General features: G+C 40.0%; 2 long non-coding RNA genes across 2 annotated transcripts; one reads left to right on the forward strand and one right to left on the reverse strand.

Moving 5' to 3' along the window:
* Positions 1-16,291: 16,291 nt before the first annotated feature.
* On the reverse strand, positions 16,292-105,339 carry LOC126335074 (uncharacterized). The gene is made up of 3 exons (XR_007564813.1): positions 105,223-105,339; positions 16,923-17,190; positions 16,292-16,808 (listed from the first exon to the last, which is right to left on the reverse strand). It is a non-coding gene; the product is annotated as an uncharacterized LOC126335074 (long non-coding RNA).
* LOC126335073 (uncharacterized) lies at positions 90,251-99,969 on the forward strand. The gene is made up of 5 exons (XR_007564812.1): positions 90,251-90,978; positions 97,770-98,059; positions 98,567-98,764; positions 98,919-99,270; positions 99,416-99,969. It is a non-coding gene; the product is annotated as an uncharacterized LOC126335073 (long non-coding RNA).
* Positions 105,340-144,179: the final 38,840 nt, after the last annotated feature.

Below are 144,179 nucleotides of genomic sequence, written 5' to 3' on the forward strand. Positions count from 1 at the left end.
GCACTGTCTTGTAGCTTTTCCCAAGACCTGTGGTACCAACTCCAAGAATTACGGTGTGCGGTGGAGTCACGAGCATTGCTACTGTTGCTATCCTTCTTTGCAAGCTGTGCTGTCAGCCTGGACAATTCATTGAGCAGTTTGTTCACAGATGGCTCTGGAGCTGCGGCATTGGCTGTGCACTGTGAAATACAGAGACTTGTGTGGTGTTTACAGATGCCGACGCTAGCGTGCATGGTTTGGGACGCCGTCCATAACCTTACTCGTTGCAGCACAATAATTATTAATTGAACAAGCAATTGCCACAGCATCAGCTTTGCATGTGAGTTCATCTAGAGAGAAGTCGGAGAAAGCAGGAAGGACAGCCCTTGCATTCTGAAGCAACTTGCAGAGCAGGAATAGCTCTCATGATTGTTCAGACAACAGTTGGTTTCCTGCCAACAAGTGCAATGAATGGAACATTTGGGAGGGGAAATCACTGACACAAATGTCATTATCTACAACACACAACAACAGCACCCCTGCCGGTAAAGGGATATGCTGCAGCCAGTTTCTATGAACAACGAATACAATTGCTGGGTCAAAATGTCATCCAGTTGTTCAATAATACCCAAATCCTGTTGAGAAATAATCAAAGTAAATCAGTCAGTGTTTGATGCAATGTCATTTAACCTGAAAATGGCTATTACTTGGGTAAGCCAAAGTTGTGCTCATGTGGGCCAGAAGAGCAGAATTGTAATGTTTGAAAATCTGTTATCATTGGTGCTGTTGTAGACGTATGCAGGAGCAGCAGATGCCTGTACAACACCAGAAGCTGACAGCAAAAATAGATCTTCCGTCTTCATGTCAGCAGGATTCAATTACGAATGGAGTGTAGCATGATGGAGAAAATGAGGCTGATCCGTTCAGTATGGGATCACCACTCTGTAGAACAGTATTCCATGATCCTCTGAAAACACCCACCCCCGTTTGTTATTCACAATTATTTATACAGGGTGAAGCAAAGTTTGTACACTCTTCTTTCGCAGCACAACTCTTCACATGCCAGTGATAAGGTCACACAAAATTTCATCCAGTGAGTACATCCGGCAGAAAAATGATGTTAAAGAGTGGCAATCTGACAACACTGTAAGGACATGTACAGTAACTACCTCTGTTAGTACGCATCAGTAGTGATGTACAGGTGGTGCAATGGTTAGCATGAAGGAGATGGATGGTTCGATCCTGAGTTGGGGCTCTTTTTCCCTCCCTCCCAACCCCCCTAATATACAGGGTTTCTTAGGTCACATGTATCCTAAATTTACAACATTTTGTAACATTGAACATAACAAATGCATATTTAGCTAAATAAGACATAGACAGTTGAAACAAATGACTTGTCTTAGGACAGAATAACTGCAAAAACAGTATCAATTTAGAGATGCTAAAGATGGTAGTACAGTACAATAACACATCTACTTGTCATTCATACTACGTGTAATATAAGTGCTCAGATGTTTCACATCAGCAACCAGTGACAGTAATAATGTCCATATTAATGACCACAAGACCTTAATAGCAGATACATTGTCCTCAGAACAACAGATGCTCAAAACAACCTCACTGCATGTCCAAACATTGCACAATCCATTGGATCATACAACTCTTGACCCTTCACAGCAAAGGTGCATCCACAGTAACAGCAGCAGCAAAAATATGTGCTACCAATTCTTCCACATTCGTCAGAGTTCTGTAAACAACTTTCGCATTTGTTAGATGAAGTGGTGCAGATAAAGATGTGGAAGGGCTTCTTTCAATGCTGACGTGTCTTTCATTTCTATGATTGTAGTATGTAAGTGCAAATTTTTTCTACAGGATCCGCTGCAATTGCTGCTGACGATTAAGATGCCAGATACTGTAGCACCTGGACTACATTTACCAAATAAAAAACATGTGTCTCAACCCAGGATCAAACCATAGACCACATGCATGCTAACCCAAAACTCTATTCCCTGAAACAACTGTTCTACACTAATAATATATGCTGACACAGGTAGTTACCATACATGTGGTTACAGTGTTGCCAGATAGCCACTCATCAACATCCTCTTTCTGCCAGATGTACTTGCCAGATGAAATTTTGTGAGATAGATTTTTTAATCACTGGCATGTGAGGAGTCGTGCTGTGTAGCCCGAGTGCGGGAATTTCGCTTCACCCTGTATACCCACATATGCAGAGAACAACTTCACAGACTTTATGGTGAACAAACATCAGACAATCAGAACCAAAGAGATTACAGTTGTCCATACTGTTGCATCCTGCATGCTACATAAGTTCACAGTCTATCTTCAATTGATGTGTGCATCCACCACACCAGTTAAAATTATTCCCATATTTCTTTTTTAGTTTTCCTAAAGACAGTTTCTTTTTCCTTCGACTAACCTATTATCTTTTAATAAAGTAATACCTTTTACTACTACTGCTACAGTAAAAACAATTGTAAGGAACCAGAAAGGGAGTGAGCTCAATGCGAAAATGGTCAGGAAGGCCCCTATGTCTACAACAGCTAAATCATAGTGTCTAGTGCTTGTTTTGCGACTGTTGAACTGCAAGTTCAGATGGTAAATGATCAATTACTCCATAAATTTAACTGTACCATAGATTAAATTTGTCATGAATATATAGCAGTTAATATTTCCAATTCGTTATGTAATTGTATGTCACTATGTACATGTGGTACATGAAAAACAGAATAAGAATGGTTTTAGTTGTATTCTCATATAAGAGTATTAGGAGTTGGGATAATGTATAGTACTGTAAAACGTATTGAAAGGTGAAAACTATGAATATTTTAAAATGACTACCTAGTATAATGTTATTGCTTTTATACATTTTAAAAAATGAATAAAGAATTATTCTATGGTTGTGTTTACAAACGTTTTTTGTTTAGAGAAGTCAGTCATGGGTAAATACAATGCTTGCCTTGAATACCAAGGCTGTATTGGAGGTAATACTTGACAGGGAAAGGATGTCAACTGTCAGAATGTAGGTGTTGTTTGTTTGTAGGTTTGATGTGGACAGAAGTGTGTAGGACCTTTGGTGAGGATGAGATCAACATCAAGGAAAGTGGCATGGGATTTAGAATAGGACCATGTGAAATTTAATTGGGAGAAGGTATTTAGATATTCTAAGAATTTTAACAAGTCAGCCTCACCATGAGTCTATACAGCAAAGATGTCATCAATGTATCTGAACGAAACTAGTGGCTAAAGGCTTATGGATCCCAGGAAGGCCCTTCTAAGGGACCCATGAAAAAGTCGGCATAGGTAGAAGCCAATCTGGTTTCCATGGTTGCAACCCTGATCTATTCGTAAGTCTACCCCTCAAGGGTGAAGTAATTGTTGGTAAGTATAAAGGTGAGCAAGGAGGATGTTGTTGTTGTGGTCTTCAGTCCTGAGACTGGTTTAATGCAGCTCTCCATGCTACTCTATCCTGTGCAAACTTCTTCATCTCGTAGTACCTACTGCAACCTACATCCTTCTGAATCTGTTTAGTGTAGTCATATCTTGGTCTCCCTCTACGATTTTTACCCTCCACGCTGCCCTCCAATACTAAATTGGTGATCCCTTGATGCCTCAGAATATGTCCTACCAACCGATCCCTTCTTCTGGTCAAGTTGTGCCACAGACTTCTCTTCTCCCCAATCCTATTCAATACTTCCTCATTAGTTATGTGATCTACCCATCTAAACAGCATTCTTCTGAAGCGCCATCTTTCGAAAGCTTCTATTCTCTTCTTGTCCAAACTATTTATCGCCCATGATTCACTTGCATACAAGTCTACACTCCATACAAATACTTTCAGAAAAGACTTCCTGACACTTGAATCGATACTCGATGTTAACAAATTTCTCTTCTTCAGAAACGCTTTCCTTGCCATTGCCAGTCTACGTTTTATATCCTCTCTCCTTTGACCGTCATCAATTATTTTGCTCCCCAAATAGCAAACCTCCTTTACTACTTTAAGTGTCTCACTTCCTAATCTAATTCCCTCAGCATCACCCGACTTAATTCGACTATATTCCGTTATCCTCGTTTTACCTTTGTTGTCTCTGACAGAATTACAATGTCATCGGCGAACCTCAAGGTTTTTATTTCTTCTCAATGGATTTTAATACCTACTCCGAATTTTTCTTTTGTTTCCTTCACTGCTTGCTCAATATACAGATTGAATAACATCGGGGAGAGACTACAGCCCTGTCTCATTCCCTTCCCAACCACTGCTTCCCTTTCATGTCCCTCGACTCTTATAACTGCCATCTGGTTTCTGTACAAATTGTAAATAGCCTTTCGCTCCCTGTATTTTACCCCTGCCACCTTCAGAATTTGAAAGAGAGTATTCCAGTCAACATTGTCAAAAGCTTTCTCTAAGTCTACAAATGCTAGAAACGTTGGTTTGCCCTTCCTTAATTTAGCTTCTAAGATAAGTCGTAGGGTCAGTATTGCCCCACATGTTCCAACATTTCTACGGAATCCAAACTGATCTTCCCCGAGGTCGGCTTCTACTAGTTTTTCCATTCGTCTGTAAAGAATTCGTGTTAGTATTTTGCAGCTGTGACTTATTAAACTGATAGTTTGGTAATTTTCACATCTGTCAACACCTGCTTTCTTTGGGATTGGAATTATTATATTCTTCTTGAAGTCTGAGGGAATTTCGCCTGTCTCATACATCTTGGATCACCAGATGGTAGAGTTTTTTCAGGACTGGCTCTCCCGAGGCCGTCAGTAGTTCCAATGGAATGTTGTTTACTCTGGGGGCCTTGTTTCGACTCAGGTCTTTCAGTGCTTTGTCATACTCTTCACGCAGTATCGTATCTCCCATTTCATCTTCATCTACATCCTCTTCCATTTCCATAATATTGTCCTCAAGTAAATCGCCGTTGTATAGACCCTCTATATACTCCTTCCATCTTTCTGTTTTCCCTTCTTTGCTTAGAACTGGGTTTCCATCTGAGCTCTTAATATTCATACAAGTGGTCCTCTTTTCTCCAAAGGCCTCTTTAATTTTCCTGTAGGCAGTATCTATCTTACCCCTAGTGAGATAAGCCTCTACATCCTTACATTTGTCCTCTAGCCATCCCTGCTTAGCCATTTTGCACTTCCTGTCGATCTCATTTTTGAGACGTTTGTATTCCTTTTTGCCTGCTTCATTTACTGCATTTTTATATTTTCTCCTTTCATCAATTAAATCCAATATTTCTTCTGTTACCCAAGGATTTCTACTAGCCCTCGTTCTTTGACCTACTTGATCCTCTGCTGCCTTCACTACTTCATCCCCGAAAGCTACCCATTCTTCAGGTTTGGAATCAGGTTGACGCTGACTGAGGAAATGTTCAGCAGCAGATAGATCATTTACCAAGCAAAGTAGTTCACATTATCTCGTGTGAGCTTCTGTTCTGTCGGGCCACTTTCAGGACTTGACTTTGCGTATCCCCTTCCCAATCATAGAAGACCACTCTTGTGGCGAGAAGTTCTCACCCGCTAATTGCCTCTTGATAACCATAACTTTTAAAAAAAATTGTTCTAATGGCTCTGAGCACTACGGGACTTAACATCTGGGGGTCATCAGTCCCCTAGAACTTAGAACTACTAAACCTAACGAACCTAAGGACGTCAGACACATCCATGCCCGAGGCAGGATTCGAACCTGCCACCATAGCAGTCGTGCAGTTCCAGACTGAAGCGCCTAGAACTGGCCGGCCATAATTTTTCATTTTTATTATTTTTCCACTGCATTTCTGCTGTTTTTATATCTTTTTCCATCATCTGACTCTCATTTCTGCCACACTCACCAATTCTAACATTGTAAGCTGTCCTCCCTTTGCCATGAGGAATCCGTTCTTTTCGAAAACATATTTTTGCACCATCAAAATTAAGTTCCCACATTCTATTTCTTGGAACCTGCTTGTCCCTTGAAGTTACTCCTTTCCGAATTTAATCCTACTCTGCACCAGCCTCTTTTACAGTCTCAAATACAGCATTCTCTTGCACTTACCCGGCTAACCAGCGACGTACATGCCTTATCTGCCAGTTTCCACTCCACTAGAATTCTCTTCTTTGTAGTACTTGATTGACAGGAGTATCTAGTGACGGTCTACACCAGCTGTGTGTCACCTCTATATACAGCATCTACCATCAAGATCCCATCCCTCGGATTCAAACTGAACTGCAGCCCCTCCTAAAAACCTCAGGCCCCACACAAGGACTTATACCTAAATCCGTAGAACTTCTTATCCCACCCGAACCGCTCACCTTTTATCTTCTTCCTAACATCCACAAACCTAATGATCCTGGTTGTCCTATAGTTGCTGGCTTCAGAGCACTCACTGAACGTATATCTGTTTTAGTTGGTCAACACCTGCAACTCGTAGTACAAAGACTTCCCTCCTATATTAAAGATACTAACCATTGCCTATATCATATTAAATCACTCCCACCACACAACTGATGCCATCTCCCTCTACACCAACATCCCCCACATATATGGTCTTTCTGCTGCTGAACACTTCTTCAGTCACCACCATCCTGATTCCAAACCTATAACATCCTTATTGCTCACCTAAATCAACTTTATACTTAACAACAATTACTTCATACTTGAGGGGCAGACATACATACTGATCAGGGTACAACCATGGGAACTAGATTGGCCTCTTTCTATGCCAACCTTTTCATTGGTCGCTTGGAGACCCCTACCTGGTATCCCTAAGCGTTTAGCCACTGGTTTAGGTACATTGATGACCTCTTTGCTGTATACACCACCACTCACACTTCAGCCCCAGACACCAATTTCTCAGAACTCTGCAAGTGGCAACTAGCACAACATGTCCTTGCTTCTTGCCACACGAGTGGCCTTCATTTACATTAATTCTTTCTGTCTCAGTCTTTCTTCACAGTAATAACTTCTGTCTTCACTCCATTTTGGTTTTCTACATCATTGATTTTCTATTTTTTGCCATCCCCGCTCCTACCTCTGTTACAGTGCACATAACTTTTCACTTTTATGAACTCGGGCACGATGTTTTAGTAGTAATCTCTGCCTTGCATATTACCCTGTCTTCTACCTGTAGCTCTCAGGTTTTCAAATCTCGTCCGGTGCAGTCCACAACAATCAGCCTTAGGTTCTTCTCCTGTCCGGTAAATGTCCCTTGACCTGGGGTTCTGGGTTACTGTACTGAACTGTATCCCTTTTCCTAAACCTCTTCAGTCCTTTTCCTTCACCACTCTTCCTTCCCCCTTCAACTCTTCTACCAGAAGGAGCCAGTAGCTCCGAAAGCTTGTAAAATTTAAAACCTTTTGTGTGTGTGTGTGTGTGTGTGTGTGTGTGTGTGTGTGTGTGTGTGTGTGTGTGTTTTTCCCTTGGTGCCTCTTGGTGAGTAGATTTTTTTATCTCTCCATTTACATTATGTTATTGAATATACACAAATAGTCGAGCGTTGTCTAAATTTAGTAGATGTAAGAGTGAAAGGTAAGAAAATATTTTTCAAAAAGTAGAAGCAGAATACATAGGTGTGACACCTATTATACACGCAGATACGATCCGCGAAAAACCTGGGAATTTTTCGTTGTTTTAGTTTTCTGTTAATTTTTTTGTAATGTTGACTGGTAAGAATCGATACTCTAACTAAGGATATTACTAAAGCCTGCTACTGCAGCAATAAAAGATGAACGAGAGAAAAACTAAAATAAAACTTAAATTGTGAAGGAAATGCGCTATATACAACAACAAAACATAGTACTCATACAAGCGTCTGCCAGCAGCAAAATGTGTTAAAGACTTAAGGAAGACTATGCAATGCTTCGTAACAAACAATTGTCTCCGATGAACGTGACGTCAAAACCGTTTACATTAGTGTCGTTATAGCACGGAGAGGCTCATGCGCATGCGCTTCTGGCTACAGAAATGTGGCTGTTGGTTGTGTAAGCAGCCGCAGTAAGCACCTAGATGCTATCAGGAAAAATTTTACTGGCGTGCCCAAGCTGCCAGCTTCACGTATTCGCAGAATCTAGGAAGGGGGGCAGGGGCAAACCGTGGTATCTAAACCGGTGGCAAATTCCGAGGGGGGGGGGGCATATTCATATTCTTGAGGGGAAAAAAAAACTTGTTTCACTAAGCGCTTAGCATCCAGCGCACGTTGGTCTATCGATTATTCATATGAATTTTAACTCATCCATGTTGGTTTTTTAACGTTTTTGAACACCTTCTGATGTCTGTCAGGGGAATTCTCGTCGTACCTAGAAATAAACTTTCCTGCAGACAAAAGGGGGCGGGTCTATGCGGCCGTGGCTGAGCGGAATAAAGTCGAGCGGATGAATGCCAATCGCTGTCTGATTACATGGTTGATTGGGTTTGCGAATGATCAGCGTTGTATGTTTACCAGCGAAATCCATGGATTCAGACTACCAGAGTGGAAATGAACGACTAACAGGAATAACATGTAAGAAAGATTACGAATCATTTCGGTGTATCCAAGAAAATGAAATTTTGACAGAAAATTTTTGGCCACATCGCTACACTAGTAAGTGCCGGTTGTACAGTCCCAGGCTAGCAGCCGCGTAAGTTCTGTTCTGGAAGCAGCGATGAAAACGTGTTCTGTGAACATTTAACAACGCCTAACCGGAGAGTAATCGCGGGATAACGAAATCGACGATTCTGACAGGGTTAGTAAAGTTAACCAACAAATAAGTTTTGACAGTGGCAGGAATAGTTACAGAATTAATGGTTAGATTGTTAGAACGAGGAAGGAGAAGAAACGGGGACATCACACAAATTATGGAAAAACTATCATGATTCCAAATTTATATAACAATTTCGTATTGCTACTTTTCTATATCATGCTTGAGAAACTGGAGCGTATGAATGAAATGTGAAACGTAAAGCTCTTTGCTTGTAGTAGGCCAAGACATTTGATATTGGTTCTTCGTGAATTATATTCTGTCGTGTTATAAAACTGACTATTTGTGTAAAAACAGGCTCGTTATTTGGTGTGTGTTAACCCTTTCAGACCCTGTGGTTACAATAGTGTACATAAATTTTCACGACGTCTTAACTGCAATAGAAATATTTTTCCTCAATTTGGAGCTGCTGTACACATTTGTGAATGTTCATTCTTTTCACCATGCACAAGTGCTGCAATCTGTTTTGCAGCGCTATAAACATATCAACACATTAATTTTAGCAGTGCAAAGCAGTTAGTGACCTTGAAAATACCTGGTAGTCTTTGGTATGCTGTAACCCACAGTATAGTTGACTACCAGTATTGTTGTTTTGCATTAACATTGTAGAATGTTCCATTTATTTATTACAACAATCAATATTTCAAAACCATTTCTTTTAGTCAACAAAAAGAAGCGACGTTTTTCTGTGTGCACAATTGTAGCCATCAGGTCTCAAGAACAGTGTTTTACATAACTTTGAGTATCTTGTGTATTACTAGATATTGTTATGAGCAACAATTAGGAAAATAGAAATAGCATTGAAGCTCCAGTTGATGACAATGTCGTTAGGTATACTGTAAACTATTATTTTAGGGAAATACCACAACTGATATTATTATTTGTGAATATTTCAGTTCTGTTGATCATGTCAAAGAAACAGTATTTCAACATGGAGCGAGATGCAGATGCCATTTTAGAGATGCTGCTGAATGGAGAGGTGTCAGATATCACTTTATCATCAGGTGAAGAATCATTTCCTGATGTAGAATCCTACTGTACTTCAAGAGAGAAGGAGTCAGAGTGGGGGCTGACAAAATAAACAGGGAAGAAACCACTGATGAGTCAACTGCAAATAATGAGAGTGATGTGTGCGGTGACAATGATAACAACGATAGTGACATTCGAGACAGTGATCCACTTACCACCAATGAGCTCAGTGATGTAAAATACATTTTATCAGAAGAAAAGACAAGTGGCATCACTGTCCTCTCTCTATACTGGATTCATATTACGAATGAGAACAACGGAAGAATAGGAAATACTTTCTCCTTCAACTTATATCAGCAAGTACATTACCAATGATCTATTCAGTGCTATGGCTGATATGAAAAACCTTATGCCTTGCAGGGTGGAACAATTAGCAATTTCAAACAAACTACACCAGCGGAACTCCAAATCTTGTTTGGGCTTCATGTAATTATGGGAACTCTAAAATTTCCAATAGTCTGAATGTATTGGGAAACAACTTTGAAAATGCAATTATTCTTGGATAGTATGCCCAGAAATAGATTCTTCCAACTCAGAACAAATTTACATCTTGTTAACAACATGGCTAAACTAGGAGACAATAAAGACAAGTTTTATAAAGTTAGGCTCATATATACTGCCATCCGTAACAGGATACCTCGAATAGAAAATGAGGCCGACCCACACCTCCAGATACAACTGTTCAAAGATGACGAGGAGAAACTAGGCCTCCTGAAGAGATTCTCTGGCAACTGCTGAAACGAACCTATTTCTAACAGATCGCGGGAAAATATTGCGAATGTTGATTTGAAAAGCGTTACTTTCAAAGTAAATTTCCTTTTACGCAAGTTGAACTATGTGCGAGAATGTAGGATGAATTTTTTTAAATCGCACAGCGTTTGACTCTAATTTAAAAATCAAATCTTTGATGACGAGTCATTTAGAAGAATTTCGAGCCCAGCAGATCAGACATTTATCTCGTTATTAAAAATTTTACTGGCACATTTGTGTGATATATCTTAAGGGGGGTAGGACGACAAAAATTTTAAAAAATCGATTTTTCAGAAGTATGCTTATTTTGTAGCGCACGTCTTCCTGGATAATTTGATGTATAAAACATATATATTTGAGGAGTTATAAGGTACGTAATTTGGTCTTAAGTGTATGAAGGTGCAGCGCCACGCCCCTCTGCACAGCATTCTTCTGTCATACCTAAGTGTATTTCGCTCTGTAAAATTCGAATGTAATATTTGTGCCGAAGATAGTCATACGTGAAACAAAGGACTATCGATACTTTCTCTGCTGCTATCGACATGCATTGTTTTGATCGTTGGTTTTGTTTGTTCTAAGTTTTGAAAGGCGTGCAGTTGTAACCAACGACCTATATAAACAACATAGACTGCCTATGGCACCGCCAGCTTTGAAGCAACTTGAAAAATGAGCCGCCATGTCTTGTAACGTCAAGGTGCAGCCTACACGTTGTCTGCTAATATTTCATTTTCATTTTATTATCTTCCTGTAAATCATTTACATGATGTAGGAATTGTCACAACAAAGTTATCATACAAGTACTCCAGACATAATAATGGAGTATCACTTTCAAGGTACTTTTTTAAAAGTACAAATTTAGACATATCAATTAAAATTTTTGGCACACAATGAAAGTACTCATCTATGTCATAGAAAGTTTTGCTTAAAAGGTAATTTTTAAGCTCAGTGTTAAATTTTACTTCATCTATCGTGTACACTGGCAGAACATTGTAAAGTTTTATTCCAAAATAACTTACATGCTTTTGGGGTTTTGTTGTCCTTACCCTTTCTACATACAAATTCTTAAGAGTTTTAGTATTGTAATTATGGCAGTCCTCACTTGTACGTAGATTTTTCAAATGTGCTCTTGTACACAGAATGCTTTTAAAAATATACAGTGATGGTATTGTGAGTATTTGCAGTTCTTTGAAAAGGGGCCTACAATGAGTTCTTGGAGAGTTATGTGTTATGATTCGTATAGCTCTTTTCTGAAGTTTGGAGATATCTGTTTTGATTTAGTTTTACCCCAGAACACTATGCTGTAAGACATGATGGACTGAAAATAAGCAAAATACACTAGTCTAGTACAGTCTGTGCTGCATACTCTAGATAATATCCTCAATGCAAAACATGCCAAATTGAGCCTGTGGGATAAGTACTTGAGATGGTCTTTCCAGCTTAAGTTTTGATTAAAGTTCATGCCCAAAAACTTTGTGGATTGTACACTCTCTGTCTTCTTATACATTAGTTTTAACTGGAGGTCCATATCTTGAGTTGCTTTGCCATACTGTATATAATTTGTTTTATTTAGATTAAGCATTTACTCATTAGCATTAAACCAATGTTGAATATATTGCAGGACTATACCAGTTGTGCTGGTTAATGATTTGTTATCAGCACTTATAATTATGCTAGTGTCATCTGCGAACAACATTATTTTGGTAGAAATATTAGGATTTTTTATGTCATTTATATAAAGCAAGAATAATAAAGGACTAAGAACACTGCCCTGTGGCACCCCTATTTCCAATTTCTTTGCATCTGAGGCCCACTTGATTTTCTGATTTTTTTTTTTTCTGCGTTGATTTCTACCACCTGAGTTCTATCGTGAAGGTAAGATTAAGACCACTGCTTCACAACTCGCCTTACACCTGTTGCCTCCATCTTGTTTACCAGAATTTTGTGATTTACTGTATCAAAAGCTTTAGATAAATCTAAGTTAATTCCCACTACACATTTTTTAGTGTCGAGGATCCTGACAATCTATTTGGTATAGGCATGGATAGCTGATTCTGTGCTGTGGCCCGAGCGAAAGCCATGTTGATTGCAGTTTAGAAGTTTGTGAGCATCTAAGTAATTTATGAGTCTGGTTTTCATTAATTTCTCTAGAATTTTTGAAAATGATTGGAGAAGGGATATTGGTCTATAATTTTCTACCTTGTATTGATCTCCTTTTTTAAACAGAGGTCTAACCTTACAGATTTTCAACCTCTCAGGAAACACTCCTTCGCTGAAAGACAAATTGGCAAAATGTACCAGGGGCTATATAATTTGTTGGGCAACTTTTTTATTATTGACACAGGCACTTCATCCACACCTGCAGACATTTTTGATTTTAGACTATTTATCACCTTTAATATTTCATTATCATTTGTGGGAGTTAACAACATACCACTGGCTACTTTTGGGGCTGTTAATTTCTCATGTTTAGTAATGTCTTTACTTAATGACACTGGTGCACTTAAAAAGTAATTATTAATGTAATTTGCCATAGTTTCATCTTTTAATTCAATATTTTCACTATTTTTTGAGTACTATTTCCTGATCCTTGAGGCCCTTACCTTTTTTATTTTTCACAATTTCCCATATAATTTTTGATTTATTGCCTGATTTTGTTATTAATTTATCATTAATTAGTAATTTTGCTTTTGACATTACTTTTATATATATATATATATATATATATATATATATATATATATATTGTAATTTGTTATATGTCCTTTAAACTTGGAGTCAGTCCAACTTTTTGGTCTATAGTTAAGCATTTTCATGGTCCTGGAGGAATTTCTAATACCTGTTGTGATTCAGGAGTTAGAATGTGTATACCCATATGTGTTTGTTTTGACAAGTTTCTTAGGAAAACATAAACAGGGAAGAAAAAACATTATATGCAGTGTTTGTGCTAGTTTGTAACATTACTTTTGCCCATGATTGGTTAGTCAGTGTATTTATGAAGTGACTGCAACTATTTGTGGAGAAGGTTCTTTTGTACATTTGGTATGAAATATTTTGAAATTTAAGGATGAGTGCATTGTGATCAGATATTCCTCGGTCTACATTTATTACATCTATATCTATGGCATATATATTTGTGAAGATATTATCTATGAGACTTTTTGAAGAGTTTGTTATTCTTGTAGGGTTAGTTATATGTGGATACAAATTGAAGCTCTGTAAAACATTCAGGAACTGATCTTTGGATGCACATTTAGTCAATAAGTTGACATTAAAATCTCCATCAATAATTATTGTTGATTTTTTATGATGTAATATTTTGAGCAATGCCTCTAACTTATTTCTAAAAATTTCAGGATCACCACATGGTGATCTGTACACTTGCATTATTATTAATTTACTCTTTTGTATATTCAACTGTATTGCTGCAGCCTCAAAATGTTTTTCTTCACTCAAGGATTCAGTTACAGTCATATTTTTAACCTTTACTCCAGGTTTTACATAAATGCAAACAATACCATGTCTTGTTTCCTTCCTACAATAATGACTTACTAATTTGTATAGGGAAATGCAAATATTTTCTAGTTCATAACTCATGCACCAATGTTCTTGAATGCAAATACAATCTATACTAGCTTCACTGGCTGCAATCTCAAGTTCTAATATTTTATTTTTAATGCATTGTATGTTAAGGCTCATTATTTAAAAAATTATTGAAATTAGATTGAGAGGAATTTGTACTTATGTTTCCCAATGTTACCGGCTGTTCCTTGCTGAGACTGGGTACCAAAAATTCTGCCGGCCACAGTGGTCTCGCAGTTCTAGGCGCGCAGTCCGGAACCGTGCGACTGCTAAGGTCGCAGGTTCGAATCCTGCCTCAGGCATGGATGTGTGTGATGTCCTTAGGTTAGTTAGGTTTAAGTAGTTCTAAGTTCTAGGGGATTAATGACCACAGCAGTTGAGTCCCATAGTGCTCAGAGCCATTTGAACCAAAAATTCTTAGGAATTACACATTTCCTGCTCCTTGTATTTCTTACCCCTGAACGTGCCACCATACTTGTTGTATCTATAGTTGTAGGTGCTGTTTCAGTGGATGCTGGAGGTGTTTCTGAAGCTGATGATTCTGTGGATGTTGGAGATACTGCCAGTTTTGATGCTGAGTCCGTTTTTGTAACTGATGTTCCAATTGATGCTGGAACTTTTGCTGAAACTGTGGACGTTGAAGCTGCGTATGAAGCTGATAAATGATGCTTCGATGGTGTTGATTTTTCTTCTGTTGATGATATCTGAGTGGCATTTTGTACCACTGGTCTTGCCTCTGTTCTTCTGATTGATGGACTAGTCACAGATTCTGGACTTGATTTTGAACCTGCTGGGGAAGTTGGTACATCTGCTGCTGATGATAATGGTTCAGCTGTTTTTGATGATTTCGACACTACTGACAATTTGGCTGATGTGGCTGCTGTGCTGGACGACACTTCAGATTTTTGCACTTCTTCTAACGTCAAAGAATCTTCTGTTGCTACCAGTGATTGTAGGGCATCAGCTCTTCCTATTTCCACTAATGTTGATACTTTAATAAGGCCGTTTTCTGACAGTGTAATAGTGTTTCTTTCTACTTTAGAGTCTTTACTAGCTTTCGTTATTTCAGCACTCATGGCTTCTTTCCCTTTCAAGTTTATGTGAAGTCCATGCTCTGTAAAATGCTCTCTGCAATCACTATTTATCCTAACATATGTACCACTAGGATAACCTCGACATATCTTAGCGAAAAGTCTGTTGGCGGTAATAATCTCAGTATTCACGCAAGAGTTTTCCATGAGATCATACCTATGAGGGATACTGACAACAAAAAATTTCACTTCAGGCAATTTACAAATTACTTGCTTTAAAACTGTTGTAGCACGTCTAGTTTCATTGTGGTATACATCGTTGACGCCTCTAATTATCACACATGTGCTGCCATTCGTCATAGATTGATTACAGCTTCACATAGTGGCGCTACTGGTTTGATTACGCCAGTTACCTTGAATCCTGTTTTCTTAGAACTCATAATTTCGGCTACACCTCTTCTATGGCTGTCTGCTAGAATAAGGATTTCTTGTCTATTTTCCAACGTGTGTTTTTTGTTTTGTTTACAAATAGTAGGTCGATTTGTTTTGCTTTGTGAGCGCAATTTAGCGTTGATCACTGAACTGTCCGTATGGATGATGGTACAATTTGATTGTTCTTTCTCCTCTGTGCTATTTTCAAGCACACTAAACCTATTACTTAGTTTTAAAGTAAGTTCAGCTGTTTTTGTTTGTGGTCGTGTGCTGCTTATTTGACTGGTATTTGAGAACTCTTGTAGGCTAGATTTTGAGGAATTTCTCACACTTATTACCAAGTTTTCAAGCGTCTTTGCGTATTTTATAATATAATCGAGTTGTTTCCTAAGTTCGTTCTCTACATTCTCTTGCAAACCTGCCCTGTGCATTTCACTGGCATTGTCATGCCCGTTGCATTCCATACCGCAGTCGCACTTATTCAGGACTTCCGATCGTGAGAAACAATGGGTATGGCACCACTTAGGATTGAAAGCGCAAATTCTTAATCCATCTAACACAATTTTATGGCATATGGTGCACTTCACTGACGAAATACGATCACAAATTACCGAGCGATTTGAAACTACGTGTATAGTCGCCGCCATCTTTACCTTGTTTACTACGCATGGCATTAAAAAAAAGCCAATCTGCAATGACAATCTGAATTCTGTACTGTAAAACATATCGTGATGAAGGCTAAAAGAAATGAAACATACTTCTGACATCGATTAATTGAAAAGTTTATTACGAAATGTTGCAGTTCATTTCGCTGCAATGCCATATAGATTAGGTCAAAAACAATTTTAAATCAGTAGGTCCAAAAACGACCAATTGACAGCGTAGGACGGGGTAATTTAACAGACTTCTGCAAATAATTATAAACTTTGAAGGAGTACAAATTGAGTGTAAGGGCAAACTGTCTTATTTCTTTAGGATATTCAGGAATTGAACATTCGTTTTGCATTCCAAAAAGTGCTTCAGAATATCACTATTTTTTGTCACATCCTATCACTTCAGAAACACAGTCTCGAAGTCTCTTATTTAGGCGTACAACCACTGTTTCATATGTCACATTTTGTTTCTTCTTTCTTGAAACACCTTGCCTTGCATGTTCCGCTTGCTTCCTCAGCTTCTCAGTCCTTTTCTGTAGTGTCTCATAATTCTGTTTCAATTTTTTGGGGCTAGGCAAACAATAAGAATGGTCTGTATGATCATTCTGATTCACTCTTTCACCTACAAAAATGAAGTATTATCATTAAGCTTTATTTTTCTTTAAACATATATTGATTAATAGTAAAATTCACACATAACCCATATAGCAAATAAATAACAGGAAAACTATTTTACCTGGTTCATTTGATAAGGAAACTGACTTCTCACTGACAGGCCGTTTCCTTGGTTGTCTCTATACTATGGTTGTTTTCTGCAGATGGTCAGCAAACGTAAATATTATCGGTACTGCGTTTGCCAGAAGTCGCCTTTTCTCGTTTGTACTATACATGTATCTATCTTCAAAATGAAACGAAAATATGTAACTATATTGAGTTGTCTGCCACTTATCTCACCTCATATTGGCTACCCACCGACTTAACAGCTCTTCTTTTCCAGAGGAAATCTAAAAATAAAGAGACATGTATACAATAGCTTATTTACATTTTGCATATATCTTAAACACGAAAATTATGCACAAGACGCTAAGTACAACACGAATTTAGATACTCACCTGAAATATGATATTCCAGTTGTTTTATCACTTCTATTAGCGCAATTGTACGCTGCACATACACTGGGCATGATTCGCGATCAGTCAATAAGACTTTTAAAACAAATCACAACCGGAAAACAGTGATTTTCTAACGCCAGTACTATACACCAAATGAAAATATACTGACATGTAGACGTTTCAAAAAATGGCGCCGGTGTTGCTTTTTGCTGCCGCTGGGAGCGCTATTACCTCACAGATAGCCACTCTATGTAGTTTATATACCTCCTTGGTTGTAACAACAACATCTGTTGGCACTGGTAAGGTACTAGATGTTGAAGTGATGAGTAAATTTTGTCATAGTTGTGTGAAAGAGATTGCAGATCATGTACGTAATATGAACTGTAAAGGCTCAAGTGGAGGTATGGAAGTTCAGGGAGTTGTACGCTTGTTTACCAGATTTGTTGCCTCCCGTGGTCTGCATCATGTGAAGTACCTTGGTGATGGTGAAAGTAAATCTTTCCTTGAGGTTCAAAAGTGTGCACCATATGGAGCTGAGACTATTGTGCAGAAGTTAGAATGTGTGGGACATGTACAGAAAATACTTGGCACTAGACTTAGAAGGCTGAGACAAAATTTGTCAGGAAAAAATTATCTGATGGGAAGGGAATAGAAGGAAGAGGGCGACTGATGGATACAGAAATTGACAAACTACAGACATATTATGGTTTGGCAATAAGAAGGAACACAGGGGACTTTAAAAATATGAAGCAAGCAGTTTGGGCCTTATAGTTCAACAAAAGTCCACGGATAATAACCCTATCCGCAACTTATGCCAAAAAGGAAGTGAATCATGGTGTGGCTACCAAAGGTCAATTGTTGGTGGTGAAGAATATCATCATAGGAATTCTCTACCAACTGCTCTAATGGAAGCCATCAAACCTATATTCAGGGACCTTGCAAATGAAAACTTAGTGAAGAAATTCCTTCATGGTGGTACCCATATGAAAGTTTTAACCAATGTATATGGGAAAGATTGCCAAAATCCGTTTTTGTGGGGACAAATGCACTTGCTATTGGTGTTTATAATGCAGTTTCACGTTTTAATGACGGTGGTCAAAGCAAGAAATATGTATTAGAGAAAATGGGAATTAAGCCCGGAGTGAACTGTATCAAAGCTTTGTATGTGATAGTCAGAGAGCGTGTAGGGAAAGCAGATAAATCATTTTTGGAGGTCATAAAACCCAGAAGAGTGCATCATAGGAATGTGAAGCGGAAGGAAACTGATGTTGAAAACGAAAAAGAACCTGCTTATGTTGCCGGACAGTTCTAAAACTATGCCAAACACAAGCAGAAACTTTAACAGCCATTTTCCACAAAACACAATTTTCTGTACTTTGGTACATGTAGCATCCAAAATAAATATCCTATTACTATCAAACTTAGTATGCTTATTAAACACAAACTCTTTGATGCAAAACTCTAGAATTTTCCAAATCTATTAAAAAGTAGGATAATTAACTATAAAATTTGAGTTTTTTCTAAACATGAAGTTTGAAATGTAATAACTCAGTCATTTTTTCATAAATTAAATAAATTCTAGAGTTTTATACTCCTTTAAGTATGATTTGTATGCTGTGGAAAATTCATTGAAGAATCTCTCATGCTTATGAAGAAAAGTGTACCGAAAGCAATTAATGCAGCCAATGGTAACGGAAAAAATGGTCGAATTTCACATATAAAGCGAATTGCTTTTGTTAAGGTTTTCAATGTCCACTGCTATCGGTGTGAACCCTGAATACTTCTTGGTCATGTTGACAATTTTTTATGAATTTATTGGTAAAAGTATAGACAGTGGAAATTAAAATGTCCTGTGGTGCCTCTCCTACTGTAAGTCAGCCCAGTTGACGTCCTACCCCCCCCCCCCCCTTTAAAGTGTAACACACGCAAAAAGTTCAACATTATATATGGAAGCATAGCTTCTATTGCAGCTTATTAACGTTAGAAACCAACATTTTACGTGAAAGCTTTGCTTTTCTAATAGTGACACTATGTATAACAATTTAAACCATTAACTTTTCTTGTTTTTGTGTCCGCGCTACTTAACAGTGATGTTCCTAATTGGCTGACTACATCACGTGTCCTATGCCCTGAATATCCGCTGTCATCGGCTGGCGAGATCACGTGACATGGGCTATGACTGGCTAACAAAAGCGCATCACAATTTCAATTTCAGTGCTTGGGAAAGTAACATGTGGTTTTTGATGGAATTAGAATTTATACTTTCTTAATACAAAAATATGCAGGGTAAATGTTGCTTAACGTCAAATATCTTTACAAAACGTGTTTATTTTTCCTGAGTTTCGTTTCCTAAAGTGCCATGAAATTCTACGCCCGTGTATAAAATGGTAACCATTCAAAAGGTTGATAAGTTTTACAGTTCTGAGGGAAAATATACTGTCACTTAACATGGAAAAAGTGTGTTTTCACCCGGCAGAAAGTGTACTTTTAGTCGGGAAATTCGAGAACTTTTTTTCCTTGTCCACGTATAAACTCTGACATGTCATAAACAATAGTAAAAAGGAGAAAGAAGTTGAAAAAAGAGGAGTTAAAATGCAGAAGTAGAGAGTAATCAGGTAAAGTCAGCGTATAATGATTATGGAGAAACTTCTTGCTTGAAATGAGTATAGGTAGTAGAAAAGGGCTAGTAGCTGTGTGTTACTGTTGAAGTTAAGATGGGGTATACCCAAAAATCACAGAATAAGTGCCAGAGAAGAAAAGTTTAGGTAGGTCCATAGGAGGAATGGCCTATGTCTTGGTCATGTGAATTCATGGGAGGAACAATCCTATCGATTTATGAAGGTAGGAGAGGTATAAGGATAGGTGAATCCCTTGGAAAGGATGGCCTATGACCAGTACCTTATTTTTTGTGTGAAAATGGGGACACCAACATCTATAATGGCGCAGAGGTTTGACACAGTGTCTGTCCTTAGAACGACTGCAAGTGGAGTTAATATGTAAGTTTGAAGTCATATAGTGAATGATGTTCATGATATGGAAGTTTTCTCCAAGTTAGTTATAAAATTGAATAGACTTACCCAGAAAGTGAGATGAAGGATGGTTACACAAGTTGAGAAGAGCATATACTGAAAATGAAATTTTCACCCTTCAGTGGAGTGTGCACTGATGAAACTTCCTCATGGATTGAAACTGTGTCAGGCCGAGACTCGGCGTTGGGACCCTTTGCCTTTTGCTGGCTGTGCTTTACTGACTGAGCTCCACAAGCATGACTCACAGCTATACTTCCGCTAATACCTCAGTTCATACCTTCCAAACTTCACAGAACTCTGCTGTGATACTTGCAAGACTACCATTCGTGGAAGAAAGAATATTGCAGAAACAGTCCCCAGGACGTGTCTAAGCCATGTCTCTGCAATATATATTCTTCCAGGAGTGCTAGTCATGCAGGTTTCACAGCAGAGCTTCTGTCAAGATTAGAAGGTAGGAGACAAGGCACTGGGAGAAGTAAAGCTGTGACGACAGGTCATGCTCATGCAGTTCAGTCAGTAGAGCACTTGCACATGAAAGGCAAAGGGCCCAAGTTCGAGTCTTGTTGTGGCACACAGTTTTAATCTGCCAGGAAGTTTTATATGTACTGAGATCTGGCTCTGGAGATCGTATAGTAGACACATATTTGACAGGAAACTCCTCAGTTAACAACAGTGTAAGAGAGTGTTGGAAAGTATACACATCAAAAAAAAGTTTTGCCTAACCTCGGTTCCAAGAGTTCCGGAACATGTACAGAAAATTGGAACAGAGATCAACATAAACATTGTTGTACCACCATACAGCAAGACTTTCAGAGGTGGTGGTCCAGATTGCTGTACACACCAGTACCTCTAATAGCCAGTACCATGTCCTTTTGCATTGATGCATGCCTGCATTCGTTGTGGCATACTGTCCACATGTTCATCAAGGCACTGTTGGTCTAGATTGTCCCACTCCCCAATGGCGATTCACCGCAGATCACTCAAGAGTGGTTGGTGGGCCACGTCCCCCATGAACAGCCCTTTTTAATACATCCCAGGCATTTCTGGAGGACATGCTGGCCACTCAAGTCGAGCGATCTCATTATCCTGAAGGAAGTCATTCACAAGATGTGCACAATGGGGCCATGAATCATTGTCCATGAAGACAAATGCTTCTCCAATATGGTTGCACTATTGGTCAGAGGATGGCATTCACATATAGTACAATCGCTGTGACGCCTTCCGTGACCACCATCGGCGTAAATCGGCCCCACATAATGCCACCCCAAAACATGGGGAACCTCCACCTTGCTGCACTCGTTGTACAGTGTGTCTAAGGCGTTAAACCTGACTGGGTTGCCTCCAAACATGTCTCCGATGATTGTCTGGTTGAAGGCACATGCATCACTCATCTGTGAAGAGAACATGATGCCAATCCAGAGAGGTCCATTGGGCATGTTATTGGGCCCATGTGCATGGCACTGCATGGTGTCGTGGTTGCAAAGATGGACCTCGCCATCGACATTTGGAGTGAAGATGCGCATCATGCAGGCTATTGCGCATAGTTTGAGTCTTAACACGACATACTGTGGTTGCATGAAAAGCTGTATTCAACATGGTGGCGTTACTGTCAGGGTTCCTCTGAGCCATAATCCATAGGTAGCGGTCACCCACTGCAGTAGTAGTCCTTGGGCAGCCTGAGTGAGGCATGTCATTGACAGTTCCTGTCTCTCTGTATCTCCTCCATGTTCAAACATCGCTTTGGTTCACTACTAGATGCCTGGACACTTCCCTTGTTGAGAGTCCTTCCTGGCACAAAGTAATAATACGGACATGATTGAACCATGGTATTCGATGTCTAGGCATGGTTGAACAACACGAGCCATGTACCTCCTTCCTGGTGGAAGACAGGAACTGATCAGCTGTTGGACCCCCTCCGTCTAATAGGCATTGCTCATGCATGCTTGCTTACATCTTTGGGCGGGTTTAGTGGCATCTCTGAACAGTCAAAGGGACTGCGTCTGTGATACAATATCCACAGTCAACATCTATCTTCGGGACTTCTGGGAACCGGGGTGATGCAAAAATGTTTTTGATGTGTGTATGTTCAAACTCACATACGTACATATACTGATTTCAAATAAAATAAGAATGTAATTATCACATAATAGAAACAGAAATATGTATTGTTCACGAGATTAAAGTCAACATAGTAGCTAGCAGCATAAATGCCGAAACCACAAGAAGATGTTTAAACAATTTGTTTTATTTAAATCTTGCCACAGTAATCCATATACATATTAAAATGATATATGTATCTTGGTAGATAGACTGGTGATTACACAAGTATACTGCATTAAATAATCAGAATGTGAAATATGTGAAATAAATACTCATAAAGTAATCCTGATAGCATAATCTGCCTGAAACTAAATAAAAGACTAATAATTTTCTTAAAACTTTAAAACTGAAAGCACAATACTAAAAATATTGTTGAGAACTGGAAGTGGGTGGGACTAGGCCAGACTTGTGCCTATTAAAGATCAAGTATTTTCTCTTTAACAAGAGGTCAATTAGCTTTAAGTAGTTAGGTGTTTCATAGTTTTATGCTATGAGAATTGATTTGTAACATCTTTCCTTTAAATCAGGAGAATCTGTACTGTTACATGCCATTTATGCAACCAACATTTCCCCCTCCCTGTTCTTGACAAGGAAAGACTGTTGTTAAAAAATAGTAAAATAGTATTAGTTAATCCTACCTAAGTCACAAAATAGGCACCGTGTGCAGTCATATTGTTTCACGTTTATGCACAATTGAATGGAGAGATGTGCTGCTTGAATAATTGGCAGGATGCCATGGTGAGTAAACATCTTCACCAGTTGTGGTCAGAGCATTTTATGTTTTGATGTCATGACTTGATGGTGTCTTGACTGTCAAGAAGCAGACATGCTTTTCAAGAATGTAAACAGCAATGAACAAAGGAAGCTCTAAAATGAAGTATGATGCTTACGAACTACTACCTGTTTAGCCTTGAGGTTGATGTTCTGTTCAAATTAAATTGTATATGCTCGAAGTTACAAAGTAATTTTGATTTTTATACCCATTGAAACAAGTATGAGACAGTCAGTGATGAAATGTTGATGCCATTTCATAATTAGACTAGATATTGTTTTTCATTCCACCAGTAACAGCTGCAAAGGAGAAGAGTTCAAGTCTTTCCAGGAGTACACATTGTTCTGTAGAGATACTTCTTTCAGGTCCTCCATGTGAAGAAGATAATTAATGGTGACTTAACACAAGATACATCAGGTGACAGATCAAATGTGAGTCTTCCAACTCAGTTCCAAACGAATAAGAATAGGGTCAAAAACACTTCAAGGGATCTTAGTAAAAAGATTATAAGTGAAGCTTTCACATTGTAGACTCAAAATCCAAGACAGAGTTTTAACAACTGTATATGGGGATGAATACCAAACAATTTTCTTGTAATACTAAATATTTTGAAAATAAGTGTGCCAGATGCTGTGCTAATTTCCAGCATGGCACAGTGTCAAACTTTAGTGTTATGGAATTGATGGGAGTGCCTGGTGGATCAAATATGCAAAGAGATTTAATTGCCATTGACTGCAGGAGGCTCTTTGAAGCAGAGAAATCAGTGTTGGAAGCCACCAAAGAAACAAGAATTCTGCAAAAGAAAAAGGAAGAAGAACACTGGGAATAAGATGAATATGAACCTGGGATGTATTACTGTTTTTAGATTCAATAGAGAAAGTTTTAACTTTAACTTGAATTTCCCAATAGTTCTCTTTAATAATTTTCTGGTACACATTGATTTAAAACTACTAAAGACAGCTGAAATTTTGTACACTGTCTTAAAACACATGTAGGTAAAAAGCAGACCATTCTTATGACTTAAATTTCAAACTAAGTATTTTTTGAATAAAAATTAAGAGTTAATTATTGAAGTATTTATAACAATGAAAATAATCAATTTTTGACAGAATAATTTAATTGTATAGATAAAAAATTACACACCCAGAGGCATCAGAAGACACACATAAAAGAAGGTGGTAATTATGCAAGCTTTTGGAGTCAGTGAGCAGAAGGGTTGAAGGGAAAGAAAGGGGGGGTGAAGGAAAATGATTGGAGAAGAGGGGTGAAGGAAAATGACTGGAGAAGTCTAGGAAAAGGGGTAAATTTCAGGAAAGGCATGCAGAACTGAGTCAGGGGAGAGTTACCACATGGGATGAGAAGGAAAGTCCTTCAGTCTCGCTCCCTGCCCGAAGAAGGAGCCACTGGCTGTGAAACCTTGCCTAATTACAACCTTCTTTTATGTGTGTCTTCTGCTGCCACTTGGTGAGTCGACTTTTTATCTATTCAATTAAATTGCTGAAGTATTTGATAAAAATAATTTATGCCAGCCACACCCTTTCAGATTTCTGCTTTAACGGTAATACTGTTAGGAACTTCAAGAGAAAGTAAAGTTTCTATTTTGTTTTTATTTCAAGATACATGCACTGGAGCTGTACATACAGAATTAACATGCTTTACTTCACTTGCAAGACAAAATACAACTGAATTAAAAGGGTTTGCCCAAAAGCTATGGTGCATACACCAAAATGTCTTCAAAAGATATATTCAAAGACAGTAAACATTACATGGACTCTAAAACTCATTGAGCTACAACAACTGACAAATTTTAAAGATTTACCCTTGCATTTGTGTAGCAGTCCCCATAAGCCATTGTGAACCCTGGACTGCAGACAGTGTGTCATTGTGTTACTCAATCTTTTTCAAGTTGGTAGCATGTGCCGTATAATTTACACAATGCCTCAAGTGAAAGTATTCAAGTAAAATTACAACAGATTGTGTCAAGTGTGGTGAAAGAGTATTTTCAATTCGTGATAAAATTCTGTTTTGTAACAGTAACTGTGAGGAAGTCATTTAATGTTTAGTGGCATATGACAACATAAAAACACAAACATGGAGGTGTGACAGTACAAAATAGTTACTGCTAGCATAGGTGCTCTTCTAAGCAGCTTTCCATTTGAGCAAGCCCGTTGCAACTTTGCCTAATACTGCCCATACCTTATGTACTTGGGCTAAGCACAGCTCTCTTTAAAAAGGATAGCTCAATTTATTCATAGGGTCAAGCTGCAAAGTCTGGTTTCATGCCCAGCAGTTAATTCGTTGCAAATAATACCCTGCAGCTTTCATTCTGCATTCAAATTATCTGTGCATTGGCTAGATTTAAAAATAATTAAAACATTCAGAAATAGAAAGTAAGACATAAATCAATAATTTAACAATAGAGTTTGCATTCTGCGGTCTGTAATTATGTTGAATATTATTTATTCAAGAAATGATACCTCAAATAAATAGTATGCGGTCCTATGGTATTCAGTCAAAATACAGACAACAAACACTTTTATCAAAAGCAATTAAGTTACATTGAGAGTATTATGAGAATGGTAGCAGAATCCCCAAACTAAATGGTCATAAAAGATATGGAAAAATTAAGTCCCTTTCGTAATACAGTACACAAAAATGTTCACCAGCGCAAAACAGTTCAGAGTTCAACACGACAATTTACTGATTAACACGCAAAGTCTGTTAAGAAGTTAAAATACGGTAGCTGTCATTCACCACCCAGAATCAAACACCTCCACAATCGAATATCACTCATTACTGCTGGAAAAAAGCATCCCTTCAAGATGTACCATCACTTAAATGTGTCTCATAGTGGCTCTTCACAACGCAGAATCTGTCCTCTATGTGCCCAAATCATGCACATTACCACAGGCAGGTCTGTCTTCTAGCAAAAACATAAAAGTGTCCAGAATTGCTCCTTTGAGCTCTTCACTCAAAAAATCCCAGTCTCACTTTACTCCTGCAGTGTTCCATTACTGTTTGGTTTTCTGTTGGCTGAAGGCCATCTTCACCAAAAGCACATCATTCTTACATACTATAGATATGATGTGATTTATCTGACCACTTTCCCATATTAAGCTAATGTATTACAACAATATTTAAATAAAATAAATGTTACAAACATTCGGTCACACCCAGATCTTGCACAATGGGATATAAGTAAAGCTTTGTTCTTTAATAATTAAACAAGCTCACAGTAAACAACAAAAGATTGGCATTAAATATTTGTTAAAGCAATCATTTATGCCTTGTTGACAGAAGTGACTTTCGGTTCTCCTTTTAAGTGTCTGCTTACTCATGCAATTGACTATTTTTAAATTAGCAAAGTCTTTTATTGCACTTGCATTCATCATTTAAATAAAGTAACTGAAAAAATAGTAAACTGTTCAGTAAACAAAAACACAAGTATGACGACAAAGTATGAGGTACTGATATTATGTTTTTGATTGAAGACATACACACTGTCTTTCTTTATCAATATGGATTGTTTTACTTGTAGGCTGCACATTTTTAATTTCACCTCTCTCTGAACATTGTTCCTTCAAAAGATCACTTTCATTATTCCCTCCTTTCTCCTTCATATTTATGGCACACATCATGATATCCGACCAACCGTTAAGTTTCATTACCATTATCAAAGAGTTTATTAAACACTTCGCAGTTTTGTCTTTCCTCGTATTCAAGACCTCTTGCTACTTTAAATTCCTCCTGTGCCTAGCAGTGAGGCAGTAATGACTTCATTATTTTTCCATACCATATCCAGTCATTTATAGAGCAGGCACTTTCTTCTTTGCTGTAACATTCAGCACTAACATCACCTCCTAAACACATACTTTCCCCATTATCCACTTCTCTATACTCCTGATCCACCTCTAAGTCACCCTGCGTCTTCTCATCCTCAAATGCGTAAAATATAATGTTTCTTTCCTCTGAACTGACGATATCAGTGGCTGCAATATTCACACAATTAACTGCCAACATAAAACCTGTTCTCTCTTAAACAAATCCTCACTAATTTCCACTTAATCATGACAAACTTTATTACACTTAAGTCTCGTAACAACTGCCAATAAATGTCTGTCAATATATTATAGAAATTAACCCATGGAACACCTGTGAGTGTAGTAGCCTGATTTGTTGCCAAAGAATTTATTCTGCCTTCATGTCTCTAAACTGCTGTTTGTAGTGCACACCTTCTTTAATTAATACAGCTTCAAAATGGTCTCTGTTCTTAAGCACCTCTTTCTCACATTTTGCTACTGTACCTGGCAAATTGTTTGCTAATTTAGTAGTCACTTCCTCAAGTGCATTTTGCCTTTGCGCACATTTCTTTACCTCACCACCCAGCTTGATCTGTATCTTTTCTAACGTGTCACTGAAATCGTTTCGTACAGTGTTGACTCTGCTGTGAACAAGCGCAACCTCCTCAGAAATTTTGCCCACATCGGCCCTTATAGCTTTTAATTTTGACTCAATCATACCTTCAGTACCTGGTTTAATTTTCTGCACCTCTGTTTTTACTGTTTCTGCTACACTTGCCTCTACTGAACTTATCTCTGTTTTTATTGGTCCTATCTCCGTCCCCAATATTACCATTTTAGAATTCAGATTTTCCAGAGCTTCACTTAACCATGCCGTTAAGTCAGTCACAAATATATCACCAATGTCTGGTTCTGGACTATTTGTCCCACTAATATTGTCCCTATCAAGCTACCTGTCACCATGTCCATGTTTTGAACTGCCTGACCCACTAAAATTATTTGAACCACACATAATCTGTGATTGCTTAATCGCTGAAAGCTCCATTACTGATGGTAAATCTGTGGATCCACACACATTAACACTATTGGCCCAGGTACCTAACTTGTCGATCATGCTGGCTGCTTCTGCCATACTGTTGCTGCCAGAGGTGTCCATGCTGATTAACTCGAAGTCACCGCTGGTGACTCACATTGCCATGGCCACCACTGCCACTATGCTGCCATCGAGTTCTCCAGTTGAATTCAGTATGCCTCTGCATAGCATTTTTATTCTTTCTTGAAGTTCCATGGCAAACTTCTAGGCACCTAACTTTTGCCACCCATTCTCATACATGAAACTGTTGCAAAATCATTTGCTCAGAGCCTCCATCCAAACTGCCAGTGTCGCAATAGTATTTGGGACCTGGATCACGGAATACTGTAACATGTTAGAATTGCTGTTGCAATTTGAAGTCGTTAATTCAGAGGGTCATTGTCAAAATGTTTCTTCACTGTGAAATATTGACTTCTGTGGTTTTGAAGATCTTGAAATATTATTGCATCACTGGGCGTGCATCATTTTTCTGAGATCACATATGTATTCAAATTCACTTTAATATGTAACTGTGATTTAGTGTCAAAGTTCAGAGAGCTATAATTTAGCCATCTTTCAGATTTTCTGGCACACTGCCATTTCTTGGAGCATTGTCTGTCCTCTTAAGCTTCAAAATTTTCCATACTGACATTTTTCTGTTCCCAGTCACATGCTCCTTGTCTCAGCACCTGGACGTGACTGGACTGATAGCCTAGCCGGACCTGCCGCAGTGTGCACAATAAATTCATCTTAACTCATACCAATACTGGGCGGCTGATTTGCTTACCGTAATGAGTGCAACCGTACAGAGTACAACGTTTTGAAAATGTAAGAACACTACAGCAAATTCTCCCAAGGAAATCCCACTGTCGTTTAGCTAACTAAACTGAAAAATTAATAGATTTGACTAAAACTGCTACTTATAAGTTTGTTTCAAACATACAGTTTTGAAAATGCCTATCTTTCTAGAAGACTGAGAAAGCTAGAAATGTTGTCATGGAGAAGTTGGAATATTGGGAAGATGTGGATTGACAAACCAGAAAATAGTCATACGGAGAATAGTTAGATTAAGAAATGTATAACATTAACTCTTTTCTATATCATTACTGTATTTTTTCAAAATGTGTGTACAATGTCCTGTCAAGATAAGTGCCTTCAAAGAAAACCTTATTAAAAGTAGAAGCAGTTGATACTGAAAATAGCTCAGATGTAAGTGCAAAATAGCATGTCTTCCTCAGACGCATAGGGGCCTATATTCTGTGTTGTATATGTGTACAGAGGACAAGTACCTCTATTTATGTAGGATTTTCTAATGCTGCCTCTACTTATTTTCTGTCAACATATGAAACTTGTCTCCTTTCATCAATCTGTCCATTCTTTCTTAGTTAATGAATTTTGAGTAACTTTTGTTCTGATTGGAAGAAATGTCCATGTATTCTCTCACATGTGAAGAAGTTTTCATAACAATGTTTTATCTACTTGGCTATATTTATTATGATGTCATTTCTGCTACTTTGCACGATATGTGAAGTTACTTCCTACATATGTAGACAACATCCTCAAGTTGTTTAGTGAGACTGAAACATTGCAAGTGGCTGAAGCATTGGGCAGATGTCATGGGACAAGTGAGTGAATCAAATGGCATCTGAGATAACTTCTCTCTCTTTCTTTCTTTCTGGGGCTTTGGTATCAAGGAAAATTTTTAATAATAATAATAGCTTTATTCAACATCGAATGGCACACTGCACATGTACAAAGAAACAGTATTGATTGAAGTTATTTGTACAATACACAAGACACATTCTTCTGAACACATCGTTAATTTACAACAAAATTACAATAAGATGTTTACTGATATCTATTCACATAATTGCACAAAGTATTTGTTGTTCTTCATATAAGTATGGTACTCTTCTAATGTGTAGAAAGGGTGTTTCAGTTTAATTGTAGGAAGAGCCATGACTGCACTAGGCAGTGTATTAGCTAATTTTATACCTGCGTACTGAGGCCCCTTTTCGTAAAGTGCAGTTCTGTGGCTGCCAATGTAAAATCTTTCTTTATTTCTAGTATTGTACTGGTGGAAATCTGAATAAGTGTTTGGGTGCAGTCTTTTCACAAGCAATGTGGCTTTTAGAATGTATGTGTTTATAACAGTTAACACCTCTGTTTTTGGAAACAAGTTGCGACAGGACTCCCTATATTTTGCTCCACAAATTATTCTCACACCTCTTTTTTGAAGAATGAGTAGCTTATCTACACTCCTGGAAATTGAAATAAGAACACCGTGAATTCATTGTCCCAGGAAGGGGAAACTTTATTGACACATTCCTGGGGTCAGATACATCACATGATCACACTGACAGAACCACAGGCACATAGGCACAGGCAACAGAGCATGCACAATGTCGGCACTAGTACAGTGTATATCCACCTTTCGCAGCAATGCAGGCTGCTATTCTCCCATGGAGACGATCGTAGAGACGCTGGATGTAGTCCTGTGGAATGGCTTGCCATGCCATTTCCACCTGGCGCCTCATTTGGATCAGCGTTCGTGCTGGACGTGCAGACCGCATGAGACGACGCTTCATCCAGTCCCAAACATGCTCAATGGGGGACAGATCCGGAGATCTTGCTGGCCAGGGTAGTTGACTTACACCTTCTAGAGCACGCTGGGTGGCACGGGATACATGCGGACGTGCATTGTCCTGTTGGAACAGCAAGTTCCCTTGCCGGTCTAGGAATGGTATAACAATGGGTTCGATGACGGTTTGGATGTACCGTGCACTATTCAGTGTCCCCTCGACGATCACCAGAGGTGTACGGCCAGTGTAGGAGATCGCTCCCCACACCATGATGCCGGGTGTTGGCCCTGTGTGGCTCGGTCGTCTGCAGTCCTGATTGTGGCGCTCACCTGCACGGCGCCAAACACGCATACGACCATTATTGGCACCAAGGCAGAAGCGACTCTCATCGCTGAAGACGACACGTCTCCATTCGTCCCTCCATTCACGCCTGTCGCGACACCACTGGAGGCGGGCTGCACGATGTTGGGGCGTGAGCGGAAGACGGCCTAACGGTGTGCGGGACCGTAGCCCAGCTTCATGGAGACGGTTGCGAATGGTCCTCGCCGATACCCCAGGAGCAACAGTGTCCCTAATTTGCTGGGAAGTGGCGGTGCGGTCCCCTACGACACTGCGTAGGATCCTATGGTCTTGGCGTGCATCCGTGCGTCGCTGCGGTCCGGTCCCAGGTCGACGGGCACGTGCACCTTGCGCCGACCACTGGCGACAACATCGATGTACTGTGGAGACCTCACGCCCCACGTGTTGAGTAATTCGGCGGTATATCCACCCGCCTCCCGCATGCCCACTATACGCCCTCGCTCAAAGTCCGTCAACTGCACATACGGTTCACGTCCACGCTGTCGCGGCATGCTACCAGTGTTAAAGACTGCGATGGAGCTCCGTATGCCACGGCAAACTGGCTGACACTGACGGCGGCGGTGCACAAATGCTGCGCAGCTAGCGCCATTCGACGGCCAACACCGCGGTTCCTGGTGTGTCCACAGTGCCGTGCGTGTGAGCATTGCTTGTACAGCCCTCTCGCAGTGTCCGGAGCAAGTATGGTGGGTCTGACACACCGGTGTCAATGTGTTCTTTTTTCCATTTCCGGGAGTATATATATATATATATCTGTGTGTGTGTGTGTGTGTGTGTGTGTGTGTGTTAAATAACCTATATTAAATGACGGTTTTATTTATATGATGTGGGTATTTGAACTGAATGCAAAACAAGCCAAAAGAAAAGACCACAGCGACATTCGAACGAGCTATTCATCAGTTACGGTTTTAGGTTGTTTTCCACATCCCCCTAGGCGAATACCGAGCTGATTCCCACGTCCCGCCTCAGTTACACGGCTCGCAGACATCTGAACACTTTCGCACTATTCTGTGGATTATACTAGTTGCAGATAGTTGGGGTGCACTAATTCCTTTCCGGGGGGTACGGGGTAGCGGCAGGTAGGGCATCCGGCTACCCCTTCAACTAACGTTGCCATATCCGATTCACCATCCCGACCCGCGTATGCGCGGGAGAAACGGCACATGCAAAAGAACTAAAAATGTAAGGCATTCTTGGTATATAGTCGAAAACCGTTATATGATCTGGGTTGGCTAAGGCTGAAACATATCATAAAAACCATTCGTACAGAAGACTGACAAAAATCATATTCCCAAAGTATGATTTCTAGCATGTGTAATCATTCCTGCCCTATTCCATTCCAGTGTATAGTAAGGAAGATACCAAGGAAGGAGGTGGGGACAAAAATAAGTAAACCCCCAAGAACACCGTACAGTGCTGCACCCAATACAACGTAGGAAATGGCTGGCATTCAAAACAGCTCCCAGTCGTCTTGCAATCGATAGATCCAGGTCCTGTACGATTCTCAAAGAAATTTTATATTCTTCCTGCAAAATAGTGGCAAGCTCCGCTAACGATGATGGAGGTGGTTACCGATCACGCACACTTCTCCCCAAACTAGACCACAAAGGCTGAATAATATTGAGCTCTGGTGACTGTAGTGGCTAGCGGATATTGCGACTATACATCCTGGTGTTCACAAACCCAGTCCTGAGCGATGCGAGCTGTGTGGAGGGGTGCCCTGTCTTCTTGACACAGAGCATCATCACCGGGGAACAAACACTGTATCATCACATGGACCTCGTCTGTAATTCTCGGTAGTGATGCGACGTCGCGAAGTAACCATGGTGCCTACGAAATATGACGATGTGGCTACACAAATCATCACCGAAGTTTCACCCTTGGGTGATAAACTCGGCCAAAATTTGGAAACCTGGTGAAATAAGACTCACCCGACCAAATGACTTAACGTCTATTGCCTATTTATGGTTTCGGTGCCACATTTTCACGTTACGGGCATCGGCATCACCGACGTGTGCTCTTCGTATTCCAGCTCACCCTGCAGTTACCTGCGTATGGGCCTTCCTTCGTGTTGTTTAGGCCTTGACAGGGCTCGCGAGTGCGAGATTCACTTCTGCAGTGACATGAGTAGCTGTCGTCCTCTTCTTTTTCGTCCGAATACTCTTCAACGAGCGTCTGTCACGATTACTCAGTATACACTTTCGTCCGCATTGTCACTTAGCGAACAATGTTTTTTCTGCGTTTTCTATATGTGGTATATTTCTATATGTGGTACCTACTGAAACACCAAACGCTTTGGCTACCTTAGTTACGGAGCCACCCAGCACACGCGTACCAGCAATCTGCCCACGTTCGAATTCATTTATATCCGACATAATGCGTTCACAACCACACAGAACACTGTTCTGACCGTGAATGACACTTGCAGCGTATTGAGGACACTGCAGAGGTGCCGTTTGCGATCAAACAGAACAGTGCATCTACAGGCTTCCTTAGCATCTACATTTATGATGAATATATGCAGAATGAAGAAAAGAATGAACATTTGTATCAAGGACGGGATTAAAACCTGGGCCTCCTGCTCACTAGGGAGACGCGCTAATCAAGGTGCCATCCAAGGTTCTTTAATCAAATGAAACCACACTGAAGAGCCAAAGAAACTGGTACACCTGCCTAATATCGTGTAGGGCCCCGCGAGTAGGCAGACGTGCCTCAACACGACTACTGTCTGAAGTAGTGCTGGACGGAATTAACACCATGTTCCTGCAGGGCTGTCCATGGGTCCGGAAGAGTAAGAGGGGGTGGAGATCTCTTCTGAACAACACGTTGCAACGCGTCCCAGATATGGTCAATACTGTTCATCTCCGGGGAGTGTCCTATCGCTCATCCACCGACTATAACACCACGTCCAAACTCGCTTACATCTTGATAACCTGCCATTGTAGCAGCAGTAACCAACCCAGCAACTGCGCCAGACACTTGTCTTATATGTACATTGCCGAACGGAGCGCCGCATTCTGTATGTTTCCATATGTCTGTATTTAAATACGCATGCCTATACCAATTTCTTTGACGGTTCAGTGTATATGGATCCAGAAACCTTTTCCAGTTCAAGAGGACTACCAAGTTGGCTGAGGGTGAATGAGAGAGGTTTCAGGAGGGAGGCATGCTAGGGTAGTCTCCATAGTTATGCTAAAGGAAGTGCAACTGCCTAGTCAACGAATGACCTGGCTTCGAATCCTGGCATTCGTACAAATTTTCATCCGCCGCTCCAGTCTGCATATACGCATAGCAGATAATGGAGACTTGAAACGGTCTATGGAACCATATAGGTACACCTACATTTATTTTCAAATATACGTTTCTTGCGGTGTCTCCATATTTCTATACACCCCCTGTATGACAGTATATGTACCCTAGTCCCTCTTACCTTATTATAAAGTTCGGTTCGCGAGATATATTGTGCGGACGGCACTATCTTTTAACAGTCTAGCAATAATGGTGATTCTCTAAATTTACTCAAGAAATTGTAGAAATGATGACATCATGTTAACACCTTATGCTGCTGTTAAGTTTATTCTTTACTGTGCGGCCGGTTTAATTGAAAGACGATTATCCACCACAGAATTGTTAACAGCAAATGTTACTACGCAAAAATACAGTGACAAAAACACAATACTTATTTGTTCTTGAATTTCAATAACTTGTATCTCGTTCATTGGTACTTCAGAAAATAAGCTATGGAACACAAAGAACAAAAAATACAAATATCGCCCCGGTTCCCAGAACTCCTGAAGATAGAGGTCGACTGTAGATATTGTATCACAGACACAGTCCATTTGACTGTTTAGAGATGTCACTAAACCCACCCTAAGATGTAAACAACCATACATGAGCAGCGCCTATCAGACGGAAGAGGTCCGAGAGCCGATCACTTCCAGTCATTCCACCAGGAAGGAAGTACACGGCTCGTGTTGTCTGTAGATCAACCATACCTAGACGGTCAATACGCGGTTCGATTGCGTCCGCATTGTTACTTTGTGCCAGGAACAGCTCTCAACAAGGGAAGTGTTCAGCTGTCTCGGAGTGAACCAAAGATAAGTTGTTCGGACATGGAGGAGATACAGAGAGGCAAGAACTGTCGATGACATGACTAGAAGGCCGCCCAAGGGCTACTATTGCAGTGGATGACCCCTACCTACGGATTAAGGCTCGGAGGAAGCCTGACAGCAGCACCAGCACGTTGAATAATGCTTTTCGTGAAGCCACAGGACGTCGTGTTACGACTCAAACTTTACGCAGCAGGCTCCATGAAGCGCAACTTCACTCACGACGTCCATGTTGAGGTCCATCTTTGCAACCACGACACCATGTAGTGCGGTACAGATGGGCCCAATAACAAACCGAATGGTCCGCTCAGGATTGGCATCAAGTTCTCTTCACCGGTGTGTGTCCCATATGCCTTCAACCAGACAACCGTCGGAGACGTGTTTGGAGACAACCCGGTCAGCTGAACGCCTTAGACACAAAGTTCAGGGAGTGCAGAGAGATGGAGGTACCCCGTTGTTTTGGGGTGGCATTTTGTTGGGACGACTCACGCCGCTAGTGGTCATGGAAGACGCCGTAGCGGCTGTACGATACGTTAATACCATCCTCCGACCGATAGTGCAACGATACCGGCAGCATATTGACGAGGCATTCGTCTTCATGGACGGCAATTCGCACCCCCATCGCGTACATCTTGTGAATGACTTCCTTCAGGATAACGACATCGCTCGAGAAGAGTAGCCAGCAAGTTCTCCAGACATGAACCCTATCAAACATACCCGGGATAGATGGAAAAGGGATGTTTATGGACGACATGATCCACCAACCACTCTGAGGGATCTGCTCCGAATCGCCGTTGAGGAGTGGGATGATCTTGACCAACAGTGCCTTGATGAACTTGTGGATAGTATGCCACGACTTATACAGACATGCATCAAAGCAAGAGGACGTGCTACTGTATATCAGAGGTACCGGTGTGTACAGCAATCTGAACCACCACCTCTGAAGGTCTCGCTATATGGTGGTACTGTTGTGGTTGGCAGGAGAGCCAACTCCGTGTTACTAGAGGAGGCCGAAAGGCACGCGTTTTAGCTCACACAGGCTGGCGTGAGGTCTGGAACAGGACAAGAAAATTAGGCTTCAGAAAAACGGACATAGCTGGTGGAATACTTAACTTTAATCCATTAATGGTGAAGGTCGCTTTTGACATTACATGATTCACAATATCAATAATAACTGATAATGGCGCCTTGCTAGGTCATAGCAAATAATGTAGCTGAAGGCTATGCTAAGTATCGTCTCGGCAAATGAGAGCATAGAAGTCAGTGAACTATCGCTAGGAAAGTCAGCTGTACAACTGGGGCGAGTGCTAGGAAGTGTCTCTAGACCTGCCATGTGGCGGCGCACGGTCTGCAATCACTGATAGTGGCACCACGCGGGTCCGACGTATACTACCAGATCGCGGGCGATTTAAAGGGTACCACCTAGCAAGTGTGGTGTCTGGCGGTGACACCACATTCCTCCCCCGCAAATCGGCGTACGATTGTGGAATACGGCTTCCACCCACTCTGGGGAGGACCCCATGTTGACGTATGTGACGAGGTGGGGAGCCTAACAACAGGCGAGGCTGTGCCACCCGCACCCTGCCATTCGGACCGCGGGGAGCTAGGAAACGCCTGAAAACCTGCTCCAGGGTGCACGCCAACATGTGGTGTATGCACCTGTAGAGAGACAGGGGAGGCCGAAGGGTCGACCTCCATCGGGCCAAGGCATCTGACGGGGGAAGACGACATATGCTCCGGAGCGGGCAAGAGTTCCATGTCGGAGGACAACTGGTCACGGGAAGCAATCGGCGTCGCGTGACCCACGGAGGTGCCCGGCGGTTGCAGCGACGCGTCGCCGGTGGGAGAACAGGCGGCGGCGCATCGCCACAGGGCAAAATGGAAGGCAGCGTCGGTAACACCTGGGGCTGAGGCGAGCCAGTAGATGAGTCCCCGGGGCACTGACCGGACGGCACCATTGCTGAAAGCAGACGGCGAGCGTCAGATCCCATGCGACGACAGAGGCGCAGCTGATTGGGATGCCGACGCACCTCACCAGAGGCCCCCAAAACCAGATACAAAGTGCTGCCAAGGCAGCAAAGAATGCGCCCTTCGAGCCAACCGCCGTCAACCTTGATAGTGGCGATAGTAGACAACATCGCCCGGAGCAAAAGCAGGCGTCTGCCGCTGCACAGGAACTTGATGCGGCAGATGTAGCAAAGACATCAAGGTTCGATGAGGGCGGCCGTGGAGCAACTCAGCCGGTGAGCGACCATCTCGGGGCTGAGAGCGATACGAGGACAAAAAGAGCAATAACGCGTCCTCCCGAGAATGCGACTCTTTCAACTTCAACATCTGAGACTTGAAAATCCTGACCAATCGTTCAGTGGCACCGTTTGACTGTGGCGACAACGGCGCAGACGTCAGATGTTGAATACCATTGGCCTTGCAGAATGACTGAAATTCTGCGGACATGAATTGTGGGCCATTGTCGGAAACAATAGTCTGTGGAAGACCTTCAATGCAAAAGATAGTGGATAACACTTGGATGGTGGCAGATGACGTCTTGGAAGACATCCGGATAACAAAAGGAAAATTACTGAATGAATCTATCACAACCAACCATCGAGCATTCCAGAAGGGACCAGCAAAATTGATGTGTAAGTGTTGCCAAGGGGAAGTGGCTTTTGGCCATGCAAAGAATTTCAGCGGTGGTGCTGATTGTTGTTCGGCACACACCATGCAAAAAGAGCACATATTCGTAATCGCGGCATCGATTCCGAACCATGTTCAGTGCTGACGAGCAAGTTGTTTCATTCTCGCTATACCCCAATGTCCTTGGTGGAGAAGCTGTAAGACAGAGGACTGTGACGAACGTTGTACCACGACCTTGGACTGATCATTATCAGAACGCAACAGCAAAATACCACATCGTACAAAACGTCTCTCCTTGTGAGCAAAATATCGGCGAACCAACAGGTCCCTGACTTTGAAAAGAGCCAATGCGTAGCAACAAAATGCAGAACGGGAGCAAGGACATGGTCGGCAGCTGTGGCTGTAGCTACACGATCAATCGGAAACGATTCGACCACATCATCGGTTTCTGCATCAATGAACATGCAAGCAAGTTTGGAGGAATCGAATGCTCTATCCTCAGCAACAGACAAGCGGGACAACGCATCGGCGTTTCTGTGCTTAGCAGTGGACCGATACAAGATATCGTAGCGGTACTGCGAGAGGAAAATAGACCAGCGAATGAATTTCTGCGTTGTACGTGGAGGTACAGGCTTGGTCGGATGAAAAAGTGATGTCAAAGGTTTGTGGTCTGTGATTATGGTAAAGTGACGACCATACAAGAAATCATGAAACTTTGTAACACCAAATACGAGAGCCAATGCTTCTTTCTCGATCTGTGAATAATTTCTTTCCGCAGACGAGAACAATTTGGCAATTGCAATAGAGTGATCGTGCGATACATCTTTGTGTGCAAGCACAGCTCTGATCCCAAAATCTGATGCATCCACCATCAACAGAAGGGGCTTCTGGGGATCGAATGGCGTAAGGCAAGTATTGGAAAGCAACGCCGATTTCTACCGGCGAAAGGTGCGTTTGCATTCTGTCGTCCAGACGAACGGAACACCTTTACGGCGTAAGCGATGAAGCGGAGCTGATATGGAAGAGGCAAGTCTTGTATGGCACGAAGGTGCATTGGACTGGGATGTATGCTTTGGGTATTGAGTACATGCCCGAAGTATGGCAAGTCCCGAGCAAAAAACACACATGTGTCTTTCCGCAAGCGGAGATCATTTTGTCGCAAGACCTGAAATAATGTACGGAGATTGGCCAAATGTTCTTCTTTCATCTTTCCAGGGATCACAATATCGTCCAGATAATTTGCTGCAGTAGGGACCGATGTACAAACAGTTCGGACCACGGCCGATTTAAAGGCTACCACCTAGCAAGTGTCGTGTCTGGCGGTGACACCACACTATGGTCACATGTATTACCTTTAAAACTGTAGTGCATGTTTTTATGTTTGTCATTTATGGCTTTCCCTATGGAAGAAAAATATCCATTAAAAATATTTGCAATTTCCAGTTGGTCTTTTATGAGCATGTCATTGTGGTTAGTAGCAAAGTCCATACAGGATTTGTCGTAGCAGGTTCTAAAACTGTTTATGACTGCCCAGATGCCAGCAATTATGTTGTTGGAGTTCTGAAGCTTATTTGCAACATAGTTGCTCCTGGTCTGTGTGAGTAAGTCCTTATAGTATGCTTGATATATTTTGAAGGCTTCCTTTAGCTCAGAAATCTCTCTATTATTCAGCATTGCACTGTAGAGTAGTTTTAATTTTTCCCTCACTTCACTGACATTATTATTTACCCAAATATTTTTGTTTATATTTTTTGTTTGTTCATTTTTGTGATTACATCTGGGCATGTGGTATCAAAGCAGTAATAGAAGTCAGCAGCAAAGCTATCATATAAAAAGCTATTATTTTCAAACCATTTTATTTGTGCTAGCATGCAGTTTAGTCTATTTATGTTGTCATTATACATTATTCTTTTAGTTACAAACTGTTGTTTTGTAGTGACAGTGGGGGCCTCATGGAGCTCCAATTTATGCTGTACTGCATGGTGATCTGAGATGGCTAGTTTAAAAACTGATGCCCTGTGGGATAGGTGGGTCATGTTTGTTATTATGTAGTATACTTTATGTAAACAAAACCTTTACATGCAATGTTATATATCTTTTTCTTTTACAGAGTGTTAGATACACAATATTTATTACCATATACACTCCTGGAAATGGAAAAAAGAACACATTGACACCGGTGTGTCAGACCAACCATACTTGCTCCGGACACTGCGAGAGGGCTGTACAAGCAATGATCACACGCACGGCACAGCGGACACACCAGGAACCGCGGTGTTGGCCGTCGAATGGCGCTAGCTGCGCAGCATTTGTGCACCGCCGCCGTCATTGTCAGCCAGTTTGCCGTGGCATACGGAGCTCCATCGCAGTCTTTAACACTGGTAGCATGCCGCGACAGCGTGGACGTGAACCGTATGTGCAGTTGAAGGACTTTGAGCGAGGGTGTATAGTGGGCATGCGGGAGGCCGGGTGGACGTACCGCCGAATTGCTCAACACGTGGGCCTGAGGTCTCCACAGTACATCGATGTTGTCGCCAGTGGTCGGCGCAAGGTGCACGTGCCCGTCGACCTGGGACCGGACCGCAGCGACGCACGGATGCCCCCCAAGACCGTAGGATCCTACGCAGTGCCGTAGGGGACCGCACCGCCACTTCCCAGCAAATTAGGGACACTGTTGCTCCTGGGGTATCGGCGAGGACCATTCACAATCGTCTCCATGAAGCTGGGCTACGGCCCCGCACACCGTTAGGCCGTCTTTCGCTCACGCCCCAAAATCGTGCAGCCCGCCTCCAGTGGTGTCGCGACAGGCGTGAATGGAGGGACGAATGGAGACGTGTCATCTTCAGCGATGAGAGTCGCTTCTGCCTTGGTGTCAATGATGGTCGTATGGGTGTTTGGCGCCGTGCAGGTGAGCGCCACAATCAGGACTGCATACGACCGAGGCACACAGGGCCAACACCCGGCATCATGGTGTGGGGAGCGATCTCCTACACTGGCCGTACACCTCTGGTGATCGTCGAGGGGACACTGAATAGTGCACAGTACATCCAAACCGTCATCGAACCCATCGTTCTACCATTCCTAGACCGGCAAGGGAACTTGCTGTTCCAACAGGACAATGCACGTCCGTATGTATCCCGTGCCACCCAACGTGCTCTATAAGGTGTAAGTCAACTACCCTGGCCAGCAAGACCTCCGGATCTGTCCCCCATTGAGCATGTTTGGGACTGGATGAAGCGTCGTCTCACGCGGTCTGCACATCCAGCACGAACGCTGGTCCAACTGAGGCGCCAGGTGGAAATGGCATGGCAAGCCGTTGCACAGGACTACATCCAGCATCTCTACGATCGTCCCCATGGGAGAATAGCAGCCTGCATTGCTGCGAAAGGTGGATATACACTGTACTAGTGCCGACATTGTGCATGCTCTGTTGCCTGTGTCTATGTGTCTGTGGTTCTGTCAGTGTGATCATGTGATGTATCTGACCCCAGGAATGTGTCAATAAAGTTTCCCCTTCCTGGGACAATGAATTCACGGTGTTCTTATTTCAATTTCTAGGAGTGTATGAAATATATTTATCTTTTCTTTGAACTATATCAGTTGCTCTAGGTTCACTACCACTAACAAGTACTCCAGTATAGAATGTATTTCCCTAAAATACCTTATTTTTAGCTTTACATTTGTTCTCAATACAAAATCAGTCTGTAATTTAATCCACAGGCACAGACTGTTCAGGTTTGGTGTACATAACAAATTTACAACTCTTGCATCTGGTGTACTTCAACCAAGGGACTCCAGCAAAATCAAACCCTTGCAAAATAAACTGTCCAAAATATTACTTACACACAATCTAATTTTTCCACCAGGCACCTGTTCATTGCAATTTCTTAGATACCTGATTATCATTAGTATAACAATGAAAATAATCAATTATTGATAATATAATATAAATAGACAGATAAAAAGATAAAAAAAGATAAAATTTACAACTCTTGCATCTGGTGTACTTCAACCAAGGGACTCCAGCAAAATCAAACCCTTGCAAAATAAACTGTCCAAAATATTACTTACACACAATCTAATTTTTCCCCCAGCACCTGTTCATTGCAATTTCTTAGATACCTGATTATCATTAGTATAACAATGAAAATAATCAATTATTGATAATATAATATAAATGGACAGATAAAAAGATAAAAAAAGATAAAATTTACAACTCTTGCATCTGGTGTACTTCAACCAAGGGACTCCAGCAAAATCAAACCCTTGCAAAATAAACTGTCCAAAATATTACTTACACACAATCTAATTTTTCCACCAGGCACCTGTTCATTGCAATTTCTTAGATACCTGATTATCATTAGTATAACAATGAAAATAATCAATTATTGATCATATAATATAAATGGACAGATAAAAAGATCTACTCACCAAGTGGTGGCAGGGAAACGTACACAAAAAAGGGACTGAACTTTCACAACCTTTCAGAACCAGTGGCTTCTTCTTCTGGCAGAAGAATTTAAGGGGAAGGAACAGGGGTGAAGTAAAAGGACTGGAGAGGTTTATAGGGAAAGGGGTACAGTTTAGAAAAGTCATCCAGAACCCCAGGTCAGGGCAGACTTACCAGGTGGGATGAGAAGGAAAGACTGGTTGTTGGGGACTGCAACAGATGTCTTTTGAAATCCTGAGAGCTTATGGCAGAAGGCAGGGTAATATGCAAGACAGAGGTTACTACTAAAACATTGTGCACGAGCTAATAAGAGTGAAAAGCTAATTGCATTATATGTAACAAAGGTGGGAGGGGGGACAGCAAAAAATAGACAGGTTAAAAAAAAACCAAATATGTAGAAAACTGAAACCGAGTGAGGAAAGGAGTAGTTACTGTAAATAAATACTGATACATAAGGAATTAACGTAAATTAAGGCTGGGTACGCGGCAAGAACCAAGGACATGTTGTAATGTTAGGTAGCCGGCTGCTGTGGCCGAGTGGTTCTAGGTGTTGCTGCTATGGTCACAGGTTCGAATTCTGCCTCGGTCATGGATGTGTGTGATATCATTAGCTTAGTTAGGTTTAAGTAGTTCTAAGTCTGGGGGACTGATGACCTCAGATGTTAAGCCCCATAGTGCTCAGAGCCATTTGAACCAATTTTATACCTGTTTTACAGTGTAAATGTACTACATAGTTAAATACAGGATGTACATAAAGTCTGGGAACACTTTCAATTATTTATTGCACAAGAACCAAAGATTGTACAGATATCATACATATGTCATTTTGAAGAGAAACAAACCCTGAAAGTTTTTTTTTTTTCATTTATACTGCCACAGCATAGTTTGGTAATTTGCTGACAGTCACCATTAGTCGCAAACATGGTGGCCATGCCACAGAAGGGGACAGCTGTTTCATGAAGTGGCCTCCCCTATCATCAGATCTCACTCCATGTGAATTTTTTCTATTGGAGATCTGGTGTATGTACTGCCTCTACCACGTATCGTAGCAGAGCTCTGGGAAAGAATACGGGAAGCGACTGCCACAGTCGACAATGCCATGCTGTGATGGGTATGGCAAGAGTTCGTTTATTGTAAATGTCTGCTGGGTCACTCATAGTTTGCATATTGAATGTCTGTAAAAAAAAAAAAAAAAAAAAAAAAAAAAAAAAAAAAAAAAAAAAACTTTAAGAGTTTCTCTTCAGAATGCAATATGTTTGACATCTGTATGATCTTTAGTTCTTGTGCAATAAATAATTGAAAGTGTTGCTGGACTTATGTACTCCCTGTATATATTAATGTAGTGGGTGAAACATATTGGAGTGGAATGAGGTCTATTAGACCACTAAATCATTTATTCTCTCTCTCTCTCTCTCTCTCTCTCTCTCTCTCTCTCTCTCTCTCTCTCTCTCTCTTTTTTTCTCTCTCTCTCATTAAATAGTATGAAGCAGGATTTGCAAAGTATGGCTTTTGAACCATGCCCCTCCAAGGAGTGCTTTCCCCTGGTGCTCAACTGTTTCCCCTCCTGCTCAACTTGTTTGGTGATGTCACAGTGCTGCCATAGCAATGCTGGGTAGTTCCCAGGACAACTGTCAGTCTTCATGGATCACGAGCCCTGTCTGCTCCCAATACACAAATGTCAAGAGAAACTACATTGACAGTAAAAATCACAACACCAAAAAATAATTAATGTACAATAAAGAACTTTTAGGAATACATTTTTGCAGGAACCATATCAGTGGTTAGTGTAAGTGCAACTTAAGACGTTGCAAATGTGAAATGCTGGTAATAATAACCAGTGTAACTACCAGAATGTTGAATGCAAACATGCATGAATTCTGTTGTACAGATGCCAAATATCAGTTTCTGGGATGAAGCTCCATGCCTGTTGCAGTTGATCAGCCAATACAGGGATGGTTCATGTGGTTTGTGAATGACACTGGAATTGACATCTGATGATGTCCCATATGTGCTTGGTTGTTGACTGATCTGGTGATTGAGTAGGACAGTGGGCATGTGAACACACTGCAGAGCATGTTGAGCGGAATCTTGTTGAAAAACACCCCCTGGAATACTGTTAGTGAATGACAGCACAATAGGTTGAATCACCAAACTGATGCACAATTTTCCATTCAGTGTGCATGTGATAACCACAAGAGCTTTCTTGGTGTCATGCAAAATCACAGTCCTGGTTATAACTCCTGTTGTAGGTCTAGCGTGTCTAACAAGCAGACAGTTTGGTTGCAGACCCACAACTGGCCTACTCATAACCAACACACAGCTATCACTGGCATCGAGGTAGATCCAGCTTTCATCATAAAACACAGCAGACCTCCACCTTGCCCTCCAATGAGCTCTCACTTGGTACTACTGAAGTTGCAAATGGTTGTTGGTTGGTTTAAAAGAGGGGAGAAGGGACCAAACTACGAGGTCATCGGTCCCTTGTTCGTAATAAAACAATGCCACAAGTGTGAGAATAAAACAGATGAGACATATAACGCAAAATGGAAAGAAAGGAAAAACAACAAGAACAAAGGAAAGGCCACGAACACTAAAAGGAACTAAAGAGGACAAGAAAACAACAGAGAGACACTAGAAACGGGAGAGAGTAAAACAAGAAAGCAGATTCAGTGGCTGGCCGACCACAAGAATATAAAGGAAAAGCCAGCCACTCTGCAACACATTAAAACCTCCACCCTAAAAGCACAAGGGACAAAGGACATGTGCTAAAACCTACATAGACATATAAAACCCACCCACACAAATAAAATGTAAAACTGAATCAGCCAATGAGGCGATATCAGATAAAATGAGCAACAACATGTCCGGTAACTCAAGATTTCGTCGCTGGGCAGTCCAAGTGGGACAGTGCACCAGAATATGGGCCACTGTCAACTGGGTACTGCACTAACCCTGAGGTGGGTCTTCACGATGCTAGAGGTAACCGTGGGTCACCCAAGAGTGGCCAATGCGGAACCAGCAGAGGACAACTGAATCCCTGCGAGAGGCCCGCATGGAAGACTTCCACACATTCGTAGTCTCCTTAATGACATGCAGTTTGTTGTGTGTACTGTTATGTCATTCCATCTACCAAAGCCAAAAAACCCTGCGGCATAAGTTAACACAGGTCAGGTTCAGAGATGCCCATCTCCAGAAGTGGTTTTTGCATAGCCTGATTGGCCAGCCTCTTGGCAAGTTCGTTGCCTGGAATGCCGCTTGTCCTGGGGTCCACACAAAAACCACTAAGCGACGAGACCTGTCCAGGGCATAGATAAACTCCTGCATGGACGCTACCAAAGGATGGCGATGGTAGCACTGGTCAATAGTTTGTAGGCTGCTCAAGGAGCCAGTACACAGAAGAAACGATTCCTCGGGGCATGAACGGATATACTGAAGAGCATATGGCCACCACCTCTGCGGTGAATACACTTAAGCCATTGGGCAAGGAATGCTGTTCAGTGTGGCCTCTGTGGACAAAGGCGTAGGCAGCATTACCATCAGCCATCAAGCCTTCAGTGTAAACCACTTCAGAGCCCCGAAGCACTTCAAGAATCGAGAGGAAGTGACAGCAGAGAGCCGCAGGGTTATTGGAGTCCTTGGAGCAACGCAAAATGTCCAGGCGAAGCTTCGGCCTACAGCTACACCACGAAGGTGTATGTGAATGTGCTTCAAGAAGAGGTGGTACAGGCAAGGACCCGAGTTCAGACAGAAGCAATCACACGTGGACCACGATAATTAGCCCTGACCTGGGCCGCCTATGCGTGAGGTGGTAATTAGGATGCTCAGGAGAGCTATGAATGTGTGCAACGTAACTGGTGAGCAGTTGTGCACGTCTGATCTTCAATGGAGGGACTCCTGCCTCCACCAGTACACTTGTCACCAGACTCGTCGTAAAAGCACCTGTCACTAGTCGAACTCCGCAATTGTGCAATGTGTCAAGCAAATGCAATGCTGAGGGCGCTGCCGAACCATAAATAATACTCCCATAGTCAAGGCGCGATTGAACAAGGGCTCTGTAGAGCTGCAGCAGCATGGAGTGATCTGCACCCCAGTTGGTGTTGCTCAGGCAGCGGAGGCCATTGAGATGCTGCCAACATTTCCGTTTAAGCTGACGAAGATGAGGAAGCCAAGCCAAACTAGTGTCTCCACTACAGTGAGTGAGTAGATCGCCAATAAGGTAAAGTGCTAGTTCAGGATGAACGGTTCAATGCTGACAGAAATGCATGACACACGTCTTCGTGGCGGAAAAGTGGAAGCCATGGGCTACAGCCTATGTCTGTGCCTTGTGGATGACCCCCTGTACACGACGCTCAGCAACACCAGTACTGGAGCAGCCGTACGAAATTCAGAAGTCGTCTGCATACAGAGAAGGTGAAACGGAGGGCCCGACAACTGCTGCTTGACTGTTAATGGCCACTAAAAATAGAGAGGCACTCAATACAGAGCCCTGCAGGACTCCATTCTCCTCGATACGGATGGAACTATGGGAGGCACCAACTTGGACATGGAAATTACAAAGCAACAGGAAGTTTTGGATAAAAATTGAGAGCGGAGACCCCACTCATACAATGATGTCGCCATGTCGTATCGTATGCTTTATGTAGGTAAAAAAAAAGATGGCAACCAGGTGTCTGTAAAAGGCTGTTCGGATGGCAGACTCGAAGGACACAAGATTTTAATTTTTCCAGTACAGCACTTCGTGGCTGCCGCACTGCGGTTGTGAAGTGGGGCCGAGGCAGTTTCAGATAAGTTTTGACAGTCCGACGATAATGTATGGATTTATAGTTTTAGCTTGAAAATGCCCACTATGGACAAATGGTAGTTACTTTTATTCTGAAGAAGGTTGGCTTATCCCGACTGAAACCTAGGTATGCCTAGGTAAACATTGCAACTGAAGCTGTTGGTTATTAAAATTAATATTTATACAGTTGCTGACGGCCGTGAAATGTTGGAAATATTTCAAGACCCAAGATTGTCAGTGATAGAGCGACCCTGGTGGAAGCTGCCCTGACATGGAGCCAGTAGGCCACGTGACTCCAGGACCCAACCCAACCGCTGACACCATACATTCCAGGAGCTTACACAGAATGTCGGTGAGGCTGATGGGTCGATAGCTGTCCACATCAAGCGGGTTTTTACTGGATTTGAGCACCGGAATGATGGTGCTCTCCCGCCATTGCGATGGAAAGACGACATTGCACCAGATCCGGTAGAAGATTACGAGGATATGTTGCTTGCAGTCAGATGAGAGATGTTTAATCATCTGGCTGTGGATCCAATCAGGCTCAGGAGCTGTTCTGGAGCAATGTGTACGGGCACTGAGGAGCTCCCACTCCGTAAATGGGGTGTTATAGGATTCACAATGGCGTGTAGTAAAAGAGAGGACTTTCCCTTCCAGCCGCCGCTTGAGAGTGCGAAAGTCTGGGGGGTAATTCTCCGATGCAGAGGCTTGAGCAAAGTGCTCGGCAATCGCGTTTGCGTCGGTAGAGAACACGTCATTGATGGTAATATTACGAACACCTATTGGGGTCTAGTACCCGAAAATACGTTTGATCTTTGCCCAGACATGGGAAGGTGACATATGGCACCCAATGGTCGAGACTGATCTTCCAACAATCCTGCTTCCGTCGTTTGATAAGTTGGCGAACGCAGACACGGAACCGTTTAATGGCTATGAGGTGCTCCAGGGAATGGTGCCACTGTAGAGCTCGCCGGCGCTCCTTAATTGCTTCAGCGACTCCCGGCAACCACCAAGGGACAGCCTTACGCCAGGGGGACCGTAAAGAGCGAGCGATCGCGTTTTCTGCCATAGAAACACTTGTAGTCACCTGCTTAACCATCACATCAATGTCACCGTGTGGAGGACATTCAACGGTAACAGCAGAGGTGGAAGTTCCCCAGTCTGCCCTGTTTAAAGCCCATCTGGGCAGGCGTCCGTGGGCCTGACGCCAGGGCAGTGACAGGAAGATGGGGAAGTGATCACTACCACACAGGTCGTCATGTGCTCTCCAGTGGATAGATGGGAGACGTCGTGGGTTGCAAATTGATGAATCAATGGCCGAGTAACTACCATGAACCACAGTGAAATGTGCAGCGGCCTCAGTATTTAAGAGGTAGAGGTCGAACTGAGACAGTAAAGTTTCGACATCTCTGTCTTGGCCAGTAAGAACTGTGCCACCCATCAGGGGGCTATGGAAATTGAAATCTCTCAAAAGTAGGAAAGGTTTGGGAGTTGATCAATCAGTGCAACTAATACATTCAGGGGTACTGCACTATCTGAAGGAAGATATACATTGCAGACAGTTCTTTCCTGCGTCATCCTTATTCTCTGACAGCCACAGCTTCAAGAGCAGTTTGAAGGGGCACAGTGTCACGACAGACTGAGTTTAGGACATAAACGCAAACTAGATTAGATTAGATTAGATTAGATTAATACTTGTTCCATAGATCATGAATACGACACTTCGTAATGATGTGGAACGTGTCAGGTTAATAAAAGACGTCTGTACAAGAAATTACATTACACAAAATATTGCATGACACTAATGATTAAGTTTTTTTTTTACTTAGTTTATATCTAAAAATTCAGCCAATGAGTAGAAGGAGTTGTCATCTAGAAATTCTTTTAATTTATTTTTAAATGTTAGTTGGCTATCTGTCAGGCTTTTGATGCTGTTTGGTAGGTGCCCAAAGACTTTTGTGGCAGCATAATTTACCCCTTTCTCCTCCACCTAACACTCGATTATAGTCGCAATGGTTCCTGTAATATCACTTACTGCCATTGAGGGCAGGGGTCTGCATTGCCGGGAACCATGTTTCCTGGAGGGCGATGCAGATACGAGGTGTAAAGCTTAACAATTGCCATAGCTCATCCAGGCGGTGGGAAAAACCGCCGCAATTCCACTGGAGGATGACGTCATTGTGAGACTGGGAAGGCATGGAACAATGAATGAGGCAATTTACGCCTCAGGGTCACCTGCTGCCACCGAAGTTTTGCCTGAGCAGTCTATATCCATTGTGTCTGAGGGTCTGGCGAGGTCTACGTCCTCAGTGGACGCCAGAATCTCCATCCCATCCTCACAAGCAGAGCTTGTGGGTACCACCGCAATTTCCTTGGCCTTAGGGGTCTTCTTTTTGAATTTCTCTCGCTGCTCCTTGGGTTTCCCTGGCTGGGAGGACTTCACTGGCTCAGTCTCCGGGACTGAGGATGAGCATGGAGCCCTATGACCAGCTGCTTTCGAGCTCTTCAGCCACTGCTGGGTGTCATCTTTCCTACAAGCAGAAACATGGGAAGGGAGTGACCCAAGGAACCCCTTCCTAGCGAGAGAAGCCGAAGAAGGCTTATGCTTCTCTGGCTTAGAAGTGGGGACAGATGTCCCCGATGGTTGTGGGGGGGGGGGGGGGGGAGGGGTGTTGCTCCCGAAGTAGGTGGTGCGGGTGCAACAGGGATAAAAGTGCCCCCACCATCAAGGGTGTAGTCTTTCAGCTGTGAGAGGTGACTGGGGTTGGCAGAGCTGATGATGCCCGAACTGTTGTAGTGGTGGCATAAGACTATGTCATATGTACAGGATGCAAGTCCATGGTCATTGTCGACGCAAAAAGCGACATTGCATGGTGGAGAACGCACCCAGGAAGGTGTCCTCGCCCAAGAGATGGAGAATTGGCGGGACTGCAATGCGACTTCGAGAAAGTGGGCTAAAGATCTCAACACTCAATGGACACGATGCACCATGTAAGGCGCCCTTCCCCAATTGGTTAGCTCTTTGGGAAAATTTTGAAGAATGTAGGTCAGACCCTACAGGAGACTATCACATAAAGGCCGAAACGTGTGAAACTCCTTTTAGTCGCCTCTTACGACAGGCAGGAATACCTCGGGCCTGTTCTTACCCCCAGACCCGCAGGGGGAAGCAAATGGTGGTGGTTTGGGGTCAGTGAGATGCTCACAACAGGGCGTCTTCGTCAGAGCTGTCCTTGAGTTACCCAATTTGTGACAGTTTGTTGTACAGTATCACTGTGATACCAAGTGCTGCTCAAATTGTTGCAGATGCAGTATGATGCGCTAGAGTCTTACACCAAACATGATAGTCTTCACTCTGAGTAATGCCACATTGCCGTCCAGAAACTTGTCTTCTTGTGACCAAACATTCTTGAGACCAGTGCTGCCAGTAGTCTTGTACAGTGGCTACATTCCTGCCAAGTCTTTCTGCAATATCGCAGAAGGAACATGCAGTTTCTCGTAGCCCATACACGACCTCATTCAATGTTCAGTGAGGTGCTGATAATGGCTTCTTTGTCATCTTAAAGTCACTTCCTACACTCAATCTCAAAGGTAACTAATGCTCACGACCGTTACAGTGTGTATTTAAAGCAAACCTGCTTTGTATCCTAATAGTGGCGCTACTTGCGCTACTCTTGTGTGACTGGCGCGAAATTTGAATAGACGTCATTCAGACTGTAACCTCCGCCTTCCTAATCGGCCTATTGGGTTGCAATATAAATGACAAATGATCATGTGTGCCTAATGAAAGCTTACACTGAGTAAGGGTATCATTACCGAAGAAAACAATAGCGGTTAGTAGGAGAAACGTGCACAACAGACTCTTTTGAAGGACTAAACTATTCTAAATCTAATTTAAGTACTGATAATAAATCGAAATGGGTGGAGTTTAGTGCAATCGTTCACGAATGACACAGGGGGGAAAAGGACACAATATAATATTTAATATAAAAATACTAATTAGCAAAATACTAGGATAATTAAATGGTCGCCAGCCCATAAGGGCAATGAATGTCTGAAATTGTAAGAAAGGCAATGGCAAAGAAAATTAGGCAAGTCATCACTGGTGTGGCAACGACGGAAGGTTGTCACACTTTTCCACAACACAACGGTTCATGAGAACATAAATTAACCAGAAAGCACTGAGTTTGCAGTTACTTGTTATGAAGTAATAAATTTTGAAAACCGAGTTATATGAAGTTGTTGGTTAAATGAATCACAGACTGTAACCGAAACTTTGTTGCGTAAAAAATGAGGAACAGTAACCTCAGTTTGATGTAATGCAAAATTTTTGAAAAAGGCAAGCAGTTTACTTTTGATCATTGAAAGGATGAATTGAATTTACTTTAAGGAAATGAGCAACTGATTTACATTAACTTTTTAAGCATAATAAAATTCGCACCAAGCCAGCAGAAGTCACTCGCTTAGCTAAATACAGAATAAAAGAAATCACACACATTTAATTTGTGCTGTATCATTTGTTATTGATTTACTCAGTGAAATTTTACTTTACTTTAAATGAGTGAAGTCAATAATCGTAATTGCAAATCAGTTGAGCCTCTGTTATGCAATTCAAGAATGAACAGTTACTAAGGCAGCAAACTTTAAACGAAAACTGGTCATTAGCAAACAAACAAAACTGGCAACAAATAGTTAATCAATTTTCATACTTTTACAACATTTGATTATTGCATGGAAAGGAAAGGGACCTTGCTTGGTAATAATGACTGAGGACGATGACAACGCCGGTGCCGTACAAGTTGTAACTATTGTAGGTTATTATAGAAGAAAGTTAGTCATTAAAGTTTGTTAAAGAAATGCCAGGGGTAACGCCTGTACAATGTTAGTTATTCTCTGTCAGTTAACAGTCTTACAATGTCGTTGCTATGCGTATGACAAAGAATGTAGCTGACGACGACGCTGAGCTGTAGCTGCGCCTGGTTAAGAACCACGAGTCCTCTCCAGAGCCATGGATAGTTAAGGGACAGGCAATACTTTAAAATGCAAACATTTTTGGCTAGGCTTTACAGTGACTTTCATTGATATTAAATGAAACAACAAGTTTAGTGTTACCAGTCATTGTTTATTTATCACTGCAGCTTCCTCCGCGTGTCCACTCCGACCGTGCTCTCAATGCTCGTAGGTTAATTGGCACGATCATAACGTGGCACACTGCGTCTACAGAAGCGCTCAACAAACACATCCGCACTCTTTCAAGACTCAAGCTTCTGTTTCTCGTCTCTGTCAAAAGTGCGACAGAGTCCTCTTACACAAACGTGAACAGCGTCACAGCTACTGGCACTTCATTGTTGCTATCGATGCATCGAAAGAAAATTCGCTTGGCAGGTACCCAGCAATTTATATTATATACCTTATAATTACAATTAATTGTATGCATTCACAAATAAATGCGCTATAACATCTGTTACGTATTAAATATAGTTTCTGTAATAAAGCTTACAGAGTCAGAAATAGCATATGTGACAAGTTATCAACAGACATCAAACGTCGAAACATTTCGGGTGGTGCAGAAGGTATTTTATCTGCATTTTCGGGGTTATGTGTGCTTCCAAATTCCATGAGTTATTTCCTGAAGGGAAACAGAATTAAGGAATGTCCGAAGAAATACAAACAGAAACACAGATGCATAAAGGCATTCAGTTTTGACTACATAAATTTTGTTAATCACTCATTAAGCTTCTTATTAATTATCATAACTGGGGCGCATAATTAATTAGCTTGACAAAAATCTGTCGTTATTGTAGTATCCTGTCTATTCGTCGAAATGGTGTGCTTAGAAAACGTGCTTTCTGGAGTCGCTAGACAACAGTTGATTCAAAAATTCATTACATTTGAAATGGTTCATGTGTTTCAAGCAAGCGTCGAGCTAAAGCTTATATTTCTACATCAAAGTTTTACAGTGGTTGTGCTGAAAAGGAAAACGTCATGTACTTTCGAAGGACGCTGCAGCATTCTAAGGGCGTGCAGCAGCCCAGTAGAGACGTGGCACTGTTGTGTGCGCCACAGTGGCGCGCTTGATCTCTCTGTTTGTGCAGCGGCATTCCAGAACGTCCACTTGCCTCATTCTTTGAAAACTCACTCCCGAGCGATCTCAGAGAGTTCTTATATTTCTACCACACGTAACACTGCCCATATTCATATGCATCCGGAGTCCTAAAACTTATACATTGTCTGAGTGCATCGATATTCGCTTACATAATATATAGTGTAAAAGAATGTTTACAACTGGGTTTCACACGATCGTCTTTTTCGAAACCCATTGCTGATTCCTACAGAGTTGATTTCTAGTCTCCAGAAAAGTCATTATACTTGAACATAATACCTGTTCCAAAATTCTACAACTGATCGACGTTAGAGATATAGGTCTATAGTTCTGCACATCTGTTCGACGTCCCTTCTTGAAAACGGGAATGACCTCTGCCCTTTTCCAATCCTTTGGAACGCTACGCTCTTCTAGAGACCTACGGTACACCGCTGCAAGAAGGGGGCAAGTTCCTTCGCGTACTCTGTGTAAAATCGAATTGGTATCCCATCAGGTCCAGCGGCCTTTCCTCTTTTGAGCGATTTTAATTGTTTCTCTATCCCTCTGTCGTCTATTTCGATATCTACCATTTTGCCATCTGTGTGACAGTCTAGACAAGGAACTACAGTGCAGTCTTCCTCTGTGAAACAGCTTTGGAAAAACACATTTAGTATTTCCACCATTAGTCTGTCATTCTGTGTTTCAGTACCATTTTGGTCACAGAGTGTCTGGACATTTTGTTTTGATCCACCTACCGCTTTGACATAGGACCAAAATTTCTTAGGATTTTCTGCCAAGTCAGTACATATAACATTACTTTCGAAGACATTGAACGCCTCTCGTATAGCCCTCCTCACACTACATTCGCTTCGCGTAATTTTTGTTTGTCTGCGAGGCTTTTATCTTTGCTGTGAAGTTCCCTTTGCTTCCGCAGCAGTTTTCTAACTCGGTTGTTGTACCATGGTGGCTCTTTTCCATCTCTTACGATCTTGCTTGGCACATACTCATCTAACGCATATTGTACGATGGTTGTGAACTTTGTCCACTGATTCTCAACACTATCTGTACTTAAGACAAAACTTTTGTGTTGAGCCGTCAAGTACTCTGAAATATGCTTTTTGTCACTTTTGCTAAACAGATAAATCTTCCCACCTTTTTTAATATTTCTATTTACTGCTGAAATTATCGATGCAGTAACCGCTTTGTGATCGCTGATTCCCTGTTCTGCGTTAACTGTTTCAAATAGTTCCGGTCTGTTTGTCACCAGAAGGTCTAATATGTTATCGCCAACAGTCGGTTCTCTGTTTAACTACCCAAGGTAGTTTTCAGATAAAGCACTTCAAAAAATTTCACTGGATTCTTTGTTCCTGCCACCGGTTATGAACGTTTGAGTCTCCCAGTCTATATCCGGCAAATTAAAATCTCCACCCAGAACTACAACATGGTGGGAAAATCTACTCGAAATATTTTCCAGACTATTCTTCAGGTGCTCAGCCACAACAGCAGTTGAGCCAGGGGGCCTATAGAGACATCCAATCACCATGTCTGTGCCTGCCTTAACCTTGACTTTCACCCAAATTATTTCATATTTCAGATCTCCGTCAATTTCCTTCGATACTATTTGCACTTCTTATCGCTATAAACACACCTCCCCCTTCACTGTCCAGCCTGTCTCTGCAGTATACATTCCAATTTGGGTTTAGAATTTCATTACTGTTTACATCTGGTTTCAGCCAACTTTCTGTCCCTAGTACTATGTGGGCATTGTGACGATTTATTGATGAGAGCAGTTCTGGGACCCTTCTATAGACACTCCTGCAGTTTACTATTAGCACATTAATATTGTTATTCCCTGTTGCATTTTGCCTACTCCTACCTTGCCGCATCTCAGGAGGCGTCTTGTAGGGCCTAGGGAGGGAATTCTCTAACCTAAAAAACCCACATGTGCACTCCACACGTTCTCCACTACCCTTGTAGCCGCTTCCTGCGTGTAGTACACGCCTGACCTATTCAGGGGGACCCTACATTTCTCCACCCTGTAGCGGAGATCGAGAAATTTGCACCCCAGATCTCCGCAGAATCGTCTGAGCCTCTGGTTTAAGCCTTCCACTCGGCTCCAAACCAGAGGACCGCGATCGGTTCTGGGAATGATACTACAAATAGTTAGCTAGATTCCACCCCGCGAGCGAGGCTTTCTGCCTTCACCAACTCCGCCAACCGCCTGTATGAATTGAGGATGACCTCTGAACCCAGACGGCAGGAGTCATTGGTGCCGACATGAGCGACAATTTGCAGTCGGGTGCACCCAGTGCTCTCTATCGCCGCCGTCAGCAGACAGAGTGAACACTGGCCTTCTTCCCCAACTTTTCAGCTATTTCCCTAAGGGGCTCCATCACTCGCCTAACGTTTGAGCTCCCAATCACTAATAAACCCCTCCGTCCGTGTGCCTTTTCGGATCTTGCTGAAGGAGCGGCCACATGTCCACTCACAGGCAGAGCAGGCGATGCCACACGGCCAGCCTCCACATTGACCCTCCGCCCCGTGCGTCGCGAACGCCGCTGAACCCGCCACTCCCCTTGGGGAGAGGGTGGCCCAATCGCGTTCGGTACCCGCGAAGATGTCTCTACAGCAGGGATAGTGCGTGAAGCATGTAACACCTGGGGTGTACCATGCAACGCACCACACTCCCCACTGCCACTACACTCCGAGGCAGCAGCCTGAAGGCGGCTGACCACGGCCATCAACACGTTCAGCTGTTCGAGAACAGTGGCCAGCTCCTCCTGCGTCCGTACACAGCAGTCACGCATCCTATCCATCCTAAGAAATCAATTTACTGTAGAGAGTTAATCAACTTTTAACTAGACTGCTAATTCACTAAAGGCGGCTGATAGTTGACTAAACTGTGGTTACTAGACACTTCTTGTAGAAAACCATGAAAATAGCACTACCTGTCTCTGGACTGTATTCAAAACAAACACTAGCACTATTGGCACTATGGCTGACTAAAGGAACCCTCTCTGACTGTATTCAAAACAAACACGAAATCTATGGAACACTATTACTAGCTTCCTAAAAGCCAAAACACACGGAAGAAGAAGTGACAAATAAGAAAAATACATTTAATACTTAAATTAACGTAGCTCGCTGCACATCAGAAGTGACGCAGACGGCAGTTGCGACGACACTGACACTACTGGCACTGTTGCTGACTAAAGGGACTCTCTCTGACTTCTTAATTTATATTTCCCTGTCCTGCGATTGTTAAAACCATTTTGACACCAACACTGTAACCATTTTATCAATTTCTTTGGTTAACAAACTTTGTTTTACCAACAATTTGCTACCTCTCAAGTCAGATAAATTTTCTTCGCAAAGATGGCTATCATCCTCCAAATTTCTTGGAGAAATGCGCTCTGTTTCTGTTTTTAATTCTCCTCCTGAGCTCATGCAACTCACACCACTCTTGTCTGACTGTATGACGTCAGCATTAACCCTATAAATGCTGTAACCTGCATGGCTTTCAATTAGTCATACCTGATCATCATCAGCCAATTCGTTTTGCTTCTTTTATACTAATAATATTTTATTCTGCATTGAATGATTCATTGCATATGTTTAAAACCAGGTTACAAATTCTTTATACATAGCACAATAATACATTCTCCTGGATACGTCATTGATTAACACTATTTACATACCTTTTTGAAGCACTTCTTATTTTGTATTTAACTATGGTATTCTTCTAATGTGTGAAAGGTATTTTGTAACAGTAACTTGTTTAGCTGAAATTTAAGCTTCATTGTGGGTAGGGTCGTAACTTTACTGGGCAGTGCATTGGCTAACTTTAAACCTGCATACTGTAGACCCTTTTCACAGGGTGCTATTCTGTGAGTGCTGGTGTAAAATTTTTCTTTATTTCGGTATTGTACTGACGCAAATCAGAACAAATATAGGGTTACAGCCTTTAACAAGTAATATGGATTTTAAAATATACATATTTACTATGGTTAGCATACTAGTTTTTGGGAACAAGCTATGACACGATTCCTTGTATTTTACTCCACAGATGATTCTTATAGCCCTTTTTTTGAAATAGCTGTAGCTTATTTTGATATGCTTCGGTTGTTGCTTTCCAAATTTCTATGCCATAATTCAAGTGAGAGGAAAATAGAGATTGGTATGCAGTCCATAGGACTGTTAAGATTATTTATTTACGACTAGCTAACAGTTTCATTACATGCTCAAACACCAACATGTAGGAGACAGAGATGGAAAAAAAAAAAAACAGTTTTAGACAGCGCAGATTCAACTTGTCTTACATGTCGAAGATATAAAGCATCACAGATATGACGAACTTCATAATTTTTATTTCCAATTTTATCACTTCCTCCAAATAAAAATATTAAAAAAACTCTAAGTCACACGGATTAAACCTTCTGCACTCCAATTCCTTCACGCAGCATCTCGAATCTGACCCTTTCCAATGGCTTGGTTAGTAGATCAGCTATTTGATATGTCCCGTCTATGTGTTCTAATCCAAGATCCCATTCAAAAATCTCTCTCTCACGTTAAAGTGGCGGACTTCAGTACATTTCGACTTTCGATGATACGTTGGATTTTTAGACAACTTCACTGTACTTGCATTGTCAATATAGAATGTGACAGGCATCACTTGTCTGGATGTTCCAATCAGTTCATACAGCAACCTTTTCAGCGAGAGCAATTCCTTTGCTCCTTCATGGGTTGATATTATTTCTGCTTCCATAGTGGATGTTGCCACTGTCTTTTGTAATTGACTGGTTCATGAAACAGCCCCATGGGAGAGTGTTGCGACAACACCTGTTGTTGAACGCCTTGTGTCTTTGTCACCAGCATAATAAGCGTCACTGTAGAGTTTTAAACAAACAATGTTGTTCTTGTAAATAATTCCACAAGTCATCATATTCTACAGGTATCTAAAAATTCTTTTCACTCGAATCCAGTCTTCAACTGTAGCATCTTCCATTGCTCTAGCCACTTTGTTCACTGCAAAAGCAATATCCGTATGGGAGACTGTACTCAAATACACTGCTTCATGATAAGGAACTCTGGCTGTGATCTTCTGCTTGACATCACTTTCTTCACATCCAATTGGAGTAGATACTCCATTAACTTAGCCATTCCAAATCTCTTCAGAATTTCCATTGTACAGTCCTCTTGATTAATTGCTATTGACCCCTCTTCATTTTGCTGAACCTTCATATGTAAAAAAATTGTTGAGAGATCCTCTAGTTGTATGAAAATCTAACTTCAACATTTCCATGAATTCTTCAATATCTGTTTTATTGCTGCCCACAACTAAACCGTCATCAACATAGATTGCAACATATAAACAGTTTTTGTTGCTCTGACAGTAGAAGAGAAACGGATCAGTCCTACTGTTTTCAAATCCAGCTTTGTTCATGAAGTCTATGAAACGCTTGTTCCAACAACGTGGTGCCTGCTTGAGACTATACAGACTTTTCTTCAGTAAACATAAGGTCCAGTATCAGCTTCAAAACCTTCAGGTTATTCCATATATACATCTTCTTCTAATACACCATTGAGAAAAGCTGTTTTGATGTCAAACTGATCGAATTTGATTTTCTGTACAGCAGCTACTGCCAACAGGTTTCGAATCATATCAAAGCGCGCAACGGGGCTGAATGTTTCTTCATAGTCAGTTCCCTGCGTTTGTACATGTCCTTTGGCCACAAGTCGACCCTTGAAACGTATATTCCCATTTTCTGCAGTTTTATTAACAAGACCCAACGATTCTGCAGTACCTGTGCACCACTTGGTTGCTCAACTAATACCCAAGTATTATTCTCTTTGAGGGACTTCAATTCTTCATTAATAGCCTTCAGCCACTGAACTTTATTGCTAGACTGCAAAGCTTCAGTATGAGAGCTTGGATACTTATTCCTGATTATAGGCATTCCAGCCATGTACACGTAATCTCCACTGGTAATTCATTCTGTTTTTATCTTCTCATATTTGCTTCTTCATTTCTCACTTAAACCTTTACTTCCTCTGGAACTTGACATTGTGTCTAAATCTTCTTCCTCCTCACTTAATCCTTCTGTCCTTTTGTTATGACTTATTTCTGATTTCGTTTCCTCAACAGAAGTCTCATTAGGTTCACTTTGTCTAATCCTTTCATCCTGAGCAACTTCAAAGTTGGTCTGCAGATTGCATACAACTTCAGCCTTAAATTTCACATTATGACTTAGCACAACCTTCCTCTGAGGTGGAATGCAGACCCTGAAGCCATCTCAGTCATTCACATATCCAACCAGATGTCCATGCACAGCCTTGTCGTCAAACTTTGTGCGAAAATTCTTGTTTACACGCACAAATGGCTCTGAGCACTATGGGACTTAACTGCTGAGGTCATCAGTCCCCTAGAACTCAGAACTACTTAAACCTAACTAACTTAAGGACATCACACACGTCCATACTCAAGGCAGGATTCGAACCTGCGACTGTAGTGTTTACATGCACATAACACTCAGTTCTAAAGATTCTCAGATGATTCAGGTTGCCTACTGGTCGTCCATACCACATTTCATATAGAGGTTTGTTTTCAATAGAGGACTTTCCACTGCGATTCAAAAGGTATGTAGCATTATTGCATGCTTCTGCACATAGTTCTTTTGGCAGTTTACTGGGGTTCAACATTGAACGTGCACATTCCACAATAGTTCGGTTTTCTCTTTCGGTAACATCATTTTGCTTGGTATGTAAGGTGGGGTGATGCAGTCCTCAAAGCCTCTGTTTGCCAGCAATTAGACATTCTTGTTGTCAAATTCTTTTCCTTCATCACACCCGAACTGTTTAACAACATGACCATTCGTCTTCGCTTCATTCAAGACAGTGCTAACTTCACTCTTCTACTTCAGGAAGAAAATTTTTCGAAATGTGCTGAAGTGATCTTTAAAACATGCACAGTAACAAGTTTTTCCAAGAGATTCTATAGTCATAGGTCCATTTACATCAGTATGGATTTGTTCAGCAGTAACCATTGGTCGATTCATTCAAGTCCTGAATGACAATCTATGCATTTACCCACGGCACATCCATCACAAAATTCTCGTTTGCACCCTTCTACATCGATGTTCATCTGCTTCAAAACACTTCTCACGTGTTGTTTGTGTTGGTGGCCAAATCTCTCATGATAAATTTGCACCATATCTGACGATGTCACCAAGTCAGTTGAACTGGTTAGAATTGTTTAAATGCCCGCATGTCAAGAGCATAGAAACAATGATTGACATGACCAGTCATCATTGTTTCATCAGTCACTTTGTCTTCAGTGTGGACAATTTTGTCATCAAGTCTTGTGCAGTAACCTTTTCGTGCAGCTGCTTTTACAGAGAACAAGTGAGCACTTGCTTCAGAAACATAAAGCTCTTCTCTCAGTTCAGCATTCTTTGTGGAATTATTCAACTGAATTTGAATTTTCACAGTTTCATGTCCATGAGCCAACATGCTGCTTACACCTCTTTTCCCAATAGGAAATCTTTTTAGGAACAGCAAATTTTGTATAAGATACACAATCTTGTTTATTTGCAGTGATGTGATTTGTGGCACCACTATCGCAATACCAACTGTCGACTTCAACACCTTTATTGACTGAGGCACCAAAAACATGTGTCAGAAATGCAACATTCTTTTCAGACTGATTGATGTGAATGTTTTTATCTTTTTCACTGAACACACTGCTGCCCAATGCCCTACCTGTCCATATTTATGACATGGAAATTTTTGTTTTGCACATTCCACATTCTTTTTCGATTTTTCAATATCGTCACATTTATTTTGCTGAATTTTCTTCTACTACTGCGTACAATGAACGTAGCTGATTCAACTGTACTTTGATCAAGCAATTCAATGGTGCACAATTTTTCAATCAGAAGATTCACACTTTGATTTTCGGACGGAATTGTGTCCCACGAGTCTCTTTAAAGTTGTCATTTTATTTGCTTAGCGTGGATAAAATTCGGCCATTTAAGATTCTTTCAGACAAAACATTTTCTTCGTGCTTCTGCATTTCGTCGTTCAAGTCGACAAAAAGTTTCTGTAATCTCGCGACGTGAGTGTTAATATCCCTTTGTCGTCACGATGAACACGAAAAAATGACTCTATCAAGATGTTCAGTTGTTGTGTACTGCTACGCTCGCACTGCACACGTAATTTGTCCCAAATTTCACTTGCATGGGTGCATGTTAAAACGAGTTCGGCTACTGACTTCCCTAGCGCACTTGCTAATAAACTAGCCGCTCTTGCATCATCTTTCATCCACTGGTGATGTGCCGTCCTTTTTTCCACAGTCGCATTTTCTCCCACTCCAGGACACTTGTACATACCTGTGACGATGTCTTCAAGTGCATATGCTCGCAACAGCATCAATATATGCCACTTTCATTTCCCTCAGTCTTCAGGCGCTTCAAGCTTGTCCACATATAATCACCAACGCAGGCTGCAATTTATGTTGAACACACACAAAAATAACGGGCAAATTCACGTTATTTGTTATAAATTAACGGGCGAGCGAAAACAAACACCTCACGGCTTTTCATGCGCGGTCTGGGCCCATAACCTGTTAAGATTCTTTATTTCCGACTAGCTAACATTCTCATTACATACTCGAACACCAACATGTAAAAGAGAGAGAGAGAGGGGAAAAAAACAGTTTTACACAGCACAGATTCAACTTGTCTTACATGCCAAAGATATAAAGCATCACAGATATGACAAACTTCGTAATTTTTATTTCCAATTTTAACAAGGACAATAGTGTAATTGCAGAACTTGGTAATTATATTAATGCAAATATAATCTTAGACAACTTACATGCTAGAGTGTCGATGTGTGTGGCCCATCTTTGATTGCTTTTAATTGTTAAACCTAGGAATTTTACACTAAATTCTTTTTTTACTAATTCATTGCCTATGTATAGTTTAATCTCAACATTAAAACAACTGCTGTTAAACTCCATGAGCCATATTTTACTACTGCTTACATATAAGTGGTTTTCATTAAAGTACTTAACAATTTCATTTGTCATGTTATTGTAGTGGTACTATAGTTGGTAAAAGTTTTCATACATGATGGATGCACCATCCACACACAGAACTCTTTTGGGACTTTGAGTGCAATACATTATATGATTCCACAAATCAAAAACAGAAAATTAGCCTCGGTTTTCCTTACTACGAGTGTCGCTGGGGTTCGCTACTTCAATTATTATATTTTGACAAGCCTGCCTCTTTGGTAAAGAGCTTTCCACTTCTTCATAAAGCCTAATTTCATCCAAGTTCAGAAGCTTCAAATATTATATGCTCTCCCCATTAGCACACCAATAGAATCTTCTATAATTCCTCAGTTTGTCGTGCATCTGATTGAAACGATCTAGCCACACCTCCTTGCAGTCTGCCTTGCCCTGAGCGATAACGGAAGTTTTATATTGAGTTCTTTAATTCCGTCTGCGAATCACACTGTATTGGAGTCTGTGGTACCGTTGTTGCTTTAACAGCAGCTGGCTCTTTCTTATGGTCTGGTACTCTTATTTTCATCGTTATAACGGACAGTGATCACTTTGTTGGCTGACTTTTCAACTTCAGTTATTGTTGTCGTGTGTGTGGGTACTCGTCTGTCTTCTTGTAGATTCTCCCATCGCTGATTTATCCATTCGGATATGTCATATCGACGTTATCTAGGCTTTCGTCTGCGCCAAAAAGGTCTTCCCATGCCCAGTGGGCCTCAAACTGGAATGGATAATCGATTCCCTGATTAAGTACGACAGGCCTATTTCTATCAGGCTGTCACAGTTGCTGATTTTGCTCCTGCCTATTGTCATTCTGCAGAAAACCACGTAACTTTTTAACTTGATATTGGCCTCTGTCATTTTTACTATTATTGTTCCCATTATGACTGTTATTGTTATAGCGGTGTGAGTTGTTATTACCAAGGTGGTGGTTACCATTCCTGCCATTGCTATTGTTGTTATGGTTGTTGCTGTTGTGGTAACTGTTGCCATTATCATGGCTTTTAAAATTTTCTGGATTATTTCGCCAACTATCTTCATTTTCAACCTTTTCTAAGACTGCAGTAATTGTTCTGTAACTACTGCCTGTGTATCTCTTGGGATCATCTGGAAGATTCCACATCCTGGAGGACCTCCTCACTATGGATCAATTGGAATGAAAGAAAATCTAATCTAATCTAATCCAAAACTCCCAGACAATGTCCAATTTAGGCTGTCGATCACGCAAATGCTTTAATTTGCGTATCCAGTTTTCGCAAAATTCTTCCATTGAGCCATGTGAGTTTGCTCCATAGGATTTTGACACAACGAAATCGCGCCATACACTCTCCTGCTTCTGCTCTGGCCAATATTCTTTCAAGAATGCATACTTAAATTGTTCAAAACTCAAGTTCGCAACATCGAGTTTTGAGTGCTATAGCTTAGCCTCGCCTGCTAGCATGTCAATAACAGAGTTAATATTTGTCCTATCCGTCCAATTCTTAAATAAGACGGTAGCGTGCAATACATCCTACTTTTTGAGGAGATCGAAATGTTCCTCCTTCACTAAGATTTCAGTATTATGTACATGGCATGAAATACGGTGCTGCTTTTCATCTAATCCCTTTTCTAGTTCGATTACTTTTGTAACTATATGGCAAGTGGTCGTCACTAACGTGTTTCCACTTGCCTCTTTTACTCATCATACGTAGTCAACCATCTCTTCACTGTAGTATCTACGTTTTATGCTGAAGTTTGATAATTTATTACCTTTTCCCTATCAGCTTTTCGAGATAATACTGCCTTTTCAATTACTTTATTTTCAATAATGTAATCAACAGTCTGTTCCAGTTTCTGTTCGATCCTCCCCTACTTCCTCCTGAAACAACTGGTTGTGCTTCATGTTTTTTACTGTACCTCTGTCATGCCCTGTTTAAGATGACTGATTTCGGTAGTCAATACAATTATTTCTTTCTTGATTTAATCTATTTTCATGTTAACAGCTCCAGTATTAGCGTTAACAATCTTGATGGCTTTAATCTGATGATCCATTTTTCGCGATTGTGCATCAATTTTACTGTTAATTGATGCATTTGTACGTTTATTGACTCAGACTGGTCATTAATTTTAACATTAATTCTTTTGGATTGAGCTTTTATTCGTTTGGACTGAGCATTGATTTTACTGGTCAACATGATCAACAAATCATTTATGTTTCCAGATATTACTGGTTTTGACACTAACTCTGGTTCTTGCTTTATGGCTTCCTTGTATCCATCGTCAATGGGTTTTGTTTTAATGTTTATTCTGAATTCCGTAGCATCTACAAATGCCAGGAATTCCGTTTTTGTCATTTCCTGCACATCTGAAATACTAGTCGCCTCGACAATGGGTACTGCTACCATTGTTCTCCATTGTTCTGTCGACTGTTCCCCGTTAAGTACAATCAATTTATGTTCACCATGTTACAATCATTTATGTTCATTATGTTGCCTGTTCTACTGATAATGCAAGTTTAGAAATTTTGTGGCTTATTTCCACCACTTACTATTAATGTACGTGACTTCATTCACACCAAAAGGCTTTAATTCGCTACGAATCCGCACAATACAAAGATCATGGAAAAACAATACCAAATTTATATTGTCCTGCTACCAGCGGCGCCACATATAACCTCCCCTTCCTCATCAGCCTACTGGACTGTGATATAAATGACCATGATTGCATATGCCTAATGAAATTTTATGGTGAGTAAGGTTATTGGTACCAAAGGAAAATAATTCCTGTTGGTAGGAGGAAAGTATGCAACAGACCCTTCTGAAGGAAGAATCTGTTGTAAATCTAATCTAAATACTGATAATAATTCAGAAATGGATGGAATTTACTGCAATCATTCACAAACCACACGGGGAAAATTGTACCACATAATATTTGATACAAAAAATACTTATCACCAAAAAGGGGGACGATTAAATGGTCAGCAGCCCACCAGACAAGTGAATATTTCAGAATCCTAAGAAAGGTGATGGCAAAGAAAAAGAAAAAAATAATAACGGCATGGCAAAAAAGAAGGTTGTCACGCATTTCTACAACACAACATTTCACGAGAAGATAAATTAGTCAGGAATCACTAAGTCTGCAGTTACATATTCTGAAATATTAAATTCTGGAAACACAGTCAAATGAAGTTGCTGGTTACATAAATCACAGACTGTAACTGAAACTTTGTTCCACAAAAAATTACTATCAGTAACCTCAGCATAAATGTAATGCAAAATTTGGAAACAAACCAGAATTCACTTTTACTTGTTGAAAGGTTTAACTGAATTTAAGCGAATGAATAAATGATTGACTTTTTACATAAAAACAATAAAATCTATACTGAGCTAGCAGACATCACTCACTACGCTAAATACAGACTAAATGAAATTGTGCAATCTTAATTTGTGCTGTATCTTTAGTTATTAGTTTTGCCAGTGATATTTTACCTTACTTCAAGTAACTGAAGTTAATATTCAAAATTGCAAATTAGTTAAGCCTCTATTATGCAATACAAGAATGAACAGTTACTGAGGCAGCAAAATTTAGATCGAAACTGGTCATTACCAAACAAACAAAACTGGCAGCCAATAGTTAATCAATTTTCACACTTTTATGACACTTGGTGATTGCATGGAAAAGAAAGGGACCTTGCTTGGTAATAATGACTGAGGACAATGACAACACAAATGCCCTACAACTCTTAACTGTTGCAGGTAATTATACAAGAAAGTTAGTCATCAAAGTTTGTTAAAGAAATGCCAGGGTTAATGCCTATACAGTGTTAGTTTTACTCTGTCAGTTAACAGTCTTACAATGTTGTAGCTATGTCGATGAGAAAGAATGTAGCTGATGACAGTGCTGTTGGTAGGGAACCACGAGTTGTCTCCAGAGTCATGGATAGTTATGGGACAGGAGGCAATACTTTAAATGCGAACATTTTTGGTTAGGCTTTACTGTGACTTTTATTGATATTAAGTGAAACAACAAGTTTAGTGTTACCAGTCATTATTAATTTATCACCATGAAGCGTATCAAAGGTTTAAACCTCCACCATGAGGTGGATTTACATTTGTTAATATGACATTTGTGTGTGTGTGTGTGTGTGTGTGTGTGTGTGTGTGTGTGTGTGTGTGCGTGTGTTAGGATTTTTTGAAGAAACTTGTGGCAGTGCCTAGTAGAGAAACCAATACACTATTTCAGAACATTGTTTTCGCTTCCTTTTGAAAAAAAATCAAACGTATATCTAATGGTAAACATAAAAGAAGTAAAATAAAGTACCCCAGTGGTCACAGGTTCCTTTCGCTCTCATAACACATCACATGTACACTGTCATACTTCGTAAACAAGTATGGAGACAGGAAACTATTGGGTGCAAGGATCGTATAGCAGAAGAGATAACATTGTAGCAACATACAAAGAATGTACATAGTAACAACATTATAAATATGGATTTGGAGGCATTTGTTTTGAGGTGTCGAATAAATGAGTTGGAATAAATACTTCAGGTTGTATATAAATCCGAATTTGAAAAGTTAAAATAGCTTAAACTTCATACTCATTTATACAATCAGTTGAAATGTTAAAATAGCTTACACTTCGTACTTGTTTACACAATCAGGTGCAATGTTGCAAACTTTAAGTACAATAATCATATTGGCTACAGTGGTAAAATTATACATAAATAACAATTTTGATTGGGATTTATAGACAGATATGAAAGGCAGAGGGAGAGGAAGAGAAAGAGAAAGTGAGAGGGAGAGAGATGGTGGAAAGAGTGATTGTATGAGAGCAAACATTACATGGCAAGGGATCTTAAGATTATATCTGTTACATGTAATAACTGCCTAAAGGTTGAAATAATACATTGGTTAACGCTTTAAAATATGCAGATGGATTTACAATTTGTATATATATATAGTTTCAAGCTGACAAGCGGTAAAAGCTGTAAAAGCTGTTGGTGTGATGATATATATGTATATGAGGTCAATTTCTTGTGCTCCCAGCAGCTGTCATAGTAATATAACTAAATATTTATACTGTCATCTTTTTGGTGTGAATTTTAGGTTTTCATTGGAGTTGTTGAATAACTGGTTCAACTCACCGATATCTTTAGTGCCTTTGATTCAAATGATGGCATCATCTACATATCTGAAATAGTAGATGATATTTTTGAGGAGGTGGTGACTGGAATTCAGGATTTTGTCTTCTAAGTTACTTATAAATATTTCTGCTAGCAATCCAGGAAGATTCAAGCCCATTGCCAGACCACCTGCTTGTTTGTGATTTTATTTTTAAGTTTAAAATAGTTGTGTGAAAGTATGAAGTCAAAAAGGTGAGATATTTATAAGTAACTTGAAAGACCAAATCCTGAATTCCAATCATCACCTCAAAAATTCATCTACTAATACATATGTGTAGATAGTACCATCATTTTAATCAAAGACACTAAAGATGACATCACTGAGTTGAACCAATTATTCAACAGCTTCGAACAGTTGACAGTATAAATTTCTTATACCTTACCATTAGAATAAAGAATAACAGATATCAGTTTGAAATTTATCAGACGCCTACCACAACACACACTACAGTCCACGTCTCCTCTAGTCACCCCACAGCCAACAAACTGGCAGCATTCCAGTACATGATCAATAAAGCTATCCAACTACCATTCTCTGAAGACAAATGCGATCAAGAAATTGAAATAATAAAACAAACAGCTATTGCAAATGATTATAACTGCTCCATAGTAGACACCCTTAAATACACAACAATGACAAAGCAAACACAACACAAAAAACAAAAAGAAAATAACATCTTTCATACAATCCTCTTTCTAGGTAACATTTCATATCAGATTGCCAGTGCCTTCAAACTAAAAGGCATAAGCACATCCTTTACCACAGACAATAAGATTTGACATAAGCTACACCACAACATCAGCACACGAAACCCACTTCATCACACAGACATGTACAAAATTGCATGTTTGAACAGTGATTGATTCTACGTAAGCCAGACAGGCAGATCATTTGAGATTAGATTCAAAGAACACACAGCAGCACTAAAAACCAAAAAAATACCACACACCAGCGAAGCCACCCACTTGCATGAAACGGAAAACACCATGTTAACAACACGAGTATATTTTAAAGCATTAACTAATGTATTACTCCAACCTTTAGGCAGTTATTACATGTAACAGTTATAATCTTAAGACCACTTACCATGTAAAGTTTGCTGTCATACAATCACTCTTTCCACTATCTCTCTCCCTCTTCACTTTCTCTTCCTCTCCCTCTGCCTCCAGACTATCATATCTACCAATTAATCTCAATCAGAATTAACATGTATGTATAATTTTACTGCTGTAGCAAATATGATTATTGTACTTAAAGTTTACAACATATCACTTGATTGTACAAACAAATTTGAAGTTTAATCTATTTTAACTTTATACCTGTTTGTATATACGAATATGAAGTTTAAGTTACTTTACTTGTCAAAATCGGATTTATATATCACCTGAAGTATTTATTTCAAAGCATTTATTTGACACTTCAAAACAAACACCTCCACAGTGTTGTTGCTACGTGCATTCTTTGTACTTTGCTATAATGTTATCTCTTCTACAATCCTTGCACCAAATAGTTTCCAGACGCCATATTTGTTTACGAAGTATGGCAGTGAAAGGAACCTGTGAGCACTGGAGGTACTTTGTTTTAATTTTTTATGTTTACCATTAGATATACATTTAATTTTTTGCCAATAGAAACAGAATACCATGTTCTAAAATAGTGTATTGTTTTCTCCACTAGACAGTGCCACAAATTCCTCCAAAAATCGTAACACAACACACACACACACACACACACACAAATGTTATACTAACAAATGTAAATCCACCTGATGATGGAGGTTTCAGCCTTCAAGACGCTTTCTGGTGATAAATAAATAGTGACTGCACAGGCAATAGTAAGAACTGCAGCTTCTTCCGTGTGTCCACACCGACTGTGCTCTCAATACTGACATGTTAATAAAGTTCGTAAACCTACACTGGCATTATCATAACTGCACACTGTGTCTTCAGGAGCGCCTAACAAACACTTCCACACTCTATCAAGACTCAAGCTGCCGCTTTAATCTCTGTTCGTTGCGCAACAGAGTGTCTTCTTACACAAAGATAAGAAGCAGCACACCTACTGCTATTTCGTTGTTGCTATCGATACATTGAAACACAGTTCCCTAGGCAATTACCCAACTATTTACAATATTTACATTATAATTAAATCAATTATATACATTCACAAATAAATAAACTATTACATCGTTTATGTATTAAATATACACTCCTGGAAATTGAAATAAGAACACCGTGAATTCATTGTCCCAGGAAGGGGAAACTTTATTGACACATTCCTGGGGTCAGATACATCACATGATCACACTGACAGAACCACAGGCACATAGGCACAGGCAACAGAGCATGCACAATGTCGGCACTAGTACAGTGTATATCCACCTTTCGCAGCAATGCAGGCTGCTATTCTCCCATGGAGACGATCATAGAGATGCTGGATGTAGTCCTGTGGAACGGCTTGCTATGCCATTTCCACCTGGCGCCTCAGTTGGACCAGCGTTCGTGCTGGACGTGCAGACCGCGTGAGACGACGCTTCATCCAGTCCCAAACATGCTCAATGGGAGACAGATCCGGAGATCTTGCTGGCCAGGGTAGTTGACTTACACCTTCTAGAGCACGTTGGGTGGCACGGGATACATGCGGACGTGCATTGTCCTGTTGGAACAGCAAGTTCCCTTGCCGGTCTAGGAATGGTAGAACGATGGGTTCGATGACGGTTTGGATGTACCGTGCACTATTCAGTGTCCCCTCGACGATCACCAGCGGTGTACGGCCAGTGTAGGAGATCGCTCCCCACACTATGATGCCGGGTGTTGGCCTTGTGTGCCTCGGTCGTATGCAGTCCTGATTGTGGCGCTCACCTGCACGGCGCCAAACACGCATGCGACCATCATTGGCATCACGGCAGAAGCGACTCTCATCGCTGAAGACGACACGTCTCCATTCGTCCCTCCATTCACGCCTGTCGCGACACCACTGGAGGCGGGCTGCACGATGTTGGGGCGTGAGCGGAAGACGGCCTAATGGTGTGCGGGACCGTAGCCCAGCTTCATGGAGACGGTTGCGAATGGTCCTCGCCGATACCCCAGGAACAACAGTGTCCCTAATTTGCTGGGAAGTGGCGGTGCGGTCCCCTACGGCACTGCGTAGGATCCTACGGTCTTGGGGGGCATCCGTGCGTCGCTGCGGTCCGGTCCCAGGTCGACGGGCACGTGCACCTTCCGCCGACCACTGGCGACAACATCGATGTACTGTGGAGACCTCACGCCCCACGTGTTGAGCAATTCGGGGGTACGTCCACCCTGCCTCCCGCATGCCCACTATACGCCCTCGCTCAGAGTCCGTCAACTGCACATACGGTTCACGTCCACGCTGTCGCGGCATGCTACCAGTGTTAAAGACTGCGATGGAGCTCCGTATGCCACGGCAAACTGGCTGACAATGACGGCGGCGGTGCACAAATGCTGCGCAGCTAGCGCCATTCGACGGCCAACACCGCGGTTCCTGGTGTGTCCGCTGTGCCGTGCATGTGATCATTGCTTGTACAGCCCTCTCGCAGTGTCCAGAGCAAGTATGGTGGGTCTGACACACCGGTGTCAATGTGTTCTTTTTTCTATTTCCAGGAGTGTAGTTCCTGTAATAAAGCTTACAGATTCAGAAATAGCAGTGCATTACAAGTTATCAGCATGGTGCAAAAGTTATTTCATCTGCACTGTCGATGTTGCAAAATGTAGAAACATACCTATCAACATTTGTTTATTTTGCGCAACTCGTTCTTGGTATTGTGATTTTTTTCCTTTATCGTATTAAGACCTGATATTCATTTCACTGTATTTGCTCATCTCTTACCTACATTAATATTTACATATACATGCTACGTTTATTTAACTTGTTGTTGACAAGTTCTGTAATGTCAATTTCAGTTTGGTTTGTAGTGAATCGAAGTTGATGTTTCAATGACTTATTGCTCATTGTACTATGCTGAGCATATTGAATGTACTCTCACAAATATGTGTCAATTTGAAAAATAATTTAATGTTAAGAGCCAATTCAATGAGCTTTGGATACTGATGATGTGGAAGGATGTCAAACAATGTGGCATCTCTTACCATTGCAGATAGCATGAAGAGATCATCACTTCTAACGCTCACAAGCGTCTTTTTCATTGAATTATTAAAGAAAATATGATCCAATGATAGAGATATAAATTCTATAAAATTACAATGAAACTCTTCAAGGCTTGAACAATAATGGAAATAAATCTCATTTAACTGGAATTTAAACAATATCAGTTTAGACTGGAAACAATAATATCCGCCAACATATCAGAAATAGTGTGTTCCCTTTATTGTAAGACTATTTTCAAATTATTTAAGTGATTTGTAAAATCAGTTAGGAGTGCTAAATCTGATAAACAAATGGAATACTTCAGTTTATTTTCAAATTCTGTGGTATCCTGTTTTACTTGTATATTCGAAAACTTGAAAAGTTCTCTTGTAATAGCAAATAAAAAAAAGAAGCTAAACATTTTCCTGCAATAAGTCAGCGGATTTCGGATTGAGGAAGTATGTCTCTCTATCCTTCGTCAGCTCCTTCCAATACCTCTTCAAATTTTCTGTAAGATGATAATAGGTTTCCTCTATGTATTACTAGTATATTCGAAATTTTACATTACATTACATTCACTGTTGACAGCTTCCTGATACTTTTCCCACTTAGTGCTTTGTGATCAATAATTCAATAAAAAGTTAAACAATTCATCCCGTTTTTTTCCCTTTATTGACCAATGAAGCCATTTTAACTATCGAACATAACTGATGCACTATCTATACAAACTATAGATCATTTTAGAAAACCTCCAGTTACCTCAAACTTTTTAGCAGCATTAAAAATATCCAAACCTTTTGTTCCAAGTAACAGAATTAAAGTGGTTAAATCTCTATGTAGTGCAGACCAGCAAACGAACAGTGGGCTGTAGTGAAACCATGTTGTTGTTGTTGTTGTTGTCTTCAGTCCTGAGACTGGTTTGATGCAGCTCTCCATGCTACTCTATCCTGTGCAAGCTGCTTCATCTCCCAGTACCTACTGCAACCTACTTCCTTCTGAATCTGCTTAGTGTACTCATCTCTCGGTCTCCCTCTACGATTTTTACCCTCCACGCTACCCTCCAATGCTAAATTTGTGATCCCTTGATGCCTCAAAACATGTCCTACCAATCGATCCCTTCTTCTAGTCAAGTTGTGCCACAAACTTCTCTTTTCCCCAATCCTATTCAATACCTCCTCATTAGTTACGTGATCTATCCACCTTATCTTCAGTATTCTTCTGTAGCACCACATTTCGAAAGCTTCTATTCTCTTCTTGTCCAAACTAGTTATCGTCCATGTTTCACTTCCATACATGGCTACACTCCAAACAAATACTTTCAGAAACGACTTCCTGATACATAAATCTATATTCGATGTTAACAAATTTCTCTTCTTCAGAAACGCTTTCCTTCCCATTGCCAGTCTACATTTTATATCCTCTCTACTTCGACCATCATCAGTTATTTTACTTCCTAAATAGCAAAACTCCTTTACTACTTTAAGTGTCTCATTTCCTAATCTAATTCCCTCAGCATCCCCCGATTTAATTTGACTACATTCCATTATCCTCGTTTTGCTTTTGTTAATGTTCATCTTATATCCTCCTTTCAAGACACTGTCCATTCCGTTCAACTGCTCTTCCAAGTCCTTTGCCGTCTCTGACAGAATTACAATGTCATCGGCGAACCTCAAAGTTTTTACTTCGTCTCCATGAATTTTAATACCTACTCCAAATTTTTCTTTTGTTTCCTTTACTGCTTGCTCAATATACAGATTGAATAACATCGGGGAGAGGCTACAACCCTGTCTCACTCCTTTCCCAACCACTGCTTCCCTTTCATGCCCCTCGACTCTTATTACTGCCATCTGGTTTCTGTACAAATTATAAATAGCCTTTCGCTCCCTGTATTTTACCCCTGCCACCTTTAGAATTTGAAAAAGAGTATTCCAGTCAACATTGTCAAAAGCTTTCTCTAAGTCTACAAATGCTAGAAACGTAGGTTTGCCTTTTCTTAATCTTTCTTCTAAGATAATTCGTAAGGTCAGTATTGCCTCACGTGTTCCAACATTTCGACGGAATCCAAACTGATCCTCCCCGAGGTCTGCATCTACCAGTTTTTCCATTCGTCTGTAAAGAATTCGCGTTAGTATTTTGCAGCCGTGGCTTATTAAACTGATAGTTCGGTAATTTTCACATCTGTCAGCACCTGCTTTCTTTGGGATTGGAATTATTATATTCTTCTTGAAGTCTGAGGGTATTTCGCCTGTCTCATACATCTTGCTCACCAGCTGGTAGAGTTTTGTCATGACTGGCTCTCCCAAGGCCGTCAGTAGTTCTAATGGAATGTTGTCTACTCCGGGGGCCTTGTTTCGACTCAGGTCTTTCAGTGCTCTGTCAAACTCTTCACGCAGTATCGTATCTCCCATTTCGTCTTCATCTACATCCTCTTCTATTTCCATAATATTGTCCTCAAGTACATCGCCCTTGTATAAGCCTTCTATATACTCCTTCCACCTTTCTGCCTTCCCTTCTTTGCTTAGAACTGGGCTGCCATCTGAGCTCTTGATATTCATACACGTGGTTCTCTTCTCTCCAAAGGTCTCTTTAATTTTCCTGTAGGCAGTATCTATCTTACCCCTAGTGAGATAAGCTTCTACATCCTTACATTTGTCCTCTAGCCATCCCTGTTTAGCCATTTTGCACTTCCTGTCGATCTCATTTTTGAGACGTTTGTATTCCTTTTTGCCTGCTTCATTTAATGCATTTTTATATTTTCTCCTTTCATCAATTAAATTCAATATTTCTTCTGGTGGCATCATATTTGGAGGAAGAAGCACTCGCTAGAGGGGATGTGTGATGAGTCACACTTTGCCAGGCCTTGTATAAACTGTTTACTTTGTACTAGTAATATTACTTAAGATGTGTCTGGTTAGGGAGTGATAGGTCTTTATTCATCTCAGTTAGCAGATTGATATGTGGGTCAGATTCTAATGCTAGTGTTTGTTTTTGCTGGTTGTATTTCATTTTCTTGGAAAGGAAAGGGACCCTGCTTGATAACAATGACAACACGTCAGGAGTGGTGAGCAGCTACCACATTGCTAAAGACATAGAGAAGGCAACCAAGCACTTGTGTGGGGCAGGTAGACCATTTTAATACGCTGAGGGAGGAGAGGGGTCAGATTCAAAGGGCATGGTGTGCTAATTTTATCATGTTTTGTAAAACTTCATAATATCTCCAAAATTGCTGTTTATTGAAAGCATTAATGTATGTTTTCATTTTGCGCTTTTGGAGTGTGTAACTGTTGCTTATGTGAAGCACAAGGAAGGGACTTAAATGTTCAAAAATTTCAAATACTTTTTTTTAATTTGTTGATTTTCTTTTTCTTTTGTATGATACGCTACTTTTCAAAGTATGATGTGTACCGCATGAATTTTTCAGTGTTATTCCATGGTATTTATGAAATATGTTTCTTTGCACTGATTTTTGTGGCGACCTATCTGCAACAGGCCAAATTATAAGTAATGATGATGATGAGGCCCATACTCCAAGGAGCATAGTGCTCAATGTGGGAGACCTGCACCGTCAACTAGGCAAGATCCTAGTGGAGGTGGTTTGCCATTGCCTTCCTCTGACCGAAATGGAGATGAATGATGATGATGATGACCCAACCGGGTATCGAACCTGGGACCCCATGCGCGGGAAACTAGAATGCTACTGCAAGGCCACAAGCTGTGGGCATAAGTGAGTTGTGGACGATAGTGAAACAAGGGAAGTGATTGTCTCTCATATGAATCTTTGCATGTAATATTACTACAGTATGGTTATGTGTGATTTTGTAATACCTTTGTAGTTGATATCTTTTGGGAATGTCTTTGGCGTCACACACCTTCAGCGTATGTGTAATGTCAATATTTTTTTTTACTTTTAAGAGAGACAGAATGTGTTGTAAAGTGAAGACAGTGTGGATTGTCAGAAACAAATTTTGTCATAAAGTTTGTATTATTATTTCGAATTGTGGTGCGAATTTGTGTTGACATAAGTTGAACTATAAAGAAGTAGCATTGAAATTTAATGTTTATGCTTGATTATTGAATGATGTAAAAAGAGCCGAGTGAATGATGGGCAATGGAATAATATTTGAAGGGCAGTGAGCTAGCTACAATCCTAACTGGCTAGTTCCAAGACATACCATTTACTGATGAGTTTTGTTACTTTTATGCAGCATGGACCATATATTACCATTATGAGAATATTAATGTCTCTTTACTGTTTTCTGCCATACTGGCTTTGACCATTTTGTTTTGAGAAGTGAACAGTGAATACTTCATACGACTAGTCTATTTGCAGCTCATGCTGAGAAACATGTAGGATCTAATGTATTATGTGCTTAAGTGTATAATAATGTTAACTGATTTACATTGTATTACTTCTTCTTTGTAGACAATAATTTAAAAATTGGTTTCAGTGCATATGGACAGCACTTAATAAATCCTTAGTACAATAAATAAGCATTTGTCTCAGCTGCAGATAATGTTACTTCTTCTTCCTTAGTTTTCATATCTAACTTCTCCACAGTAAAGTCTTATTTCATTTCATGTGCACCACACAAGAGGACATGTGACAATAAAAACATAATAAATACTCATTGCCAAATTATTCTTAGTTTCATGTTGTATTGCAACATGTTCACAAAATACTGCACAATTTCCACTTGAGATGATTCCGGGTGGCAAAATTCGTATAAAAAGTCTTAATGTAGACTTCATTTCAATATAAAACTTGTCAACTATTCTTCCAAACTTTTGACATAATTGTCTCAAAAATATTTTCTTTAATAATTGGATAGCCAAATGTTTACTCTCGCCAAATTACCAGCTATACTTATAGATCATTGAGACAGTGCAATATCCTAAATTTTGAAGTTGTAGGACATTCACTTAGTAAGTAAGGCTTTCTTAATAATTGTCACATTCCATAATATGTATTATTAGTATTTCTATTTGATATTTATTAATATCTGCAGTCAGTATTTGTGTGTCACATCTTGTAATAATCTTCGGCTATACGTGTATATACCATACAAATACATGCCAGTGAGAATGCCTTGCATTTCCCTGGCTACGAGGCACTGGACCACCGTAGTCCAAAGCCACAAAATCCTAAAGTGATTCTGGTACTATTAAATATTATTCACAACTGAAGTAACCTCTCTCAATCTGTGACATATAACTGTTTTCTTTATTGTACTAAACATAAACTTTAAATAGTAATAGACTTGCTGTAGTATACAGCTCTTTGGACCAAAATATACTATTCATATGTATACTATTCATATGTTATCAACAACAATGCATAATGAAGTCCCAGTTCCAATTCGTGTAGCAGCAACACAAGAGATCGTTAATTGCAGAAGACAGCAACTTATCTTCAGTAATCTCTTAGTAACAGGAACATACTTACCTGCCAGTAGTTAGTGTAAATAGTAAGTTGTTAGTAATAACAGACGAAGATATAGTGTCAATAATAACTGAAGTTAGCAAATTCTCAATAACAGCTATCACTGGTAAAATATCAGTCCTAACGAGAGGTGGTAAATTCTCAGTACTAACTGAAGCTATTAGTTCATCAGTAGTAAGTGACAACTGCGACTGATCAGTTTTAACAGAAGATGAGCCACTATCTGTGAGAGTAAGATGGCAGACAACGCTAATAGCGAGCTTTAGCTCTTCAAATACAGTTTAAGTTTCACAGTTTGAAAAATATATGTAAGACGTGGAAATCTCGGACGTGGAAATCTCGGTATGTAGAGTGATTGTAAGTGTCACATTATCAACAGTATAGCAGAAGAAAGAATAGTATAAGTTGCAATACAAACCAAGGCGGCAACTGCAAAAGTAATCCGTCGAATAGTGTTAAAACTGTGAATATGAGTGAGTAATTAGTAGTAATGTCATCAAATCAGTGTGACAGGAAATGCATTTATCGTTCTAATGACCCAAAAAGTAGATTTGGGAAACAATGTTACAGTCTCAGGGACGAATTTAATTCAAAACATAGTTGTGCACCATCAACATCGTAGTGTGAACAGTCTAGAAATATGACATAAATAACAAATCAAAACTACTGGTATTGCAAAAAACAATTTACAAAAGTTCGCGGGCAAGTGCATGACGTGCTTCGGTAGCTCAGTTGGTAGAGCACTTGCCCGCGAAAGGCTAAGGTCCGGAGTTCGAGTCTCGGTCGGGCACACAGTTTTAATCTGCCAGAAAGTTTCATATCAGCGCACACTCCGCTGCAGAGTGAAAATCTCATTCTAAGTTACAAAAGGTGTGATCTGCATAAAGTGCAGAGTGGTACACCATTACAGTTTTAGTGGCGCTAACCGAAGCCAAAAAGTCTGGCTGTGTCGAAAGTGTTACAGAAAAGAATGAAGCCTACAATCTTGACATAAATGAACTATTTTCGCGGTTACTTGAGATACAGAGCCTAAAAGGTAAATATCATACGTTGGTGAAGATTAACCAGTGTTTAAATGCAGAAATCGAAAGATTTTAAAGAATCCATGTTCGATATACACGAGAAGATAAACAGTAAAGATTATAAAGACGAAATAATAGTTTTTCTGTTAGGAAAAGTTCGTGATTTACATCACAAAAACAATGCAGTTAGCACTCCAGAACCCACAACAACTAATTTATTTGTAGGTTGTTCTTAGCAGCGTATTATTGACAGTTACCAATAAGTTGGAGGACAAATGTACAACTTTTAGCTTTTTTTAATTTTTGAGTCCTTTTTTACATTGTGTTACAGCTATTTAACACTGGGACTCAAGATAATGCTATTGGCATTGGTAGGGTAAATGTATAATCTCAGTTTTGCGTTCTGAATCTGTGTATTACAGAAGCTCATACGCTTGTGTAATAATAAATGTATTTACATACAGTTCTTTTAGTAGTGGAATCTACTGAACCAGTTTCTGTCGTTGTTGAAGCACAGAAAAGTTTTGCATTTTTGGCTCAGAACAAAAGTATTGTTTATTGCAAATTTTGCACCTTTCTCTTGTGTTATTCCACTGAGGAAAGTAGTCAATTTTGTCCTTTTGGCATTCTGGCACTATAGTTACTGTAGTAGCATGTTCCTTGAATTTTCTGGACATATCTTCAATACTTGGAAGCCCCTCTTGAACTTTCATTGTCCAGCAGATATCAATGCACTTACAAGATTAGCTTGAAACTATCAGAGAGAAACATCATCAGTAAACACTTCCGGGCTAAATTGCCGTGGTCAATCTGTAGAACTTCTTCTCCCTGACGTTTCGTTCTCAACTACGGAGAACATCTTCAGAGGTGAGTCGACGACTCGGAAGATGTTCTCTGTAGTTGAGAACGAAACGTCAGGGAGAAGAAGTGCTATAGATCGACCATGGCAATTTAGCCCGGAAGTGTTTACTGACGAAGACGCCGGCCGTGAAAGCCTATATGGGAGAGAGAAACATGTTTTTCATACAGGGCCTTGCAATTTTCTCTGTATTTCAGCCAGCTATTGACAACAGCTGTTGTTATCGTGTGGCAGAAGATATACAAATACCATCTTCTGGATTTTGTGTGATATTTGCATAGTGATGTCAACATATCATAAAGATCTACTCCTCCCATGTTACAATTGTAAATTTGAACAATGGATGCTCTTGGGACAAGAATATGCTCTTTCTTATTCCTATCCCATCTTTGTGCCATGTCCTTTAGCTCTACATCTGTTAGTGAAGATAACAATGTAACATATATGTTATCACACCAATTCACAAATGACGAACTTGCTGTGGTGTGAACTTGTGAAGCTGTAGTACTGTGTCCTTGAGCTTTCATCTGCTTTTCGTAAGGGAGAGTACATTGTTTGAATCTTCCAACTCTTATTGACACAATGTAAAGAAATTGTTTGCATAAATCCTCAAAAAGCGTTTGTTTTCCAATGCTGCAGTTAGCTTCATCACAACATTGCAACCAAGAAGACCTTTCCCAAGTACGTGCTTTGTTGCCTTGAAAGCTGCACATCGGTAAACATCAAAATCATACAGATATCCTGAGGAACCAGCTCTAGCTCACATTTTGAATCCACTTCATGGTGCCTTTTGTATATATTGTGAAACTCTGCATCCTTTGAAAGGGATCGTTATTTTGTCAACACACTGATTCTGTTCAGACAGTTTTTTCAAGCAAGTTTGTGAGAACAAAGTAAGCCAAGGGTGAATTTTTTGTAGCTTATCTTCTTTCTGTGTTAGTTCAATAACAATAAGATCGTTCTGTAAATGCAACAGAGATACTAGTTTCTGAAAGCGGCTTTGAGCCATTATATCAGAAACTAGATTATATGCCATATGTTTTTTTCCAATAACATCGCATACTTGGCATTTGAGCTAAGCCCATTCACAAAGAAATACCTAAAATCTGCTATCATAATGTTAATAGTTGTACCCAATTACCGAACAGTATAAATATTATTTTGTTCAACACTTGAGTGGCAGCATTTCATGTGTCACAAGAGATCTGAAGTACTGCAAATTGGTCAACACTTCTTCAGGTTCGTCTTCTGGTAGCTGCACAAATGGATGAATTTCTGGAGTAAAGTCACCATTGATCCATGACAATTCTGTATCTTCTGGAACATCCTCAGGATTTACTGAATCAAAAACAACCAACTCTTGCAACACCTCTGAAGTAGAAGTTTGTCTGCTGTCATGATATGTGCTACCATTAATCGAAATTTCATCATCATCAAGGTCAAAAAAGTCGTTCTCATCGGGATTATTTAGAATCTCAAGAATGTCATCAATCATTACTGTAAGTAATAGAAAATGCCTACACGTCACAATATGAACATTCATAAACATAACCCTAAATGCCATTGTTACATATACATGGCATGAGTTCATTTCAATATTCCTGGGATATTTTAATACGCAAAACCAAAAGAATACAAAGAATTGGTTCACTAGCACTTATAAAGAGAAACTATTTAATATATACTGATTAAAAACATATTGTCCACTCAAAGAGAGGAGCCCACACACCTTGCACGAAATGATGGCCGACCAACTTCTGCCCTGGAGCACATGACAAGCTACAAACATGGTCAAAGATAATATTTCTGTAGTAGTTCCAATTTTTCCTCACAAAATGCGCAGCTTGGGCTGTACAAATGTGTAACAGTGATCATTGGTGAACTAGAACTGGCTAAAGACCAGTAAAACCCATGTAAAACGTATGTTTATATATATATATATATATATATATATATATATATATATATATATATATATATATATATATGATGTTTCGTTGGGTGGCCTTGATGCATTCCCCGAGAGAGACATTATTGCCTTCAGGACATGGAGTATTGGTGAGGTACCTAATAGGAATTACGGTACTTCTTATCTTGTGAGTGACAAACCGTTATCTCTTCGTACGAGGAATAGACGGCGTGTTACTGCCAGCGAGGGGATTTATATTTGGGTCAAAGTTGAAGGCTCGTTTCAAAATAGATTTGATTTGCAGGGTGATATATGTATTTATTATCATAGTTGAATAAAGTTTTTCCTTTCCTTTTTCCTTATAAAAAAAACCTACCCATTGATCTTGCCAAAAGCCGAGAAGCGATTCTTCTTGGTGTTTTAGCTCTCAGTGGCACTCTGGGATGCTCTCTGTGTGAGGCACCTCTGGGCATCTCTGTGAGCCGCAGCGCGTGAGTTGCGCATGCGCAGTACTGCGCTGTAGTGCCCACCGGTGGTGGGGATGGAGGGGAAGTGTGGAGTGGGGGGCCCCTCCCCAGCCTGCCGGGCAATCGCTCCAAACCGGAAGTGAGATAAGCGCGCTATATAAGTCGTGTTTCCGGTAAGATGGAGTCATTCGTCGCGCGGGTGCTATATATAGAGGGTTAAGCAGTGTAAATCCCCATTATTCAGTATTCGATAATTTGACACAGAGGATGGTCAATCATAAACGTCTGCAGCAAAAAGCAGAAGGTACACACATAGTTTTAAGTGTGCATTAAAGCAGCCAAAATAAGAGTCTGTGCGACAACAATGGACATGGACTCACTGACTTTCCACTAAATTATCACAATTTAAATGTCATCTCTAACTTAAAACCAGGGACACCCATGCATGAAACTGTTAAGAAGTTAGCACTGCACCAGATACCCAGTGTCATGTTATTATTCGTGGTGACAGTTATGTTTATGGCCATGAATTGAACACTTGCTGTTAACAGATTGAAGGATGCACTGCATACAGTAAACAACGAAAGTGTAATTATTATAGGAACACTACATAGATACGGTATAATACCGTCTTCTCGTATAAACCGCGACATTGCCAGAGTAAACAGCCAGTTTCGTAAACAGGAAAATAAATTTTCTTGTTGTGGGATTCCTGAATAAGCAATGCTTCAAAAGATGGAATATGAACTTAAATATTCGCGGAAAAGAACTCCTCTGCTGTAAGATTAATTAAATAATCAAATTTATGTGCACAAGTAAAGATATAATGTCGGCTACTGTATCAACTAAAAACATTGAAATTAGTCAATCAGTTGCAGCAGATTCTAAACAAAATCTAACACTCCATCAGAAAAGCAACCACAACAGCAATGCCTGCACCAATACTATCACTCATGGCACCAGAAGATAATTCCCCAGAATTAGCAATGAGCTCTCATGAATCAGAAAAAATCACAACAATATCAGCAGTAAGCAGTCCAATAAGAGCTCAAACAACAGCAACAACAATAATCCAGAAGGAGAAAATAACTGCTCAAACAACAACAGCGACACCACCAACAAATAATCTAGCAGGAAAAGCAATAATTAATCCAGCACCAAGACAGTCAACACCAGCTTCACAGTAACCTTCACCTGTTTCAGCACTCAGCTCTCCACTAACTGCAACATTCCCAGTAATAGCAGTGTCACCCAATCAAAAAACAACATTGACAACAGCAGACGTTATTCCTTTGTCAACAAAATCAACAGTAAAATCAGTTCCAGCCACCCCATCAGCAACCAAATTACCTCAAAGACTTTGTAGTGCCAAACAGAGGATCCCACATATCTTGCACTAAATGATGCCAAACAACCTAAGGAAAACAGAGACAAGTATGTTCTCACTCATAATCAACAATTTTATATCAAAATGCACAGGGCTTATGTAGTAAGCTAGGTGAACTAGAAGTCTTGTTAAGTGACAGTCTAAGTCAAATATATGATGACACTTCCTGTCAAATGAAAACTGTGTGTCAAACTGAGACTCGAAGTAGTGATGATCTTTGCCTTTCATGGGCATGTGGTCTGCTGACTGAACTAGTCAAGCACGACTCATGTCTAATCCTCACAGCTTTATTTCCACCTTCCAAACTTGTCAAAAGTTCTCCTGCGAAACTTGAGGGACTAGCACTTCTGGAAGAACGGATGTTGCAGAGACATGGCTTAGCCACAGCGTGGCGGATGTTTCCAGAATGGAATTTTCACTCTACAGCAGAATGTGTGGTGATATGAAATTTGCTCGCAAAAGGCAAAGGTCCCGAGTTCGAGTCTCGATCTGGCACACAGCTTTAATCTGCCAGAAAGTTTCATATCAGTGCACACGCCACTGCAGAGAAAATTTCATTCTGCAAATATCTGTTATTTGCGTAAGTAAACGTTAGTTACATGAATCACAAATATGTACACAACCTCTTCCCAGTTTTTAAACCATTAGTAACTTTTGCAAAGAAAAGCACAAATGTCGAGGTCTGAATATTTATGTAAAAGAAAATCTCAGTTCTAAAATGAAGCTAAGCAATGTTAAGTGTCTAGAAAAGGAATTTGAATATTATGTCTGTGAAATGACATACTGTGGTGTTATAATAGGTCACCCTCTGGAAATATTCCCTTATTTTTTAAAAAAATATAGAGGATCTAATGAATGAATTGAGAAATAGGTCAAAATGCACAATTGGGCTGGGAGATTTAAACATCAACTTTAGAAGTATCATATAATCTGAAAGCTACAGTAGCCAGTATCATCAGGGATGGGGATGGGTGCAAGACAATATCTCATCAGATGTTTATTAACAGACCTGTAATTCTGTTGTTGAAGTAGCAGATAAAAAACATGCCAGTGTGAAATATATAGAAATGAGATGTATTGAGAAAGTAACAATATGATTTTTCATAACCTCTTGCAGAGTGTTAAATGGGACGTAAACCCAAACAAAACTATAGATACTAAATATGACTCATTTTTCACAAAATATAAAGACTGCTTTGATGTTGCCTCCCCTCATAGAAAAACAGTTACCACCCAAATATAATTCATGGCTAACTGCAGAAATTAGGAAATCTACAGGCAATGTTAGGAATCTCAGAAGGCTTACAAACTACAGTGGAGAGCTAAAGCCACATCTTAGATGTTACAGAAAAGTCTACAGAAAGGTTATAAATTCAGTAAAAAAGCTGAACAATGATTTGAAAGGTAAGTACAAATTGACAAACAAAATTCCCATTGTAAAAAAGGAAGGAAAACATGTTAAAAGACAATAAGAATATTGCTCATATATATTTAATGATTATATATTAAAATTGCTCAAAATCTTACCACAAACTCAGGAAACTCAAAAGTTACCAATATAAATATTCCTATAAATGAAAGAACAATCTTTTCATACTCTAAGCTGAAAAATAAAATGACTTGTGAATGTGTGGGCATTCCAGATAGTGTCATAAAATTTACATATTATTAATGTATCCCTTAAAATTGGTGACTTCCCTTCTGCACTTAAACAAATCATTAATAAAGCCATATTATACAAACTACTACACATATGATGTACAAAATTACAGACCATTGTCACAACTATCAGGTTTTGCTAAATTTATTGATAGTATAATGTATGGAGACTGTTGAGTATCCTGAACAGATGTAAAATTCTTACCAATGCACAGAATGGTTTCAGGAAAAACAGATCTACTATTACAGCTGTGTATCACTTCCTAGAACAGGTTTTAATTGCAATAGATAATGATGATTAAACTGTGGAATATTTTTACATCTATCCAAGGCATTTGACCTCATTAACCATGACATATTGCTAGAGAAGCTTAATTGCTATGATGTGGATGGAAAAGCATACAATTGGTTTGAATCACATCTGTGTAACAGGTATCAAAGCGTTGAAATTACTCTTACTGGCAGAAAATGTTACTAAGCATACAAGAAAATTAACTGTAGTATACACCAAGGCTCCATTTTAGGCTTTCAGCTCTTCTTGGTTTTTATATAGACTTTCCAAACCATCTAACAAGAGCTGACTCAATACTTTTTGCAGACAATATGACCCTCTTTATCAACTGAGTGAAGCTGACATACAAGGAAAAAAAGACTGCAACAACAAACGAGGCAGCAGAATGGCTCATGATAACTGTTTGGTTATAAATGACAAAAAACACATGGATATATTTTAGGCATGTAAGTACAAAGTAAAAAATAACATATGAATAGACAAATAGAATCAGGGAATTGTATGACAGAACAAACATATTTCACAAAATTTTTAGATTTATGATTGGACGAAAATTTAAGATGGGAAAGAAATGTTGAATTAGTGAATAAAAGAATTAGTAAATGCTGTTATATGTTAAGAAAAGTTAAAGAATACTGCAATTCTGAAACATTATTATGTGCCTACTACTCTTATATACATAGCCTTATAAGGTATGGAATTATATTCTGAGGGACTACAGGATTTAAAAACTCGTTTAAGCTACAAAAGAGAGCCATTCGAATTCTCAAGGGGGTTACCCACAGAGCGCCATATAGAGGGCTCGTTAAGGAATTAAAAACTTTGACCCACACTAGTTTATTCATTTATGAATATGTTTTCTTACGTCACACCAAGAATTCTCTATTCTAAACAGTGAAGTACATAACTATAAAAGCAGAAACAAGCAAGACTTTCATAGACATTCATTCAGAAGCCCTACACCAAAATAGTGTGATGTATGTTCCAAAAATAATGTTCAATTCTTTCCTTAAAGAAATCAAACAACTTACATAAGTTTAAATAAGAATTAAAGAAATTATTATTAATTAAAAGTTACTATGGTGTTCATGCATTTCTTTGTCATCAGAACATACTGGTTTTATGACTTGATTTATTATTGTGACAAATTTGAGCAAATATGTAAAATCTATTTAAAAATAATGTTATTCCCTTTGTTAAGAATGTAAATTGCGCTCTCTCTCTCTCTCTCTCTTTCTAAATGGCAAATCCTATATCATGTATATGATAGAATGGATGATAATAAATTTCATTGAGCTGGATATCAACTTTAACATCTGTAATATGATCAGTTCCTTTATTATTAGAGCAGTTCACACTACATCCTACTCTCTAATATTTGGTCCACTTCATCTGTAAATACTGTAACAGTTTCTACATTATTAGTTGAAATTTGTTCCAAATTATAAGTTGTTTCCAACAAGTCTCATTCTAACATTTGCCCATCAGTTACTGGAACAGCCTCTTCTGAACTGATATTCTCTGCCTGTTCAACATTGTTTTCATTCTTTTCTTCCACTACATCTAAACAATCATCTACTCATGGACAAGTTTATCATCTGTATGAGATAGTTTTCATTTCAATTAAGACCAATGTGTTACCAGTTTGAGAAAATTTTTCATCTATTTGATCAAATCTTCATTCATTTAAAAAATTCCTATGTTCAAATCTGCTTTTATTTCTGTTCATCTATTTAAAACTGATTGCATCGATTAGTCATCTGCATAATTGTTTCTGAAGTAATATTTCCTTCTACAAGAGCCATTTGATCAATCTTCTGACTAATATTAATGTAATAAGTCACAAAAGTGCTACTGTAAACTAAATGACAAAAATTATTTAATTTTCTTTTGTTTGTATCTTTCTGTAATGAACTATTGACTTTGTAACAAGTTATATGCTAACATTCTGCATGGTGTCTGTTTGTTCTATATCATGTCTCCCTATCACTTTCGCGCAACGACGCTCTGAGCGTGTTTTTAAGGGAATTCACTAGTTTGAACCTTTGACCTGTTGCTGGTAAGGAGACGCCAGACCACACATGACATGTAGAATTCAGAAGAGTTCAGTGAGACTAGCGATGATATAACTAAATACTTAATGATTTCAGCGTCAGCTCCACTGCACTCCCTGTAAAAGAATCATAATACTAACTAAATTTAGTGGAAGGGATTCAAGGCTTTCCTATTTTTAGTTAGCTGGTAAAATAATGTCGAAAAGCTGTTACGTTTACCATTGGAAATTTTATTCTACATTGTTTATAAATTGCACTATTGACAAAAGGAAATGTTTTAATACAGGATGGTAAAAACCAACTGCGTTCAACAAAAATGTGAACGAATATTCTCTGAATGGGTTTCCAAGTTCTACAATGGATCGAAGGATGACCTATGCCATATCACATCTATAATCTAGGTTTAAATTAAGTTTCACAAAAGAGAAAACTATCAAAATGGTCTACAGTGACCCTCAATTATCTTTAATTACTTATCTAACTTGTCGTAACTTACAGTGGCTGATGTGGCTTCCCAATAACTATATAACAGAAAAATCACCGCATTTCAGATTTTTACTTCAAGTGGCAAATGTGAACACCATGAGCTTTAATTGACGATCAACACTAGTATTACGCAAAAAGGGGGTGTAACAGATGAGACTTCTGCAGTTTTGAGTGAAGCTTTATGCGCTGTTATGCGGCATCGCGTGCGTTCATTACCTTGTCGGTGTTCGTCAGGGGACGGCGGGGAGCACAGTTCCGCTCACTTCGCCGCCTTGCAAGCAACTCTCTCCTAACTTCTCCTTACTTCAATTTACCGAAGTTGGTTTAAAAAAACTATGTGGCTGTGTTTTCATTTGACCAATCAGGGTCTCAATGTTAACCTTAAGCTCCGCCTACTAAAATTCTGTCTATCCAGTGAGAAACGTTATACTTTTCGTGGTGGGGCAATGTTTTTAAAGTTTGCAACGTAACAGAGACGCGAAAAAGTCTCACGCTAAAACTTGCAGCTGGCGTGGTCCTTTTAGCGTTATCATAAGATCTATTCTGTTCTTCTGGAGGGCTCTATCTTTTAACATGGGCTGGGGGGTGGTCCTAACGTAACAGAGACGCGAAAAAGTCTCATGCTAAAACTTGCAGGTGGTGTGGCCCTTTTTGTGTTATCATAAGATCTATACTGTTTTTCTGGAGGGCTCTAGCTTTTAACATGGGCTGGGGGGTGGACCTAGCGGTTAGCTGCCGACTTGGGTGTCCGTCCCTTATCGTAGGGCCTTCAGCTTAACACGGTTCTGCTCTCGGCTTCTGTTCTCGTTTCTCCCCTCGGAACTGCGTCTGTCTCACGGTGGGAAGGTATGACATGCATTTAGGCATTCTTGTGTTAGTCTGTGGTATTCCATTTGCTCACTCATTACTCGTATTACTTTGGTTAATTTAATGTCACGATTTAGTCGAAGCTATGTGACGTACTACTGGATTTGCTTATCATGTCAGGGTTTTCATGGAAGGTGTTGGATTTGCCTGACATTTTACAATATGTCTAATCATTTCACTCTATCAACTGACAAAAACAGTTACAATTAAGACATGACTCCACAATTCATTTTACCTTAAAAGAAAAGAACCTATGGTGTTTCTATGGATTGGATTGTGCTGCATAGTCACATTTACATGCTAAGACCTGAAGCGGATTTGCTAGCACAGTCAAATATGAATCTCAGAAACCACTTTGAGTAGAGAATCCAAATTTTCTTGGAATGATAACATACATATCCTGTTCAACTGACCTAAAAGAACAACATAATGTTATGTATAATTAAAATTATTTTGGATAATGTACAAAAAAGTACACATAATTGTAACTGTGTAATTTAAAAAAAATTTATATCCGAAAGCAGCGGTTGAAATGCAGTTATTGTCGTTCAGTAGACTAAGAACATACAGTTTAATGTCCCGTAAAAGTTTCAAGTCAATGGTTACAGTGGTTCCTGAAACACAGGGAAGCCAAGTCACTCAATGTAATATTGTCGTGATAGCGCGTCCAACTCCCCTTAAGACAGAGTGAACAATAACAACACTTTCATCAAGCCCAGAGGTGTCACTGATATGAAAACGTCAGTGACTAAATAAGTAACGGTCTGTGCAGGCACAGCATAAAACCTCAGCACCACTCTCAACTTGGTGAACAAGTTGTTATTTCAGATTCTTTCTGTCTTAAGAGTACTGCAACATTAACACTTTTCGCTTTTATTGACAAACCATAAGAAGTGGTAATTACAAGTAGATGATGTTTGTCGGTCTTTTAGTATTTATAGACTAGATGATGGTTCTACTTAAGGATGACTTATTCTGGACATTACTGTCAAGAATACTGTGTTCCTTGTTCCGCCTTCTGGTGACACCTGCTTCTCTTTTTGTGTTAGGTGGTTTAATTTTCGCCACTCATTTTGAAGACTGCTTTTTCGGACATAGCGTATGGTTTCCTATAATAAATCGAAAACCGAACAATGCGACGAAAACCTGTTTCAGTACACAATTAAACTAAATTAAATTTGCTACAAAAAAGGTCCTATTTATTTTTGGTCTAGCACATTTGCGCGGAGAGAACGCGAGGATATTGGAACTCTCGCGCGACGCGCTGCAGCATAGGTACTTTTTGTAGGGCAGTCTGAGGTAGACCACAAGCGTCCTGTATCAATGTGTTCGTCTCATTTCCTCTATATTACTGTGGACGTTGTAAACAATGACAATGAATAATACAGAAAAATCAATAGAAATGTACAAGGGTCATCGACAAAGTAAGATCCGTTTCTATTTCTATCCGCGGCAGTGCTACCATCTCAAGTTCCGAGCATGCGCGGCAGTTACTCTGACACAAGGATAAGAAATGTACGCCATTTTCAGATAGCTACTGCCAACATGTGCTTTGTAATGCTTCTTTATAATGTCAGCCGTAATTGAAAATGCTGCCGCGCGGCGCAATTTCTTAGTAGTCTCGCAGTAACCATGTGCATTGATTGATTGGCCTAATGGTAAAAAATCAGTCAGCAAAATACCTTTTCTGTCCCAAACAAAACGGTGCACATGACTTTTCGAGGTATCAAGATGTGCTTAGGCATAACCTTCGTTGGGGATGAAGTGTGCCTCAATTCCATTGATTGCTGCTTTGTTTCAGGAATGTCGTACGATACCCAAGTTTTCGGATAGTCAATCCGAGAAAGAAAACCATCGCCTTCTTCATTGCAGCGTGTCATAAACTGCCCATTCGTTGTTTTTAGGTTGTTCAGTAAGAATTTTGAGTGCCCAACGTAAGCAAAGTTTTCGAAATTTCATTTTTCCATTAACAATTTCATGAATTAATTATCGTGAGATCTGCGGAACTTCCATAGCAAGGGACTAAGTGTATATTTATGGTTGTGCTTAATCTTCTCTTCAATTGTGTGATCCGGTTCATCAGTAACCACAGATGGGCGTCCATTTTGTATTCACTGTGTACATCATCACGTCTTTCATTGAGCAGTCTAACCCATCTTCCAACCATTGAATCACTCATAGCATTTTGTCCGTAAACCAAGCAGATTTGACAATGAATTTCCTTTGGTTTAACTTTCTTTGCATTTAGAAAACTAATCACAGATCTGATTTCACACGCGGCAGCATTTTCAATTACGGCTGAAATTATAAAGGAGCACTACAAACCACACGTTGGCAGCAGTGACCTGGAAGCGGCGTACATATCTTCTCCTTGAGTCAGAGTAACTGCCGCGCATGCTCAGAACTGCAATCGTAGCGCTGCCGCGGATAGAAACAGACACGGAACTTACTTTGTGGACGACCCTTGTATATTAAAAGTGTTCTATCTCGGAAACTATTCAGAATACGGAATATATCCACATTAAGTGTTTTGCTCAGAATTGATAATGTTACTACCTCCTCCTGACTCATCTTGTGTGCCTATGTGTGTGTGTGTGTGTGAGAGAGAGAGAGAGAGAGAGAGATTTTGTGATAGATGCTCAGTTACTGGGAAACACTGACTCTTGCTTTGGGCTGCATGCTGCACACAGGGGGCGGGTTGGGCATGGAAATGGCAATAAAACTCTGTGACATATACTTTCAGTATTCTGACCCTCAACAGCCATACCTTTGAGACATAAGCTGTAATCATTTCTGAGCTTGCTCAAGGCACATATTGAGTGGTACTGTTTTAGCTGTTAATATAATTAAACCTTGGAAACAACGCAGAGTAAGTTTGGCAACTCTGTGAGCAACGAGTTACTTCCTGGATGGTACTGAATTCAAATGGTTCAAATGGCTCTGAGCACTATGGGACTCAACTGCTGTGTTCATCAGTCCCCTAGAACTTAGAACTACTTAAACCTAACTAACCTAAGGACATCACACACATCCATGCCCGAGGCAGGATTTGAACCTGCGACCGTATCAGTCGCACGGTTCCGGACTGCGCGCCTAGAACCACGAGACCACCGCGGCCGGCGGTACAGAATTGTCCTGGTAAATATTCTTGTTTTTACATGTGATTGTCATTCAATAATATTTGTCATTTATATGTAGGTGAGATGAAAGAGTATCAGTTTATAGTTTTCAGTCCAGCAAATCATTCCTTATGGAAATTGCAACTAATCTCATCCTTCACATTGTCATTTATCTGCTCTAGTCGCTACTGGGGCAGTAAGTCAGAAAGAGATACTGTAGGTCTTGCCTAGTTCTGGGGTAACATGGTCACCTGTCAAATGAAGGCTGTGTTGGCTTGTAGTTCCAGTCTCACTGGAGTCTATATTTTTAACCGTTCTGTTATATAGTTACAATCAGTCACATTGAAGATCGATAAGGTAATCTTAAGGAAACTTCCCCATCAAATATCATCTCGCAACTTCCAGTACTTCGCAGCGTAAGAGGGTAAAACTTATGGCACTGTACTACTGATAATCATCCTGCTTCTGCCGACAAAACTTTTGATTGTTGTGAATACACAATTTATGAAATTCTGCATTTCCATATTACTTGAGTATGGCATAGACAACAAGTAAACATAGGCCGTTTCAAAGGCTAAAGTGAATAATAGTTTACTTATTTATGCTGATATAGGCACACTTGTGTTACAGATACTCCCTGTTTTAATACAGTTGACTTTCACCCTACGTTTACTTAGGTAAGTAAGTTGTATTTCGTCTGTGTTACTACAGTGCATATTTTAACAGATTTTTCCTTTAATTTATTGGACAAAAAAGTAAACATTAGTCAATCAGCAAAATATATTCTCTCAGATTATCTAAAACAGTTTGGCAATACTCAGGTAAACGATTCCTGCCTGCAGAAACCTACTGGTTCTGAGTTAAAGATGTTGTCAAACAAAGTGGTATGTGCATTATGTCCAGAAACGAATTTTTTCATGGTGTTCAATAAAGGGGTTTTCGATCAGGGGTGGGAGAGATGAACATTTCAGAAGGATTAGTGTGTGATGGATGGCTTCCCAAGAACCTCCTGGATAGTTTTGTTTTTCAAATCAGCAGAGTGCATATAGTAGCAACACACAATGCTGTATTGCCTGCTGTTTTTCTTACATTGTGACCAAAAGGTATATCAGTTGTTGGCAACAAATAACAGCTGCTACGGACACACCTCCGGAGAGGAGTTCCTAGTGCACAACACCCATCTTCAGCCAACAGATGTAGAATATCTTCACACTGACCACATAAACACATGATAACTCATCACCAGGAATATCTAAAGTATGAACTGATGGTGTTCAAGCAAAAATGCAATTGCATAAAATGGGATGAAGAGAAGCAATGGGATGAAGAGAAACGAAACTTCAAAAAAAGTTATACACTATCTTATCAGAAGACAAATGGGAGTATTCAAAGATTTACTTGATTCAGTTGATAGTCAACCAGTCTAACAGAAAAATTGTGAATTTACTTGTTGGTGACATTGTCAGCTGATGTTTTTTTTTTCACTCTAGGATCAACATATGATGTAGTGCTGGTTTTGCTTTAACTTTGTGATAATCTAAATTATGTTGTTTTTATTTGGATACATGGTAAGCAAATTTGCAGTCCCATTTCATTAACCAGATGTTCGGTTTTAAAGTATACTTTACTGTGACGTGTGTTTATGTTGACTGAAATTGAACTATTGTGTTTTCGGAAACTGCAGGGTGAACAGAGACAGCAATCATAAGTGACCCTATGCCAAAGAACAATAATTTCCTTCGTTTTTATTTGTTAAATGAAGTCCATCAGTCATGTTTGGTTTAACAGTGTGGAATCATTTCTTAATCAAGGAGAATTATGCGAAAGCTCTTTGCTACTTCTGGGAATACAACACAGATTCAAAGACATTTTTTAATATGATGTCAGTGAGTTACGTATTAACAGATAAAACAAGTTCATCAATTTAATGTTATAATAAAGTAGTTAGTAATAAAACTCTTGTTATTTGGAAAACAGAATAAAAGCCATAATTTATGCAATATTTTTTGTTTTTGCCTTGAATAAAAACTTTTTTGAACCAGATGAATTCTCTTTTTTTCCTAGATCCAAACCAGATTGAGACATGTCCCTGTCCACTTCAAATACCAATAAGTGAAAAAATAAAAAGGTCCTGAGTACTGTTTCTATTCACCATTCTCTGGGATAAAAAGAAACACAAACCTTTTTTATATTTTATGTTATAAAAGCATGAGCTAGGTCCCAAATCTAATTACACATTTAAACATAGGCAGAAGCCTTATAATCCCATATAATTTTGATTTTAATATATTTTTAAATTATCAGTTTGTGACATTTGCCTGCTTTATTTCTTCATTGATAGTACATGGCGCTGACTTACTGCGTTGTTATACTGGCTGGAAAACGGGGGGTGGAAGTTCAACACTGACTACTGTAAATGATGTAGCCAACAATTGCACAGTTGCATTTTACAGTTCTTTAATTTCACTGTTCACAACCTGCCACTATTATGCAGTTAATATGGCCAGTTCACTATTGGTTAACTTTTGATAAGCCTCATTAATCGTTTGCAGACTAACGTCAGCATACTGCTACAACAGTTTACCATTGAACATCTATGAGCAGTAAAAACATAACCACACAGTTCTTGCAGAATAATATGCTAGCTGTGGCACTATTGAACAGACACTGTCATTATTTTGATACATGACCTATTTGTGTTACACATACTTCATGGTTAAGCAGATGCATTGTTGTTGACTTAACGAATACAGGTTCCTCATCTGAAAATCGGTCATGGACTTATCGACTCAGGACAAAAAATCGGGCTTTTACATATCCTCACAATAATAGGTACTGAAACTATGCATTGCCCAATGGTTAATTTACAGAAATTACAATTAAAACATAACTCATGAAATTTGCTGAATATCTAGAAAAATTCCTTCTTTTTAACAGTTTCCTCTACTAAGAGGGTTAGGCCGAATTATTTGTATAAATGATGAAATAACAGATACATTTATACAAACAATACTTTTGACAAACCTGGTAATTACTTTGGAATTAATTAAGGGCTGACTTTGCTAATATATTTTCGAACAGACCCAAATGAATACTTTAAGAATGCTAGTGGCTCTTCTTCCAAATGTTCATAATTGGTACAGAATTTATATTTGTCTATAAGTCAATAATAGAATTTAAATCACGAAACAGTTACAGATTTCACCCTATAACAAAGGATATTAACTAGGAATAGCCAAAATAAATCAATAAATTACTTACCTTCTTAAAACTATGCACAAAATTGGATGAGGTGGTATTTTACTTAAGACTGAGGGCCGACCTTTCTCTTTTATAAAAATGCAGATTATACTAATATATATTAATGGTAATTAGTCAAGAACTGTAAAAATGAATTTAGGGAGGCAGGTGGCAAAACAAGGTAGCAAGTAAAAGGGTCCCAGATAGCTTCGACACATTACCTCCTTATTGGATTGACCAGATAGATATTGGAAATAGCTAACTGCGCAACTCAATGACCACAAGTAACGCCAGAAAGTGGGTTTAACATTCTACACACAAAACCATATTAGATAAGAAATCTCCTTATCAGAAACTACAGTACATATATTTTTCAAATTTCTACTTATATGAACCATCCATATGAAATTCCTCGTACAAAATATTTACATATAGTATATTGTTCAATGGCACAAAATATCAACAAGTTATATTTTTAATAAAGATTAGGCATCTTTATCACAAGTGTTGTCCTTCATGGATAAATAAATATTACATTCTAAGATACATCACTTCATACAAGTCCCGTATTGCTTTGAAGAATAAATGATCAGGGGTTGCAAAAGTTAAATTACACTGCACATTGCAGTTCATTTTTAGACAAAATTTGTTTTTATAATGTTTAGTATTTTGCACAAGCACCTTCAATATTTTAAACAGCTTTAACACACTTTCTCACCAAGTAGTCCACACCTTCAATAGGTCCAAGTGGCAGTTTGTAAGGAAATGCACTACTATAAGGTCCCATGGAGGTGGGTCTCCTCAGCCACAGTACATGAATAAAGTAGACAAAATACCCTACTTTAGTACACTCACTTTCACTTCTAACTAAGTATAAGGAAAAAATATTTCACACTAATGGCAAATAATAGTCATTACTTTATAAATAGATACATTAAACCGTTTTCATAACATCACAATAATTAACACTAAAACTGAGCATATTTCGAAAGGTGAGGACTAGTAAAATTCAAAAGCAAGTGCACATTACACTAAGTCATAATTCTGTCTCAAACTAGTTAAACTTGAAAGATTTGGGTTTCTTTCCCATTTACAAAATCACTAAAATTCCAAATTCTGGTTTGAAATTCACATGATTTATGGGCTCATATCTCCTTAATGTCCAAAATATGTATATTTCCTCTAGCAAAAACTCAAGATGTGTGTAGCATAGATTTACTGATCAATACATTATGGAAAAAAGTTGTCAGCATAACATAACTTAATTATTACTTAAGGGGATGAAAGTCATACCAAATCACTGCCCTACTTCTCCACATAACTCTTGAATTCTACTCTCATTCAACTAGAAAATTCAATCCTGACAAAATGTTACTAAATTGTTAATGTGTCAGAATATTCACATCACACTAACACCACAGCTATCAATTAGGCAGCAATATTACTTTTCTTCGTTCCAGTAGTGCTACTTTAAGCTCATAATTCCTCAGATCACAAACAGAAGTTTTCAGGTAACCTATAGACCTGATAATGCTGCATTATATGACTTCTACCTCACTAAAGCATTGCTGTTTCTGTTAAGCTCTCATTCCCAGCTGCAGTGTCATAAATTGCGCAATATGCACAGTACCCAATGCCGCCTAGTTCAAAAATTTATCACCACATTTATTCGTATACAGTTATCTTTTTCATTACTCAGTCTTGTCCGTCAACTCAGTTACTTTACATACATTTCTTACCTCGTTAGCTAGTGGAGTGCATTCTCAAAAAATATCCCTACTGCAGAGACAAGCCCCCTAACCATTAAGACCCTAACATTATTCATTATTTTATTATTCAATTAGTGCTTCATTATCTACTTTAAACACCTGATCTACTTATCCAATACAAAATTGATTCTTGTGAAAACACCCCACAGTAGCAGATGCTTATGCTAAGGCAAATGTAACTCTCATTACTGATTAGACAAAATTATCACCCAGAAAAACTATTATTTCACTGCATTCCATCATATTTCTTGATATTCTAGCCTGAAGGGCAATATACATACAAATCTTGCTAAGTCTTTCCACACACATTACTCCAGACAACTATGTTTAAAGTTGTATTTCATTAATGTTAGATGAGGCTGTACCATGACACTTCTATAGGTAGATATTTATCTCCATATACTCATTGTACTGAACACCAACACTTCTAGTATACCGATATTAATATTAAGACCTAGAATTCAGGATGGTTTTTACTGCATATTACCTGTGCTGCTGCACCAAATTATATTAACTTCACACAGGAAGCTGATTACTTCAGATGTCACAGTTTTCAGATAATCTTCATCTCCTCCTCCATATATGCTGACACTTTTCATTTTCTGTTTACTTTAATTGTTTGACAAATTCTTTAACTATGATACCAATTTACTTTCATCATATTTCATAAAACCAGAATAAGCACAGTGTCTCATAGATGGTTACCAAATATCACTGCTGTTTTGTTGCCTTTTCTTCCATCCTCTTGATTTCATTACTTATAACTAGAGTTCAGGATTTTGCATATCATTTTTTTATGGTACCTGGTGTTGTATCTTTACGAATCATATCATTTTGGAGGTGCTAGGCCACTTTAAATTCAAATTTAAAATGCAAATATTTGCATATTTTTGGCGTCTGGGCATATTATTGTCATACTTAGAGAAAATGACCGTAAAGATGCATATATTTGTAATTTAGAGGTCATATTGAGGTTCATTTTGATCTCTGACTACCTAAGAACCTCCCAGAATATTAGGCCAATAAATTTCCAAAATGAGTTAATACAGGATGAGCAATCAGAATAAAAGTCTTTCAGGTAAACGTCGGTAGCTTATGGAGGGGCATAGTCTTGTTTTTCCACTTAGGTAGTATCTCGGATAAGGATGCTAAAGACTTATGATAGTTCACTGTTGCAAGATGGATTATCAAAGTAGAAACATGCTTCAGAAATTGTTGGCCGCAGTTAATACATGTTCAGGTCGCTCACCTGATCTCTGCAGTGCGCCATCAATGCCCTACTAGTTATTGGTGGCATTTCGGAATATGAAACATTATTGCGTGTGTTTCAGTGCTGTTCACATTGACTCTTTGCTACCTTCTTCAAATTACGAATATGCCCAGGCACAAACCAATAATGTATGGAAATGGATTGACAGCAACTGTGCTTTCACAAGGGATGGAAAAATAATATTCTACCAACTATGTGAAAAAGAGATAAGTTTAATTTGGTTTTTTTCTTTTTCGATAATTTTTCCAAGAAATTAAAACAGTTATTAAATTAATTTGTAAATTTGCGTGCATGTTTTCTGTGTATGAATGAGACGGAACAAAGAAACCTTTAGGAATTACCTTTGGCATTCTTGCAAATTAAAAAAATTGTTAAATGTTGTAAGGTGATAAAAGTTCAAATTTTTAGAAACTTATTTGTAGTCTTAATTTATTTTTCTGAGTGACCATTTCGCGGGTACACGCTGTTCTCTTACGTTGTTGTACAATTGTACGTATTTATTGATATTTATTCACTTCTCCGACGCTTTAGGTCAGAGTTGAGAAAAAATTTCAACTGGATCAGCATAAAAAGACATCTCAGCACCAGAACAACATAAACAAGACATGCTTAAAAACTTCACTGCAATCATTGATCTCCTCATTTTCGAAGCATGTGAATGACAAAAAAGAGTGCAATGAAGATCTTTGCGAGGCTTTTAAAAAATCAAGCATCCCCTTGAATATGCTGGAGAATGTAGGATTAAGGAAAAAGTACACAGGGAAAGATATTCCTCATGGGTCAATGCTCAGCAAGCACTATGTGACCCAATGTATGAAAAGGTAATGTTTTTCGGTAATTTTTATCAATGTAGGTAAGTGAAAGTCAATGGATATATATATATATATATATATATATATATATATATATATATATATATATATATATATATATACGGGCCAATATAGTAGTCGTTCAATTAAAAAGAATCGAAAAATAAATGTAAATTATGTTTGAATGTTTATTTTTGTAAAATGAACATTGTTACTTGAGCGTAAAAAAAGAAAGGAAGATAATTTAAAGTGAGTGAAGTTTTTCAAGAAACGAAAAGACCAATGAAGAAAGGACTTGAGAAAGAGACAGATTGTCGTGAAACGTTCACTGCAAAAAAAAGGAAGTAAATTTATTTTTAAAGAATATAATTTTTTTGTATGAATTAAACGGCTATTATTTTGGTCAATGTATATAAATAAGAAAGCTAAACTGGATATAGTTTGTTTTCGTGTGTATGTCTCCTAATACTGTCCACATGTTTATGTGTAGCTTTTAATTTAGTTTCTCTGTTACAGAAATTGGAGAATATTAGGAAAGACATTGGCGATTCTCCAGTCTGTCCATCCGACATCGAAACCACTGATTCTTGCAGTCGGTATATGGTGCATGTCATAGTTGGAAAACTCTCTGCTGACGAGGATGCCTCATACTGTCCAAAGAACTGGAACAAATTACACATGCCACGATTGCACGCACAGTGCTGGAACCATTGTGTAAGTTTCAGCAATAATGAATAGTCTAAAATATATTATAGGTAATGTAAGAGTGCAGTTTTACACATCATATCCTGAGCCAATAATTAGATTTTCACATCATGTCCCGAGCCAATAATAAAAAAATGTGTAAAATCCTTTGATTTTCTATCAGGCGTGCTATGGAGAAGTGAAGATCAGAAACGTGGGGAGAACAAGGTTTTGGCCATTGTGACAGATAGTGCTGCATATATGCTAGAGGCCGCAGAATTTCTCTGGGTGTTTTACCCTAAAATTATTCATCTAACGTGTCTGGTTCATGGCGTCCATTGAGTCACTGAAGAGGTCATTGCCAGAGGTCAACAGCCTTATAACCTTGGCAAAGAACTTTTTCATCAATTCGAGAGAGAGCTTTCAAGGCTGCTCACGGTGACTGTCCTCTGCCACCTGAACCGGTCTTGATGAGGTGGGGAACGTGGATTTCAGTTGCAAACTATTATGCAGACAACCACAGAAAAGTTGACGAGGTATGGATGCATATGTAGTTCTGGATAAATTGTATAAGCAAAGAAAACGAACACAACATAGAATTCCAATGCTAAGCTTATTTCTCTGCACAGCAGTTTTAAGCTGGGAGCTGACATTCACTGGATTACTACTTTCTTGTTCCAGGTCCCAAAGATAGCGAAAAATCAGCCATACCAAAAGCCAAGAGTGCCCTGAAGAATTCCAGCTTGTTACACATCCTATCTTTCATCCGAGCAAACTTAGGTGGCCCTCCAGACCTAACTGAGAAACTTAAGACTCGTAACATGGAAGTTATGAAGCACTCATTGATGGACTCAGGACCCAGAGCAAGAGTTGGAAAGGTCTGATCGGTGAGAGACTTAAAAGAATATTGGATGCAGTTTTTCACAGAAATCCTGGTTGGCCTACAATTTGGAAGATTGCTCAGTTACTGGAAGGAGAGAAACGCTCCAAGAATCTATATGATTTCACATTATCTGATGTCGCTGCTCTTAAATTTTTACTCGTAGTGTCATGTGAAGCTGCATGATCATTTTCGAGATTGAAAATGTTATCATCTGCCCACAAAAAAAATTTAATGTAGAGAATATGGAAAATATTTTGGTACTTCAAACATACTCTAATTATTACAATTTACCAAACTTACTGTGTAAGTACTATGTTATACTTCATTTTAATCATTGAATTACAACCATTATTGAAAATATTTGATGGTTGTTCATTAATTTTCCCAAGTAAAATGCATATTTTAAAGAATTTATCTAAGAGAAAATTCGTAATTAAAGAATTTTAGCTACATATTTAAAAGCACATACTGGCATTAGGAGCATATTTTAACTCCATTTTTCTAGGAGTTTTGGCGCACATTTCGTGGGTTTTAAGTGCATATCGATCTAAACACTACTTAGCACTCACAAAACATAATATATATAGAAAAAGCTGGAGAAACCTTTTATAAAATATTCCTATACTAAAGTATACTGCTGTACAAAATCACATGAAAGTCAAAGATAGAATGTTTCTGATTCACTTATGAACTACAAATAGAATAGGAGAAGAGTTTGTCTCAGAAAATATGAAAAATAATACAGACAGCTGGGGTAAGCATTATCGCCACATAACGACTCCAACACACAATGTTGAGTCCCCTACTTGCTATTTGCACACGAAATTAGTCCCAAATATTACGTAAATGCTAGGATTTTCAATCACCAAGAAATTCCACTTCAACAACCGTCCTCCCAATTCCACAGTTAATAGCATATTTTGTTTCACATTCTTTGATAGCTTACCAGAAGCACCAATAATTTTTATTCCAGAAACATGCATCACTACTATACCCTCTGTGTTCTTAATAGATTCAAAAAACGCTTGTGAAATGCCATTCAAATCACTACCACTGTCCAGTAAACACTTAACATATATACCTTATACACTTTCTGTTATTACTGAGTGCCACACTTTCTTTCTACTTACCTTGTGATCTTCATACAACAAATCCCCATTAATCTTTCCCCCAGAAAAACTATCATCCTGCTTAACAAAATGATTATCACAGTCAAATGACAGATAGCATGGTCCTCTTACTTATTACCACTCTCAAAATCTAACTCTTCATTAGGCCTAATAGTATCCTCCTTTATTCTTTCTTTACTTAACACATTGCCACAATTATTAATTATAAATTCAAATCCCTCATCCTCAATACTACTGGATTCATCACTGCTATCGATATTACAGCTACTATCAGAATCAGAACCGCTGTTACTTTCACTGTCCTCAAATACTTGGCAAATTAGTTTATCCTTGTTTCCAGTATTATACCCTCCTTTCAAGACACTGTCCATTGCGTTCAACTGCCCTTCCAATCCCTTTGCTGTCTCTCACAGAATTACAATGTCATAGGCTAACCTTAAAGTTTTTATTTCTTCTCCATGGATTTTAATACCAACTCTGAATTTTTCTTTTGTTTCTTTTACTGCTTGCTCAATATACAGATTGAATAACATCAGGGATAGGCTACAACCTTGTCTCACTCCATCTCAACCACTGCTTTCCTTTCATATCCCTCGACACTTAAAACTGTCGTCTGGTTTCTGTACAAATTGTAAATAGCCTTCGCTCCCTGCATTTTACTCCTGCCACCTTCAGAATTTGAAAGAGTGTATTTCAGTCAACATTGTCAGATGCTTTCTCTAAGTCTACAAATGCTAGAAACGTAGGTTTGCCTTTTCTTAATCTAGCTTCTAAGATAAGTTGTAGGGTCAGTATTGCCTCACATGTTCCATTATTTCTACAGAATCCAAACTGATCTTCCCCGAGGTTGGCTTCTACCAGTTCTTCCATTTGTCTGTAAAGAATTCGCATTAGGATTTTGAAGCCGTGACTTAATAAACTGATAGTTCAGTAATTTTTACATCTGTCAACACCTGCTTTCTTTGGGATTGGAATTATACATTTTGCTCACCAGATGGTTTTCTCTGGACTGGCTCTCCCAAGGCTGTCAGTAGTTCTACTCCCAAGGCCTTGTTTCGACTTAGGTCTTTCAGTGCTTTGTCAAACTCTTCACGCAGTATTGTATCTCCCATTTCATCTTCATGTACATCCTCTTCCATTTACATAATATTGCCCTCAAGTACATCACCCTTGTATAGACCCTCTATATACTCCTCCACCCTTCTGCTTTCCCCTCTTTGCTTAGAACTGGGATTCCATCTGAGCTCTTGATATTCATGCAAGTGGTTCTCTTTTCTCCAAAGGTCTCTTTAATTTTCCTGTAGGCGGTATCTATCTTACTCCTAGTGAGATAAGCCTCTATATCCTTACATTTGTCCTCTAGCCAAGCCCACTTAGCTATTTTGCCCTTCCTGTCGATCTCATTTTTGAGGCATTTGTGTTCCTGTTTGCCTACTTCATTTACTGCATTTTTGTATTTTCTCCTTTCATCAATTAAATTCAATATTTCTTCTGTTACCCAAGGATTTCTACTAGCCCTCATCTTTTTACCTACTTGATCCTCTGCTGCCTCCACTACTTCATCCTGCCAAGGTACCCATTCTTCTACTACTGTATTTCTTTCCCCCATTCTTGTCAATTGTTCCCTTATGCTCTCCCTGAAACTCTATACAACCTCTGGTTAAGCCCAGATTATCCAAGTCCCATCTCATTAAATTCCCACCTTTTTGCAGTTTCTTCAGTTTTAATCTACAGTACATAACCAACAGATTGTGATCAGAGTCCACATCTGCCCCTGGAAATGTCTTACAATTTAAAACCTGCTTCCTAAATCTCTGTCTTACCATTATATAATCTATCTGAAACTTTTTGTATCTCCAGGCTTATTCCATGTATACAACCATCTTGTATTATTCTTGAACCAAGTGTTAGCTATGATTAAGTTATGCTCTCTTCAAACTTCTACCAGGCAGATTCCTCTTTCATTTCTTACCCCCATTCCATATTCACCTACTACGTTTCCTTCACTTCCTTCCCCTACCATCGAATTCCAGTCACACATGACTATTAAATTTTCGTCTCCCTTCACTATTTTCTTTTATCTCATCATACATTTCATCAATTTGTGCATCATCTGCAGAGCTAGTTGGCATATAAACTTGTACTATTGTAGTAGGCGTGGGCTTCGTGTCTATCTTGGTTGGCCTCAATAAGGCATTCATTATGCTGTTTGTAGTAGCTTACCCACATTCCTATTTTTTTGTTCATTATTAAACATACTCCTGCATTACCCCTATTTGATTTTGTATTTATAACCCTGTATTCACCTAACCAGAAGTCTTGTTCCTTCTGCCTCTGAACTCCACTAATTCTCACTATATCTAACTTTAACCTATCCATTTCCCTTTTTAAATTTTCTAATCTACCTGCCCGATTAAGGGGTCGGACATTCTACACTCCGATCCGTAGAACGCGAATTTTCTTTCTCTTGATAACGACCCCCTCTTGAGTAGTCCCCGCCCAGAGATCCAAATGGGGGACTATTTTACCTCCAGAATATTTTACCCAAGAGGACGCCATCATCATTTAACCATACAGTAAAGCTGCATGCCCTCGGGGAAAAAAATAACGGCTGTAGTTTCCCCTTGCTTTCAGCCATTTGCAGAACAAGAACAGCAAGGTCGTTTTGGTTAGTGTTACAAGGCCAGATCAGTCAATCATCCAGACTGTTGCCCCTGCAACTACTGAAAAGGCTGCTGTCCTCTTCAGAAACCACATGTTTGTCTCTCTTCATCACTACCTGCTCTAGTGTGAGCCAAAACTTGGGCATTACCTAGTTTAAATTAGTTGATCCAGAAATAAAATCATCTCCTCCACTTCTGTTACTTGAATTTCTCCTACCATTTCCGTGCCCATTCTGGCTAACCTTCACATCCAACCGTCCCTTCAATCTGTACTATAATTAGTCCTGTTCATCCTGTTTACCTTAAATTCTCTCCCTAACTGATTAGTGTCATCATCAAAATTTCTCCTTCGATCTTCCTCTGAGACTTCACCCTCTCTATTTTATCAACATAATTCAAAAAATTACTAATATTAACCCTAGGGGCAGGTACAAGCAGTTCTCTAACTTTCTGAGGCAAACTTAGTTTCTAAGCCCATAATTATTGCTTCACTGCCTAGCTCTTCATCCAAATATTTCAGTTTGTTTATCCAAAGTTGACAGAAACCTTTCACAGTATCCTTCCTACAGTCAAATCTCTCTCCTCCCCAAAATGCCCTCAACATTCTCTGCTGCTTCTCTTTGGACCAATATTCATCTAAAAATGCTTTCTCAAAGCTTTGCCATGAAGTACAGCTTTCTGCTGCCTGAGCTGCCTAACCATAAGCATTCCCTTTCAAAAAATCTAACAAATGACATTTTCTCTTTGTCATTCCAAGTTTCAGGCAAATCATTAAATTCTCTAATAAAACCAAAGGATGCACTTCCCCATATGGTTCAAAATTGTTAAATTTCTTACAACTAACAAATAAAGGACTGTTTGGGACACTACATACTCTATGCTTTAGATTTTGTACCTCTTCCATCTTTCCATTTCAGACAATTTTGAATCTACATTTTTATTTACTTTTACCAGTTTTTCCTCTACCACTACTGCACACTTGGTTTCTACCTTTGTTTTCAAATCATTTTTAATTTCATGGATTTGTTTCTCAAGTTTAACCCTATTTTCAGCACAGAATTTCCTGGCTGCTTTAACTTCATCTTTACACTGTTTGTCACATGCCTCCACCCTCCTGCTATAGTCATCACAAACCTTCTTTTTCTATTCTACACATTTACTACTCATTAATGTCAATTTCTCATTAGTATTCTGTACTACTTTCATTATCTTTCTATCACACTTTTTCACTACCACCTCAGCCTTCTTATTTAATTCTGAAAGATTAGAGCTGACTGCCTTAATTTCCTTTTTCAATTCATCCTTTAAGCTAGTCATGTTTCCTTTCATACTATTTTCCACCCTGCTAATTTCTTTTTTCATACTACTAATGTCTTCTTTTTTACTCATACTACAAATAGTTTGCCTAAACCTTACTTCCAATTTTCCATCTGCCATAAACTTTTGCCCTTGCTGACTTTCACTACTAGATTCCTCCCCATTAGCCATAACGATTTCACTCACTTTCAGCGCTGTTTTCGTCCATTTTGCACAGATCACCACACAATGCAGATGATGCTTTTATCATCTCATCTACAATAAGACTTTTGTTCCCATCATTCGAAGTTATATTCATGTCTCATTTATAGCCACTATGACCTACAGAATCAGTCCCCACTAAGTATTTCTGTTCATTTAAAAACTTAACCTCTACAACTTTGTTATCGATCACATAAGTCCCCTGCTGTCCATTCTCCCTCACCACACTGTCTTGTTCGTTAAGGACATTCATTATGCATCACTTAATATAAAATGGCTTTTGCTATGAATTACCTTATTTTTATTCACTCGTTTCCTGCTGCTGCTGCTGTGGTTGTCATCTCGATTAATCGTCCGCACGACTGCTGCAAGTTGTAATTTTCTCAGTGATGTATGTTGTTTATCCCAGTCAGCTGCGTCTGCCTGCGCGCTGATTGGCTGCCCCTGTACTCAATGGCTACTTCCATAGAACCCACTCGCTGACTGGCTGCTGCCAGACAGTGGCCATGAAACCCATGTGCTGATTGGCTGTTGCACTTCATTTGTTAAAATCACTGTATTGTAAACTGTTCTTGAGTTCACTGTTCAAAGAACACAAGTCCTAGTTTATTGTGCCCAAATACAATACTCCTCACATGGGGTACCAAATGTGACATTCGCCTGCTTTATTTCTTCGTTGATAGTCCTTGGTGATGATGTACTGCGTTGTTATACTGGCTGAAAAGTGGGGGGGGGGGGGCGGCGGATGTTCAAAACTGACTACTATAAATGTTGTAGCTGACAGTTGCACAGTTTTGTTTCACAGTTCTTTACTTTCACTGTTCACAACCCCTCAGTTTGACACAGTTAATATGGCCAGTTCACTAATGGTTAAATTTTGATAGGACTCATTAACAGTTTGCAGGTGAATGTCAGCATACTACTACGAGGGTCAGTCAAAAAGTAATGCCTCCTATTTTTTTTCTACGTTTAATTGTCAGGAAATTTAAATGCAATTACATAGGTTGAAAACCACAACATTGAGGATCATTTTGTCATTTTTCAATGTAATCTCCGCCCATCTCTACAGTTTTGGTCCATCTTTGAACAAGGGCATGTATCCCAGCACGGTAAAAATCACAGCTCTGCTTCCTAAGCCATTGACGCACGGATGTTTTGACGGCCTCCTCATCTTCAAAATAAATCCCACGATGAGCTTCTTTTAGTGGCCCGAACAGATGGAAGTCTGATGGTGCCAGGTCAGGGCTGTATGGGGGATGAGGCAAAACTTCCCATCCAATTTTGACAATCTCGTCAGAGGTGTGACGACTGGTGTGTGGTCTTGCATTGTCATGCAAAAGAAGAACATCTGCCATTGATTTTGTTGGGCGAACTCGCTGAAGTTCAAAAAAATGCACCCATTTTTCTTCCCCGGTCACAATTTTTTTCAGAAACTCATCTCCCTCCAAACGGAAGCGCTGCAAGTGTTGGGAGGCTATTGTTTTCCTTGCCTCTTTATTCTGATCGGTTAACATTCTTGGAACCCACCGTGCACAAACTTTTGAGTACCCCAATTGTTTAATAATCGTGATCACACTGCCTTTACTAAGAGAAATAATGCGACACACTTCATCTGCAGTCACCCGACGGTCACCACGAATGATGTCATCAACTTGCTGAATGTTGTGTGGAGTCACTGCACTCACCGGCCTGCCGCTCCGCTTGCCCTTCAGCTTCCTTACAACGACGAACCCATCGTCTAACAGTGCTGACATCCACTGTCACAACACCATACACCTTCTTCAGTCTTTCATGAATGTGTATGGGCGTTTCACCTTCTGCATTCAAGAATTCACACAACGCTGTCTCAAACGAACATCGATGTCGGCCATCTTACAAACTTCTGCTGTGCTGCCACCTGTTGACACAGAAAGTTACTACTGCAGTGGATTGCAGAAGAAGGTTTGAGGAATGGCGCCAAATTCAAATTTTTCACTTAACTTAATTTTTTTAGGTAGAAAAAAAATGGGAGGCATTACTTTTTGACCGACCCTCGTACAACAGTTTACCATCGAACATCCATGAGCAGTAGAAACATAACCACAACGTTCTTGCAGAATAATACAGTACTTGTGGCACTACTGACAGACACTGTCATTATTTTAATTCATTACCTATTTGTGTTTCACATATTTCATGGTTAAGTTGATACATTGTTGTTAAACTAACCAATATAGGTTTCCGGTCTGAAAATCGACCATGGACTGACTGACTTGGGACCAAACATTGGGCCTTTATATGTCCTCGCAATAATAGGTACTGAAACTATACATTGCCTGAAGTTTAATTTACAGGAACTACAATTAAAACATAACATTCAGTTAACTGAATATGTAGAAAAATTCCTTCTTTTTAACAGTTTCTTCTACTACGAGGGTTAGGCTGAATTATGTGTTTAAATGATGAAATTAACAGATATAGTTATACAAACAATACTTTTGACAAACCTGGTAATTACTTTGGAATTAATTAAGGGCTCACTTTGCTAATATATTTTCGAATAGAGCCAAATGAATATTTTAAGAATGCTAGTGGTCCCTCTCCCAAATGTTTATAATTAGTACAGAATTTATATTTGTTTATAAGTCAACAATAGGATTTAAATCACGAAACGATTACTGATTTCACCCTATAACAAAGGATATTTACTAGGAATAGTCTAAATAAGTCAATAAATTAATTACCTTCATAAAACTAAGCACAAAATTAGACCTGGCGGTATATTCCTTAAGACTGAGGGCCAACCTCTCTCTTTTATGAAAATGCAGATTATACTAATATATGTTAATGGCAATTAGTCAAAAAGTGAAAAAATGATTTTAGGGAGGCAGACGCCAAAACAAGATATGAAGTAAAAGATCCCAGCTTTCTTCGTCACAATTTCTTACCTTGGAAGTTGTAAAATGCTTGTATAAACTCCATTTTGCCGGATAATTACAGCTTTAATTTTTGTTACTTTGAATTACAGCGTAACCTAAAGTCTGAATCTTATCTACTGAATGCAAATGTTGCATGATGCTTAAATGGTCACAGTTCACCATGTATGTCTGCTACCTAGACTTCCTAAATATGGTAGATCATTCACGCCAGAACAATCTTCCTTGAAACAAAAACATTCTTTTCTGATGTGTTTTACCGAAAGGCACTTACCACATACACAGTACAAAGGTTCCCAGCTGCCTTCATACCTATATGTTGCAAATGTTCAAGTAAGAAATGACAGTTGATAAAGGCACTCATAGCCCACACGCCACATTCACCTGGTGGACAGTACCTGGTGTTAAGCGGTTGGTGGTCTATGGCCAGTAGCTGGTGGCTGCTGTAGGGCGAGGAAACTCTCGAGCATAAACTGTTCTGATTTTGACACGACCACAAGCTGGTTTGCGGAATAGTTTATGGAAGATTTACTTTATATGGACATCGTGAGACACTTACCATTAGATCATGAGCACATATAGCACTGTAACAGCTCATGAAGAGTGACAGTACTTCCCTCATACCAGTGGTAGTCAAACTTTTTTTGCTCAAGAACCAATATTTTTATTTGCCCAATATTCTTATCAGTAACCTATATTAATTACTATGTTATTAGCCCTCAATAGGGTAGCTATAGTAAGGGCAGGTTAAGTACTGATTGATGACACCACTTTTTGTGTTGACTGTTCTCAATTTCATATTGCTGCCACCAGTAGTGACCCCACAGCTGTGACTATAATTACCTGACAAAGTGTTATGTTTTCTGTGTGTGTGTGTGTGTGTGTGTGTGTGTGTGTGTGTGTGCGTGCGTGCGTGCGTGCGTGCGTGCGTGTGTGTGTAAAACAGCAGCTAATGGTAAGCCTTTATTGTTTATCGGTTTCGAATATAGATGAGTTCTTGTTTTTCAGTTTAAAAAAATCACATCTTAAAATATTACTGTCTGTGTAAGTACTTGTATTAACAAGCAGGAAAATTACACTCTTAAGAAGCTCTTAAATTAGTTGACGGTTTCAAATTTGCTGTTGGCTGCTAGATGCATATTATTGTAACATACAGCTGAGAAAAGCTAGCTGCACGAACTATCGACTTGGGCCACATGTAGACGGTGAGCCGCAGTTTGACAATCACTGCTCCTTGCACTTCTGCACCTTACAGTGTCACCACACTGCTCATATGGCGAGATTAAAGAATTCTGAGAGGCAGCCCGTTTCTGTGGCGGCTGCTGAGTTTTATTTCTAAGGCTGCACGCATGCATAATAAATAGCTTGTGAGGTTCATTTACATTTTAAGTTTACCTCATTGTGGTCTTCAGCTCTGAATATTCTGTGAACCCCCCGACTTCATTAAATATTCTTCTTGTCTGTAGAATAACTTAATTTTTACTAAAAACCTGGATTTGGTAAACCGATTTCTAAGGTGTTATTGCTCCTTTAAATACAACAGATATTAAATGATAAGTATCTTGTTAACAGAAGACTTTCTGGGTAATAAAAACAAGTGCTTTTTTTGAATACACATTATCAGGGTGATCCTAATTAAAGTTAAACTTTCAAAATGCTGTAGAAATAACACCACTGGTCAGAATGACATCAAATTGCAGTGAAATATTATCGGGGAAGGGGGAAAAAATATCGCAGAAAGGAAAAAAAGGGCGTGAAAATTGATAAATAGATGGCACTGTCAGAATATGTAAGTGAAAACACCTGTCACGTGCACTACCCATTGAAGTTAGTATAAACACGCCAGGTACACGGCTTTTCCTCCTTTCGCGTCTGCGACGTTCGCCATGACTGTCTCAATGCAGGTTAGCGCTGCTTGTAAAGCTATATTACAAGAATGTTGCTCTGCATAAGTTATGGACACCAACGGGTCTGAAAAACGCACTGGTACGATGTGTAACGTCACCAGTTTTTTTAGTTGGTAGTTCATAGATTAGTATTCATCTGCCCTGTCTAAAACTCGACAATAGTCGGTAGAGCGATGATACTCTTATTAGGTAAAGACGACGTTACAAAAAAAAGTGCTGAACTGAACTCTCGACGTGTGCGTGATATTTACTTCATCAATTGTGACCAATATTATGCTACTCGTCGTAATTAACTCGTTTATATTTGATGGATTAACAGTTGCTATTAAAATCTTAATGATAAATTCAATTCAGTTCCACCGACACCAACTTCCCCATAGTTTGGTTGTAATTTCAAATCTCTAAAAAGTCATAACATTGCGATTGCTTCTTAACGTCAAAGAATTTTTATATATGGTCGAAGGTCGAGCGCTTCAGTCAAATATTATCGCAGCACGCGAAAGATCACAGTTAATGTCTCTAAACAATTTTGTAATTTGGAATCACAAATGCGTAAATTGGTACGAAAGGGTGGTTTATTTCACAATAACAATCACTTTGTTACAAGGCCGTGAGGAAGAAGCTTTCCCAGGTGGTGGTGGTGGTGGTGGTGGTGGTGGTGGGATTTATAAATTGTCTGCTTTAAAGCTATTGCCAAGTTTCAGAGTCCATTTGCAATTACGAATGAAGTTAATTATCTATCACTGTTCAATGCCTAACTAGAGTTGAGTTCGAGTTATCTAATTAAAAAGTTCATTTCAGTCTAATATAAGGTAGTCCTCTATCTGAATTCGAAACGATGTTATAGCTGAAGTCAATGTTTCGTATCAGTGCGTCATAGTAGATCGCAATTATCAATCCTCAAAAACATTCTAACCGCGCCTACACATACGAGTAATCAAACAAGTCTGACCGGCTTCGGCTAACTCTCGTAACGTAGTGACAATGGATCAAATTTTCCTCAGCTATTACTCACGATTCTCGAAGAGTACTCACACTAAGTATTCTTTGAGATCGTTGGTTCTACTTTGCTAATTTTAATTATAATGATTTTGCAATTTACTATGATTTTGAGTTTACTAGGACTCTATCTTTCTTTTGTAAGTTGATAAATTACTAAGTATAAAGTTCTTCTTTCCATTACTGGTTATTATTCAAATAATAGTGTTAAATGTTCACTTTTCATGGAATTTGGAACTTGTTTTGGGCAAATTTTTGGGGTACTGGTTGGTATTTTTTCTTTTTTGTCCGAGGAAGTGGCATTATAGATGACTGTCGTGGGTCTGAAGAAAATGATTCGAAATTCGAAAAGACAAGTTCTTTTGTTGTGCAACCTGGTAGAGGGAGAAAACAAACTGATTCAACGTCAGTGGAAGCAGTGACCACAGCGATGCAGGAGGAGACGAGTGGTGGTGTGCAAACGTGTAGTGCACGAAGAATTGCCCGAACATTGGACATACCTGTGAGCATGGTGAGTATAATCCTACAAAACACCCTTCTTTGCAAGCCATTCAAAAATACCCATGCGCACGAGTTGCTTCCTGTTGACCTGCCAGCAAGAGAGACATTTGCTCTAATTTCTTGCTCGCATGGAAGTGGACAGTGATTGTTCATGGAAGATTTTATGGACAGACGAAGCCCACTTGCATCTGACAGGATGTGCCAATGCACAAAATTGTCGAATATGGGCAACGGAAAATCCACACGCAAATCAACCAGTACTACTTCATCCTGAAAACGTCACTGTGTGATGCGAGTTTAAGGCATCATTTATCATAGCGCCATACTTTTCCGAAGAGACAGGTGCTTCTGGTCCTGTTACCTGTACTGCCACTGGTAAGCGCTACGAGTGTCTTTTGCGCAACTACGTCATTCCAGCTCTCAAACAGTGTGGATGAGGTCATTTCTATGCAAGATGGTGCACCATTATATATTGTAAATCCAGTTAAGCAGCTACTGAAGTGCCATTTCGGAAATGTTAGAATTATCATTTGCCATTTCCATCACCCGATCTTATTCCGTGCAACTTCTGGCTATCTAAAAGATGTTATGTTCAGTGTTCAGATTGTGCAAACTTGGCTGCATTGATGGCACGCATTGCACAACATATTGTGATCGTGACCCCGGAGGCACTTCAGTCAGTTGTGGAACTTACTGTTTCTCGATCTGAAGTTGTTGCAGAAAACTGCGGACAGCATATCGAACATGCTTTGCGCCAGTCACGCGGAAATTAATAATCCAATTTGATTTAAATTGATTCTTTTTATGCGGTTTTTGTCTTCACGATAATTAAAAACTGGGTTTTCCCATCCGATGTGATATGACCTTGCCGTGATGAATGAGCTTACGTAACAAACACCTGTACACCCATGCACACTGGGTAGTACAGTTTGTTTAAAGACAAACGTACACCTTAGGAATTTTTGTATTATTCATTTTTCATTTGTAGTTGACTACTATTAAATTAAGATGCTTACAGTGCCACATTGCTACATTTTGTAACTATTTATTTTTCTTCTGTCATACCTTTTCCCCCTTCTCCGATAATATTCCGTTGCAACTTGACGTCATTCTGACCAGAGGTGTTATTTCTACAGCGGTTTGAAAGTTTAACTTTAATAATAATCATCCTGTAAATACATTATTTATGTAAACTTCTGGCCATTGGTATCCATTGACAGTGTGGCTGATGCAGAAGATTGTGTCACCTCTTCCCGTCAAGACTACAAGTACTTCCGCAGCTCCCTTGGAACGGTATGAGATCAGGCGGAATACCTCATGCAAACAACAATATCTACATCTACTCTACTGGCCATTAAAATTGCTACACCAAGAAGAAACGCAGGTGATAAACGGGTATTCATTGGACAAATATATTATACTAGAACTGACATGTGATTACATTTACACTCAATATTTGGGTGCACAGATCCTGAGAAATCAGTACCCAGAACAACCACCTTTGGCCGTAATAACGGCCTTGATACGCCAGGGCATTGAGTCAAACAGAGCTTGGATGGCGTGTACAGGTACAGCTGCCTATGCAGCTTCAACACGATACCACAGCTCATCAAGAGTAGTGACTGGTGTATTGTGACGAGCCAGTTGCTCGGCCACCATTGACCAGACGTTTTCAGTTGGTGAGAGATCTGGAGAATGTGCTGGCCAGGGCAGCAGTCGAACATTTTCTTTATCCAGAAAGGCCCGTACAGGACCTGCAACATGCGGTCGTGCATTATCCTGCTGAAATGTATGCTTTCCGAGGGATCGAATGAAGGGTAGAGACATGGGTCATAACACATCTGAAATGTAACGTCCACTGTTCAAAGTGCCGTCAATGCGAACGAGAGGTGACCGAGACGTGTAACCAGTGGAACCCCATACCAACACACCAGGTGACACGCCAGTATGGCGATGATGAATTCACGCTTTCAATGTGCGTTCACCGCGATGTCGCCAAACACGGATGCAACCATCGTAATCCTGTAAACAGAACCTAGATCCATCCGAAAAAGAGACGTTTTGCTATTCGTGCACCCAGGTCCGTCGTTGATTACACCATCGCAGATGCTCCTGTCTGTAATGCAGCATCAAGGGTAACCGCAGCCGTGGTGTCCGAGCTGATAGTCCATGCTGCTGCAAACGTCGTCGAACTGTTCGTGCAGATAGTTGTCGTCTTGCAAAACGTCCCCATCTGTTGCCTCAGGAATCGAGACGTGGCTGCACTATCCGTTACAGCCATGAGGATAAGATGCCTGTCATCTCGACTGCTAGTGATACGAGGCCGTTGGGATCCAGCACGGTGTTCAGTATTACCCTCCTGAACCCACCGATTTCATATTCGGCTACGATAAACCGCAATCGCGATAGGCTACAATCCGACCTTTATCAAAGTCGGAAACGTGATGGTACGCATTTCTCCTCCTTACACGAGGAATCAAAACGACGTTTCATCAGGCAACGACGGTCAACTGCTGTGTGTGTATGAGAAATCGGTTGGAAACTTTCCTCATATCAGCACGTTGTAGGTGTCGCCACCGGCGCCATCCTTGTGTGAATGCTCTGAAAAGCTAATCATTTGCATATCGCAGCATCTTCTTCCTGTTGGTTAAATTTCGCGTCTGTAGCACGTCGTCTTCGTGGTGTAGCAATTTTAATGGCCAGTAGTGTACATCTACACTCCTGGAAATGGAAAAAAGAACACATTGACACCGGTGTGTCAGACCCACCATACTTGCTCCGGACACTGCGAGAGGGCTGTACAAGCAATGATCACACGCACGGCACAGCGGACACACCAGGAACCGCGGTGTTGGCCGTCGAATGGCGCTAGCTGCGCAGCATTTGTGCACCGCCGCCGTCAGTGTCAGCCAGTTTGCCGTGGCATACGGAGCTCCATCGCAGTCTTTAACACTGGTAGCATGCCGCGACAGCGTGGACGTGAACCGTATGTGCAGTTGACGGACTTTGAGCGAGGGCGTATAGTGGGCATGCGGGAGGCCGGGTGGACGTACCCCCGAATTGCTCAACACGTGGGGCGTGAGGTCTCCACAGTACATCAATGTTGTCGCCAGTGGTCGGCGGAAGGTGCACGTGCCCTTCGACCTGGGACCGGACCGCAGCGACGCACGGATGCACGCCAAGACTGTAGGATCCTACGCAGTGCCGTAGGGGACCGCACCGCCACTTCCCAGCAAATTAGGGACACTGTTGCTCCTGGGGTATCGGCGAGGACCATTCGCAACCGTCTCCATGAAGCTGGGCTACGGTCCCGCACACCGTTAGGCCGTCTTCCGCTCACACCCCAACATCGTGCAGCCCGCCTCCAGTGGTGTCGCGACAGGCGTGAATGGAGTGGCGAATGGAGACGTGTCGTCTTCAGCGATGAGAGTCGCTTCTGCCTTGGTGCCAATGATGGTCGTATGCGTGTTTGGCGCCGTGCAGGTGAGCGCCACAATCAGGACTGCATACGACCGAGGCACACAGGGCCAACACCCGGCATCATGGTGTGGGGAGCGATCTCCTACACTGGCCGTACACCTCTGGTGATCGTTAAGGGGACACTGAATAGTGCACGGTACATCCAAACCGTCATCGAACCCATCGTTCTACCATTCCTAGACCGGAAAGGGAACTTGCTGTTCCAACAGGACAATGCACGTCCGCATGTATCCCGTGCCACCCAACGTGCTCTAGAAGGTGTAAGTCAACTACCCTGGCCAGCAAGATCTCCGGATCTGTCCCCCATTGAGCATGTTTGGGACTGGATGAAGCGTCGTCTCACGCGGTCTGCACGTCCAGCACGAACGCTGGTCCAACTGAGGCACCAGGTGGAAATGGCATGGCAAGCCGTTCCACAGGACTACATCCAGCATCTCTACGATCGTCTCCATGGGAGAATAGCAGCCTGCATTGCTGCGAAAGGTGGATATACACTGTACTAGTGCCGACATTGTGCATGCTCTGTTGCCTGTGTCTATGTGCCTGTGGTTCTGTCATGTGATGTATCTGACCCCAGGAATGTGTCAATAAAGTTTCCCCTTCCTGGGGCAATGAATTCACGGTGTTCTTATTTCAATTTCCAGGAGTGTACATTTATACTCCGCAAGCCACCCAACGGTGTGTGGCGGAAGGCACTTTACGTGCCACTGTCATTACCTCCCTTTCCTGTTCCAGTAGCGTATGGTTCGCGGGAAGAACGACTGCCGGAAAGCCTCCGTGTACGCTCGAATCTCTCAAATTTTACATTCGTGATCTCCTCGGGAGGTATAAGTAGGGGGAAGCAATATATTCGATACCTCATCCAGAAACGCACCCTCTCGAAACCTGGACAGCAAGCTACACCGCGATGCAGAGCGCCTCTCTTGCAGAGTCTGCCACTTGTGTTTGCTAAACATCTCCGTAACGCTATCACGCTTACCAAATAACCCTGTGACGAAACACGCCGCTCTTCTTTGGATCTTCTCTACTTCCTCTGTCAACCCGACCTGGTACGGATCCCACACTGATGAGCAATACTCAAGTATAGGTCGAACGAGTGTTTTGTAAGCCACCTCCTTTGTTGATGGACTACATTTTCTTAGGACTCTCCCAATGAATCTCAACCTGGTACTCGCCTTACCAACAATAAATTTTATATGATCATTCCACTTCAAATCGTTCCGTACGCATACTCCCAGTTATTTTACAGAAGTAACTGCTACCAGTGTTTGTTCCGCTATCATATTATCATACAATAAAGGATCGTTCTTTCTATGTATTCGCAATACGCTACATTTGTCTATGTTAAGGGTCAGTTGCCACTCCCTGCACCAAGTGCCTATCCGCTGCAGATCTTCCTGTATTTTGCTGCAATTTTCTAATGCTGCAACTTCTCTATATACTACAGCATCATCCGCGAAAAGCCGCATGGAACTTCCGACACTATCTACTAGGTGATTTATATATATTGTGAAAAGCAATGGTCCCATAACACTCCCCTGTGGCACGCAAGGTGTTTAGTAATTCAGCTTTAAGCGTGTCATCCTCTGTTTCAATGCCATCATCATCCCAGAGTGTCTGGATAACTGTTTCGATCCACTTACTGATTTAACATAAGACCAGAACTTCCTAGGATTTTCTGTCAAGTCGGTGCATAGAATTTTACTTTCGAATTCACTCAACACTTCACGCATAGCCCTCCTTACGCTAACTTTGACATCATTTAGCTTCTGTTTGTCTGAGAGGTTTTGGCTGCGTTTAAACTTGGAGTGAAGCACTCTTTGCTTTCGCAGTAGTTTCCTAACTTTGTTGTTGAACCACGGTGGATTTTTCCCGTCCCTCACAGTTTTACTCGGCACGTACCTGTCTAAAACGCACTTTACGATTGCCTTGAACTTTATCCATAAACACTCAACATTGTCAGTGTCGGAACAGAAATTTTCGTTTTGATTTGCTAGGTAGTCTGAAATCTGCCTCCTATTACTCTTGCTAAACAGATAAACCTTCCTCCCTTTTTTTTATATTCCTATTTAGTTCCATATTCAGGGATGCTGCAACGGCCTTATGATCACTGATTCCCTGTTCTGCACTTACGGAGTCGAAAAGTTCGGGTCTGTTTGTTATCAGCAGGTCCAAGATGTTGTCTCCACGAGTCGGTTCTCTATTTCATTGCTCCTGGTAATTTTCGGATAGTGCACTCAGTGTAACGTCACTCGATTCCCTGTCCCTACCACCTGTCCTAAACATTTGAGTGTCCCAGTCTATATGTGGTAAATTGAAATCTCGACCTAAGACTATAACATGCTGAGGAAATTTATGTGAAATGTATTCCAGATTTTCTGTCAGTTGTTCTGTCACTAATGCTGCTGGGTCGGGAGGTCGGTAAAAGGAACCAATTATTAACCTAGCTCGGTTGTTGAGTATAGCCTCCACTCATAACAACTCACAGGAACTATCCACTTCTATTTCACTACAGGACAAACTACTGCTGACAGCGACAAACAGGCCACCACCGGTTGCATGCAATCTATCCTTTCTGAACACCATCTGTGCCTTTGTAAAAATTTCGGCAGAATTTATCTCTGGCTTCAGCCAGGTTTCCATACCTATAACGATTTCAGCTTCGGTGCTTTCTATCAGCGCTTGAAGTTCCGGTACTTTACCAATGCAGCTTCAACAGTTTACAATTATAATATCTTTTGCTGCTTGGTCCCTGCATGTCCTGACTTTGCCCCGCTCTCTTTGAGGCTGTTGCCCTTTCTGTACTTGCCCGAGGCCATCTAACCTAAAAAACCGCCCAGTCCATGCCTTACAACCCCTGCTACCCATGTAGCCACCTGCTGTGTGTAGTGGACTCCTGACCTATGCAGCAGAACCCATAAACCCTCCACTCTATGGCGCAAGTCGAGGAATCTGCAGCCCACACGGTCGCTGAACCATCTCAGCCTCTGATTCAGACCCTCCACTCGGCTCTATACCAAAGGTCCGCAGCCAGTCCTGTTGACGATGCTGCAGATGGTGCGCTCTGCCTTCATCCTGCTAGCGAGACTGGCAGTCTTCACCAAATCAGATAGCCGCCGGAAGCCAGAGAGGATTTCCTCCGATCCATAGCAACACACATCATTGGTGCCAACATGATCGACCACCTGCAGATGGGTGCACCCTGTAGTCTTCATGGCATCCGGAAGGACCCTTTCCACATCTGGAATGACTCCCCCCGGCATGCACACGGAGTGAACTTTGGTTTCCTTCCCCTCCTTTGCAGCCATATCCCTAAGGGGCCCCATTACGCACCTAACGTTGGAGCTCCCAACTACCAGTAAGCCCACCCTCTGCGATCGCCCGGATCTTGCAGACTGAGTAGCAACCTATGGAACAGGACAAGGAGCCATGCCTGGCCCAAGATCAGTATCAGCTGGAGACAGAGCCTGAAACCGGTTCGTCAGACAAACTGGAGAGGCCTTCTGTTCAGCCCTCCGGAATGTCTTTTGCCCCCTGCCACACCTCTAGACGACCTCCCACTCTACCACAGGTGAGGGACAGCCTCAATGTGGGCAGTATCCTGGGCAGCCACAACCATAGTCTGATCGGGGGATGCGTGGGACGAGGTGGCCATCCACGACAAACCCCCGTCCGGACCCCCACAGTGATGCCCATTGGCAACAGCCTCAAGCTGTGTGACTGAAGCCAACACTGGCTGAAGCTGGGAGTGAAGGGATGCCAACTCAGCCCGCATCAGAACACAGAAGTCGCAGCCCCTATCCATGCTAAATACTGTTGTGCAAAGAACGTCTGAACTAATATACAGAGAGCACAAACAATTCGACACAAAAATTTAAATGGTTATTAAGATACAAGGCTGCCTAGCAAATGCAGTAATGCTGCTGCTTGCGCACTGCTGACACACTGCTCGGCAGCAGAAGGCTAACTGTACTGTCAGTAACGTACAAAGACTATTTGAAAGAAATAAACAAATGACAGACGACCACGCGACTTTACACGTCACAGATATTAAAATGCAAATCTGCCCCTGCTAATTACAAATCTACACAATGATTTGACGGATTTAACTAAACAAGTGCGCTAAGAATACTCAAACAAATTTTCAACTTGACTACTACACTTATATGAACTCTAAATAAGCCACTTGCTGCTACTTGTGCACTGCTGACACACTGCTCCGCAGCAGAAGGCTATCCACAAAACAGGGCATATCTCTTAATTAATCTTCTTACATAATAATTAAAACTTCATGTTCTGAACTATGGTTGTGGATAATAAAAATGTGTGTAATTCTAGTAATAATGCTCAATTATTTATATCCTAAATTAGTTTGAGATTTCACTCCCACTCAATTAAATTATTTATTTTGGAACTTTACATGTAAAATCTCGTACCCTCATACCTGCCACCCCTTATAAATGAACAAGTGTGACTGCTAAGTAGTTTCTACCTATAATAAGCCAATGTGAAAATAGTCCCTTGAATAAAAACAGTCCTCGTTTTTTACTTATTCAAGAATGTAATAATTTCATGCGTTCACTGTATCACCACCACAAACGTGGGATAGGAAGAATTTTACAAGTTTAATCATTCACACTTGACTGTTGAATCTTTCTGGCTATCCATTACATCTATACAGGGTATCACAAAAAGGTACGGCCAAACTTTCAGGAAACATTACTCACACACAAAGAAAGAAAATATGTTATGTGGACATGCGTCCGGAAGCGTTTACTTTCCATGTTAGAGCTCATTTTATTACTTCTCTTCAAATCACATTAATCATGGAATGGAAACAAACAGCAACAGAACCCAGCGTGACTTCAAACATTTTGTTACAGGAAATGTTCAAAATGTCCTCCGTTAGTGAGGATATATGCGCCCACCCTCCGTCGCATGGAATCCCTGATGCGCTGATGCAGCCCTGGAGAATGGCATATTGTATCACAGCCGTCCACAGTACGAGCACGAAGAGTCTCTACATTTGGTACCGGGGCTGCGTAGACAAGAGCTTTCAAATGCCCCCATAAATGAAAGTCAAGAGGGTTGAGGTCAGGAGAGCATGGAGGCCATGGAATTGGTCTGCCTCTACCAATCCATCGGTCACCGAATCTGTTGTTGAGAAGCGTACGAACACTTCGACTGAAATGTGCAGGAGCTCCATCGTGCACGAACCACATGTTGTGTCGTACTTGTAAAGGCACATGTTCTAGCAGCACAGGTGGAGTATCCAGTATGAAATCATGAGAACATGCTCCATTGAGCGTAGGTGGAAGAACATGGGGGCCAATCAAGACATCACCAACAATGCCTGCCCAAATGTTCACAGAAAATCTGTGTTGATGACGTGATTGCACAATTGTGTGCGGATTCTCGTCAGCCCACACATGTTGATTGTGAAAATTTACAATTTGATCACGTTGGAATGAAGCCTCATCCGTAAAGGGAACATTTGCAGTGAAATGAGATTTGACACATTGATGGATGAACCATTTGCAGAAGTGTACCCGTGGAGGCCAATCAGCTGCTGATAGTGCCTGCACACGCTGTACATGGTATGGAAACAACTGGTTCTCCCGTGGCACTCTCCATACAGTGATGTGGTCAACGTTACCTTGTACAGCAGCAACTTCTCTGACGCTGACATTAGGGTTATCATCAACTGCACAAAGAATTGCCTCATCCATTGCAGGTGTCCTCATTGTTCTAGGTCTTCCCCAGTCGCGAGTCATAGGCTGGAATGTTCCGTGCTCCCTAAGACACCAATCAATTGCTTCGGACGTCTTCCTGTCGAGACACCTTCGTTCTGGAAATCTGTCTCGATACACACGTACCGCGCTACGACTATTGCCCCGTGCTAATCCCTACATCAAATGGGCATCTGCCAACTCCGCATTTGTAAACATTGCACTGACTGCAAAACCACGTTCGTGATAAACACTAACCTGTTGATGCTACGTACTGATGTGCTTGATGCTGGTACTGTAGAGAAATGAGTCACGTGTCAACACAAGCACCGAAGGCAATATTACCTTCCTTCAATTGGGCCAACTGGCGGTGAATTGAGGAAGTATAGTACATACTGCCGAAACTAAAATGAGCTCTAACATGGAAATTAAGCATTTCCGGACACATGTCCACATAACATCTTTTCTTTATTTGTGTGTGGGGAATGTTTTCTTAAAGTTTGGCCGTACCTTTTGGTAACACCCTGTATATACCTAAATTTTCTAGTATATGTATATGAGTCCTCCACCCATGAACCATGGACCTTGCCGTTGGTGAGGAGGCTTGCATGCCTCAACGATACAGATAGCCATACAATAGGTGCAACCACAACGGAGGCGTATCTGTTGAGAGGCCAGACAAACGTATGGTTCCTGAACAGGGGCAGCAGCCTTTTCAGTAGTTGCAGGGGCAACAGTCTGGATGACTGACTGATTTGGCCTTGTAAGACTAACCAAAATGGCCTTGCTGTTCTGGTACTGCGAATGGCCGAAAGCAAGGGGAAACTACAGCCGTAATTTTTCCCCGAGGGCATGCAGCTTTACTGTATGGTTAAATGATGATGACATCCTCTTGGGTAAAATATTCCGGAGGTAAAATAGTCCTCCATTTGTATCTCCGAGCAAGGACTACTCAGGAGGAAGTCATTATCAGGAGAAAGAAAACTGGCATTCTACAGATCGGAGCGTGGAATGTCAGATCCCTTAATCGGGCAAGTAGGTTAGAAATTATAGTGGGAATTAGTGAAGTTCGGTGGCAGGAGGAACAAGACCTCTGGTCAGGTGACTACAGGGTTATAAATACAAAATCAAATAGAGGTAATGCAGGAGTAGGTTTAATAATGAATAAAAAAATAGGAGTGCACGTAAGCTACTACAAACAGCATAGTGAACGTATTATAGTGGCCAAGATAGACACGAAGCCCATGCCTACTACAGTAGTACAAGTTTATATGCCAACTAGCTCTGCAGATAACGAAGAAATAGAAGAAATGTATGATGATATAAAAGAAATTATTCCGGTAGTGAAGGGAGACGAAAATTTAATAGTCGTGGGTGACTGGAATTCAACAGTAGGAAAAGGGAGAGAAAGAAACATAGTGGGTGAATATGGATTGGGGGTAAGAAATGAAAGAGGAAGCTGTCTGGTAGAATTTTGCTCACAGCATAACTTAATCATAGCTAACACTTGGTTCAAGAATCATAAAAGAAGGTTGTATACATGGAAGAATCCTAGAAATACTAAAAGGTATCAGATAGATTATATAATGGTAAGACAGAGATTTAGGAACCAGATTTTAAATTGTAAGACATTTCCAGGGGCAGATATGGACTCTGACCACAATCTATTGGTTATGAACTGTAGATTAAAACTGAAGAAATTGCAAAAAGGTGGGAATTTAAGGAGACGGGACTTGGATAACCCGGCTTAACCAGAGGTTGTACAGAGTTTCAGGGACAGCATAAGGGAACAATTGACAGGAATAAGGGAAAGAAATACAGTAGAAGAAGAACGGGTAGCTGTGAGGGATGAAGTAGTGAAAGCAGCAGAAGATCAAGTAGGTAAAAAGACGAGGGCTAGTGGAAATACTTGGGTAACAGAAGAAATATTGAATTTAATTGATGGAAGGAGAAAATATAAAAATGCAGAAAATGAAGCGGTCAAAAAGGAATACAAATGTCTCAAAAATAGACAGGAAGTGCAAAATGGCTAAGCAGGCAAGGCTAGAGGACAAATGTAAGGATGTAGAGGCTTATCTCACTAGGGGTAAGATCGATACAGCCTACAGGAAAATTAAAGAGACCTTTGGAGAAAAGAGAACCACTTGCATGAATATCAAGAGCTCAGAAGGAATCCCTGTTCTAAGCAAAGAAGGGAAATGGAAGAGGATGTAGATGAAGATGAAATGGGAGATACAATACTGCGTGAAGAGTTTGACAGAGCACTGAAAGACCTGAGTCGAAACAAGGCCCCCGGAGTAGACAACATTCCATTAGAACTACTGATGGCCGTGGGAGAGCCAGTTCTTACAAAACTCTACCATCTGGTGAGCAAGATGTACGAGACAGGCGAAATATCCTCAGACTTCAAGAAGAATATAATAATTCCAATCCCAAAGAAAGCAGGTGTGGACAGATGTGAAAATTACCTAACTATCAGTTTAATAAGCTACAGCTGCAAAAGACAAACACGAATTCCTTACAGACGAATGGAGAAACTGGTAGAAGCCGACCTCGGGGAAAATCAGTTTGGATTCCGTAGAGATGTTGGAACACATGAGGCAATACTGACCTTACGACTTATCTTAGAAGAAAGATTAAGGGAAGGCAAACCTACGTTTCTAGCATTTGTAGACTTAAAGAAAGCTCTTGACAATGTTGACTGGAATACTCTCTTTCAAATTCTAAAGGTGGCAGGGGTAAAATACAGGGAGCGAAAGCCTATTTACAATTTGTCCAGAAACCAGATGGCAGTTATAAGAGTCGAGGGACATGAAAGGGAAGCAGTTTGGGAAGAGAGTGAGACAGGGTTGTAGCCTCTCCCCGATGTTATTCAATCTGTATATTGAGCAAGCAGTAAAGGAAAGAAAAGAAAAATTTGGAGTAGGTATTAAAATCCAGGGAGAAGAAATAAAAACTTTGAGGTTCGCCGATGACATTGTAACTCTGTCAGAGACAGCAAAGGACTTGAACCGAATGGACAGTGTCTTGAAAAGAGGATATAAGATGAACATCAACAAAAGTAAAACGAGGATAATGGAATGTAGTCGAATTAAGTCGGGTGATGCTGAGGGAATTAGATTAGAAAATGTGTCACTTAAAGTAGTAAAGGAGTTTTGCTACTTGGGGAGCAAAATAACTGATGATGGTCGAAGTAGAGAGCATATAAAATGTAGGCTGGCAATGGCAAGGAAAGCGTTTCTGAAGAAGAAAAATTTGTTAACATCGAGCATAGATTTAAATGTCAGGAAGTCGTTTCTGAAAGTATTTGTATGGAAGTGAAACATGGACAATAAATAGTTTGGACAAGAAGAGAATAGAAGCTTTCGAAATGTGGTGCTACAGAAGAATGTTGAAGATTAGGTGGGTAGATCACGTAACTAATGAGGAGGTATTGAATAGGATTGGGGAGAAGAGGAGTTTGTGGCACAACTTGACTAGAAGAAAGGATCGGTTGGTAGGACATGTCCTGAGGCATCAAGGGATCACAAATTTAGCACTGGGGGGCAGCGTGGAGGGGAAAAAATCGTAGAGGGAGACCAAGAGATGAATAAACTAAGCTGATTCAGAAGAATGTAGGTTGCAGTAGGTACTGGGAGATGAAGGAGCTTGCACAGGATATATTAGCATGGAGAGCTGCATCAAACCAGTCTCAGGACTGAAGACCACAACAACAACGACACGTATACGAGTCTGCGAGTTTATCTACCATCACATTTTGAAATTAGATAGCAGATATGTGATAAAATAAAACAAAATGAACTGCTTGTTTATCCCATCAAACATGGAAATTCCATATACTATAATGTTTGGTAACATACTGTTCAAATTTATTATCGCACACAATTAATGAAAATATGTTTTCAAATCTTATTACAGTACTGAGTAACACCCAATAGTTACCAACTAATGTTTACACTACTCGGGTCAGAAATCTTCTAGGGCTGCACCACCTTGGGTTAACATTGTTATAACAAGTTTTATAGACCAAATATATAGAAGGCTTCACGTGGTGGAAATACTGCATGTGGATAGAGGGAGGATAGGACCCATACCTCAATAGGGGAAGGCAGAAAGGAAAAGGAAGAACTAACTGAGCAAGGACTGAAGAAGGACAGAAGACAGACCCCAAAAACTATACTCTCCCCATTCCCCACCCCGGACTACCCTCCTGGGAAAATAGTGGAGATCGTCGATTCTACAGAATGGACACCATCAGCCCTTCACCACTCCAGGCCCTGGAAAGTGATCCTTACCCCTTACTATGGAATGCTGACGGAAAGTACAGAGTAGTTACCTAGTTTGATTTCTGGAGAGAATAACGAAATTTGAGACTATTGTACTAAATCATACACCTGCTTATTCAAAGATTTCTGAGACAGCTGCTCATTTCTGCAGAATGGGAATGGATTCTACTTAATAACAAAGTACAACTATCCTTACCAAACAAAAACTCATGGAACCCATACCATAAAAAATGTACAATGTGTAATGCCTTTTCCCACAACAATTACACAGGTCTGCGAGATAAAAATTGTTTCAAATTTATTAAGTGATTTTTATAGTGTTTTCAATGCTGATTTGGCGGAAAATAGTGAAAAAATTCCATCACATACAGTTATTTCAGAAACTGCTTGTCTAGTTTTAACTTTTTTCGATGTTTCAGCACTCTAGTGAGTTTGAATTTTTGTTTTTAGGATCTCCATAAACTGTTATTTAGCCATTTTTATACTAGATATACATAAAAGAAAGAGTAATTAGGAGAAACCAGCAGTATTTTCATGTCAGTGCCTGTCTGTTGCATTGCCCCTTCCCCCGCTATCACCAGACAGTGAGCTTCTGCTATTGTCCTTCAGTTCACAGTACTTCTTCACACTGTGCTGTTCACATGTTGTTGTTACTAGTGCTTTAAAGTAGTTACTGTTTTCTTGTGTTGTGAAGTTGTTTTACGAACAATGGCTACTGGAGGCCAAATTGCTTCTGCTACATTTGAGGTAACTATACCATTAAAAAGCAACAAAGAAACATTTCCGATTTTGTTGAAAAAGTATATTTCGCCTGTTTTGGTATAAAGTTAGGTGATCAAGATAAGCCTTGGGCCCCACACAAAGTTTGTTCTGTGTGTGTCGAAGAACTGAGGCAATGGTTTCAACGTAAAAAGTAGTCCTTACGTTTTGGAATACTAGTATTTTTGAGGGAGCCCAAAAATCATAGTGATGACTGCTATTTTTGTTCTTGCAATGTACGAGGTTTCAATTTGGAAAACAAAAAGGATATTTCTTACCCTAGCATTCAATCAACCATTCTCCCTGTTCCTCATGGACCTGAAGTCCTCCAGATTCTTTAGATGATATAGAGGATCACGATCCATTGGCTCAGCAAGGTTATAGTGAAGAAGACAGAGATTGCTACGATCCTGGCACAACCGATCCAATTCCATTCTCACAATCTGAACTGAAGGATGGATGGATGGATGGATGGATATGGTGGATATGGGCGCTCAACAGTGTAGTCTTTAGCGCCTGAATGGAAACAACAACTGACAAGTGTCACTAAAATGCAGCAAGTGCTAAAATAGGACCAAAATTAAAGGTGAAAGGCTACATAGGCAGTTTGCACGTCAACAATCTGAACTGACGGATTTAGTTAGAGACCTAGGCCTTTCTAAAGAATTGGCGGAGGTGTTAGGATCTAGATTGAAAGATAAACATATGATGGCTCCGGGTACATCCTTTTCTTGGTATCGATCGAAGGAAAAGGAGTTTTTTATCTTTCTTCTCTTAAGGAGATGACCTGGTGTTTTGCGGCAGGGAACGTTCCTGGACTTATGGCACGTTTCAAAATAGAATATGTTCATGGTGAGTGGAGACTTTTTATTGATTCTTCAAAAAGAAGCCTTACAGCAGTACTTCTATACAATGGCAATAAGTATGCTTGTATACCAGTTGAGCACTCAATTCACTTAAAAGAATGTCACGAAAACCTTGAGCTGGTTTTAAGCAAATTCTCCTATTCATACCGCAAATGGACACTATGTGGTGATTTAAAAGTGATTTCTATGCTGCTTGTTCAACAAAGTGGCTATACAAAGTTCCCTTGCTTTCTCTGTGAATGGGTCACTAGAGACAGAAAGAAACACTAATTAAAAAAAGCTTGGCCCTACCTTACAGGTAGGGGTTAAAAATGTTGAGAGGAAAAGCCTTGTGGATCATAATTCCTAACAAGGTGTTACTTCAACCATTTCAAGTTGGGGCTGACGAAACAATTTAAGGCATTGCCAAAAGAAGAGGGAATGTTTCAGATATCTTTGTGGACAGTTTCCTGGTTTATCCGAGGCAAAGCTAAAGGAAGGAATCTTTGTCGGACCAGACATTAGAAAACTAATGCCAGATCCCAACTTTGTGGACAAAATGGAAACAAAACAAAAGGCAACATGGACAACTTTTAAATTAGCTGTTAACAGCTTCCTAGGAAACAAAAGAGATCCGAACTACAAGATAATCGTCCCAGACATGCTTGACAACTTTAAGAAGCTGGGCTGTAACATGAGCATTTAAGTTCATTTTCTCCACACACATCTTGACTACTTCCCTGCAAAGCCTTGGTGATGTAAGTGAAAAGCAGGGCGAAAGATTCCACCAAGACATCAAAGAAATGGAAAGAAGATATCAAGGAAGATGGAACATCAACATGATAGCAGAAATGCAATAAAAGAAGCTTCGGCAGAAAGTGAAAGTGTTATAATAAGGACTTGTGAGCTTAAAGAGAAATGGAAGTGCACTGGAAATGTAGTTTAGAACATGATTTATAAGTAAAATTTTATAATGTTGGAAAAAATGTGATAAGTTGCTTAAATTTTCTTATTATACACAAAAATACTCCCTTTTTTGTGACAAAACCTGACATGACAGAAAAAAAATGGATTGCATTTTTGAAATCAGCACTGAAAAGTACATAAAAGTCAGTTATCAAATTTCAAACAACTTTCAAAAAATATTTTTTTGCAGACCTGTGTTATTCAAGCTACATTTACTTTCCCATAAAAAAGATAGAATCCTCCCCCAGCATTCAAGAAAGAGTAAAACAATCCCTTCTAAATCACAAAATTTTATTCCAGGTGAGCCAGTAATAGGTCTAGTTTAATATTCCATACTATCTGGCCATTTAAGAGAAGACTTCTATAGATCAGCGATCAGAGATCAAAGAAAGGTTAAAGTTGTATACACTCACAATTTTTACAATTCCTTTCGCATTCCATGTACTACATACATCTTTTGTACTCTTCCTGCAAGGGTGACAGATTCAAACATTTTCTACACCATGGACAGCCTCTTTTTCAGAAATTTTAGTCTCCATGTACATGCCAACCTATACTGGATCAACACCTTTTGGATTCACTCATCCTTTTAAACCAGACTTCAGTTTGATTTGTTCACTCCCAAACACAACACAACACAGCACAACACACCACAGCATAGCATTTGAAAGTTGCTTCCAAACAACGACATTAACACCTTTAATAATGTAAGCACATACCTTGTGCTGCCTATTTTTCAGAGCCTCGCTTCAAATCCTATTGCTACTTCTTAGCTCTACGATCATGCTTACGTCGCAGATTCTCTCTCCCTCATGTCTATCTTTCTTCTAAAGCTTTCACAGTATACAACCTCATAGCATTTATAACCTTTCCCAATCTATGGATTCGGCTAAATAGTGAATACCTTCTGCACTGATTAACAAATTTCTGAGGTTATACAATCTGCTAATTACACTAGACTTTTGAGACCATTTGTATTGTTATTATCCTTCTCTTATTCATTGATGAATGGTTTTAAGTCTTGAACAATGTACATACCTTTGTCCTTCCCTGTCTCCGGCTCAGTTAAAATGACTGTTTTTTGGTGCGGCACATTAGTTATTATGGGTGGCCCCTCATTTAAAGTGTGAAATTTGCTTATATTTTTCACTCTTTTGCAACTCCAAATCAAAACCAAATCGCCCACCTTGTACTGTATGGCTGTATCTTTCTACTATCTCTTTTTCATTCTGTCAGACTCTCTCATTACAAATCACTCACATTATTGCTTTGTGACTCCTGTGCACCAACATCTTCCTGTGGTCATTCAACATGCTTTAGTATGGATTTTCCTTCTGTTTGTTCTACTATAACCATTGCAGAAACCTTTGTAACTGAATATGGCAATTCATTTAGTACCTTTTCAAACTATTTCACCGTATCTGTTAATTTTGAATATCAAACCATGCAATAAGTCTGAAAAAGCATGCCCAACTAGTGCATGACCCATTCTGCTGGGTTACTTTGCAGATGATATTTGTAAATTAATGTATGGTTCACACTTTCTCACGCCACGAATTCTTTAAACTGCCTGGCTAAAATCGGTTTCCCACTATCTGACAGATGATCTCTTACTTTCGTTATAAAATTATGAGATGCTGCCTCCCCCAACAGATAGAATATTATTGGTTTAGTCCAGCATTCCAACACTACACATACTTGTCATTCCCGCCTGGCCTCTGGGCAGTGAACGATAAAAGTTTACAACCAGTACGCCCCATGGCTTATGTGGGACAATGGTTAATGCTATTTTGAGGGGTGCATAGTAACCATCTGTGCGAGTTGTTTCCTACGAAACAGTATTCCTTTGTAGAATTTCGAATTGTCCTTTGAATCAGTGTGTCTTTGGCATAAACCATCAATATATAACCGTGTCTATCCTTGCATTGTTCACTTTCCAATTTTTTACAAAAATTGCATATATCTTTCTTATGCATTTACTTTTAGAAAATACACAGCTATTCTGCCCTTTTCCGTTACATTTCAGTTTGACTGGACAGCTATAGGTAGTGAAGACAGTGCATCGGGTATTATATTATCTTTTCCTTTTATGTATTTAATACTTAAGTGAAATTCCTGTAGAAAGGGAGCACATTGTGTTAGCCTATTGATTTAAAGTTTGCTCTTTAATAGAAAAGTTAATGCACTATGGTCTGTATGTATTACTGTCTCTCATCCCACAAGCAGATGTTTAAATTTCTTGAATGCCCACACTTCTGATAACATTTCCTTTTCTGTTAGATTAGATTAGATTTACTTTTGTTCCAATTGATCTGTAGTGAGGTGGTCCTCCAGGATGTAAAACATGTCAGAAAAAACAATAATACATGACATATTTACAACTAAAACAAATAAGCTGATGTACCTTCCACAGGTCCCAAGTGGGCCAGAGTTTTTTTTTTTTTTTTTTTTTTTTTTTTTTTTTTTTTTTTAATGAACACTATATGAAAGGATCATTTTTGAACACTCATTTACTAAGATCACATTAATGCACTGAATTTTAAATTTAAAAAGAATTTTTTTTAAGGTAATAATTCATCAATGGTGTAGGAGTTGGCCACCTATAAATTTTTTAAGCTTCTCTTGAACTGAATTTCATTGGTTGTTAGGCTTTTTATGGCTGCTGGCAAGTTATTGAAAATGTGTGTTCCTGAATAATGCACACCTTTTTGTACAAGAATAAGTGACTTTAAATCCTTCTGCAGATCATTTTTATTTCTAATATTGAGTCCACGAATTGGGCTGTTGGTTTGAAAAAGTGGTATTTTTGATGACAAATTTCATTAAGGAATAAATATATTGGGAAGCAGTAGTTAGTATCCTTAGTACCCTAAACAGGCCTCTGCAGGATGTTCTTGAGTTCACACCAATGTAACTCTTATTGCACCTTTTTGTGTGCGGATTTTTAGCTTGGCTTGATGAATTACCCCAAAAAATAATCCCGTATGGCATTATGGAGTGAAAATAAGCATAGCATGCCAGTGTTTTCATTTTTATAATAAGTCACAGCTGCAAAATACTAACGCGAATTCTTTACAGATGAATAGAAAAACTAGTAGAAGCCGACCTCTGTGAAGATCAGTTTGGATTCCGTAGAAATGTTGGAACACATGAGGCAATACTGTTCCTACAACTTACCTTAGAAGCTAGAATAAGGAAGGGCAAACCTATGTTTCTGGCATTTGTGGACCTGGAGAAGGCTTTTGACAATGTTGACTGGAATGCTCTCTTTCAAATTCTGAAGGTGGCACGGGAGAAATACAGGGAGCGAAGGGCTATTTACGGTTTGTACAGAAACCAGATGGCAGTTATTAGAGTCGAGGGACATGAAAGGGAGGCAGTTGTTGGGAAGGGAGTGAGACAGGGTTGTAGTCTCTCCCTGATGTTATTCAATTTGTATATTGAGCAAGCAGTGAAAGAAACTAAAAAAATATATGGAGTAGGTATTAAAATCCATGGAGAAGAAATAAAAATGTTGAGGTTCGCCGATGACATCGTAATTCTGTCAAAGGACTTGGAAGAGCAGTTGAACGGAATGGATAGTGTCTTGAAAGGAAGATATAAGATGAACATCAACAAAAGCAAAACGAGGATATTGGAATGTAGTCGAATTAAGTCAGGTGATGCTGAGGGAATTAGATTAGGGAATGAGACACTTAAAGTAGGAAAGGAGTTTTGCTATTTGGGGAGAAAAATAACTGATGATGGTCGAAGTAGAGAGGATATAAAATGTAGACTGGCAATGGCAAGGAAAGCGCTCCTGAAGAAGAAAAAATTGTTAACATCGAGTATAGATTTAAGTGTCCGGAAGTCATTTCTGAAAGTTTTTGTATGGAGTGTAGCCATGTATGGGAGTGAAACATGGACTATAAATAGTTTGGACAAGAAGAGAATAGAAGCTTTCGAAATGTGGTGCTACAGAAGAATGCTGAAGATTAGATGGGTAGATAACATAACTAATGAGGAAGGATTGAATAGGATTGGGTAGAAGAGAAGTTTGTGGCACAACTTGGGCAGAAGAAGGGATCAGTTGGTAGGACATGTTCTGAGGCATCAAGGGATCACCAATTTAGTATTGGAGGGCAGCGTGGAGGGTAAAAATCGTAGAGGGAGACCAAGAGATGACTACACTAAGCAGATTCAGAAGGATGTAGGTTGCAGTAGGTATTGGGAGATGAAGAAGCTTGCACAAGATAGAATAGCATGGAGAGCTGCATCAAACCAGTCTCAGGACTGAAGACCACAACAACAACATCCCCCATGCCTGACAGAATTCATATTGAAAATAGAGATTTGTTTAGACGCTTCAGCAGTTCTGTGGAATGCTCCTCCCAGTTTAATTTATTATCAAGCTGTAATCCCAAGAATTTAATGTTGTACACTTCTTCTATGTGCTTGTCATTGTACATTAGGCATATACTCGTGGGACGAGCCTTACAAGTTCTGAACTGCATGTAGTGTGTTTTTTCAGAGTTTAGTGACAAGGAATTGGCTAGGAACCAGTGATTGATGTCCACAAATATTTTAGTAGACGATCTTTCTAAGACTACACTTGATTTGCTATTTATTGCAAAGTTTGTATTATCAGCAAACAAAACAAACTTGGCATCTGGTAATGTTACTGATGATAGGTCATTGATATACACAAGAAAAACTAAGGGCCCTACAACAGAACCTTGTGGGGACCCCTACATGTAATTGGTTCCTAGTTGGATGATGCCTGATAGCTTCCTACATGTCTCTTTCTGGTAACACTGTTCCCTGCCAGAGACATAACATTTGAATCATTTTGCAACATTTCCTGTTACACCATAATATTCTAATTTACTTAAAAGAATATTGTAATTTACATAATCAAATACCTTTGATAGATCACAAAATATACCAGTTGCCTGTAACTTTTTGTCCAAACAATTGCTAACATTTTATTCATAAGCACTCTGCTGGCGAAAGCCATTTGTTTTTGCTCTAACGGGTGATCAGTCCCATTTTCTTGGAATATGTGATAGCCCAACCCATAATCTGATGCATTCACAGCCATACGATAAGGAATGGCAAAATTTGGGCAAGCCAATAGCCGACATGTTGTAAACACTTTTTTATCTTTGAAAATTCTTCATGACAATTTCTCTCTCATCTCCACAACATGTCCTGTTTTAATAACCACTTCAAATGTGGTGCATTAAGCACTGGATTGGCAATGAATTTCTTTTATTAGGTTCTGGTCACTTTGTGATTACATCTAATGTCTAAGGATATGGCTGACTACCAACAGTATTTACAACATGTCCCAAGAATTTCATCTCTTTTTCAACCAAACTGCAATTTTGACAATTTGATGGTGACACCTTGGGAATCTGACATCTTAAAAAGTTCAGCCAATGTTTGCAAGTGTACTTCCCATTTTGTGGATATTAGAACTGTCATCAACATATAACAACACTTTACTTACTAACTCGTTTCCCGGTGCTTTATCCATAGGTCTTATGAAAACTGACACTGATACATTTATGCCAAATGGTATGACTTGGAATTGGTAAGACCTTCCTTCAAACAGGAAAGCCCTATATTTCTTGAATCTTTGTGCAGGGCAATCTGCCAATAACCCGACATCAGAACCATTGTGCTGATGTATTTTTACTCCTTCAAACTTTCCAAGCAATTGGGTCGGTTCTCCTCCTCCCCCCCCCCCCCCCCCCCCTATTCTATTCACAGTTTAAGCATCCAACATGATACCTACAATTACCGTCTGGTTTTTTTTTTTTACACCTAACAGATTGTTATAACAGATATCAGACATTTCTATAATATTACATTTTAGCAACCTTTAAATTTCATTTGTACTAATAGCTTCGTCAATACTGGTACGAAGTAGGTTCCAACAAAATAGATTGTGTGGTTCAATCTTCAACCTAAAAATAAGTGGTTAGATTCTTTGTGAATGTTATAAATTATGTCTGCTCCTAATTGGTGACTGTCATTCTGTTCTAATGTGGTGTCAATAAAGCGAGTCCTAATCTGCCTGTGTTGCTTTGCTTGAAATGAATGACAGCCAAGTCATCTTGTTGCCTGTATATGGGAATGGTGCCATCGCATGTTGGAAGTTTAATGACCTATTGTTGTCCGACAACCAGTGTATGCCCAAAATGTAAAAATATGTACATATCATATTACCCTTTCATGGGCCATATGGGATATACTTCCCACTAAATATATTTCTTTACACAGTGTGTAGGGGAAAATGCGATACCACTTTTGTACTGTGTTGTCATCTAGTGGCAGCCGCTGCAGTTTCTATCTGTTGTGAAATATAGCTTTCGGGACTGTGGGAAGTATATATCTCACCAAACCATGATGTTTTAATGGTTAAAGTCGTTCCTGGAAGGGGCCTGGGAAGTATACTTATCACAAAATTAATCTGTCATTTGTGGTCCTTGGAAAGCATACTTACCACCAACTTACGTATATCCTAGAGCTTTTGGAGATGTGTTTTACCATCTCTGTCTATGCTTGATATATCTTGTGGTAGTACACTGCACCAAGCACATGAAAACTGCTACAACAATCAGTTTCTATTTGTCATGGTATCACTACTGTTGTCGGGACACATTGCTTCACTTCTGCAGTATACATTATTGTGTTCTGTATCTGCTAATAACTTTGTGCATGATAAAGTTTCATTGAGTGTTTTCACACTGTGGTAAATAAACTTCAATATGGGTAAAAGTTATTTTTTAAGTAAAGTAAAAGAATACATAAAATAAAATAGAAAACACTGTTCAGTATTTTTTTAAACATGTAATGGCAACACACAACAGCTTAGAAAAGGGAAGTGGGAAGTCCATTTACCATCATAGTTTTAATACCTCAAAGGCGATGTGGTGATATATGTACCACAATCGTTTTTGGTCCTAAATCACAAAAATAAAGTTGTAAAAAAATAAATACAGTCAGTTGACCACAATTCTAATAGGATGATAAAAATATTATCTTTGCTGAGTTGCTACAAAAACGCACCTGCGAAAGTGTTAAAATTTCCACTAAAAACACTGCTTGTTGAAATGTGTGTCCGTTTAACGTAAATTCGATAAACAATTCTGCATGTAATAGTTTGCTTGTCATACCTGTTACCCCTTTTATCTTTATTCCTGTGACAGGTAGCCGAGGGAATGCATTTAACAAATTATTTTGTTGTAAGTAATAGTGATCCTCGACTGATATGTCACTACCAGAGTCTAAAATAACTTCTATAATTATGTTATTTACAATGCATGTCAATTTCAGCTTCACATATTCCTCTGTGTGTATTTCGTTCATGTGATTAGATATCTGTTAAACTGCTCGTAATCATATCTAATTAAGCTACAACAGATTGTTTGAGGTTCGTTTTATGTTGCTTCAGAGGACCGAGCCTCTCCCCGGACGCTAATTAGTTTTCCCTCTCTGTTATACTAGTATTGTTAAATGCATTATTGTGATAATCTCTGTTACTTTTCCTGTTTCTGTATCTATTCCCTGAATGTTTATAATCATGTCCATTGTGTACCTGGTTTCCTCCATTCGTAGCATTCTCTCTATTGGGGGGCGAGGTCCTCTGTTAACATTACTCAGTTGATTATTGTTGTTGGTGTTGCTGCCTGTGTGCCATCTTTCCAATGTCAATGTGTTCTAGATATTCCAGAAGTTGTTCACTTTTTCCCAGTCCTTCCCTAACAATTTGTCTGACTTACATGCCTTGGTAATCAGGTACTGACAACTTCTAATAAATGTTCCTCTTTTACATGATCATTTAGATATTTTGCTTTGTTAAGATGCCATTCCACAAAATCTCTATACCCATTCCCTGAACTACTGTTACGTGGTGTCAGTCTTAAAAGTTTTAATTTCCATTTCTTTTGGGCTCCGTCACTCCAATACTTAACAAATCATTGTAAGTTCTGAATTATTCTAGCTTTAACCAACACCACTATGCAGCATCACCTGTCAAGTGACTTATCACAAATCTTGTCTTATTAAAATCTGACCAGGAATTGGGTTAACAAGTCCTCAAATAACTTGAGTAATAAAATGGGGTGATATCGCAAAAAGGTGAAAACTTGGGGAATTTGTGATTTAATCCTTTGTTTAGTGTTGTGGTCAAGTCAAAGCAATTGACTGTCCTGTTCTTTAACAACAAGTCTTTTACCTCTTTCCTTGTCTCCTCCAAGCTCTAAACAGTTATTACATATCAGTCCCTATGTGCTTGAACTTTAATTATCGTTTTTGTGAACTGTTGGTGTTCCTGAGACTGCAGATGTAGACTTTGTGGGGGTAGAGTTATTGTGTACCAATTCTGTACTACATACATCCTTCCTTCGTGAATTCAGGTTTTTGTATCCTTGGTTCTAATTCATTACTTTATTGCAGACAAAACATCGATATTCTGTTATTTAAAGGATGTAGCTTTGTTTTAGTATTTGTTAGTTCTTTTTCTAATATCTCAATCCTCCATACTAATTTGTCATTTTCTACATTGATATTATGTACTTACTGTAAGGTATCGTCCTGATTAGTTTCCACTATTTCCAAGCACCTATCTATTGCGCAAACATGATTGAAACCCATGTTCAATCCTGCCTCCAACATATCCATCCTACCGAAGTTGGGCAGTGAAAGCATCAAATCCCGTTTCTAAATCCTTTAGTCTGTTGTTAATTTGCACCAATTCAGTAAATTGAAGAATGTGCGGCAGGGCAGGTTGTTTTCTCACTATCCTTTAAACAATCTGTCCACCTACCTGGATAGGCTCCAGACTTGCTCTCCCTTCACTCTGCAATGGCAGATACTGGTTTATATGACAGAAAGTAGCTTTGATAAAAATTTCTACCACCCAAAAGGCCACAGCTCCAGTCCATGGGTACCATCTGAAAGTTAAATTATTGGGCATTCGGGATTCTTGCAGGACTCGTTTGAAAAATGTCTAAAATTTCTTTTTAAGCTGGTTTATTGTCTTTAAAACTATGAAAACTGCTATCAAGTCTGTATTTGATATTCTGACACTAACTACGCAATGCTACTGACTGTCTCTGTAACAAGTTCACACCCAAAATCAGCTAGAAGATATTTAGTCTGATTCGATACTGACCCACGACTACTTCGTTCAGTAGTCTACTTGTACAGAAGTGCTCGCCATAATGTCTCTTAATTTCTATGAAACATGACACATGGAGTTTATATACTACTTGAAGTGTTCACATGCGAAATCTCCTAAAATAAATCACCTGCAAAGCACAAACTTTCTAAAAATATACTCAAAACTGTAGATGCTTTTCATCAATTACATGGGAACCAATCAAATGCGTACATTTCTTCATTTTGGCACAAATTTGATCATCGCAATTTAACATAAGTGTTTACCAGAAGACGGCTCCCGAGCAAATATCTCTACTTATAGATCTGAGGCACCAAGCATTACTCAAACATGCAGGAAATGCTGACTTCCAATTGGATAGTACGTCTGGCAGCCAATCAGGTCATCTCAAGCAGTTTTATACTTGCGGTATTTCTAATGTCCGCCAATCACATTACCAAGCATAACTTAGTCTAAAAACCCAAAATTAGATAAGATTTAATTAAAACTAAATACAATTAGTTTCTACAAAATAAATTACTAATAAATTCACTAATTCCCCTATTACACACATATCGTATCACATTCTCACTATGTACGTATTCCAGTCACTCTCTCAGTCATACAATGAAATAATAATTTTCCAATATACTCATCTTGAGGTGAAAGCTCTTTTGTCTGTGTTTGCTTTAACAATTCATATGTTTTAGGGTGGGGTCCACCTTTGGCAAAATACAATTTTGTTTTTTGTCCCAGACATGTTTCACTGCAGTTGTGGCATTATCAATGGGTTTTTTATTTTATGGCTGTTAAACATAAGGAATAATATTCCAATATACTGTTAATTAAATCAGAAAACAGTGGCAATGAAACTAGAGAAAATTCCAGAAAATTAGATTATATCAATCTATCCTCTTGGTTGTAGTTTCTTTTGACACCATAGGTGAATACATTACAGCCCCTACTTGGTTTCACAATCCCAGCACAGCTATTGTGTGTTTTTGGTAAAAATTTATATCTCCGAAAGTAGTGAAGTTATTGATTTGAAATTGTAGCTGTATGGCTGCATTACCTATAGAATTCGGTATACTACGTATGAAAAATATCAATCAATATTTAACAGTACTCCCTCTGATTACTAGAGATAGTGTAACGCATTACACGCAGCATTAGTCTAGTACATTGCTCGTCCAACCTAGTAGTCAACGTCAGCTGGGCTAGCATGAGAACCAACTTCTCTCTTCCAGGCTCCACAGCAAGCTACGTTTTCAATGCAAGGTGACAGTTCGTAAATAATTTGGTACATTACAAATTGGATACAGCCCGTCGTCTTAGATCAATGACATCATAGTTCACTCATAGAAATTAATGTTTTTATTTTTGAGACAGATAATAAATCCGTTATCTTCTGTGGCAAGGCACTGTCATTGTAAATTGGGTATCCCATTCTTCAGTAATCCCACGTCGTCTTCTACTGTTGATATCAGCATGGTGTCTTGCAGTGGTTTGTAGAACGTGACCTGACAGACAGCTGCCAAACTACTACTGCTCTGAACAACACGTAGGGCCCTTCAGACGAATGTCGAGAAACAAAGGAATGCAGGACAGAGAAAACAGATGGTAGACACATATCACTTACATTGCGATCGTTGTGTACATCCATATTTCAAACATAATATTAAGTATATCGCTTCTATGAGTCCTAGTATCCTCTTTTCAGTTGACTCATATAGCTCAACAGAAAAATGGGGAACTATTGCAAAAATGAAAGAAAAAGGCACAGAAGTAACTTTAGCATGGACCACATCAGTTGACATATTGTCGCAGAAGAAGCTGAGTAGCACTATGGTGCAGTGGTTATGATACTAAACCCTATTGCATGGAGGGTCACGAGTTCAAAACTCACCTAGACTGTAGAATTTTAATGTCTATATTCAGTTCAAGTACATTCTAGAAGTATCCACAGATGTCAAGAATCATTGTACTGGAATCTTCTGTAGCTGCATATATACTGTATGTGTTCTGTCTGGAGGCAGTTTGCTCCGCACTCTTGTATGTGCAAGTGCTGAGTAAACATTTGTTAAGTAAAGATGGTGTTCGTCATTCATCTAATTACACCTTCTTGTATGTGACATTATTCTGGTGGAGACGCCGGGTATTGGAACTTGTGATAGCACACATTATCGACGACACAGTGGCTCCCACCAGGCCACAACCGAGTCGCCGTTTACGTGGCGAGAAACCAGAGTTAGAGGCATATCCAACAGACCGCAAACTATCGGAGGCAGAAGAAAAGGATGTTATGATGACTGCAACTGTGTGCCACCACATGAGACATCCTTCCGGGTTCTCTGGTGACGATGGCCAAGATCCAAACAAGTGGCCCTGAAGGTATATGAGCGTATAGCCAAATTTAACAAATGGGATGACACCATGTGTTTGGCTAATGTCTTTTTCTACTTGGAGGGCACTGCCAAGCAATGGTACGAGAACAACGAGGAAATGTTCACATGCTGGGAAGTACTCCAGGTGGAACTGTGCAAGTATTTGAGCAACCCACAACAACAGAAGTGCAAGGCTGAAGATAAAGCGCAGGGCACAGCGTCCAGGAGAAACTACAGCATCCTACATTCAAGACATCTTGGAGCGGTGTAAAATAGTGGATCCTAGAATGGAGGAGGAAGATAAAGTTGCACATCTCATAAAGGGTGTTGCTGAGGACATGTATCAAGCCCTACTCCTGCAGGAGGTTCCGACAGCAGATGACTTCATAAATGGTGTCAGTATATCGAGACAATGCACCAAAACTAATTACATGCATGAAGTTTGAACGGCTTCCAAACATTGTATCGATGTCTGTGATGGAGGATTTTGCAAGAAGAACTTTGATCTGCTTGGAAAGAGGTGGCTACCAGTGATTCCTAAACACATGCGGTTAGAAGTTCTACAGAAATTCTATGACATACCTGAGGCCAGACACTTGGGATTTAATAAGACATACGATGGAATCTCCAAGAGATTTTTCTGGCCAAGTTTATTTAGGAGTGCCTGTCACTATGTGACGCACTGTCTAGAGTGCCAGAGGAGAAAGGCAGTTTCTCAGAAACCACCTGGCCGACTCATATGAATTCCAACAGCCGAAACGCCTTTCCAGCACGTTGGGATTGACCACCTCTGACGACTTCCGACGTCTGCTAGTGGCAATAGACAGATTATTGTTTGCACTGATTATCTGTCATGCTATGCCATTACAAAAGCCATGAAATCTGCCGAAGCATCCAAAGTAGCCAAGTTCATCGTGGATGACATTGTATTAAAACACGGCACCCCAAAGTCGTTAATTACTGATTGAGGGAAAGTTTTTCAATCGAATCTTGTGACCGAGATAAACCGTCAGTGCAACACTACTCATCATATGACAACTGCCCAGTGATGGGATGGTGAGGCGCGGTGACTCGAGCGCACCGAGAATTCCTTGAGCTTCTAGTTCTCAAGCAATTCTCGAGAAGCTCACGAGAAACGGCTCGGCTGCATGTGCCGCAGTGCGCCAATTGGCTGTGACAACATACGCCGTGCCGCTGTTGTTTTATGAATTGAATGCTCAAAAAATACGACGGGCATGATTAGACATCTTAAACTGCACAATTTATCGAGCAATAAAACAGCGATGTTCATGGATACAGAGGCTCATTCTTCCAAAAGTGCGAGGCAGACAACATATCCAGGTAAGTATGGTACAAAAGGTGAATTCTGTGCAAAAGTTCGGATAGTGTCCGAAGCAGTCCACCACGCTTAAAAAACATTGATTTTTTAGTCGTACTCCGATAACATACAACATACTCCTAAATCAAACCTATACTATCCTAGCTTTTGCACGATACGATATGTAATTTTATTGGACTAGTTGTTGAGCATAACGAATCCCCTTGCAGGAGCACTGCTCTAAATCTTACATTTCTCTTCATAGAGGGAAGTAAACGGCAACAGCTAGATGAAGCACTAGTGACCATGATAACAGACGATTTTCAACCGCTTTCAATCGTCGAGGACACTGGTTTTTGACGTTTTGTTTCATTGTTGGACCCACAATACTCGATACCAAATTGAAAAAAGTTGCTCCTCATGACTGTGGACGATTACCATAAACAGAAAGAGGCTGTAAACTTGGCCATGAAAATCTCTACTTGTGTTTCTTTAACAATCGATATTTGGACCTCACTCAATTGTGAGGCATATACTGCTGTAACTGGTCATTTCATTAACACTAATTGGTGCCTGAAAGCTTTAGCTGTCGAGACAGTGTTTCCTAGAAAAGCATACAGCGCTAAATATTAGTGAGGTGTTAGATAACGTGATTTCAAAATGGAACATTGGAAACAAAGCTGTAGGCATCACAACTGACAATGCCAGTAACATGACGGCAGCCGTACAACTTATTCACAGTGGCAACATAGATATGCAACATGTGCCTTGTTTAGCACACACCATCAATTTAGTTGTGAAAAGTTTTTTGAACAGCAACAGTAAGCTCTGCATAACGCGGGAAAAGGCCAGAAAAATTGTTAGCTATTTTAAAACAAGTTGCAATGCTAACGAAAAACTCCACGAGATTCAGGATCTAATGAAAAAACCTGTTCATAAATTGATTTAGGAAACCGAAACCCGATGGAACAGTACGTTTTATATGCTACAACGTCTAGTGGAGCAAAAGGAATGCATTGCAGCCTGTTTATCATCTTTGTATTCAGGTGTAGAGAACTTCACAGCTGACGAGTGGCAAATTTTTGTGTGTACTGGAGCCATTTAAAGTGGTAACAAGTGAAAACTATACCTCTCTTTCAAACGCTATTCCAATAATCAGACTGCTAATCCTAACCATATGCAATGAGAAGTGGGCTACAACGACAGCACAAGAGCTACAGCAACATCTGCACAACTCACAAACAGCCCGCTAGGATTAATAGAAACAAACAAAGTACATGCCGTTGCCACAGCTCTCAACCCAAGATTCAAAACGTTACCATTTACGAATCCCATTCATTTAAAACATGCCGTTGCAAGCCTAATTGCAGAGTGCACAACGACACTAGCCACAAGTACCATTTCATATAAAATGCCAGTAGTTCCTTATGGGCTTCTTTCGATGAAGCAGTTGTGATAGCATAGATCTGGAGGTACAACGATATTTGCAAGAACCGTACCTACAGCGCACAGATAATCCTTTACACTACTGGAAAAAATGAAAACAATTACCCAGGTCTAGCTGTCGTGGCAAAAAAATATCTTGCAATACCTGCAACTTCTGTTCCCAGTGAAAGAATATTTTCGAAAAGAGGACTACTTATAAACAAACAAAGCAGCTGACTAAAAGGCCAAGTGGTTAATAGAATCATATTTCTAAACAAAAATCGACAGCAGTGCAGCAATGGGATGTAAAGATGCCTTCTGCTGAACACATTTTGTTTCCTTTCTTTCTTCAGTAAGTAAATGCATGTACACTGTTTCTATGTATAAAAGGCTATAGCACTACTCTTACGTATAATGCATGCATGCATACTTGCATACATGTAGAATGTACAAGGTAATTTATTTTGGAAGAATAAAGCTTCTGTTTCATGCGAATTCTGTGTTTTGTTTTAAACAACAATTTTATGATTTTTCTCTTACGAGACATATACTAATACTTCAGTACACATTAATAACGGTAGTACAGTTGATATCAATCATAGAATTTCAAAATTTCTGTGCACGTACGTACAACGAGTACGAGCGCTGCGGCTCAGTGCTTCGTGTACTGAAGGTTTGCGCAATTTCTCAGAGAGGACAGCACTGTCAACTTCTCGAGCGTACCCGAGACATTCTCAAGAAATTGCCTTCGCATCGCGCGTTTCTCGAGCGCGATCATAGCCCATCCCTACGACTGCCTACCACCCACAAACTAATGGCCTTACTGAATGCCTTAATAAGACCTTGGCCGACATACTATCAATGTTGAGCATAGCAACTGAGATAAGATACTACCTTTGTGACGTTTGACTACAACACCGCCAGACAAGACACCACAGGATTTACTCCATTTTTCCTGGTGAATGGGTGTGAGGCAACTATGACGATGGACACTGTTTCTGTTAAAGCCTGATGACGTGGATGACGACTACATCAGCCACATGTTAACCAGAGCTGAGGAAGCTCGGCAGTTGGCTCGGGTCCGCACACTGCATGCTCAAGAAAACGATCGCCGAAGGTATGACGCGAGCCATCGCCATGTTGTCTATCAGCCTGGTGACCTCGTCTGGATCTTCACTCCTGTTCGGAAGGCTGGTCTGTCTGAGAAGCTCCTCAGGCACTACTTTGGACATTATACAATTGACTTGTCTGATGTTACTTATGAAGTTGAAGATTTCGACCCTGACAATGAAAGGTCAGAGATACGGTCCACATCCTTCGAATGAAGCCCTATAAAGATCCTGCTACCAAGGGTAAATTCGAAGCTCAACAATAGGCAATAATCAGAAAGGTGACGAAGATAAGTTCTAAGAAGATCACTGCCAGGGTGAGAATCAGTCGTCAGGAGTCTGAGTATGCAGGACCAATGACTCGTTCCTGGTCTAGGAGGACGTACCACCGAGAAGCTGTTCTCTTAAGGACGGAGAAATGTCACAGAAGAAGCTGAATAGCACCATGGCGTAGTGGTTATGATACTGAACTGTTGCATGGAGGGTCACAAGTTCAAAACTCATATGGAGTGTAGAATTTTAATTTTTATATTCGGTTCAAGTATATTCTAGAAGTATCAACAAATATCAAGAATCATTGTATTGGAATGTTCTGTAGCTATATATATATACTGAATGTGTTCTGGCTGAATGAATTGAAATGAACAAATTATTTAAATTAATGCAAGTGACAAAAATTGTACACAATGTCTGGCCTTTTTTTAAAAAACACATTTATTTATTTCAATTTACAATGACGACGCCTCACCACAGAAAAAAGCTGATTTGTACTTACCTCAGCTCAGTACAGCCGATAGAAACACAAAAAACAACCGAAAATTTAAGTTCCTAGCTTTCGGAATAAATGTTCCTTCATCAGGGAGGAGAGAGGGGAAAGAAAGGGAAGAAGGGAAAGTGGATTTAGTTACTCACAACCCAGGTTATGAAGCAACAGGGAAAGGAAAACAGGGAAGGTAGCAAGGATGGAGGCATGGTTGTCTGAGGGAAGCCAAAGATATTCTACTGCAGGTACTGTGCCAGCTTCAAACCAAAGAGGTTGCATACAGAAGTAAAGAGGTGTATAGTATAAAGATGTAGGATGGAAAGATGCATGAATGGCTAAAGAGGAAAGGGAAAGAGGAGAAGACTGAAAAGTAAATGGGAGTGAGGTTGTTTAACGTAGGTTCAGTCCAGGGGGATGGCGGGATGAAAGGATGTGCTGGAGTGCAAGTTCCCATCTCCGCAGTTCAGAGGGACTGGTGTTGGGTGGGAGAAGCCAAATGGCACGTACAGTGTAGCAGGTTCCTAGGTCCCTAGAATTATGCTGGAGGGCATGCTCCGCTACTGGGTATTGGACATCTCCTAGGCGGACAGTTCGTCTGTGTCCGTTCATACGCTCAGCCAGTTTAGTTGTTGTCATACCAATGTAAAAGGCTGTGCAGTGCAGGCATGTCAGCTGATAAATGACATGTGTAGTCTCACACGTGGCCCTGCCTTGAAT

This window comes from Schistocerca gregaria, chromosome 2 (assembly GCF_023897955.1).
Source record: "Schistocerca gregaria isolate iqSchGreg1 chromosome 2, iqSchGreg1.2, whole genome shotgun sequence".
NCBI lineage: Eukaryota > Metazoa > Arthropoda > Insecta > Orthoptera > Acrididae > Schistocerca > Schistocerca gregaria.